We start from the raw sequence: 144,179 nt of genomic DNA, 5'->3' as shown, positions 1-144,179 counted from the left end.
TCATGAAGATCTTGTGAAAAGTATGGCCTCTAGAGAGGTCACAAGGTTTTTCTATTTTTAGATCTACTGACCTAGTTTTTGACCGCACATGACCCAGTTTCAAACTTGACCTAGATATCATCAAGATGAACATTCTGACCAACTTTCATAAAGATCCCATGAAAAATGTGACCTCTAGAGAGGTCACAAGCAAAAGTTTACGCATGGACGGACGACGGACGCTGCGCTATCACAAAAGCTCACACTGTCACTTTGTGACATGTGAGCTAAAAAGCATGAAAAAACAAGAGGACCATGATGGTCCTGAATCGCTCACCTATCCCCACATGACCCAGTGTTGAACTGAGTATGACGTCGTTATTTCTATTATTTGACATAGTGACCTAGTTTTTGAGCACATGTGACCTAGATATCATCAAGATAAAAAATTCTGACGAATTTTCATGAAGATCCGTTGAAAAATTTGGCCTCTAGAGAGGTCACAAGGTTTTTCTATTTTTTGACCTAATGACCTAGTTTTTGAAGGTACCTGACCCACTTTTAAACTTGACCTAGATATCATCAAGGTGAACATTCTCAACAATTTTCATGAAGATCTCGTGAAAAATATGGCCTCTAGAGAGGTCACAAGGTTTTTCTATTTTTCGACCTACTGACCTAGTTTTTGACCGCACATGACCCAGTTAAGAACCTGACCTAGATATCATCAAGCTGAACATTCTCACCAATTTTTATGAAGATCCATTGAGAAATATGGCCTCTAGAGAGGTCACAAGGTTTTCTATTTTTAGACCTACTGACCTAGTTTTTGACCCCACGTGACCCAGTTTCAAACCTGACCTAGATATCATCAAGGTGAACATTCTGACCAATATTCATTAAGATCTCATGAAAAATATGGCCTCTAGAGAGGTCACAAGGTTTTTCTATTTTTAGATCTACTGACCTAGTTTTTAACCCCACGTGACCCAGTTTCGAACTTGACCTAGATATCATCAAGGTAAACATTCTGACCAATTTTCATGAAGATCCATTGAAAAATATGGCCTCTAGAGAGGTCACAAGGTTTTTCTATTTTTAGACCTACTGACCTAGTTTTTGACCGCCTGTGACCCAGTTTCGAACTTGACCTAGATATCATCAAGGTGAACATTCTGACCAATTTTCATGAAGATCCATTGAGAAATATGGCCTCTAGAGAGGTCACAAGGTTTTTCTATTTTTAGACCTACTGACCTAGTTTTTGATCCCACATGACTAAGTATCGAACTTGACCTAGATATCATCAAGGTGAACATTCTGACCAATTTTCATGAAGATCTTGTGAAATATATGGCCTCTAGAGAGGTCACAAGGTTTTTCTATATTTAGACCTACTGACCTAGTTTTTGATGGCACGTGACCCAGTTTCGAACTTGACCTAGAAATCATCAAGGTGAACATTCTGACCAACTTTCATAAAGATCCCATGAAAAATGTGACCTCTAGAGTGGTCACAAGCAAAAGTTTACGGACGCACGCACGGACGACGGACGCCGGACGCCGCGCAATCACAAAAGCTCACCTTGTCACTTTGTGACAGGTGAGCTAAAAATCCACTTAAAAACTTAGTTAAAAGAATGTAACAGGTAATCATGGTATGAAGTTTAACAACTGTAGGCCAGTGTTATTGAATTGTTTGTAATTTAGAGGTTACTGTACCTCTACCTTTACCTATTTACCCCAAAAACCATAATGGTCTCCTACTGACCACATAGAATCTTCTTATGCAGTCTGATGACTGTAGAACAAAGTGTTCTTTACTTACTGAGTGGAAACCATTTTCAATCTCTTAAGTCACTGTGACCTTGACCTTTGATCTGCTGTCCCCAAATTAAAATGGGTCATTTACTGACCACAGGCAATCAACCTAAGAAGACAGGCCACAGAGTTCTTTCTTTATTCAGAAGAAACCATTTTCAGCCTCAAGGTCACTGTGAACTTGACCTTTGACCCACAAAATTATAGAGGTCATCTACTGACCACAGAGAAATAGTCAATATCAAAAAACCAATTTGTCTACTGACTGACCAGCAGAATATGAGCAAAACAATATACCATCCATAGGGGTCATAAAAGTGAAGCCACTGCAGTTGCTGTAAAATGTAATTATTCTCATGACTATCCTAAGTAACTTAATCTGTTCATAACTTATACACAGAAGTTATTTAAATCAACTGATTTTGGACGATGACATTAGCTTCATTACTTGTAATGATTTTTCATTTGTAAACAGACAGTCTACGCATTTACCTCTAGTGCCCTCAGGTTTGGAATGTCTAATTCTTCCAGCAACACACGATATGGAATACACTGAAGAAAAAACAGAGTAAACATTTTAAAAACTTGCTTAATACAGAGAACAAGAATTGTCACTATAAGCGACATACGCCTCCAAAGCAGGCTTTGACACAAATGCCTGATAAAATGAGAGCAGTAAAACTGAGTAGGAAACAACAATGGTCAGTATTTGTCTGAACACCATGGAGTGACATCTTAGATTACATTGGTTCTATGCCATCACAACAACTTTCAAAGTTAAACAAGAGCTATTTGTAAAACATATATGCCCCCTATGACGAGTTGTGCGATTTTCAGTCCCGTGAGCGCTATGCTTTGACCTTGAACCTACTAACCCCCAAAACACTACGTAGGGGTCATCAACTTCAGAAGCTGAATAATGCTATTAAGTTTGAAGATACTGGGTCAAATGGTTCTCTAGTTATTGAATGTTGATGGTTTTCAAGGTTCAGGCCCCTGTGACCTTGACATTTGACTTATTGACCCTAAAAACAATAGGAGTCATCTACATCATAGGTCCAAACATGCTATTAAGTTTGAAGGTTCTGGGTCCTGTAGTTCTCAATTTATTCAGGGGAAAGTGTTAAAAGTCCATGACCCTATCTCTGACCCAAAAAATAATAGGGCTCATATACCTCATAAGCCCAATCAACCTTTCAAGTTTGAAGACTTTAGGTTGAGTGGTTATCAAGTTATTGGGCAGAAACCATTTCGAAGGTTCAGGTCCCAGTGACCTTGACCTTACATACTGACTCCAAGAAGTATAGGGGTCATCTACTTTATAAGCCCAAAAATGCTACCAAGTTTAAAGGTTCTGGGTCAACTGTTTTCAAGGTTCAGATCCCTGTGACCATGACCTTTGATCTACTGACCCCAAAATTTATAGGGGTCATCTACTTCATAACCCAATCATGCTATTAAAATTAAAGGTTCTGGGCCCAGTGGTTCTGAAGTTATTGAGCGCAAACTGTTTTCAAAGTTCAGGCCTCTGTGACCTTAACCTTTAACCTATTGAACCCAAAAACTACAGGGGTCATCTACTTCAAAAGCCCGATCATTCTTCTAAGACTAAAGGTTCTTGGTCAAGTGGTTTTCAAATTATTGGGCAGAAACCATTCTCTCTACCAAAATATGGACAGATGTACAGCATTATACCCCTGCTTCTTTGAAGGGGGACATAACAAGAGCTGTCACAGGAGACAGCGCACTCAATGCTGGATAATGAAACTTGGCACATCTGAGGAAGCTGGAGCTGTCACTGGAGTGTTAAATTACTCCAATGTGGATGAAGATAATTGGACAACAGCTGAAGTTTGTGTCAAATGTATTTAGTAATAACAGAGATATGGAAGAATATAAAAACATTAGACAAGTATAAAAGGGACTTGGTTCATGGAAATTTCTGAAAAAGTAATTCACCTTGACATTGTGTCATATGATGTGGCTAATAATAAGGAGCAACTATTTGAAGTTTGAATCAACCTTGGTAGAGGGCCCCAAAAGATGATGCTATATGTAAAATATCAAAGCCCTAGGCCCTGTGGTTTTGTCTATATAAACCATGTGACGCCCAGGGTGAGGCCAGATTTGACTCTAGGGGGATGATTTGAACAATCTTGGAAGAGGCCCACTAGATGATGCTACATAACAAATATCAAAGCCCTAGGCCCTATGGTTTTGGACAAGAAGATTTTCAAAATTTTTCCCTACTTAAGTCTATATAAACTATGTGACCCCCAGGGCGGGGCCATACTTGACCCTTGGGGTTAATTTGGACACTTGGTAGAGGACCACAAGATGAGGCTAATACCAAATACCCTATCACCCGAGGTTTAGGACAAGAAGATATTCAAAGTTCTTCCTTATAGTTGCCATGGCAACCAGAGTTCTGTATGGAATTCAATTCTCTGAACACCATGAAGACCATCCAAGGAACATCCATGTGAAGTTTCATCAAACTGGGCCTTGTGGTTTAGGAGGAGATGTTGTTTAAAGCAAAATTTTGTCAGACGACGCAGGACGGATGACTTACGGACAATCACTGACCACAATAGCTCACCCTTGAGCACTTTGTGTTCAGGTGAGCTAAAAAGGGGGAATAATTCATGAAATATTGGTGCCAAAGTTATGGCCCTTGTGCCATATGATGTGGGTGATGATGTGCTACAACTGTTTTAAGTTTGAATCAAATCAATTTGGTATAAATAACATATACAGAGTGAAAGTGCATCAAAACTTTAACCTGAAATTTTATGTAAGAATGGGGCATAATTCATGAAATACTGGTGCTAGAGTTATGACCCTTGTGTCATATGATGTTGGTAATGATGTCGAACAACTGTCATAAGTCTGAAACATATCCCTTCTGTAATAACAGAGATATTGCGAAAATAAATCAAAATTGAATTAAAATTCTAAGTAATAAGAGGACCATTGCCCCTCAAGTGCTCACCTGTGTACAAGGCTTCAAGTGTTTTTGTATAAGTACAGAGTTGGATTTCTTCTATGTTAGCCTATATTGTAACATGTCACACACAGTTTTGAACCTAGGGCAGTAACTTGAACAATTACAGTAGAAACTAGAAGATGCTTTTGTAAAAAAGTGCATGTCTCCCCAAATGCAAAGTCGTATAGGCAAGAAGTCAATAGGGGTCAGGAGCGAAAGTCAAAGAGACACTGATGGTTGGCTGCAATAGAGATCATCTACTTGGCATGTCCAGTCATCCCGCTAAGTTTCAACACTCTTGGCCTAGTGGTTCTCAAGTCACTATTCAGGCTCCTGTGACCTTGACTTTTGATCAAGTGACCCCAAAATAAATAGCATGATTCATACAGAATATCAGAGACAAAATTCAAGTACTTTTCAAGGACTTTTTACAATTTTTCAAGCACTATTTTTTTTAAAAACCACGACCTAATCTGAAAAACTTTTATTATGTAATGCAAAAATAAAACAACCATAACTTGTCACACCTTTGAAAATGATGTAATTCGATTATTAGATTGATGTAATTCACTATTTTGCTGAGGTTTATCACTATTCTTGTGATTTTTTAGCGCACTCCTACTAATGATACCTCAAAATTTTGTTACACGACGTACAAATACAGTTTGTTCTGTCTGCTCTAAAGGGCTTCAGCCACTGTTTATATTCGTCTTTTGTCTCCCGCTTACTTGAGTAAACATGTTTATTTTTCTTACTCATTTTAATTCACTGGAAACACTCGCAAATAGCTAAAAATTGCGAGTTATTATTCCCCGTACTTTTTTAAACGGAAACGGAAACATGCAAACGGTGATATAGTAGAAATAGCACTCTGTAAATATCGATAAAGTGTGGCCGTAGACCACTATAATAGCATATGAGTGACCCGATCCTGCAATTTCACGAATTTATTTTCATTTTCTCTGATTTATTTTAAGCCTTAAATTCTTTTTGCAAAGCAAAGTTACGGAAAGAATATTTTCAAGGAGTGAAAGGTCAAATTCAAGGAGTTTTTTTCAAAATTCAAGTACTTTTCCAGGTTTTTTAGGGGTTTTGTCATTTTCAAGGAGTTTTCAAGGACTACCATCGAATTCAAGGACTTTTCAAGGCCTGTGCGAACCCTGAATAGGGTCATCTACTCTGCATTTCCAATCATCCTATCAAGTTTCAACATTCTAGGTCAAGTGGTTCTCAAGTTAGGCCCCTGTGACCTTGACCTTTAATAGACTCACCCAAAAATAAATAGGGGTCATCTACTCTGCATGTTCAATCATCCTATGAAGTTTCAATAGTCTGGGTCAAGTGGTTCTCAAGTTATTGACTGGAAATTGTTTTCCATGTTCAGGCTCCTGTGACCTTGACCTTTAACGGAGTGACCCCAAAATCGATAGGGGTTATCTATTCTGCATGTTCAATCATCCTATGAAGTTTCAACATTCTGGATCAAGAGGTTCTCAAGGTATTGATCGGAAATGGTTATCAATGTTCAGGCCCCTGTGACCAGTGACGCCAAAAACAATAGGGGTCATGTACTCTGCATGACCAATCATCCTATGAAGTTTCAACATTCTGGGTCAAGTGGTTCTCAAGTTACTGACCGGAAACGGTTTTCCATGTTCAGGCCCCTGTGACCTTGACCTTTAATAGAGTGACCCCAAAATTAATTGGGGTCATTTATTCTGCATGTCCAATTATCCTATGAAGTTTTAACATTCTGGGTCAAGAGGTTCTCAAGTTATTGATTGGAAACATTTTTCCATGTTCAGGCCCCTGTGACCTTGACCTTTAAAAGAGTGACCCCAAAATCGATAGGGGTCATCTACTCAGCATGACCAATCATCCTATTAAGTTTCAACATTCTTGGTCAAGTGGTTCTCAAGTTACTGACCGGAAACGGTTTTCCATGTTCAGGCCCTATGTGACCTTGACCTTTAACAGAGTAACCCCAAAATCGATAGGGGTCATCTATTCTGCATGACCAATCATCCTATTAAGTTTCAACATTCTGGGTCAAGTGGTTCTCAAGTTACTGACCGGAAACAGTTTTCAATGTTCAGGCCCCTGTGACCCTGACCTTTGATTGAGTGACCCCAAAAACAATAGGGGTCGTCTACTCCAGCAGCCCTACAATCCTATGAAGTTTGAAGGTTCTAGATCAAATGGTTCTCCAGTTATTGTCTGGAAATGAAGTGTGACGTACTTACGGACGGACAGGGCAAAAACAATATGTCTCCCCCAGAGGGGGAAGACATAATTACAAATCTGATATCACACGCAAGATATCAAGGCTCTAGATAGAGAAGAAGATTTTCAAAGTTTCTTATATAAAAGCCTGTAGTAAGTACATGTCAGACACAGGGGTGAGGCCATTTTTTTTTACCTTAGGGCAATAATTTGGACAAGTATTGCAGAGAGAAAAACCCTTATATCACATGCCAAATATCAAAGCTCTAGAGAAAAGGATTTTTAAAGTCTGACAGCTGAAAACCTATCTTCAACCAAAAAGGCCTGTATGTTCAATGAACTGAAACCCTTTAAACAATTTTGAAAGAGGGCTGCCTAGAGATTTTTTGTGTAAAATTTCATCAAAATCCATCTAGTGGTTTTGGAAAAGATGTGACCACGCCCTTAGGTGGCCATGTTTTTTGACAAATCAGAAAAACTTGAACAGCATTTGTAGGTCACACAAGAACCATTTGAGTAAAATTATTTTAAAATTGGGCTACCAGTTTCACACAAGAAGATTTTTAAAGTTTCCGCTATATACATATAGGGCAAAGTGACCACGCCCCCTGGCGACCACGTCTTTTGACAAATCGGTATAATCTTGGTAAAGGGTCACACAAGGACCATTTGTGTAAAATCATACTAAAATTGGGCCAGCAGTTTCAAACACAAGAAGATTTTTAAAGTTTCCACTATATACATATAGGGAAAAGTGACCAAACACTCTGGCAGCCATGTTTTTTTTACGAATCAGAAAAATATGAACACTATTTGTAGAAGGTCACACAAGAACCATTTGCGTAAAATTATTTTAAAATCTGGCCAGCAGTTTCACACAAAAAGATTTTCACAATTTCCACTATATACATATAGTGAAAAGTGGCCACACCCTCTGGTGGCCATATTTTTCACATTTGTGTGAAATTATTTTAAAATTGGGCCAACAGTTTCACACAAGAAGTTTTTTTTAATTTCCATTATATACATATAGGGAAAAGTGACCATGCTCCCTGTCGGCCATGTTTTTTGACAAATCAGTATAATTTTGGTAGAGGGTGACAGAAGGACCACTTGTGTAAAATAATTTCAAAATCAGACCCTTGGTTTAAGAGGAGATATCGTTAGGAGATTTTTCTATTTTTATCTCTGGTGGCCCCTTTGTGCAACCAAGTGGAACCATTTGAACAACTTTGGAAGAGGACCACTCAAGGAACATCCAGGCCAAGTTTCATCAAAATCCATTTAGTGGTTTGGAGATGTTGTTTAAACATAATTGTTGACGACGGACGACCTGACGGACGAACGGACACAGCATGATCACAATACAGCATATGACCCTATCCTTTTTATTTGCTGAATTTTCTAGGTATATTCCAAATTTTAAAAAAAAATCAGAGTTTAATCAAATTCTACAATGTAGAAAAAAAATCTATCCGAATGTGCAGAACTTCCTTAATATTAAAGATTTAGTACAAGAAACGGAGACAATTTTGTACAAAAAAGGCAGTCAGAGTTATGGGACATGTTATGTCAACTTCATGTAGGAGTCTAAGATGGTTATATTTGTTCAAAATGAAATACATTCATTTGAAGAATAAAGTTAAAAAACTTAAGGAGATAGAGTTGTGGTTCTTGCAGAGGACACATCATGTCATGCTGTTCTTTGATGCAAACTTTTTTTTAAAATCCATCCACAAATAATGGAATCGCTGAGTGGACCTGAAATCCAAACAACCATTCAACTCAAAAAGTTAGAGTAAATCTATGGTTCTTACATGTACACCTAAAATAATCAGAATTTCTCTTATGCTTGTAACAATAACATATTAACCCACCTTTGTCTTTGTTGCCAAGGAAACCATAGTCAGATGTCGTAATTTATTCAACATGGCTGGACTTAGCTCTGGTAGTTCCGATTTCTTTTCTGCAAGGGAAGTTCATTTTTTATTTATGCATTAAAGGGAACAACAAACAAAAGGACCATTGTGGCCCCATGCCACTCATCTGACCTTGACAATTTTATGTCAACACTTGATATGTATGACACACTGAATCATGAGTGGTGGCATCTAATATTATAAACAGGAGGCTCAGTATAGGTGTGTGTGTGTGGGGTCGGGGAGGGGGGGGAGAATCCATGTAAGATATAAGTAAGTGTGACAGATGTAGACATTCACGAAAACCTAGTTTACATTTTTTGTAAATTTCTAAATAGTTGGCAGTGTGGTGGTGGGGGATGCGGGGATGAAGGGGTATGAGGGATACTAAGAATCCATTATGCGATATAATTAGGTGTGAGAGACGTGGTCATGTGGAAATTTATGATGAAGAATACTAAAACAACATAACATATAAGATAAACTTAAGTGTAACAAAAATGTAAAAAAGTTTTTTGTTGTTTTTTTTTGGGTGAAGCATGTGGAGACAAGGGGATGACATGTGGAATCTAAAAAGAAACAATATGAGACATAAGTTAATTGTGAGTAGGGGCAATAAAAAGGTACGGGTGGAGGAAGTGGAGCCAGAAGGTAAGTGAGGAGAGATAACAGGACTAGGTACTGGTGGAGGAAGTGGAGCCAGAAGGTAGGTGAGGAGAGATATCAGGACTCGGTACGGGTGGAGGAAGTGGAGCCAGAAGGTAGGTGAGGAGAGATATCAGGACTAGGTACGGGTGGAGGAAGTGGAGCCAGAAGGTAGGTGAGGAGAGGTATCAGGACTTACGGGTGGAGGAAGTGGAGCCAGAAGGTAGGTGAGGAGAGATATCAGGTCTAGGTACGGGTGGAGGAAGTGGAGCCAGAAGGTAGGTGAGGAGAGATATCAGGACTAGGTACGGGTGGAGGAAGTGGAGCCAGCAGGTAGGTGAGGAGAGATATCAGGTCTAGGTACGGGTGGAGGAAGTGGAGCCAGAAGGTAGGTGAGGAGAGGAGAGATATCATGTCTAGGTATGGGTGGAGGAAGTGGAGCCAGAAGGTAGGTGAGGAGAGATAGCGGGACTAGGTACGGGTGGAGGAAGTGGAGCAAGAAGGTAGGTTAGGAGAGATATCGGGACTAGGTACGGGTGGAGGAAGTGGAGCAATAAGATAGGTGAGGAGAGATATCAGAACTAGGTACGGGTGGAGGAAGTGGAGCCAGAAGGTAGGTTAGGAGAGATATCAGGTCTAGGTATGGGTGGAGGAAGTTGAGCAATAAGGTAGGTGAGGAGAGATATCAGGACCAGGTAAGGGTGGAGGAAGTGAAGCCAGAAGGTAGGTTAGGAAGTGGAGCCTGAAGGTAGGTGAGGAGAGATATCAGGACTAGGAAACATTATGAGTTTTAAGTCAAATTGATAAGCTAAACTAAAAGATGTCTGCCCTGTACTAAGATTCAACCTTACATGAGGTTTGATCATTATAAGGGCAGTAATTAAGAAGACATAGTGAAATTGAGAAGACTGTTATAAAATAATAACCAGCACTATTACAACATTTTACCCCAGTGACCTTGACCTTTAGGATACCTGACCATAACTAACTCACTGCTTTCAACACAATCCAATTCCTGCTGGGAATATGCTTAAAATGGGTTGCATGACGTCTGGTGCTGGTGTTGCGCGTAAAAATGCGAAATTTAGGTAGGTGAACTTATATTTTTGCTCAGTATGACACAGTAATAAACATTCTAGAAAAAAAACAAGAGGGTCATTATGACCCTGGATCGCTCACCTGAGTAATATGAGCTACATGTTTCAAATGTCAAACTGATGATTTTTAGAAATTTTTTGGAAGATTTTCCGATATACAATCAAGTAACCTCTGGGGCGGGACCAATTTTACCCCGGGGGTCAGGATTTGAACAAAGTTTGTAGAAGTCTACTAGGCAATGTTACAGATCAAATATCTAAGATCTAGGCCTTCTGGTTTATTTTTAGAAATTTTTTGAAGATTTTCCTATGTAAAATCAATTGACCCCTGGGGTGGGGTCAATTTTGACCCTGGGGGTCATGATTTGAACAAATCTGTAGAGGTCCACTAAGCAATGCTACATGTGAAATATCTCAGCTCTAGGCCTTCTGGTTTATTTTTAGAATTTTTTTTTGAAGATTTTCCTATATAAAACCAAGTGACCCCTGGGGTGGGGGTCATGATTTGAATATATTTTGTAGAGGTCCAATAGGCAATGCTACATGTGAAATATCTAAGATCTAGGCCTTCTGGTTTATTTTAAGAAATTTTTTGAAGATTTTCCTATGTAAAATCAACTGACCCCTAGGGCGGGGTCAATTTTGACCCCAGGGGTCATGATTTGAACAAATTTTGTAGAGGTCCACTAGGCAATGCTACATGTCAAATATCTAAGCTCTAGGCCTTCTGGTTTATTTTTAGAAATTTTTTGAAGATTTTCCTCTGTAAAATCAAGTGACCCCTGGGGCGGGGGTCAATTTTGACCCCGGGGGTCATGATTTGAACAAATTTTGTAGAGGTCCACTAGGCAATGCTACATGTCAAATATCTAAGCTCTGGGCCTTCTGGTTTATTTTTAGAAAAATTTTGAAGATTTTCCTATGTAAAATCAAGTGACCCCTGGGGCTTCTGGTTTTTGAGAAGAAGATTTTTTAAGATTTTCCTATGTAAAAACAAGTGACCCCTTGGGTGGGGTCAATTTTGACCCCTGGGTCATGATTTGAACAAACTTGGTAGAGGTCCACTAAGCAATGCTTCACACCAAATATCTAAGCTCTAGGGCTTCTGGTTTTTGAGAAGAAGATTTTTAAAGTTTTTCCTTTTGGTTGCCATGGCAACCAGAGTTCTGCATGGAAATCAATTCTTTGAACAATATTGAAAGGGGGCCACCCAAGGATTATTCCTGTGAAGTTTGGTGTAATTCTGCCCAGTGGTTTTCAAGAAGAAGATTTTTTTAGAAATTGTTGACGGACGATGCACTACGCACGACGCACAATGGACATCAAGCGGTCACAATAGCTCACTTTGTCACTTCGTGACAGGTCAGCTAAAAATGCTATTCGACACAAATAAGATAAAACAACAAACATGTGAAATATCTGGTTCATAATTTACGATTCCGCCCCATTATCACAACAAGAGGACCATGATGGTCCTGAATCGCTCACCTCTTCCCACATGACCCAGTTTTGAGTATGACGTCATTTTTTTTCTATTATCTGACATAGTGACCTAGTTTTTGAGCTCATGTGACCCAATTTTGAACTTGACCTAGATATTATCAAGATAAAAATTCTGACCAATTTTCATGAAGATCCATTGAAAAATATGGTCTCTAGAGAGGTCATAAGGTTTTTCTATTATTTGACCTATTGACCTAGTTTTCGAAGGTACGTGATCCTGTTTTGAACTTGACCTAGATATCATCAAGGTGAACATTCTCACTAATTTTCATGAAGATCTCTTGAAAAATATGGCCTCTAGAGAGGTCACAAGGTTTTTCTATTTTTATACCTACTGGCCTAGTTTTTGATCGCACGTGACCCAGTTTCGAAACTGACCTAGATATCATCAAGGTGAACTTTCATATCAATTTTCATGAAGATCCATTGAAAAATATGGCCTCTAGAGAGGTCAAAAGATTTTAATAATTATTTGACCTACTGACCTAGTTTTTTATGGCACCTGACCCAGTTTCAAACTTGACCTAGATATCATCAAGGTGAACATTCTGACCAATTTTCATGAAGATCCATTCAAGGGTATGGCCTCTAGAGAGTTCACAAGGTTTTTCTATTTCAAGACCTACTGACCTAGTTTTTGATCGTAGTTGACCCAGTTTCAAACTTGACCTATATATCATCAAGATAAACATTCAGACCAACTTTCATACAGATCTCATGAAAAATATGCCCTCTAGAGAGGTCATATCGTTTTTTCATTATTTGACCTACTGACCTACTTTCTGAAGGCACGTGACCCAGTTTCGAACTTGACCTAGATATCATCAAGATGAACAATCTGACCAATTTTTATGGAGATCCATTCACAAGTATGGCCTCTAGAGAGGTCACAAGGTTTTTCTATTTTTAGACCTACTGACCTAGTTTTTGACCGCACATGACCCTGTTTCGAACTTGACCTAGATATCATCAAGATGATTATTCAGACCAACTTTCATATAGATCCCTATGAAAAATATGGCCTTTAGAGAGGTCACAAGGTTTTTCTATTATTTGACCTACTGACCTAGTTTTTGATGGCACGTGACCCATTTTCGAACTTGACCTAGATATCATCAAGATGAACATTCAGACCAACTTTAAAATAGATCCCATGAAATATATGGCCTCTAGAGAGGTCACAAGGTTTTTCTATTATCTGACCTACTGACCTAGTTTTTGGCAGCACGTGACCCACTTTCGAACCTGACCTAGATATCATCAAGGTGAACATTCTGACCAATTTTCATGAAGATCTCATGAAATATATGGCCTCTAGAGAGGTCACAAGGTTTTTCTATTTTTAGACCTACTGACCTAGTTTTTGACAGCACGTGACCCAGTTTCGAAACTGATCTAGATATCATCAAGGTGAACGTTCTGACCTATTTTCATGTAGATCTTGTGAAATATATGGCCTCTAGAGAGGTCACAAGGTTTTTCTATTTTTAGACCTGCTGACCTAGTTTTTGATGGCACTTGACCCAGTTTCAAATTTGACCTAGACATCATCAAGGTGAACATTCTGACCAATTTTCATGAAGATCTTGTGAAATATATGGCCTCTAGAGAGGTCATAAGGTTTTTCTATTTTTAGACCTACTGACCTAGTTTTTGATGGCACGTGACCCAGTTTCAAACTTGACCTAGATATCATCAAGATGAACATTCTGACCAACTTTCATAAAGATCCCACAAAAAATGTGACCTCTAGAGTGGTCACAAGCAAAAGTTTACGGACGGACGACGGACGCTGCGTGATCACAAAAGCTCACCTTGTCACTATGTGACAGGTGAGCTAAAAACTTGAAGCACGAAAAAAGTATGAAATCAACAAGAGGGTCATTGACCCTAAAGCTCTCACCTGTGTACAAGGCTTCAGGTGTGTTTGTATGAGTACAGAGTTAGGTTTCTTCTATGTTAGCCTACATTATATACATGTCACACACACTTTTGAACCTAGGGCAATAATTTGAACAATTATGGTAGACATTACAAATCTGATATCACATGCCAAATATCAAGGCTCTAGCTATTATTGATTCAGAGAAGAAAAGTGACCACGCCCCCTGGCAGCCATGTTTTTTGACGAATCGGAATAATTTGAACAATCCTGGTAGAGGATCACACAAGAACCATTTGTGTAAAATTATTTTAAAATCGGGCTAGCAGTTTCAAACAAGAAGATTTTTTAAAGTTTCCTCTATATACATATAGGGAAAAGTGACCACGCCCTCTGGCAGCCATGTAATTTGACAATTCAAAATGATTTGAACAATCTTGGTAGAGGGTCACACAAGGACCATTTGTGTAAAATTATTCTAAAATCGGGCTAGCAGTTTCACAGAAGAAGATTTTTAAAGTTTCCACTATATACATATAGGGAAAAGTGACCACGCCCTCTGGCAGCCATGTTTTTTGACGAATCAAAATAATCTGAACAATCTTGGTAGAGGGTCACACAAGGACCATCTGTGTAAAATTATTTTAAAATCGGGCTAGCAATTTAACACAAGAAGATTTTTAAAGTTTCCACTAAATACATATTGGGAAAAGTGACCACGCCCTCTGGCGGCCAAGTTTTTTGACAAATCAAAATAAATTGAACAATCGTGGTAGAAGGTCACACAAACCATTTGTGTAAAATTATTCTTAAATCGGGCCAGCAGTTCACACAAGAAGATTTTTAAAGTTTCCCCTTAGTATATACATATAGGGAAAAGTGACCACGCCCTCTGGTGGCCATGTTTTTGATGAATCAAAATAATTTGAACACTCTGGGTAGAAGGTCACACAAGGACCATTTGTGTAAAATTATTCTAAAATCGGGCCAGCAGTTTCACACAAGAAGATTTTTAAAGTTTCCACTATATACATATAGGAAAAAGTGACCATGCCCTCTGGCAGCCATGTTTTTTGATGATTCAAATTAATCTGAACAATCTTGGTAGAGGGTGACATAAGGACCATTTGAGTGAAATTATTTCAAAATCGAACCATCGGTTTAGGAGGAGATGTTGTTTGAAGTTTTTTTCTATTTTTAGCTCTGACAGCCCCTATGTGCAACCAAGCGGAACCGTTTGAACAACTTTGGTAGAGGACCACCTACGAAACATCATGGCAATGTTTCATAAAAAGCCATTCATTGGTTTTGGAGGAGATGTCGTTTAAACACAAATGCTGACGATGGACAATAGCTCATCATGAGCACTTTGTGCTCAAGTGAGCTAAAAATTCCAGTTTCTGACCTCATGTGCCTTATTTGAGGACATCTTATACTTTTAATGACAAACCAACTTCAATTCCTGCATATTGGGACATCATTGACAGAAAATCATTGGGAATGGGGTTGCGCCCCGGGAATAGAGTAGCTCATATTTGACTGCAAAACCAGTTTGCGCCTACATAGATATAAATGCATAAACTGTTTTGAGAAGAATAGGACTATGATTTGAACTCTATCGGAGATAATGACATACCGTATTTTCCCGTATTAACGCCCCCGGGGGCGTTACATTTTCCAAAGAGGGGGCGTTTATTTGAGGTAAAAAAATAAAAAATGAAAATTTTTACAAAACTTAAAAACATCGTTCAAACTAGCTGTAAAGTGTTTCTGTGTTGTTTAATCCCCCTAAAACGAAATTATTTGGCATCCAATTTAATGCAGTGTGTCTTTTATGCATTTAAATACGGTACCTCGTGTATTCCATGTCTCGCTTTTTGACACGCTCGCGACACTACACATTACGTCATGACCCAAACAGCTGTGTACTCCGATAACATTTTCCTTAGTACATGCGGGTAGCTAATAGCGCAATACACAATGTCAATGGTTTGACACGCTGCTGTGCCTGCTTTTAAATTAAAAGTTCTTAAAACTGCCGAAGAAAAGGGTATATCGTAAACACATTGCTGCAAGTTTGTTTAAAGTCGGCAGGAAGCGTGTGCGCGAGTGGTGTAAAAACAAATCAAAAATGTATTTACCGTTTAATTTTCTGTTACGTACCGTACTTAGTACAAATGTTTTGGACTTACGGTACATGGACTGTTTAAAAGTGTGTTTAATTTTTAATACATTGGACTTTAGTACTGTAAATCACTTATTATGTGGACTTATAAAAATGAGGTAGGTGATTTTTTCCCGTTCTTGTTGACTTTTTTTCTCCCTCCAAAATGGGTGGGGGGCGTTAATTAGAGGGGGGGCCTTAATTCGGGAGAATACGGTACCCGTGTTGTATCATTGTCCATACCCATGATACAGTAGACCTCAGAAATGTTATAGTAATTAAAATTAGGAAAAGATGCAATTCTACATTTTAAAATGGGCTGTTACCATTTCGTATATCATTTGCGTAATTATAAGACAATTTGCAGACAAACACAGGGGAACATAATGCAACTCTGGACTTAACATTGACCACGTTGTTAATTGCATTTACACAAATCTAATACTTCGTGGTTATGGAATGCTGCTGATGAAGTTTATCTACATTTCTGGACACTTTCTGTCAAATTATTGTTGATGCGAAAAACAAAGATGTCTTTCTGGTGAACTGTTTCTACACAGCTCACCCTTATATGTAACAGCAGTAATAGGGACAGCGCAGATCTACGAATCGCAGAGTCATATGTTCGATCCTTAGGCAAAGTGTATGGTCTCCGCTGTAATAAAAGACATTGTGTCTGAAATTATTTGTTCTCTAAGTCAAATTCCTTGAGGCAAATGTTACATTTGTATTTTATCCTCAATATAAACAAGAGGACCATGATGGTCCTGAATCGCTCACCTCTTCCCACATGATCCAGTTTTGAGTATGACGTCGTTTTTTCTATTATTTGACCTAGTTTTTGAGCTCATGTGACCCAGTTTTGAACCTGACCTAGATATTATCAAGATAAAAATTCTGACCAATTTTCATGAAGATCCATTGAAAAATATGGTCTCTAGAGAGGTCACAAGGTTTTTCTATTATTTGACCTATTGACCTAGTTTTTTAAGGCACGTGACCCAGTTTCAAACTTGACCTAGATATCATCAAAGTGAACATTCTGACCAATTTTCATGAAGATCCATTCAAGGGTATGGCCTCTAGAGAGGTCACAAGGTTTTTCTATTTCAAGACCTACTGACCTAGTTTTTGATCGCAGTTGACCCAGTTTCAAACTTGACCTAGATATCATCAAGATAAACATTCAGACCAACTTTCATACAGATCCCATAAAAAATATGGCCTCTAGAGAGGTCATAAGGTTTTTTCATTATTTGACCTACTGACCTACTTTTTGATGGCACGTGACCCACTTTCGAACTTGACCTAGATATCATCAAGATGAACATTCTGACCAATTTTTATGGAGATCCATTCACAAGTATGGCCTCTAGAGAGGTCAAAAGGTTTTTCTATTTTTAGACCTACTGACCTAGTTTTTGACGCACATGACCCTGATTCGAACCTGACCTAGATATTATCAAGATGAACATTCAGACTAACTTTCATGAAGATCCATTGAAAAATATGGCCTTTAGAGAGGTTTTTGATGGCACGTGACCCAGTTTCGAACTTGACCTAGATATCATCAAGATGAACATTCAGACCAACTTTCATACAGATCCCATGGAAAATATGGCTTCTAGAGAGGTCACAAGGTTTTTCTATTATTTGACCTACTGACCTAGTTTTTGAAGGCACGTGACCCGCTTTCGAACTTGACTTAGATATCATCAAGGTGAACATTCTGACCAATTTTCAAGAAGATTTCATGAAATATATGGCCTCTAGAGAGGTCACAAGGTTTTTCTATTTTTAGACCTACTGACCTTGTTTTTGACCGCACGTGACCCAGTTTCGAATTTGACCTAGATATCATCAAGATGAACATTCAGACCAACTTTCATACAGATCCCATGAAAAATATGGCCTTTAGAGAGGTCACAAGGTTTTTCTATTATTTGACCTACTGACCTAGTTTTTGATGGCATATGACCCAGTTTCGAACCTCACCTAGATATCATCAAGGTGAACGTTCTGACCAACTTTCATGAAGATCTTGTGAAATATATGGCCTCTAGAGAGGTCACAAGGTTTTTCTATTTTTAGACCTACTGACCTAGTTTTTGAAGGCACATGACCCAGTTTCGAACTTGACCTAGATATCATCAAGGTGAACATTCTGACCAATTTTCATGAAGATCCATTGAAAATTATGGCCTCTAGAGAGGTCACAAAGTTTTTCTATTTTTAGACCGTCTGACCTAGTTTTTGATGGCAATAGACCCAGTTTCGAACTTGACCTAGAATTTACCAAGATGAACATTCTGACCCATTTTCATAAAGATCCCATGAAAAATGTGACCTCTAGAGATGTCACAAGGAAAAGTTTACGCACGGACGGACGACGGACACTGCGCGATCACAAAAGCTCACCTTGTCATATCCTGATGTGCAAAACCAGCACTAGAAGCCGCGTAACCCATTTTAAATGTATTCCCAGCGGGAATTGGATTGCGCGTTAACCACCTGTGTTCAGAACTATTTAAGAACTAGAAATGTGTCCATGGGACACAGATGCCCCCACTACATGACATTAGTCAGGGGCCAGAACTCCTACAATACTGAAAGAATCCGGATGCGAAACCCCAGGTGCACAACTACACATGCTGACCAACATTCCTGTAAACTTTGGTGATTCTAGGTCAAATACTTTTGGGGCTATGCGCGACACAACATTAAAATGACCAATTTTTTACTAAGTCAGGGGCCATAACTCCTACATGACTGGATGAATCCGGACGCGAAACCCCAGGTGTACAACTACACATGCTGACCAACATGCCTGTAAAGTTTTGTGACTCTAGGTCATATACTTTTGGAGCTAGGCACGACACAACATAACAAGAGGACCATGATGGTCCTGAATCGCTCACCTATCCCCACATGACCCAGTGTTGAACTGAGTATGACGTCGTTATTTCTATTATTTGACATAGTGACCTAGTTTTTGAGCACATGTGACCTATATATCATCAAGATAAAAAATTCTGACCTATTTTCATGAAGATCCATTGAAAAATATGGCCTCTAGAGAGGTCACAAGGTTTTTCTATTATTTGACCTAATGACCTAGTTTTTGAAGGCACGTGACCCACTTTTAAACTTGACCTAGATATCATCAAGGTCAACATTCTCACCAATTTTTATGAAGATCTCGTGAAAAATATGGCCTCTAGAGAGGTCACAAGGTTTTCTATTTTTCGACATACTGACCTATTTTTTGACCGCACGTGACCCAGTTACGAACCTGACCTAGATATCATCAAGCTGAACATTCTCACCAATTTTCATGAAGATCCATTGAGAAATATGGCCTCTAGAGAGGTCACAAGGTTTTTCTATTTTTAGACCTACTGACCTAGTTTTTGACCCCACCTGACCCAGTTTCGAACTTGACCTAGATATCATCAAGGTGAACATTCTGACCAATATTCATGAAGATCTCATGAAAAATATGGCCTCTAGAGAGGTCACAAGGTTTTTCTATTTTTAGATCTACTGACCTAGTTTTTAACCCCACGTGATCCAGTTTCGAACTTGACTTAGATATCATCAAGGTAAACATTCTGACTAATTTTCATGAAGATCCATTGAAAAATATGGCCTCTAGAGAGGTCACAAGGTTTTTCTATTTTTAGACCTACTGACCTAGTTTTTGACCGCATGTGACCCAGTTTCAAACTTTACCTAGATATCATCAAGGTGAACATTCTGACCAATTTTCATGAAGATCCATTGAGAAATATGGCCTCTAGAGAGGTCACAAGGTTTTTCTATTTTTAGACCTACTGACCTAGTTTTTGACCCCACATGACCCAGTTTCGAACTTGACCTAGATATCATCAAGGTGAACATTCTGACCAGTATTCATGAAGATCTCATGAAAAATATGGCCTCTAGAGAGGTCACAAGGTTTTTCTATTTTTAGATCTACTGACCTAGTTTTTAACCCCACGTGACCCAGTTTCGAACTTGACCTAGATATCATCAAGGTGAACATTCTGACCAATTTTCATGAAGATCCATTGAGAAATATGGCCTCTAGAGAGGTCACAAGGTTTTTCTATTTTTAGACCTACTGACCTAGTTTTTGACCCCACGTGACCCAGTTTCAAACTTGACCTAGATATCATCAAGGTGAACATTCTGACCAATTTTCATGAAGATCCATTGAAAATTATGGCCTCTAGAGAGGTCACAAGGTTTTTCTATTTTTAGACCTAATGACCTAGTTTTTGACCGCACGTGACCCAGTTTCGAACTTGACCTAGATATCATCAAGGTGAACATTCTGACCAATTTTCATGAAGATCCATTGAATATTATGGCCTCTAGAGAGGTCACAAGGTTTTTCTATTTTTAGACCTACTGACCTAGTTTTTGATGGCACGTGACCCAGTTTCGAACTTGACCTAGAATTTACCAAGATGAACATTCTGACCCATTTTCATAAAGATCCCATGAAAAATGTGACCTCTAGAGATGTCACATGGAAAAGTTTACGGACGCACGGACGACGGACACCGCGCGATTACAAAAGCTCACCTTGTCACTTTGTGACAGGTGAGCTAAAAATGACCAATTTTTACAAAGTCAGGGGCCATAACTGCTACATGACTGAATGAATCCGGACGCGAAACCCCAGGTGCACAACTACACATGCTGACCAACATTCCTGTAATCTTTGGTGATTCTAGGTCAAATACTTTTGGAGCTATGCGCGACACAACATTAAAATGACCAATTTTTTACTAAGTCAGGGGCCATAACTCCTATACGTCTGGATTAATCCGGACGCGAAACCCCAGGTGCACAACTACACATGCTGACCAACATGCCTGTAAAGTTTTGTGACTCTAGGTCATATATTTTTGGAGCTAGGCACGACACAACATTAAAATGACCAATTTTTACAAAGTCAGGGGCCATAACTTCTACATGACTGAATGAATCCGGACGCGAAACCCCAGGTGCACAACTACACATGCTGACCAACATTCCTGTAAAGTTTTGTGACTCTACGTCAAATACTTTCAGAGCTACGCGCGACACAACATTTTCGGAAGGACGGACGGACGGACAGACAGACGGACGGAAGGACGGAAGGATGGACGGACAAGAGCAAATCTATATGCCCCCCCCCTCAAAGTGGGGGCATAAAAATTACAACTTTGTCACAATTTCTATGTCATAGCCACATTTCAAGTCCAAAAGCAATAATGATTTTGTCAAAATCAAACATTTAACACGTCTTGATATGTATAACTGCATTATGATCCCAGCACTATATAAAGTTTCAATCCAATGCATACACAGGTTTCAGGAGTATTGAAAAAAATTGCATTTTTGGGACATTTTCGATCCGCAAACGGGGAAATGATTTTGTCAAAAGAAAAGTAAAACATTATTAGACCTGCTAAATGAACTTGACCTATGACCCTTAAAACCTGTTTTGAAATTCTACAGTAGTATCTTCATTGCTTTCACCGATGTTCAAGAAAACGACAACTTTGCGCAATGTTTTAGTCAACAAGAGGACCATGATGGTCCTGAATCGCTCACCTCTTCCCACATGACCCAGTTTTGAGTATGATGTCGTTTTTTTCTATTATTTGTGACCTAGTTTTTGAGCTCATGTGACCCAGTTTTGAACTTGACCTAGATATTATCAAGATAATAATTCTGACCAATTTTCATGAAAATCCATTGAAAAATATGGTCTCTAGAGAGGTCACAAGGTTTTTCTATTATTTGACCTATTGACCTAGTTTTCGAAGGTACGTGATCCTGTTTTGAACTTTACCTAGATATCATCAAGGTGAACATTCTCACTAATTTTCATGAAGATCTCATGAAAAATATGGCCTCTAGAGAGGTCACAAGGTTTTTCTATTTTTATACCTACTGGCCTAGTTTTTGACCGCACGTAACCCAGTTTCGAACTTCGCCTAGATACCATCAAGATGAACATTCAGACCAATTTTCATACAGATCCCATGAAAAATATGGCCTCTAGAGAGGTCAAAAGATTTTAATAATTTTAGACCTATTGACCTAGTTTTTGATCGCAGTTGACCCAGTTTCAAACTTGACCTAGATATCATCAAGATGAACATTCAGACCAACTTTCATACAGATCCCATGAAAAGTATGGCCTCTAGAGAGGTCAAAAGGTTTTTTTATTATTTGACCTACTGACCTAGTTTTTTAAGGCACATGACCCAGTTTCAAACTTGACCTAGATATCATCAAGGTGAACATTCTGACTAATTTTTATAGAGATCCATTCACAAGTATGGCCTCTAGAGAGGTCACAAGGTTTTTCTATTTTTAGACCTACTGACCTAGTTTTTGACCGCACATGACCCTGTTTCGAACTTGACCTAGATATCATCAAGATAAACATTCAGACCAATTGTCATACAGATCCCATGAAAAATATGGCCTTTAGAGAGGTCACAAGGTTTTTCTATTATTTGACCTACTGACCTAGTTTTTGATGGCACGTGACCCACTTTCGAACTTGACCTAGATATCATCAAGATGAACATTCAGACCAACTTTCATACAGATCCCATGAAAAATATGGCCTCTAGAGAGGTCACAAGGTTTTTCTATTATTTGACCTACTGACCTAGTTTTTGATGGCACGTGACCCACTTTCGAACTTGACCTAGATATCATCAAGGTGAACATTCTGAACAATTTTCATGAAGATCTCATGAAATATATGGCCTCTAGAGAGGTCACAAGGTTTTTCTATTTTTAGACCTACTGACCTAGTTTTTGACCGCACGTGACCCAGTTTCGAACTTGACCTAGATATCATCAAGATGATCATTGAGACTAACTTTCATACAGATCCCATGAAAAATATGGCCTTTAGAGAGGTCACAAGGTTTTTCTATTATTTGACCTACTGACCTAGTTTTTGAAGGCACATGACCTAGTTTCGAACTTGACCTAGATATCATCAAGGTGAACATTCTGACCAATTTTCATGAAGATCTTGTGAAATATATGGCCTCTAGAGAGGTCACAAGGTTTTTCTATTTTTAGACCTACTGACCTAGTTTTGGATCGCACATGACCCAGTTTCGAACTTGACCTAGATATCATCAAGCTGAACATTCTGACCGATTTTCATGAAGATCTTATGAAATATATGGCCTCTAGAGAGGTCACAAGGTTTTTCTATTTTTAGACCTACTGACCTAGTTTTTGATGGCACGTGACCCAGTTTCGAACTTGACCTAGATATCATCAAGATGAACATTCTGACCAACTTTCATAAAGATCCCATGAAAAATGTGACCTCTAGAGTGGTCACAAGCAAAAGTTTACAGACGGACGGACGCACGGACGCACGAACGGACACCGCGCGATCACAAAAGCTTGACCTAGATATCATCAAGATGAACATTCTGACCAACTTTCATAAAGATCCCATGAAAAATGTGACCTCTAGAGTGGTCACAAGCAAAAGTTTACGGACGGACGGATGCACGCACGCACGGACGCACGAACGGACACCGCGCGATCACAAAAGCTCACCTTGTCACTTTGTGACAGGTGAGCTAAAAAGGGGTATTATTTAGTCAATAAAAAAGCCGGAGTACCTAGTATCAGTGTCCTAAACTGTGCTCCAAGTTTCAAAATGATATTTGTATGGGTTTTAGATATATTGTAGGAAATCAGTTCAGGATAGGTGGTGACAGGGACATGATGGGACAAAGTTTACTGGTGGTATAATAAGCTTACCTTTATAATCTTTGAATGTACCATAAGCAAACAAATTGAGTAACTTGAAGAACTTTGCATGATCTCCACTGGAAAGCTGGAATAAACAACATTAAAATCACCATGCATGAAAATATAGGGCCTACAGTTTGCTGTGCCTGAGAATGTTAGGATGTAATGAGTGTAAGAAGAGATCTAATTTTCTCTCCATTATATACTCCTACAATATCATTATACTTGGCATACAGTTGAAAGAAATCTTCGTTTATAACTTTTCTATTTTACAACAAGAGTGTCATGATGACCCTGGATCACTCACCTGAGTAATATGAGCATCAAACTGATGCTTAAATATTAAGAAAGTAGGTCAGTAGGTCACATTCATAGTCACTGAAAGTCAGTTTTAAGATCGGTGTGCAAAACTGTATTATGTCATCCAAATTTCAAGGCTGTATCTTAAAAAACAAGGAAGTAGGTCAGTAAGTCAAGGTCACAGTCAAGAGACCTCTAATTACTTGGGGTCATGCGGTAATTATAATTAAACAGTCTAGGAAATATGATCAGATAATATTTTAGGTATTTTTTTTCCCTATATCATTCATATTAAAACTAGGTGATCCCGGGGCAGGGCTTTAAATAAACTGATTTGAACAATCTTAGTAAAGGACCATTAGAAAATGCCACATGTAAAATATCTAAGCTCTGTGCCTCTAGGTTTCAGAGAAGAACATTTTTTATGTTTTTCCTACAGAACTCTATGTAAATTCAAGGGACTACGGGGCAGGGTGGGACCAATACTGACCCTGGGATCATAACTTGAACAATCTTGGTAAAAGTCCACTAGACAATGCCACATACCAAATATCTAAGATCTAGGTCTTCAGGTTTCAGAGAAGAAGATTTTTTTAACTTCACAATATAGTTATATAGGGAAAATAAGCCACGCCCCCGGGCAGTCATGTTTCTCAACGAAATAAAATGGCTTAAGACCTAACTATAGTAAAGGAACCAGCATGGGAGCCATCTGGTCTATAATGTTCGCATAATGGCGGACAGGTTTTTGAACACTAATTTTTCACTGGGCATGGCCAAAGAGGTCTAAATTAAAGCTGGCTTCTGTTTAAATTTCATTGTGAGTGTATTTTTGACATTTTGGTAGAAAAATTGGGAGAGGAGGTTGTATTTGGTGAAGTGAAACTCAATTTTAGTATGAGTAGTACTTCCAGGTCACAGCAGTGTGATTTTGATGGGATTTTACAGTAAGCAAATCGAGGGCTCAGAGCGAAACTAGTCTAAGTGTATATAGAAATAGAAGCAGATAAGACTAGTTCCGCTCTGAGCCCTCGAAATATGACAAGGGAAATCTCTCTTAGAAGATACATAACCCATACTTTTCTCATCATTTTATGCAAAGAAGTATAAAATACACAGAATGGCAACTGGCTGTAATCTCACGTGATCTCACGTCCGAGCGTGATTCGGCGTTATCTTAGTGAAGCGAGCATGGAGTTGCAATTTGTACCTTAAAACTACATGTAAAATACAAGTTAGCTTCTAAAACAACATTTGTTTAATATGAAATAGTCTTAAGCACAAAATAATTTTTTAATATAAAAAAAGCGTGGTCATACGGTGATAATTAATAAATTGAGAGTGTCATTCTTTCGCATACAAAATGGCGTGTGGAGAACTTCCGGTAACAATAACTCGTTTGCAGCCGCGGGATGCTGGCGAGATTTGCTCTATATGCCTTTCAAGTTGCCGATCTATTTATTTTTATAACTCTTTGTTTTATGTCAGTTTTATCAAAACTCTTTAAAATGAAGTAAGGCTTTGTTCAGCTATGTTTGGTAGCTCATTAAAAATGTCAGTTTTATATATAATGAATACTATTTATGCTTGTTTGACCTAAAATTTTAGTAGAAAGTCACCTAGAGATCATTTCTACAAAATATTTTTGAAATCCGGCCAACAGTTTCTGAGAAGAAGATTTTAAAGATTTTCCATTAGGTTGACATGGCAACCACAGTTCTGAATGTTTTTTAATTCTTTATGTAATTTTGAAAGAGGGCCACACAAGAATCATTTCTGTGAAGCTTGGTGTAAATTTGTCCAGTGGTTTTGAAGAAGAAGAATTTTGAAATTTACAATATACTAGTAGCCATTTAGCGAAAATAAGCCCCGTCTCCTGGCAGCCATGATTTTTAAGGAAAAGAATGACTTAAGCAATTTTGGTAGAGGGTCATCTAGAGATCATTTCTACAAAATATTTTTGAAATCCGGCTAACAGTTTCTGATGATTTTTAAAGATTTTCCTTTTGGTTGCCAAGGCAACCACAGTTTTAAATGAATTTTAATTCTTTAGGCAATTTTGAAAGGGGGCCACCCAAGGATTATTCCTGTGAAATTTGGTGTAAGTCTGTCCAGTAGTTTTGAAGAAGATTTATTTAGAAAATGCTGATGAACGGACAAAGCACAAAGGACGATGGACATCACGCGGTCACAAAAGCTCACCTTGAGCCTTTTGCTCAGGTGAGCTAAAAATAGATAACCATCAGATACCAGAATCATGACATATCTAGTATAGTATCATGTTAGCAACACATGTTAGACCTACTTGTTGTATATTTGGCATCAACAGATGTTCACCAATGCAATGACAGCATGTTTAACAAGAGCTGTCCATAAGACAGCGCGCTCTACTATTTGGCGATTTGACAGTAAAATATATTTATGTCTCAATAAGAGACCTCTACTTGAAAAGGAAGATACACCAAGATATAAAAAGACCCTACTACTCAGAGGGTTAAAGGTCAAGTATGGAAGAGGTAATGATGATGATGGTAAAGATATATTTTGAATTTCAATTCATAATATAGTACCAAAGTCATGTCCAGAAAACAAAGTTTGTCAAAACGTTTAAGTATGAAAGGGGCATAATTTGGTCATGCAGATGATGATTATAAAGATGCATTTTAAGTTTCAAGTCATTATCTTATATTGTACTATAGTTATATCCAGAAAGCAAAGATTGCCAAAAACTTTTAAGTATAAAAGGGACATAATTCTATCAAAAAATACAATCAGAGTTATAGGGATTGTAACCACACATGCAGATGATGATAACAAAGAAATAGTTTTAACTTCAAGTCATTATCTTTTAAAGTACCAAAGATATGTCTATAAACGAAGCTTTCGAAAAATTAACATGAAAATAATTCCAAGTATAACACCTTGGTGATCTTGACCTTAAGTACATTGGCCCCAGCCCCTGCACATACTTTGTTTGTATGCTGGTAAATGTTTATGTGAAGCTACAGTAAGATATAAGCAATAGTTACAAAAAAAATCAAAGGTTGCCGAAAAACTTTAACCTTAAAAATAACCTAAGTAATACACCTTGGTGACCTTGACCTTGGGTATATTGGACCCAGCCCCTGCACATACTTTGTTTGTATGCTGGACAATGTTTATGTGAAGTGACAGTAAGATATAAGCAATAGTAACAAAAAAATCAAAGGTTGCCGAAAAACTTTAACCAAGAAAGCTCATGCCGACACCAATGCCAACACTGACGCCGGGGCGAGTAGAATAGCGCCCCCATATTCTCCGAATAGTGGAGCTAAAAAAGTGATCAGTAACACCAATGGATGCTCCCCGAAATAACTGTAGCATAAGGATCTTTTTAGTCACTGAGGTTGTGTGAAGGAGAAATGTAAAATGTAACAAGAGGGCCATGATGGCCCTATATTGCTCACCTGAGTTTAGTTGGGCTCACTACATAATGCTACGAAGGCTGTTCAAAAAACCTAGACTTTTGTTGTCAAATGTTGCATATTGTTTAAATAGCAATGTGAAATAAATTGTTGTAATTCGCATTCTTTCTGTAATTTGGTCTTACATTTTTGCTGAAAGGCAAAGCACGTCAAATGTTTTTATTACCATAGCTACGCTTAACCGGCGCAGTTGCTTTTTGATCTGTCGTGATTTGAATTTGATCGCTAATGTTCGCATTAATGTATACTTGTTTGCCAAAAAATACCTTTCAGAGTGCAGAAACACGTCTGGGTGACATGCACCTGGAATTGGTATAATTTGAACAATCTTTGTAGAGGGTGACATAAGGACCATTTTTGTGATATTATTTCAAAATCGGACCATCGGTTTAGCAGGAGATGTCATTTGAAGATTTTTCTATTTTTAGCTCTGGCGGCCCCTATGTGCAACTAAATTGAACCATTTGAACAATTTCAGTAGCCCGTCCCTAGATTTGCCACCTAATGCCACTCTTTGCCACTTATTTCCATGGAAAAAGGGTGGCAATTGGTGGAAATAGCTGGCATTAGCTGGCGTTTGGTGTAATTCAACTCTTTTTTCCACATAAGTGGTAAATTTGCCACCAAAAGCCACTTTATTTTGGTGGCATTTAGGTGGCATTAGGTGTAAATTTGAACCTAGTTTTTCTTTATTGTGGCAGAAAGGTGGAAATTGGTGGAAAGTAGAACATAGTTTTTTTTTCATGGTGTAAATTGAGCGGTGTTTAGTGGAAAATAGGGACTTAGAAAATTTTCTTGGTGGCGAATAGGTGGAAAAAAAACTTAGACATTTTTGTGATGTTTGATTTAGAAGCGAACTGTAAGACATTATGGATTACCCTTGACAAAAATCTTCACATGGACTCGAATTGGAATCAAGGTGTAATGGACACTAAATGTAAAACTTCAGGCCTAACTGACAAGGACCCTGACTTTGCTAAAACTCCACATTGACAACAGCTCGTAGAACACAAAATGTCCCCCTTGATGCAGTCAGTAACTGTTCAAGAAACAGAAATCATTTGGTCACTGTGCACTGGATGTTTGATGTACTGACCTCAAATCAATAATTATGGGTCATTTACCAGTCATAAGTGACTTCTGTATCAAATGTGATCTTAGACCAAAGCATTCTCTAGTTATTGGGCAAAAAAAGTTCTAGTGTTCTGGGTCAATGTGACCTAGACCCTTGACCAACTGACCTCAAAATCAATAGGGGTCGTCTGCTGGTCATGATCAACGACCCTAATTAGTTTCATGATCATAGGTCTAAGAGTTCTCAAATTAACATCCGAAAACAGCTTAACTGTTTCAGCTCAATGTGACCTTGAGCTTTGACCAACTGAACTCATAATTTATAGGGGTTATCTGCTAGTTATGATCAACCTTCCCATTCACTTTCATGATCCTAGGCCCAAGAGCACTAGAGTTATCATCTGGAAACTGTTTAACTGTTTCAGGTCACTGTGATCTTGACCTTTGACCTACTGGCCTCCAAGTCAATAGGGGTCACTGCTGGTCATGACCAACCTCCATATGATCTTAGGCCCAAGCGTTCTTGAGTTACCATCCGAAAACCGATTGTTCTACACACTGAACGGCCAACAGACTGACAGACGGACTGACCGACATCAGCAAAACAGTATCACGTACCCAGGCTCCTTCAAAGGGTTTTGTTAAAATGAGAATAAGTCTACACTGATTCCAGCTGGACAAAAGTAATATTCAGAGTGGTGTATTATACAGAAAATTTGAATTTTGGTTATTTTGTGAGACAGAATATTTATTAATTATTATATCTTTGTATTATATTCAATGTAAATATTGATAAGTCACTTTTTCAATGAACAATTCTGAAAGACAGAAAATGGTGGAAAATAGGTGGCAACTAGAAAATGCTTTTGTAAAAAAGCGCATGTCTCCCCCAATGCAAAGTCCTATAGGCAAGAAGTCAATACATGGTTCATACAGACCTTCCCAAAAAAAAATTCAAGTAGTTTTCAAGGAGTTTTCAAGTAGTTTTCCTCCATTTTCAAGGACTAAAATGGGCGCAATGTCACTGTTGCTGAGACATGAAATAACCAAAAATGACCTTCAATGCATCGCGGATAAATTACACAGTGTGAAAATTACTTGAAAGAGCATAAAACCCGTAAAGTACAATACTGTACTGTACTATCGCCAACTCCGTGGCAGGCCCTAATGGCAGTAACAGCTGGTTTTTTTTCCGTCGTGTTTTAGTTTATTTTGGTCCGTTTATAATGTCTGTCTGTTTTCACTTCGCACCCGACGAATTTAAGGACTATTTGCCATCTTTTGTATGTTTTTTCCTAAATTCAAGTAGTTTTCAAGTAGTTTCTGACTGTTCCAAAATTCAAGTAGTTTTCAAGGAGTAGACATCAAATTCAAGGACTTTTCGTGGCCTGTGCGAACCATGCAATAGGGGTCAGGAGCAAAAGTCAAAGAGACACTGATGGTTGGCTGCAATAGGGATCATCTACTTGGCATGTCCAGTCATCCCGCTAAATTTCAACACTCTTGGCCTAGTGGTTCTCAAGTCACTGTTCAGGCTCTTGTGACCTTGACCTTTGATCAAGTGACCTCAAAATACATAGAGGTCATCTACTCTGCATGTCCAATCATCCTGTTAAGTTTCAACATTGTAGGTCAAGTGGTTCTCAAGTTATTTCCAAAAAATGATTTTACATGAACAGGCCACTGTGACCTTGACCTTTAATAGACTGACCCCAAAATCAAGAGGGGTCATCTACTCTGCATGTTCAATCATCCTATGAAGTTTCAACATTCTGGGTCAAGTGGTTCTCAAGTTATTGATCGGAACTGGTTATCAATGTTCAGGCCTCTGTGACCTTGACCTTTAACGGAGTGACCCCAAAAACAATAGGGGTCATTTACTCTGCATGAACAATCATCCTATGAAGTTTCAACATTCTGGGTCGAGAGGTTCTCAAGTTATTGATTGGAAATGGTTTTCCATGTTCAGGCCCCTGTGGCCTTGACCTTTAACAGAGTGACCCTAAAATCGTTAGGGGTCATCTACTCTGCATGACCAATCATCCTATGAAGTTTCATCATTCTGGGTCAAGTGGTTCTCAAGTTACTGACCGGAAATGGTTTTCAATGTTCAGGCCCCTGTGACCTTGACCTTTCACAGAGTGACCCCAAAATCGTTAGAGGTTATCTACTCTGCATGACCAATCATCCTATAAAGTTTCAACATTCTGGGTCAAGTGGTTCTCAAGTTACTGACCGGAAATGGTTTTCAATGTTCAGGCCCCTGTGACCTTGACCTTTAATGGAGTGACCCCAAAATCGATAGGGGTCATCTACTTTGCATGTACAATCATCCTATGAAGTTTCAACATTCTGGGTCAAGTGGTTCTCTAGTTACTGATCGGAAATGGTTTTCAATGTTCAGGCCCCTGTGACCTTGACCTTTGATGGAGTGACCCCAAAATCAATAGGGGTCATCTACTCTTCATGACCAATCATCCTATGAAGTCTCAACATTCTGGGTTCAAATGGTTCTCTAGTTATTGATCGGAAATGGTTTTCAATGTTCAGGCCCCTGTGACCTTGACCTTTGACGGAGTGACCCCAAAATCAATAGGGGTCATCTACTCTTCATGACCAATCATCCTATGAAGTTTCAACATTCTGAGTCAAGTGGTTCTCTAGTTATTGATCGGAAATGGTTTTCAATGTTCAGGCCCCTGTGACCTTGACCTTTGACGGAGTGACCCCAAAATCAATAGGGGTCATCTACTCTTCATGGCCAATCATCCTATGAAGTTTCAACATTCTGGGTCAAGTGGTTCTCTAGTTATTGATCGGAAATGGTTTTCAATGTTCAGGCCCCTGTGACCTTGACCTTTGACGGAGTGACCCCAAAAACATTAGGGGTCGTCTACTCCAGCACCCTTACAACCCTATGAAGTTTGAAGGTTCTAGGTCAAATGGTTCTCCAGTTATTGCTCGGAAATTAAGTGTGACGTACGGACGGACGGAAGGACGGACGGACAGGGCAAAAACAATATGTCTCCTGGGGGAGACATAACTAGTGGAAATTGACTGTACTGGCTGAATCTGAAAAGATCATTTTTGAATGTGTCTGCAGTGTATTATTTCTGCATGAGTGATAGTTGGTTAAAGATTAATGATAGATCAAGTTACAAGCTCCCACAATAATGTATAGAAACAGCTCCAGGTGGAATTTGGGTCAGTTAAGATTTATATATATGCAGGCAAACATCAGGTCAGATGCAAAGAAATAGTTCTTGCCTTTTCTTTTGAAAAAAAAAAGAAGTGTATATAAAAAGGATGTTTTTACAATAGTTTTTTAACTTAAGTATTTGACACCTTCTTTAGCTGACCAAAAAGTGTATGTATGGAATCAATTTATCTGTGTAGTAATACCAAAATTTGAAATCTGGCATTTGATGAGTCAGTCAAGGAGAAAATGGAAACACATTGTGAGAGGTAACAATATTATACTGTTTATTTTTTTTTAATTATTACTGTCTTTAACATTGTCTTAGTCTTACTTACTTACTCTTAACAAATACTTGAATTTGAAACAACATTTACAAAACTGCTTGAAATTAAAATCAACCAATCTCCTTTTAGGAAGTTTGGCAGATGGATAAATCCAAGATATATTTTCTGGAATATAGCTCAATCATGTTTATAACACTGCTGGTAAAACTGTATCATTTTGTAATTATTTACATTGTTGATTAGCACTTAGGATACAATATGCACTTTTAACTTTTCATACCAGGAACCTTCTGTGAAAAAATGCAACTTTGTGACATGATCTGCCTGCCTGGCTGTATATACCTGAGCAGCATACAGCTTATTACTGCATAAAAGAAACATATCAAGATAATTCTGAATCAGGTAAATATTTTATGTTTTTACAAAAGCTAATGTTTAAATAACCCTTAATTTTTAAAGAAATACACCAATTAATAGAATTTCCTGGCATATTATAATTATGATAATATTAATTATAAATGTGATGAAAAACCTAAGTGCCATTATTATCTTTCGCCAAAGGCAGAGGGATATTATTTTTGGCGTTGTCCTTTCTGTTTCATCTGTCTGTCAGATTAATTGAAAATGCTTGTAATTGGAAAAATATTATAGCAGCTTTGTCTATAGAATCACTAAACCTCGTGTAATTATTATAAGCTTATTAACACTGCTCAATTATTTACCTTGATTTGGTAAAAAATAGGGATTTTTCCTGTATTAATTGAATAGAAATATTTCTACAATGTAGATTTTGATGAAACTTCTCACAGTTTTAAAAAAGATGTGGCTTATCATTTGACAAAGATTAAGTTTGTAGAGTTTGTTGTTATGTCAGTAAGTTAGTTCAGTTTTTTGATTTCATATTTCCTAGAGGAAATTTACAATTTTCTGCAAAATTATTCAGAATGTTAGAAGAATATATTTATTAATAGATATATGGTTTGCTGTTTCAGATTGTGTGCTGGAATAATGGCCTTACATACAAAGGAGTGAAATTTGGAGAGTCATTCGCCATCTACTTAAGCCATCCTGGAATATGAAAAAATAAGATTTCATTGACAGCATCCTGATCCTCGTGTTCAGATCTTTTGTGATTTCTTGTGAAGGGTCTTTGATTTTTGCATAAAAGTTAGGGATGGCAACGAATATTCGAATATTCGTTCATGACACGAATATTCGAATACTGTTTCACTATTCGAATATTCGGAAAAAATATAAAATCATAAGAAATAAATAATCAAAGGCCTGAAGGGCCTGAGTCGGCTAATGATTGATGTACTGACAGTATAGTCTACCAGTTTCAGTTTGTTTTTAGTTTTTTTCTTAAAATTTCATAACACAGCTCGATATTTACCCAAAATATTATATCCGGATACGATTACACTTTTCTCCAGTTTCAACAATATATTTTACAAATTGTGATGATACGAAGACATTTAGCAGCAATTGGCAGTATCTGACATTGAAGTTTACGGTTAAATTACCTCTTATTTAAATCTTTTCATAAAAAAGATGTTTCGTTTCGTGAAAGCAGCCAAACATAGACGATCTACTTTCGATTTCAAAAACTACAAGAAAATACAATTTAATGTTTCGCCGATTTGTTTATTTCTCGAAAAATAAGAATTAAAATCATTTTTAATATCATTAGTAACTAAACAAACCAGTAAGAGCTTCTTCTTCCGATAATTTATCCGTTTACTGACTGCAAAATTCAACCCACGCAAAGTTTATAGAAATCATACGATGCGTGTTTACGTTCAATGTGGGAGAATTAAGGCTGATCGGCTATGTTACCTAACGCATCCAGACGATTCAGATTTTGTTTTTAAAAAAGCATTGTGTGCGTTTCTGTAATTTTATATACGTTTTTATACGCTTAGAAATTATTAGACATGCGTATTTGCATTATTTCTATACGTAATTTACGCTAATACACATCTTATCTGGAGCCCTGTGGAACTATTTTTCGTCTTTCGCTGGATGTTACCCAAGCTTTGTAAGCCTGCGCAATTCTTAAAATGCACATTTATGCTTAATGAGTTACATTCGAGTATTGCACAATTACAAGTCATAAATATGACAGATTACATCATATATTGGTCATAGCAATGGGAATTGACACAACTTTACTTCATTCATGCAGTAAACTGTTTGAAGTTTGAGAAATCTAATGGAACTACATCCCTTCACGTGTTATTCGGTCCATTTAGAGAATCGCTGAACAGCAAGGACTCGTCAAAAGGCTTTCAGCCTTTAGCCGACTCAAAAACCAAATGCAAGAACCAGTATGTTCGTTTATCTAATTTACCAAAATTCGCTTTCATAGTAAATACGCGCGAAAATGGCTTCCGTCGCTGTCAGACGTGTCACTTTGTATATCGTACATCGCTATGGTGATGACATCGTATCCTGTAGTAAGTATCGCTAATTACTTTCCTTTAGAAATTTTATTAGTCCCCAATTGATGTAAATCCGTTACAAATCGCCTTGTTTTCGGTAGGTGCGAACCGCATATAATTGAAAAAAAATCACCAGAAAGCACTTGAACTAATGACTCAGATTTCAATCAAAGTCGATTCAAGATGTATTTCAGTAAAGAAAAATGCCGAAAAGTGTTGTAAACAAGTCAAATGTGATGAATATTATTTTTATGTAAAACGGATTCCTCTTGATAATAAATGCATTTCGTATGGAAAAAATAGTAGAATCTACTCAATATTCAGACAAAGGGTAAAGTTAAGCAAAAGATATCTTTTATAAGACTCCCCCACCCCCACAGTCTTAATTTTACACACCGTTTAATCGAAAATATTGTTCATGCTATTACATGAATCTACTGTCAAAATGCAAGCAATGCCGCCTGTCTTTTTAAAGTATTTCACGCGATCATCCGATAAGAAGTCGGCTACATATAATATGTGTGGAGAGAACCTTACTTACGGGAGGGCTACATCCCTGTAAAAACATGTAAATATAAGCAAAACCTATATAGATTATATGTAAATGGAGGCAAATAACAAATATTTTATATTCAAAAAGATGAACAAGCGATGAGAACGATAAGTCAGTCTTAATTTGTCAATGTCTAAATTACTTCCGGTGTAAACGAAAGTAGAATTAATGCAGATCGCTGCTAAGGGTACGATAAATTCATAAGATTTTGAGTTGATTTGTTGATCATTTGATGACCGAATATTCGAATATTCGTTCGGAAGGCTGACCGAATATTCGAATACCAAAATTGCTATTCGTTGCCATCCCTAATAAAAATAAAAAAATATATTAATATAATTTGATTTTTGCTTACTACTTATTTTTTTCAAATTCAGCAGGTGCAGCCAATTTCCACTAGTTGCCACGTATTTTCCACCTATTGCCAGCTATTTGGTGGCATTTAGTGGAGAATAGGACTGCCACCACAGTGGCGTTTTGGTGAAATTTTGTCCACTTACTGCCACCTGTTAGGTGGCGATTGGTGGAAATAAGTGGCATTTAGAGGAAAATAGATTTTACACCATAATGGTGGCATTTTAGTGGTATTTTGTCTAAATACTCCACTTACTGCCACCATGAAGGTGGAATTAAGTGGCAAACAAATTTTCCACCATAATGGTGGCACAATGGTGTAAAACTGTCTAAATACTCCACTTTTTGCCACCTAAAGGTGTACACAAGTGGAAAAAGGTGGAATTTAGTGGAAAACAGGTTTGCCACTGTCCTGTTCACTTCTTCACCATTTTGGTGGAAAATTGTCTAAATACTCCACCATTGAAAAGGGTTGCATTATAGTGGGATATCTAGGGACGGGCGAGGACCATCCAAGGAACATCCATGCCAAGTTTCATCAAAATTCATTCAGTGGTTTTGGAGGAGATGTCGTTTAAACACAACTGTTGACGAAAGACGATCGACAAAAAGGGGCATAATTTTGTAAAAAAATGCAAAGTAGAGTTATGGAACCTGTGCACTGCATATCAGATCATGAACGTAAACTAGTGTGTGAAGTTTCAATCCATTCCAATTAGTGGATACTGAGATACCAGCTTACATACAAAAACTTAACCAAAAACTGCTAAGTGGAAAAAGGGGCATGATTTTGAAAAATGCAAAGTAGAGTTATGGGTCCTGCACAGCACATGTCAGATTATGACAGTGAACAAGTGTGTGAAGTTTCAATCCACTCCCATTAGTGGGTACTGAGATACCAGCTTACATATAACAAGAGGGTCATTGACCCTAAAGCGCTCACCTGTGTTCAAGGCTTCAAGTGTGTTTGTATAAGTACAGAGTTAGGTTTCTTCTATGTTAGCCTATATTATATATTGTGACACACGTTTTTGAACCAAGGGCAATAATTTGAACAAATATGGTACACATCACAAATCTGATATCACACGCCAAATATCAAGGCTCTAGCTATTATTGATTCAGAGAAGAAAAGTGACCACACCCCCCTGGCAGCCATGTTTTTTGACGAATCAGAAAAATTTGAACAATCTTGGTAGAGGGTCACACAAGAACCATTTGTGCAAAATTATTTTAAAATCGGGCCAGCAGTTTCACACAAGAAAGATTTTTAAAGTTTCCACTATATACATACAGGGAAAAGTGACCACGCTCTCTGGCGGCCATGTTTTTTGACGTATCAAAATAATTTGAACAATCTTGGTAGAGGGTCACACAAGGACCATTTGTGTAAAATTATTCTAAAATCGGACAAGCAGTTTCATACAAGAAGATTTTTAAAGTTTCCACTATATACATATAGGGAAAAGTGACCACGCCGTCTAGCGGCCATGTTTTTTGACAAATCGGTAGAATTTGCACACTATTGGTAGAGGGTAGCATAAGGATTATTTGTGTGAAATTATTTCAAAATTGGACCATCGGTTTAGGAGATGTCGTTTGAAGTTTTTTCTACTTTTAGCTCTGGCAGCCCCTATGTGCAACCAAGCAGAACCGTTTGAACAACTTTGGTTAAGGACCACCCAAGGAACATCATGGCCAAGTTTCATCAAAATCCATTCAGTGGTTTTGGAGGAGATGTCGTTTAAACACAAATGTTGACGACGGATGACTTGACACACGGACGGACGGACGGACGCACGCACACACGAAAGACACAGTGTGATCACAATATCTCACCATGAGCACTTTGTGCTCAGGTGAGCTAAAAACTTAACCAAAAATTTCTAAGTGGAAAAAAGTGCATAATTTTGTAAAAAAGCAAAATAAAGTTATTGAACCTGTGCAATTTACGTCAATTTATCACAGTGAATAAGTGTGTGAAGTTTCAATATATTCTCACAAGTGGTTACTGAGAAATCAGCTTACATACAAAAACTTAACCAAATCAAGACACGACGCCGAAACATGGGCGAGTCAAATAGCTCCCTATTCTTTGAATAGTAGAGCTGAAAATGGATTTGCAGCTCCTGTGGCTGGCATATGGTGAAACTTCGTTTATTAATAAATTGGCGTGAACTTTTTTCTTGCCGCCACTTGACCAACATGTCTCGGGGTGAGCTTGTGTTACAATACAGGATACCTGTGACCCACCTCTTGTATGTTTGGAACCTCTAAAAGTTCTCCAAACACATAAACTTCTGCTACTTCTAGAGCTTGTGTTACAATACACGATACCTGTGACCTAGATCTCTTATATATTTTTCATCTCTATAAGTTCTCCAAACAGGCAAACACATAAACTCCTGCTGCCTCTAGAGCTTGTGTTACAATACAGGATACCTGTGACCTACCTCTTGTACATTTAGCACCTCTAAAAGTTCTCCAAACACATAAACTTCTGCTGCATCTAGAGCTTGTGTTGCAATACAGGATACCTGTGACCTACCTCTTGTATATTTGGCACCTCTAAAAGTTCTCCAAACACATAAACTCCTGCTGCCTCTAGAGCTTGTGTTACAATACATGATACCTGTGACCTACCTCTTGTACATTTGGCACCTCTAAAAGTTCTCCAAACACATAAACTTCTGCTGCCTCTAGAGCTTGTGTTACAATACACGATACCTGTGACCCACCTCTTGTATATTTGGAACCTCTAAAAGTTCTCCAAATACATAAACTTCTGCTACTTCTAGAGCTTGTGTTACAATACACGATACCTGTGACCTACATATTGTACATTTGGCACCTCTAAAAGTTCTCCAAATACATAAACTTCTGCTACTTCTAGAGCTTGTTTTACAATACACGATACCTGTGACCTATCTCTTATATATTTTTTTCATCTCTAAAAGTTCTCCAAACACATAAACTTCTGCTGCCTCTTGAGCTTGTGTTACAATACAAGATACCTGTGGCCTACCTCTTGTATATTTGGCACCTCTAAAAGTTCTCAAAGCACATTAACTCCTGCTGCCTCTAGAGCATGTGTTACAATACATGATACCTGTTGTACATTTGGCACCTCTAAAAGTTCTCCAAACACATAAACTCCTGCTGCGTCTAGAGCTTGTGTTACAATACATGATACCTGTTGTACATTTGGCACCTCTAAAAGTTCTCCAAACACATAAACTCCTGCTACCTCTAGAGCTTGTGTTACAATACAGGATACCTGTGACCTACCTCTTGTACATTTGGCACCTCTAAAAGTTCTCCAAGCACATAAACTTCTGCTACTTCTAGAGCTTGTGTTACAATACAGGATACCTGTGACCTACCTCTTGTACATTTGGAACCTCTAAAAGTTCTCCAAACACATAAACTCCTGCTGCCTCTAGAGCTTGTGTTACAATACAGGATACCTGTGACCTACCTCTTGTACATTTGCAACCTCTAAAAGTTCTCCAAACACATAAACTCCTGCTGCCTCTAGAGCTTGTGTTACAACACAGGATACCTGTGACCTATCTCTTGTACATTTGGCACCTCTAAAAGTTCTCCAAACACAAACTCCTGCCGCCTTTAGAGCTTGTGTTACAATACATGACACCTGTGACCTATCTCTTATATATTTTTCATCTCTAAAAGTTCTCCAAACAATACATGATACCTGTGTCTGTGACCTACCTCTTGAATATTTGGCATCTCTAAAAGTTCTCCAAACACATAAACTCCTGGTGCCTCTAGAGCTTGTGTTACAAGACTTGCAGCAGCTGCACCTTTGGCTGATTTGGCAAGCAATACAAACTGTTCTAGTGGATTCACTGAAGACTTCTCCGATGTCATTTTCACTTTAATGTTCACCTGTAATTTATAGAAAATCTCCAAAAAAACATGCAAGGCAGAGAGTGTGTGTTACACAAAACATATTGTGAGAAACTTAAATCAACAACACAACAGTTTTATTCACATGCAAGTCCAACTCTTTGGTTTATTGCCTCATACTTTCTATTGTCATAAGTGCTTTAAAAGCATACCATTTCAGGGTTTCCGCTGCAATTCGCCAAGTACACCAATGGCGAAAAAAATAAACAAGAGGGCCATGATGGCCCTATATCGCTCACCTGTTATCATTGCACTTTAGGACAAGACGGTCCTCAGAAAAAATATCTAAGTCCAAAGGACAGGAACAACAAAGGGAAGAAATTTAACCAAAAAGAAAAAAAAAATTCTTAAAAGGTACAGATATGTCAAAAAACACCTAAAAATTGGAGGAGGTACCATCCATGTTGTATTACAGAAAAGTGGTCTCGGTTTTTCCCTACGGCCAATAATAAAAAAGTTACTAAAAATAAGCTATTTATAGTAACGTAAAAGGGAAGCAATTAAAAAGAAAATTATTGTAAGTGAACAAAAGAAGGATCTGCCAAATAAATCTGTTGACATAAATGAAAATTCAGATCAGTATCTTCATTCGTTACGGAGATATACCCATTTTAATTTGAAATAAAGGGAGATAATCTGACATAAAATCAGTCCACAGTTATCTACCCTGATTGGCTCAGTCCAACTAATGACAATAATGAAATTTCAAATAAGTCCTATAAGTACTTACTGATATAAATCCATTTTGATTACAATCAGGGGAGGTAATCAGATATAAAATAACTCTGGAACCTACGATTGGATCTGATTTGTCATGGAATCCAAGATTTATTGTTGTTGAAGATATTTTGGAAGTTTGTATCAAATAAAACCATAAATGAAGTCTCTATATGTCTGCAAAAGCCAAAATAGCCAATTTTGGACCTTTCAGGGGCCATAACTCTGGAACCCATTAAGGGATCTGGCCGATCCAACAAAGGAACTGAGATCTTATGGCGACACAAGTTTTGTGCAAGTTTAATTAAATTCAAATCATAAATGAAGCTGCTATTGTGCAGACAAGGTCAAAATAGCTAATTCTGGCCCTTTCAGGGGCCATAACTCTGGAACCCATAATGGAATCTCGCCAGTTCAAGAAAGGAACCAAGATCTTATAGTGTTACAAGTTGTGTGCAAGTTTGGTTAAAATCAAATCATAAATGAAGCTGCTATTGTGCAGACAAGGTCAAAATAGCTAATTCTGGCCCTTTCAGGAGCCATAACTCTGGAACCCATATTGGAATCTGGCCAGTTCAAGAAAGGAACCAAGATCTTATGGTGATACAAGTTGTGTGCCAGTTTGGTAAAAATCAAATCATAAATAAAGCTGCTATTGTGCAGACAAGTTAAAAATAGCTAATTTTGGCCCTTTCAGGGGCCATAACTCTGGAACCCATAACGGGATCTGGCCAGTTCAAGAAAGGAACCGAGATCTTATGGTGATACAAGTTTTGTGCAAGTTTGATTAAATTCAAATCATAAATGAAGCTGCTATTGTGCAGACAAGGTCAAAATAGCTAATTCTGGCCCTTTCAGGGGCCATAACTCTGGAACCCATAATGGAATCTCGCCAGTTCAAGAAAGGAACCAAGATCTTATAGTGTTACAAGTTGTGTGCAAGTTTGGTTAAAATCAAATCATAAATGAAGCTGCTATTGTGCAGACAAGGTCAAAATAGCTAATTCTGGCCCTTTCAGGAGCCATAACTCTGGAACCCATATTGGAATCTGGCCAGTTCAAGAAAGGAACCAAGATCTTATGGTGATACAAGTTGTGTGCCAGTTTGGTAAAAATCAAATCATAAATAAAGCTGCTATTGTGCAGACAAGTTAAAAATAGCTAATTTTGGCCCTTTCAGGGGCCATAACTCTGGAACCCATAATGGGATCTGGCCAGTTCAAGAAAGGAACCGAGATCTTATGGTGATACAAGTTGTGTGCAAGTTTGGTTAAAATAAAATCATAAATGAAACCACTATCGTGCAGACAAGAAATTGTTGACAGACAGACGGACGCACATATGGACTGACGACGGACGAAGGGTGATCACAAAAGCTCACCTTGTCACTATGTGACAGGTGAGCTAAAAAGTGGCGGAAAAATATTTTGCCGTAAATGTATTTTTAATGTGTATTTCTTTGTCTAAAGTACTCTCTATCTAGCCTAAAAATCAATATTACCCGCGGCCGTTTCAGTTCATAATACACAATACACAACGTGTCACCAACCGAGGGATTAGCGATTCGACATCCATTACATAACACTGCCACGTGTCTCTCGATCTTTGACTTTAATTTAAACATGCGATAAACCAACGACAGCTTTGGATGTAGAACTCGTGACGTATTTTATCGGCAAAATCATTTAGCTCCGCCTTTACATGTCATCGTTGATTGAAGTATTTACATGAAAATCATGTTTCACAGACTGACGTAAAAGGCAATGACAGGTGTTAAATGAAAAATGCACATCATTTATAAATTTCGCGGCAATGTTTTTACAAGCGGAATCACGAAAGTAGTATCAAAGTAGCCATTTCAAAGTTATATTTTGTAGCAAAACTTCGGAATGAACAACTGTTGGGACATCCACGATAATTTCCAATAATTTTTAAATCATGATCGTAGATTGATTTTGGCAAATTCCAATGAAAAACTGCGATAAACAAGCAGAAATCAATGGTAAAAATTAACTCTGGTCATAGAAAACACGCTATAAATTTTCATTTTATAAATAATGCTAGTCTTGATTGCCTTTTTTCGTATGTCACACATTTTTCGCGACCCCAATTTCCGATTATTTTTGGTCATTCAGAGATTAAATTTTCTCAAAATTTAGACCAAGAAACACACCAGAGGCCACCATTCCATACCTGTATTTTATAATTTTCCAGGGGGAATACCCCCTGACCCCCCACTCATAGAGGGTACTAACCCCTCCTTTACCTCAAAATTTTGGACCTAAAAATTCACCAGAGGCCACCATTACATGCCTGTATTTCAATATTTCCCAGGGTGAGAGCACCCTGACTCCCCCCCCTCCCCCCACCCCCTCATCAAAAGGGTACTTACCTCTCCATTACCTCAAAGTTTTGGACGTAAAAATGCACCAAAGGCCACCATTTCATGCCTGTATTTCAAAAATTTCCAAGGGGGGAGCCCCTTAACTACCCAATAAAAGTTTTACTAGTCTTAGTCGAAAATAGGTGGTGGTCGGAAATAGGTTGTTTGGGATACCATAAGTAAATCAATTAATTTCAAGCTGTGATTTTGAATCTAAATACAATTTTAGCAGTTTTTAAACTCTTGATTTGTAAATTTATAGCCTGAAAAATCTGTAACTTTACAGATCATCTGTACCACTTTCCTACTAAACCTAGACCATTATGATTTAGGGCAGAGGTTATGGAGGCAGTAAACAGTTTTCAGCTGTTAGTGTCGAATTGGCTGGGGTCAGATTTACAAATAAAAGGCAATTTACGGAATGAAGTGCATATTTGAACTTCTTAATAATAATAATTGCTAGAATTGAAGTTTCAGCGGCTAGAATTGAGTTTCACTTATTTAAAGAAAATCAGTTGAGTAGCCTTGATCTTGATAGTATGACGTAATGACTTGCAGGAGCGTATACATGCTTCCTCTGAGCTAGCTTAAAGTGGGGTTGTCATTTTAGCAGGGACCTCAGGTAAAGCGGAATAGTGAAAAAATGGTACGGATGGCACGTATATTTCAGCTTATTTTCAGATTTTCCAGGGTTACTGGAGTATGGAACAGTGTAGCAATTGGGGCTATCGTTGGCAGGGAATTTTCTGCAGCGATTGAAAAATTGGCAAATTTAGCTTTTTTCATCATCAGTTTCCGCGACCGGGAGAGCACAAAATTCAGGTCTTGTAAACAGAAAACTAGATATTAGAGATGTATTGCAGATGGTTTGTAACGATAGACATACAGTGATGTTAATGCTGCAATATCTTTATTTCAGGTGTGTGGTTACAGACTTTTGTGTGAGGTTTTGAAAGTTAGGTAGGCGACTCTAGGCCGAGAAGCTCAGAAAACTGTTTACTGCCTCCTATCTGAAACGTTATATACTTCCTATCATAATTTCGGAGAGCAAGTCTTAAGAATTTGATGTAGAATCTACAATGAGATATAGTAACTGTCAAACAAAGTAACATATATACATAAAGCATAAAATTTTAACAGAATTACTGTAAAAAATATCTTCTGTAAAACTTTTGTGTTGTGATAATTCTAAACAGTGACAGGTTTAAGATCACTATTGGAATCGACAGCACACAGCTTGTTCGGTAGTAGTTTTGCAGGGTTACTGGAAGATCTACACATATCTTAGTTAAATTTAAACATATCTTTTCGTTGTAATACACGTAAAGACTTAAATAGATATACCATATTTTATGGCCTACTGCTAAACCCAGGAAGAGCAGTAAAAAAAAAAACGGGAGAGTGAACCATACACTAAGGGAACAGCACCAGGGCCAGACTCTGATTCAGACTGTAGCACTGAAAGTGAAACCCAGATTCCACGATACGTTCCACCACACCGAAAACCAGTACTGCCCAAGCCTCGTGTACATATCAAGAGACCGGAGCAGCCAAACAATAATCCACATATTGTTTGAGGGTCAGTCTTTAAACAGTGGAAATGGAATGTCATCTGTAATTAGTAATCTTTCCTGGGAGCCAGCCTAATTCTCAGAATTTTCACTGGATAATTCTTATCCTTATTTTTTAACATTTTCCAGGCTAATACTTCAAGAAACAATGTTTCTTCTAACAGTTCTAATGGTACTAACAATTCTTTTGTTAGATATGCTAATAGGGTCCCACTGAACCTGAGAAGGCCTCAGAGACAAAGAAGAGAGCCAGAATGGTATGGTGAATGGGTTAGACATATTTCTTCATCTCTAAACTATTTCTCCTATCAATAATTCAACTGTTTTACAGATTTTAGTAGCCAGGGGAGGATGTTACAAGTGAAATATTGATATACATTTGTGAAATTGAAACATATCTGAAGTATTTTGAAGTATTTTCTGATCATAATTTCTGTATTACAGGATATTATACATGTATCAGATCAAACATTAATTTATTTCAGAAAGTAATCATATTATTTCTGAGTGTAAAATTGCATTTTCAGATATTTTGGTAACTATTAAATTTGAGAAGAGCATTGAGTGTCATTTTAATATTTTATGTTGCATTATTGTTGACTCATTGCTTTCATGATTTCAGTCATAAAAGACAATCTATTGATATTTTTGCTTATTTTCGTTCCTGTATATTTATTTTTGTTATTTCAGATATTTGATGAAGTACCTTTAAATTTTGCATATTTGGTGATGCACCTTTAATGTACTGAATTTGGTTATATACCTTTAATACTTAAATTTGGTGATATATCTTTAATGTGCAAAGTTTGGTCATATGCCTTTAATATGCAAAATTAGGTCATGAACCTTTACTTTGAGCTAAATTATACTTTGTCATCATTTTTGTGGGCAGCGAAGCGTGCCCACAGATTTACCATACCACAAATTTACGATATGTCTTATCCGAAACCTGGAACAACTGATACGTATTAGACCTTCCTGTCCGAAACCGAACAACATGTAGTTCCATGTTCTCCATAAATTTTACGTAATTCAAGTCTGTTTAACTTTCAGAAAGCTTCTGAGATTCAACTTTATCAAAAATACATTGCTTGAATACATGTTTGTCGTAATCTATATTTTATAACAAAAACAAAGCGTATGAAAATGAGCTTCTCTTGCTTTGATCACATGACCAAAACAATTCTTTATCACGTGACCAAAATAAACTATAAATCAACAGAAGAGGTGTTATCTTATTTATTTCTATAGAGAAAGATACGATCCTTTCATAAAATTTACGTAAATAATTTTTATTTGCACGACTTAGGAAAATAATTGCAGCCGTAACGTGGGGGACGAAAAAATCCAATGAGCTATACTTCTTTGAAAAATCGTACCTGTTTCCCGAAAATACGAACATATGCACTTCAATTTGATTAATTAAATATTTTAATTTTTAACAATATTTTACACATAGAGGAGCAACTTGGGCAGCAAAAGTGTGCCCACATCTGATGTTCCCAAATATAATCAGATTTGTATTTATTTAGTTGTTTCATGCCTTTGGAGTACACCAGTTAAAAAATTTAGTTAACTATCGACGATTTTTAGTTATTTCATTGATTTTGCAAAGATAGCGGTAAATCAGCAACAGATACGTTACACTGCGAATTTTCATTAAAAAAAAAACAACACTTTAATATTACACATAACAATATTTGTGACCATTATTTACCTGTTCAGACTAAATACTCTATAGTTTAATAAGAAATGAAGTTATTTATATATAATGTTTGATCAAATAAATTAAATTATGGAAAAATAACATAATTTACACAAATATCAGTTGTCATAAAACGCACTTCATTGGATTATGAAATAAGATCTATATCATTATGTAGCTTGATGAGGGAAACATACTATATGAACAATATCTCTGTTGGTTTGTAGATATATCCGAAAATACAGTCTTTTTGGTGAAAATTGTCTACCCATTTCGTATAAACGTATCTGTCGCATTTTTAAATTGATTAATTGGCGTTACATTTGCTTTATATTTCATACATTTTGATATGATTCTATTTGAAAATTAAGAAATACAATGTATAACATAAAATGTTCATGTTTTGTAAAGAAAAACTTTAATTTGAACATATAACATAAAAAGTAGAAATTGTAACGTATCTGTTTTATTCAGTATTTATGAAGTCTTATTAACTTCAGATATCAATAATAAAACCGTCATCAATTTTTTTTCTAAAACTTTATGTTAAGGTGATGATTATTCAAACAATTCGAACATTTTTACACATTTATAGCACAGTCGTATAACGTATATGTTGTTTGTATCGTACCTGCTTTTAATGTTTTCTCAAGTAAAAATATGAAATCTGGACTAAAAATATTGAAAATCCTCATCAAATGTATTTAATTTTACTAGGTTTTTAAATCAATTGTTTATATATAGCTACATTCACAAAGTTTAACACGTGTTCTACTACACTGTCCAGTAACATTTCAAGATAAATGCAATATAAGTGTATGCTGAATGAAACGAATCGTAACGTATCTGTTAAGAAAAATTTGAAATACGGTGGCAGTTGAACATCATCTTATTTTATTTTCTACAATATGTTTATTTCGTTAATAGATAAATATTTTTTTTTTGATAATCATATCATTAAACATTTAAACTGTCAATAGTCGTTCTGGAAAATGCATTATGCACCCGAGTATTTGAAGTGAATCATAAACGTTCATTGCTAAATACTAGTTTTGCTGTTATGGCAACCGAAGTACCATGCGTCAAAATAAATTGAAAGGCTATATATAATTAAGTCAAACACGATGCCACACGGGCGGTGAGCCGGGAAGTGCATCGTTTTACCTGGTGAACCGGGAAGGCGAAATTTTATATTACTGATTTCTTTGAAACTATAGATTCCAATAATTAATTACGGTATCACTGACCTCTGAAGGCATTTAGTCATTAGAAATGCATGAAAACTCTTTTTATGCGATATAATATGGTGTGGTTAATGGAGAAGTGTTTCCATGAAGTGCATTGTGCTCGAATGTTCTCTTAAACGTAAGACTTTCTTGAAAAATGCAAACGTCAGTGATAAACTAGAGACACATGCGGGTACTTAAAATTTAGACTATATGTCATTTCCAAGTCTATTCGTTACCAGTGAAATAATCGCAAGTTTACTCACCGAATCGAGGTGTTTTGACATAAAAAAGCCGCATCGGGAAGTGTTGCGCGCACCTGTTGATGACGTACTATACCACCCCTGTATATAATACTGACATGACCTTGTATTCATATTAACCTGTAAGACCTGAAATCTGTAAGACCTGAAATTTGCACATGTGGTTCTGGGACGATCTGTGTATGAAAAGAATTGGAACCACTGCCTTACCCTTGCATGATCGTAAGAGGCGACTAATAGGGTCTTAACACTTGGTTTTGCAGTAACTCTGTGATTCCAGCAGGTATGCAAATTTTGATTCCATATCTCATGTTTTTATTTCGATGTAAATGAGATGTGGAACCAAAATTTGTAGTCCTGTTTGGCGCCATATAACCTATACTGTGTTGGTGCGCCGTAAAACCCAAATAAACAACTAAATAAATAAGACCTGAAATCCCTATAACATTAAATGGGATATTATATGTTTTATAAAGTACCACCATTTTTACAAAATTTCAGAAATGCTTAAACAGTGGGTGAAGAAAATGCCCTATAAAATTAAAATGAGTTCGGTGACCTGTGTTTCTTTCTTCTCTTATTTGTCTTGGAAACTAATGTTCTCTAAAGCATACAATGTGGAAAGAATTTGTCAAATATGCGATCTTAATGAAACTTAAGGTGAATTTCATTTTTTTAAATGTTGAGTTATAAAGAATTACGTCCAAAGTTAATGAAACGTTATCATTATACTCATATTTATAAGTGTGTATAAAATTTAGAATTGCTACAATCAAGTAACAAATCTACTTTTGTTGATTTGTGTAAATATATAACATTAGCTGATAAAAAGGAAGATGTTGCTATGTCTTGAAAGTGTATGTGCGTATGTTTATGTCACAACGGCTTCCACTGTGTAAGGGTTTAAATAAAAAATCAGTAAAATTTCCTATTTTAATTAATCTTTTATACAACAACATTTTCAACAACTAAGCAGTTTAAGAAAAGCAAAATAATTTACATTGCAAGTAAAATTGTTCTACCACTGTTCAAGCTCACTTCGGAGCAAAATCTGAACATTAGTCAAATGTTAAATCCTGAAACGCTTTCTGGTGTAGATTCAATCGATGTCCCATTCTACTACGTGGTAATTATAATTCGGTTGCAGTCACTCTTGTTCTTTCCCTGCGCACATCTAAAACTCCTTAATAAGAACATTTCGTTGGCGCGATACAGTAATTTCTCATTTTTCTCGAGCAATTGTGATGATCACGTGGCCCTGAAACGTTAAACAAAATAAAATAGTAGCATATCATTAAAAACTAAACTGCATTGGTGCGACTTTATACCTTTAAAAATATATTAAAAGGTTGCTCCTTTAAAAAACAGCACATGATAATAATTTAACTATATAATTTTGCTTTACTTAGCATATTATCAATGCATATTCTTATTTGTCTCATCGAGTCTTGCCTTGAACTCATGTTCGAAATCAAAGCATACTCGACTATTTTCGGTGACACGCCATATATAGTTATCATGAAAAAATAATTAGAGTAACAAGTTAACTAATGGTTTCCAAAATACTTTCTAATTATATTATCATGTGTCGAAGTGCCTATCTAACTATACCCCTTATTAAGGTTTATCTACTGTAACATTACTGAAATTAAATCAGTTATTTATATCCATACCTTCAAACAGCAACCGACATAGTCGTGACAAAGTTTGGTACGGAGACCTAGTTGGGCGTTGAAATCCTTGTCTGGGGTAATTCCGTTAGAGGATGTTCTCCAATTCTCAAATATTATGTCGTACAGCTTTTGGAAAATATAAAACGTCAATTATGTCTTGCATGCCGATCACTCAGCAATCCTTTTTAACATATATTGACAATTCCATTGATGCAGACTAGAAGTTTTGTTTCCTTTTTCATCTTTCATGTACATAAAATAACAAATATAAGGACATGATAGAACATAATTATATCATACATATGCACGTTTATAGTATACAACATATGTTCAAGATATGCCACGTTCTTTCAATATTATCTTCAAATGCTTAAATGAAGTTTACGGACCATCTAGTGCAATCACTCTAACAATTAGTTATTCGAATTAATAGAACTTCCAGGCAAGCGTGATCACATTTACATGAGCACCAGCCCGATGTTAGTCATGCTGGAAATTGGTGAGCCGGGAAGGACATCAGTTCAGTTGGTGAACCGGGAAGGCGAAATTTTAGTTTACTAATTTTTCGGAAAGTTTAGATTCCAATGACTAATCAAGGTATCACTGACATCTGTTTACCATAAAAGAACAGCCGTCAATGCTTGGATTTATCAGAAATACATGTAAACTTTTGTTATGCGACAATATGGTGTGGTGAATAGGGAAATGTTTCCATGAAGTGCATTGTGCACGAAAGTTCTCTTACATGGAAGGCTTTCTTGAAAAATGCAAACGTAAATGATAAACTAGACGCATGTGCGGGTACTTTCGACTATATGTCATTTCCGAATCTATTAGTTATCAATGAAATAATCGCAAGTTTACTCACCGAATCGAGGTCACAATTAGCTAAATAGTTTTCCCTATATATTCGATATAAAACTGACCTTTTATAAAGAGCTACCAAACATAGCTAGACCCATTTCAGAGAACAAATTCTTACCTTATTTTAAAGAGGCACGATAAACTGATATAAAATGAAGAGATAAGTAGGGGTCATGTATCTTCTAAGACAGATTTCTCTGGTCACATTTGCTTACTGTAAACTGACATCAAAATCACACTGCTGTGACCTGGAAGTACTACTCATACTAAAATTGAGCTTCACTTCACCAAATACAACCTGCTCTCCCATTTTTCCTACCAAAAATGTCAAAAATACATCCACAATGAAATTTAAACAGAAACTAGCTTCAATTTAGACCTCTGTTGCCATGCCAAGTGAAAAATTAGTGTTCAAATACCTGGCAGCCATTACGCGAGATCTGCAGCAAGATATGTCTATTATGACTACAATTAGACCAGATGGCTCCCACGCTGGTTCCTTTAGTTTAATTAGGCCTCGAGATGTGTTGACACAAAAAAGCCGCATCGGGAAGTGTTGCGCGCACCTGTTGATGACGTACTATACCACCCCTGATATATGCGTAATGGCACTAACAAATCCAAACACTAACAAAGGCCAAACTGTCCCTCAAAGGTATTAAAGATATATACATCTCTTCCTATTACAAACCTAAGGAAGATGATGAAACATCCTTAAGTGAACAGGTCAGAAAAATGAAATGCTACAAGAAAGCAAACTGGAATGGCCTCAAACAAGACTTTGAAATGTTTTCAAAGCAGTTTCTTGCAGCAAATCACACTGATCCAAACACTGCTTGGTCATCATTTAAGGATGAGCTAAACCGCCTTAGCTCTATCCACATCTCAACTAGATGTACTAAAGTCCGTCGTGATCTCGCATGGGTTACTCCTGCCATCATTAGGCAAATAAGGAAACGGGACCGTCTGTTTTCCAAAATACAAAGGTCAAATAAAGGGAAAAATACAAAAAGATATTAGGAATAGCTACTGGCAGTACTTAGACACCATAATCTTCACTGCCGACTCCAAACCAGGTCAAAACAAAAAGTTTTACTCATTTGTCAAATCGAATAGGACAGAAAATAGTGGTGTTGCTCCTCTTAAAAGTGAAGGTCAAACATTTGTCGATCCGACAGCAAAAGCAAAAATACTCAATCGGCAATTTGAGTCAGTTTTCTCACGGCCTCAGCCCCTAAGCCTCGCCCAGTCATGCAAACAACTGCTAACCCCTGTAAATCAACCAGTCATGCCCAAGGTCAACATATCCCAGGAAGGTGTAGAAAAGCTCCTTAAAAGCCTGGATCCAAGTAAAGTCTCTGGCCCAGATGAACTGCCACCTAGGTTATTGAAGGAACTATACTTAGAAACAGCCCCTGTCCTTACCTACATATTCCAAATCTCCCTCAATACTGGTATTGTCCCCAATGACTGGAAGCATGCAGTCATTGCCCCTGCATATAAAAAAGGCCCTAAGTGTAAACCCTCTAATTATCGCCCCATATCCCTCACATGTATTGCCTCAAAGTTAATGGAACACATTCTTGTTTCCAACATCATGTCCTTCTATGATCAGTTTAACATTCTCAGTCCCTACCAACATGGTTTCAGGTCAAAACACAGCTGTGAAACCCAGCTAATAAGTTTTTCCCAAGAAGTCAGTGACAGCTTAGAACAAGGTCAACAAACAGATATCATAGTCATGGACTTCAGCAAAGCTTTCGATAAGGTAGATCATCACAAACTAGTCCACAAGTTACAAAGACTAGGTGTCAATCCACAGGTCACTTTTTGGGTCAAGTCCTTCCTTCAGGGTCGCACTCAGCAGGTTGTCGTCGAAGGTCACAATTCAGACAATCTCCCCGTCCTCTCTGGTGTCCCACAAGGCTCGGTCCTCGGACCTTGCCTCTTCCTCTCGTACATAAATGATCTGCCTGAAAGTGTTAAAGGCAAGTTCGCTGTTCGCATATGATACAATAGTCTATGTTACGGTCAAATCAAACAGTGATGCCCAAGCCCTACAGCAAGACCTTTTCAGTCTCGAAACCTGGGAGTCTGATTGGTCCATGGAATTCAATCCAGATAAGTGCGAAGTCCTAAGAATCAGTCGCAAAAGAAACCCTGTAATATTCCCTTATAAGCTGCATGACATCGAGTTAAAATCGGCTGATTCTGCCAAATATTTAGGCGTAACCATTAGTAAAGACCTATCATGGACCAATCATATCAATAATGTAACATCAAAAGCAAAACATTCCCTAAGATTCCTCAAACATAATGTCAAAACCCCAAATAAAAGAGTCAAAGAGGTTGCATATAAAACCTATGTTAGACCCCAGTTAGTGTAATGTTCCACCATATGGCATCCATGGCAAAAATACCTAACCCATAAAATTGAGCAAGTTGAAAGATCTGCAGCAAGATATGTCTATAATGACTACAATTACACCAGTAGTGTCTCCAAAATGATAAATGAACTAAACTGGCAAACCCTAGAACAACGCCGTAAGATCAGCTCAGTTACTATGTTATACAAGATCCAACAACACCTTGTTTTTGTGGACCACAGTCACCTTAGACCTACTAGAAACTTGAACTACTTGATACCGTATTCAAAGACACATTATCATGCAAACTCCTTTTTTGCCAGAAGCATACGTCTGTGGAACAGTCTCCCTGTGTCTTTGCAAGCTAATCCCAACTTAGAAGTACTTGTTGGGCAGCTACCACCCTTCTATCAGTTCTAATTCAACTTCCTGCTTTTACTTTTTAACCTGACCTGTAAAATAGTTCTTTTACTTTATCTTTGAGATGCACATAATCTCTGTATTCTTATATTTTTAACAGCTATCCCTGACAAAGCGCCTGCTAGTTATAATCGATAACGATTGTTAAGCAGTATAACATAGACAAATCTCTTTCATTGTTACATGTTGATGTAATTACCCCACCCACTTTATTTTCAATGGAAACGTATTTAGATCTACAAAAAAAATTCTGACGTTAAAATTTTCAAAATATTTTGCAGCCTTAATGACACACAAAAATGTTTCAAAATGGAAAGAAAAAAAGTTGGGTCATCGTGCATCTAAGAGATTTATTAAGAAAAAACTGTTAAATACTGGTGAATTTTGATATTTTTGTTCTTTTTATTTTACTTCATATTTTCTAGATAATATAAAGTGCTATCTTGAAAACTTTTAATATAATAATATATGTATCAGTCAGGAAAATATCAAAACCAAACCTGATCTACTTTAATTCGACGCCCACAGGAGGCGGCGTCGAGTATATAGGATACACTTTTATTTTGGACCATGTAAAGATGGTCATGAATAGTTTCGAAACGATAAATAGAACACAGTGAATAGCGTGTACGTTTAAGGACCCACGATATTTCACAATAGAATTTAGTGAATAAACAAAAAATGGCAAAAAGAAAACATCAAAAATGTATGTAATGCAAATTATAATGCGATATAAAACAATGTTATTTGTCATTCCTCTCCTTATATGTAGAGCTGAAAATATTTTTTTTTTAAAAAATCGTCAAAATGTTGATCTGATTTATTGCTAAGGGGGGTCACTTTTAGTAAAGTTTTCCGAAAGAGTGACGCTTTCCAAATATCCAATGAAATTGTTGGAAATGACATTACCAGATCACGTAATAGAAAAAAGTGCGTGCGCCATACTGAAGAACAAAAAATCCCAACAGATTCAGAATGGTTAGGAGTGTTTTAGGACATTTTCACCAAGGATGCCCTCGTTTTTCTCCCTACTAAATAATCATTCAAAAGTATATTTTTGATACACAATAAAATAAAGACAGAAGAAGTCTTGACTAGAGATCACTCCCAAATTGTGGCGAATTTGCTTGCGCTTCACTCGTTTCTTTCAGAATGCCTATCATTCTTCTTCTGTTTGTTTTACATGTCTATATTTTACTTAACGAAATATTTTATCTATCTTATTGTATTAAACATATCTGTTCTTATACAGGCTCCACAATTTTTTTCTACAATACCAGAGTAATTGTCTATCAAAAATAATATTCCTTATAGTTGTGGATAGTTGTGGAGTATGCGTTTTCTTCTTTTTGTTTCATCAGTCGTCCAAAACTTTGTTCTGACCTAATTTCTAAATTTTATTGTTACTATGTTCTGATTGGTTGAAAAAATATCTGCCTAATTTTGATAGGTTCATGTAAATGCTAAATTCTGTGTGTCTTCTTTTTACACACCTTTATTTTTTAAAAAAAATAGATATATACAATAAAGGTTTGGCGAGAATAGTTCATATCATGTTAAATTAAATGCAATGAAATGGTTGCAGTTCAAATAACAAGTGAAATCTTAAGTTTTTTGCTGTCATAAATTTGATATTGTTTACAAGTTATAATTACACTGGCTCAGAAAACTTAGACATTACAATTAAAACACATATTTATCATATTTGGAAGTAAAATTAAAATTTTGAATACAGATTTCATCTTTTTTTATTCATCTATAATTATATTAAAACTACAAAAGTACTATGATCTTGTTTATGATTTTTCTGCAAACCTCAAGTTACATTTTGATGGCGTTGTCATTATCGTCGTTTGATGTTGACGTCATTTTCTTTACGTTGTTTTACTTTGTACCCTTAGGAAGGCTAATGTAGCCGAAACGTTGGTGATAAAAAAGAATGACTTGTAATATTTTCTAGTTTTAACTACTTTTAATACCTATATAATATATTAAAAAATGGAAATTTAACTAATTGTCATAAATTTGTTTGACCGTAGGAATGTTATATATATTATTTAAAATTAAAAACTCAAGATTTATTACTTCCAAAACAAGTAGGGGATTTTCTAGACAATCATGATGAAGTTCAGTATATGTGAATTAGATATACAGCAGTTTTAGTTTTCTGTTATTAAAGTTAACTTGTCGAAGTAAAGATCGACAGGCTGCTAAAGCAATTAAAAAAAATGTGAATCTTAGACTTTTTATTAGCTCATCTGATTTTTTGAAGGAAAAAATGATGAGTTATTGTTATCACTTGATCGGCGTCGGCGTTGGCGTTGCCTGGTTAAGTTTTATGTTTAGGTCAGATTTTCTTTCAAAGTTATTGCTTTAAAACTTGCAACACTTGTTCAACATCAAAAGCTTACTCTGTACAGCAAGAAATATAACTCCATCCTGCTTTTTGCAAGAATTCTGGCCCCTTTTGGACTTAGAAAATATTAGATTTCTTGGTTAAGTTTTGCGTTAAGGAGGTAGGTTACCTTTATATTTGTATGTGCGCATGTCCAACCGGAAGCTAACGTGACGATTTACGACGACGTTTACGACAAACTGAATGTGTTTGTATATTCATTCTTCTGAAAACAAATCATAGACCTGTCTTCGATCTGACGCTTTATGGTTTAATAATGCAGAAATAATGAATAAATTGCCGCAGAAACGCTTCAAAACAATGTTGCCTTAAAATGACGTCATTGACGTCATGACGTTACGTGTCAGTTACCGCGCAAAATTAATAGCTTTTATCTTGAAAGAAGGTAATTCTGTGCATTTTCTTTATTCAAACTATTTTCAAATAACCATTATTTGCTGAAATATTTTTTATGAATCTTTTGCTCTGAATAATAATCAATATTTTGCTTCTTTTATGTAGTTATATTGAAATGTTATGCGGAATGTAAGAAAATGGATGATGGTAACCGATGTTATTTGGAATATAGTTGGGTGAGAGGTTACTTGTTACGGCCATTTTCAAATAAAAAATCTAGCAGTTTGATTTGTAATACCTATTTTACAGGTTCCGTTGATAATTTGTTACTTATATACTAAAACTAAGGTCTAAAATTGTTCAAATTTCAGTAGAAAATTGTGGTTTCTTGAATTGAATTGATGTTACCATGGAAACGAAGCCCGTAACCTATGTATCTAAATGTAAAATTCAAAAGCGTTGACACTAGTCTATTTAAGAAACACAGCTTCGGCTTTTTATTTTCATTTCAACAATATCCATGAGAATAAAAGTAGCATGCTGAACGATTTTTCCATGAAAAATGCCAGACGAAGGGTACTGCTGTAAGTATTCTAAGCTTAGAAATTTGTTTGAATAAATGCAGATAACACGAAAATATAACTTACGTTAGAAAAATATGTTTTAAAGCTACATCAGCTAGAAAGATAATCTTATTCAATATTATTTTATAAGAAATTACGACAAAAAGCAAGATATAAGCCATTTTAAACATCTCTTTTGCCATGGTTACTTTAAACTTTAAGAAAAATAGGGTACCATGTATAGTGCTTGGTATTTTGCTAATAATATTACCCAATTATTCCATGTTGGTCATTAACAGAATGGCACTGAAGCCGTCGAAAACCCCTATTTTTATACATTGTTGTTTAAAAATGAGAGAAAATGCGTTACCATGGAAACACGAGCCCCGCGACATATACATTTTAAGCTTATATTAGAAAGCTAACGTGCATACTAGTAAAATTATAGATTGTGCTGACTTCTACGGATATCCGTGAAACTAAAATACACTGAAAAGTGTTAAATATCCGTATTTTTCTTCTTCTTTCAATATGAAACACCTTTGGAGGGTCATGTTCTTCAAACCTAGATAAAAAATGAACTTGAAGGGACAGAGACAAACGAAACTGAGATTTTAGCAGTTAAAACTTCATATTACACGAAATACAAAAAGATGCTGCGGTTCAACTAATTTGAATTTACCCTTGTAACAAGGTAACCTACCTCCGTACCGTAACCGTTGCTTTTTGCAAGAATTATGGCCCATCTTGGACTTATAAAATCAGATTTCTTAGTTAAGTTTTGTGTTTAGATCAGCTTTTCTCTTAAACTATCAAAGCTCATGCTTTAAAACTTGCAACACTTGTTCACCATCAAAAGCTGACTCTGTACAACAAGAAACATAACTCCATCCTGCTTTTTGCAAGAATTATGTCCCCTTTTGAACTTAGAAAATATTATAAAAACACACGGGTATGACATTTCTATTATACAGAGACAAAAATATCAGGTGAGCGTCGGCACCCACAAGGCGGTGCTCTTGTTGTTTTTGATATTGAATGCACAATTTAGGCTGAAAATAAGAATACAAGAAAAACACTTTAATATATAATTATTGTTAACCAGGATTGTTTTTATCATTTCAGCTAAATGCAATATACTACTGAACTTTTCTAAATTATTACAAACCAGACTTCTTTAGCAGGATGAAATAATTAACAAAATGTTTCAAATGGTTGGTTTTAGATTAACTATATACAAACATACAATTTACACTAACGGTGTTATCTTCCGCGTTGAGCATATATCTGTTGAGACTCAGAGATTGGACATGCAGAGTGGATGACCCCTATTGATGTTGGGGGTCACTCTGTTAAAGGACAAGGTCACAGGGGCCTGAACAAGGAAAGCCATTTCCGATCAATAACTTTAGAACCATTTGACCTAGAGCCTTCAAACTTCAAAGTATGGCAGGGCTTATGGAGTAGACGACCCCTATTGTTTTTGTGGTCACTCCATCAAAGGTCAAGGTCACAGGGGGCTGAACATGAAAAACCATTTCCGATCAACAACCTGAGAACCACTTGACCAAGAATGTAGAAACTTCGTAGTTTGATTGCACATGCAGAGTTGATGACCCCTATTGATTTTGGGGTCACTCTGTTAAAGGTCAAGGTAACAGGGGCCTGAACATGGAAAACCATTTCCAATCGATAATTTGAGAACCAGTTGACCCAGACTGTTGAAATTTCATAGGATGATTGAACATGCAGAGTAGATGACTCCTATTGATTGTGGGACCACTCTATTAAAGGTCAAGGTCACAGGGGCCAGAACATGGAAATCCATTTCCGAACAGTAACTTGAGAACCATTTGACCTAGAACCTTCAAACTTTATAGTAAAATTGGAGCTGCAGAGTGAATGAACCCTATTTAATTTTGGGTCACTCTGGTAAAGGTCAACGTCACATGGGCCTGAACATGAAAAACAATTTCCAATCAATAACTTGAGAACCACTTGACCCAGAATGTTGAAACTTCATAGGATAACTGGACATGTAGAGCAGATGACCGCTATTGATTTCTGGGTTACTTGATCAAAGGTCAAGGTCACAGGGACCAGAACATGGAAAATGGTTTCCGATCAATAAATTGAGAACCGTTTGACCCAGAACCTTCAAACTTTATAGAATGATAGGACTTACAGGGTAGATGACCCTTATTGTTATTCTGGTCACATGAGCAAAGGTCAGGGGCCTGAACATCAATAGCTTGAGAGCCACTTGACCCAGAATGTTAAAACTTCATAGGATGATTTGAGATGATTTGAGATGCAGAGTAGGTGACCCCTAATTATTTTTGGGTCACTCGATCAAAGGTCAATGTCACAGGGGCCAGAACAGGGAAAACCGTTTCCAGTCCATAACTTGAGAACCTCTAGGCCCAGAATGTTGAAACTTCGTGGGATAATTGGACATGTCGAGTAGATCATCCCTATTGCAGCCAACCATCTGTGTCTCTTTGACTTTCGCTCCTGTTCCCTATTGACTTCTTGCCTATTACTACTATGCAATGGGGGAACATGCGCTTTTCTACAAAAGCATCTTCTAGTTTGTATTATTTTTTACAGTTCAAAGATGCCACGTTACGAGAAGAAACCCAAACTAAAGCTACATTTGAAAGACCAGCTGAAACGAAAATACTTTCAATTGTCACAAATAAATCTCCATTGAAAGCAATCAAACGCCTGTGCCAAAACAAATCTATTCTACACACAGTACATCTTTTATTTAATATATCATATATTTCATATATTGATCGAACGAGTTGAATAGAACGACTCTAGCATTTTAACACTTTTATTCAACAAGTTTAAAAAAATTGATATAGAAATGCATAATATAACATTCTCTTTATCACGTATTAAGGTTTTGCAGAAACATTAAAATTTCTCCTTTTGTTGTCGACAGATATGTTTTTTTCTATCCAATTCCGCTAAAATATAATAAAACAACGTAAACGTCGAAATGTTAATACTAGTGTAATAACAAAAATACAGTGACTATTTCACTTCCAGTTTTCACCAATGTGGTTCCGCGCCTTGAACACAGCACACGTGTCTTAATTTTTTTCCATGCCTGTCCAAGTCATCACCATTGACATCCTGCACGAACTTTATAACTTAAATTTCTAACTTTCAGCTTCCCTATTTCCAGTTTCCTTAACCATTAGCTTTATTTTTACTTATTATTGGTAGACTTCTATCTTTTGTTCTGACAATTTAAATCGGGGTATAGCATTTTTAAACAGTTTAAACGAGAGCAGACAGTAATTCCGATCAAGTTTATAAACGTCAATTGCTAATTTGGGAGCGATCATACATATTTACGTGTAAAGCCTTACGTCCGCGAACATGGTTATACTATGAACGTTTGTTATTCAGGTATGCAATATTGGACACATATGAAACAGATATAGCCATGAGCCAATATAAGAAAATCAGGGACAATGTGAAAATACTAGGGCCAATAAGAGACAGAGCCAGAACGGGATTCAAGCATTTAGGGAATACGAACATAACCAGGTAAATCATTATCTTTAACCGTATAGTTGCGGAGTGGTATAAATGTACGGTACAGTTTTAATTGAATGGATATCATTCAAAAAAAATAAAGCCACACTTCATTCGTACTAGTACGGGGGCAAATGAGGTCTACCATGCATCCCCTTAGACTTTTTTCATAGGTACCAAATTGTTCGGCAGGACCAACTCTATCAAAATAAAAAATGTTCCCATGAAAAAAGTCTTTTGAACTATATATGATTTCACTGTTTCCATGGCAACCGTTCATTTTTGAAAAGGACGACCATATAGATGATAATCAATTGTATCTTGGTCAGTTTTGGTGATAAAACAATAAAAATATCCCAAACAAAAAAAAGATTGGAATGAATCGGTGTAATAAATGGTAAACAAATCGGGTGATTTGTTCACGATTTGATCACGATTCAAATGGTATGCAAATGAGCTAATGAATCGGTAATAAATCGTAAACAAATCGTTTAATAAATCGGTAACAAATCAGGACTTTAAATTGTTTTGCTAAATAATGATTCGGTAACAAATCGGGTATGCTGGAGTTGAAATGAAAGGAATTTGGAAATCAGTGGCACTAATAAATCGGTAATAAATCGTGCTAATGCATCGGTAATGAATCGTACTAACAACTCAGCATTATTTTTAAGGGACGAAACTTTAAGCATGGGTACAAAAAGTTTGAGGACGAATTGTAATTCTCTAGAAAGGGTTGTTCTAGTACGGAAAGAACAACATGAAATATATAGATTCTATTTACAGTATAGCAATTGCAAAATTCAAAAATATGATACATATTAGAACATATATGCATCAGATCTAATTTATAAAGTTTCTTTAAAGTTGTCATGAAAACATATGACAATCTTGTAATTATTTCCTAAAAACTTAACAGCTTCAAATATAGTGTAAAGAGTTAATGTATGCACTTAAACATGTCCTTTTACAATTATATTAGACAATCAAACATTTGCACTTACTCCATAACAGTTAAAATTCCAGTATTTTAGAGGTTGTGGTGTCTCTTTGTATTTCAGTTATCCCGCCAAAATGCATTAAAGATGGCTGACAATATACTCATGTTTCCCGCCCAAAAAGTCACAACTTTACTTTTTAATGAATCGGTAATAAATGGTACTACATAAAATATCTGTTTCTAATGAATGGTAAACAAATCAGTTATTTGCAATGAATTGGGGAGGGACTTTCTCTGCAAAACCCGATTTGCTTCCGATTCATTAAATGAATCGTAAACAAATGGTGTTAATAAATCGGCAAATCCCGATTTGTTCACCATTTATTCACGATTTTGATACCATTTGTTACTTGATTTTTTTGTTTATATATATATAGTGTCAAAATGGAGCTAAGACATTGACCTTTAAATAGCAGCATTTTTATGTTAATTAACTAATTTACATATTCATGAATATTAATGAGAATGTTATAAAATGACAAAATTTTGTTTAAAAATAACATTTTCTAAGTTTCAAATCAATTTAAATGTACCAATCAGCATTGATCTGGTCTTAAAGTCTCTCAGTGTTTTTTAATATGTTATTTTGTTACTCTTATGGTATTTTTTTTTACTCAAAACTGGATGTGCTCAGTTAATTTGCATAAAATGAACCAGTGTCACAAACAAGGAATAAAATTCTGAAACCCCTAAAACTAAATAAAATGATATAATTAATTGTTATCAACGAAATAACAATTTTATGGGGTCTATACTGTTTGCAGACATAGAGTTAACACTTTATTAAAGGAAGAATAAAAATGTAACATACATTACACATGTTACGTTACCATTTCAACAACCTTGTTGTATTGCATCAATTATTTAGAAAATATTCCAGAAACATAATTAATATTACTTATTTTGTACTATAATAATACAATTGCTTGTTTACTCGTCGGACAGTGTGATTTTTTTCCGTAACACACTTTAAAATACGTTACCACTACCATCGCTTTTTAAAAAGATATTTAAGAACTTTGAGACTATAATAATGCACACGTTTGTGTCACTTTTTGTTTTTTCATTTCGCAATATCGCTTGTTTGCAACATTTTTTTTACTAAATCATAATTCATAATTTTAACATGTCCAAAACATTATGGAATGATACTTAGTTCACTTAGGTATTGATTACATTTTACTCGGACTTTATCATAGACTCCCCTGTAAAATCTCAAACTTTTAACTAAATTAAAGGTATTAAATCGATATAATATTTCAATGAAACTTCAAACATTTGTTGTTTGTAGCATCATCTGGGGCATGTGCAGTGAAAAATCTTAATTTGATTTCTAAAAATGTGTGATACTTATTTCTAAAGTCACTATATGTTCATTGTAAATATACTTTGTTATACCCAAGTGGAAACTGGCAGGTACTTGAAAATGCAGCTCTCTGATTGGTCAGTTAAAACCCCTAATGTACTGTGATGTCATGATAAAGTTATGAATACTTATGTGTCAAAAAATAGTAATAGTTCATGATTTCAGACGGCGTGTCAATGTGTTGTTTACAAGCAGACCAACTTATTTATTCAATAACTCTTCACAGGTTGCATCCTGCGTCGTAATTTTTTATAATATACAGATGTTGTCTTCAGATAATGCTTCATACTTAAATTAAATTAGGATTTTTAGATAAATTAGGTGAAATATGAACGTCATTTTACGTTTCGCAAACCTTTTGCTCTCGCTTAAAACTTTATCGAGCCAGAATACGTTCGATCCCCGAATTACAGGTACGTATCAAATTGGGCATTCTGAAATGTTAATAGCACCCGACAATTTTCATCACATGGTGTTGTTCCTTCTTTTATTCATTTGTTTTTAATAATTACACATAACGTTTACAAACCCGAAACCAACCTGGACTGTTTAAAACAGATGAGCATGTAGGTAACTCAGTTAACATTCTCGGAATAGGTTTCCACAGCATTGATAGACTGGTGAGATTTGACAACATCAAACAAATTCCTCGAACAATAACTACTAGTATTACATACTGTGCGTTTAACTTTTATATGGATTCATTTGTATACTGGATGCTCTTATTTGTATATACGATGATTTTAACTTTATATATAGTGCTTTTACTATACATGCAATGCTGCTTTTAACCTTATATTTCTTTTTAATTTTGTGTGTATATTAAGCTAAATGCGGTGTTAACCTAGGTAACTTGGCAAGTAAGAAACAATCATATCCACTACGAACTTAGCTGTGGTTCTCGGCTGATCTTTCAGAAAATAAACCCCGAATAATTCTATGGAAATATGCATGCTTTGTCTCAAGATGTATATCATTTAATACTAAGTGTTTCAATAACTACTCGATCCCAATTAACAAGACATTATCGAGACAAACATTCTGACCAGTTCTTATGAGTTTTAAACTTAAAAGTGGCCTCTCGAGTGTTAGTAAGATTTTCCTTTGATCTAGCCAAGTGACCTAGTTTTTGACCCCACACATTCAAACTTGGGCAAAAGCATTCTGACCAAGTTTCATGAAGATTGGGTCATAAATGTGGCCTCTTCAGTGTTAACAGATGACCCATATTCAAACTTTATCAAGATTTCATCAAGACAAACATTCTGAAGAATTTTCACGAGTTTGACGGGGTGACCTAGTTTTGAACTTGACCTAGAGAACATCAAAACAAACATTCTGACCAAGTTTCATTAAGATTGGGTCACAACTGTGGCCTTAGAGTGTTCACAAGGCAAATGTTGACGGACGACGACTGGTCACAATAGCTCACCCTTGAGCACTTTGTGCTCAGGTGAGCTATAAAGGGTATGCCAAGGGAAGTTTAATGCAGAGCCACTCCCCCAATTTTAGCACGTGCAGTCCAAGGAAACCATTTGAATAAGTAAGAGAACTCTATCAAGACCACTTTTGGTGAAGATCCATTCAGTGGTCTGTGAGAACAGTTTAGAGGTTTTAGTTTTTAATTTTGGTAGCCCCCCAAGATAAAATGTATCAAAAAATTTAAGTAAGTTCAAGAGACATAATTCATTGAAAATTTCTGCAAAAGTAATACACCGTGTCATATAATTTGGCTAATAATGTGGAACAACTGGAATCTATTTAGTAATAACTGAGATGGAGCAAAAGTTCATCAAACTTGAACCCGATATTCTAATTAAGAATGGGGTATAACTCGTAACATATTGGTGCAAGCATTATGAAAGGTTTTTGGGATGCAAGCTAATTTTAAAATCCCTTGAAAGACGACAACTGTGAACTGTAGAATCAAAGAATGGACCCTCAAAAACTGTGACCGACATTTTAGCTAGAGATCTGGGTCTTCATCAATACATCAGGTTTCAAAATCCCTTGATGGATGACAGTTACGGACCAAACACAAGAGCTCTGAAAGCCAGACCAAGGAAAAGGCACTATGATATCTGTATGTCACCCTTTCGGAAGCATAAAAAAAGAAAACAGAACAGACTCTATTAGACATGTAGCTTTATTGACAAATGAAAGTAACAGATACATATACACGTATATAAGCGTTCACTCTAGTTAAAACAGACTGATCACTGATGCCAAGTCAAAATTGTTAATTATCTCCTTTGAAGAGATTGAGCATCAATACATTCAAGACAACTGTTATTTTCTTATATATTCTTCTACTTCAAAATGAGGTAATTCCTTAACTGCAGTATTTAGTTCTAGATCACAGTTAATACTGCTAAATGGTGTTGTACATTTTTCTTGGTTTGGTAAGCTATTTGATTCGTCTTCTATAGAAGTAATGCAGTTGTAGAAAAACTCAAACTCGTTCCTACTTTCTACAAAATTTTCTAAGATTTGAACTTTGAAAGCAAAAAGGTAAACACTGTAAAATTTGTACAGTTATATATATTATTCTCTTTCACACCTTAGTAACTTCATAACTTAAGTTGATACTGTGACCAAAGTTGTATACTTAGTTTCATTGATCAAAGACAAATTTCAAGGTTAAAGTGGTTTTTTAAGAAAAACATAACTGACATGTATTTTTGAAATGAAAAATTCAACTGAATCTGGAAGTGAAAGATAGTCACAACTACAATAACTACAGAGACACTGTTGGTTAGTTAGAGTTATGAGAAGGAATTACTACACACATCACTGGACATTACACCATTGTATGATTGCACTATTATATAAAAGTTCACAAGTGAATATCTATGTACAATAAACTCACAATGCCCACTTCATTTATTTTTAACAGCGTATACTGATGAGTTATCTTCATTTTGACTGTTTTTAGCAAATCCTAATAATAACCTATAATAACCTTATTTACGCTCATATAAATTCAATACAGTATAAATCATCAAACTGTTTCAGGGCTAATACGTTTTATATTGTACAAGGTTTCAGTTTTACAACTATTTCAAGCTCACTATTGTGCAGAGTGGTTTAATAATGAAGTGGGCATTTTACAATTGACCAGCAGCAACTGCTGACCCTTCAGTACATTCTTGCAAGAAATGAAAATAAAGACATAGCAAGGACAATAACACATGTAATACATATCGTATCTGTTACCATTCACTCATCCAAGAAATAAATAGCCAGACTCTAGTTCTATTTTTAAACACATGTAATATGCTAAGATATCTGTGAACAGCTAGTACCACTGGCTTTCTATGTTAGATCTATCTACTTGTTAACAGCATTGCTTCACACAACAAACATTTAAAAAATAAACTTTACCAAAATTAGACATCACAGCTATTAACTGAACTGGCACTTCAGAAATTCTGTAACAATTAGTTTTAAGATTCATACAGAGATATAGAGGATATTACACCAGTGTCTTTTCATATTGAATTAATTCAACAAGTTTAATAAATTCATGTGGAAAGACACAAATGTAATATTCTTTTTATCACATTAAGCTTTTCCTGATGAAACATCATAATTTATTCTTTCTTTACCCATTATAGACCAAGTAAATTCGCGTCAACCATCGTCTCCTATAAATAAACGACGTCAACGTTTCATTACACTAGTGTATTATCAAATTTATTTAATGGCTTTAATTATACTCCTACGACGTAAAACATGATAAAGTGTGTTCACAAATGTCTTACCATTTTACCAAAACATAAACTTCTATTTTATAGATATAATCAACTGATTCTGGCAATATGTGTACAAATTTGTTCACTATTTAGTATCTACTGACTGTCTAAAAAATTAAACTGACATAAAAACTTAAGCTTATTATTTATGAAAATAATGAATTAACTTACCAGTATTTAAAACATGAACCAGGTACTCTGTTTTATTTAGTAATCATTTTTCACTCTGCCTGGAAAATTTCATTAATCAAGTACAGAGAAAATTATGAGAAAAGGTTTAATAAAAAGTAAAGAGTAAAATAAATAACATTCAATCAATTTCTTCGTACTGCAAACTCATCATTTCGTCCAGTGTTACCGAGAAAAACAATGACAATTTGCCAGAAAAGAAATCAACAAAGGTAACTAAAAATACTACGAAAAAAGCTTTGATGCTCTAAATGCATATAGCGGAACCCCAATGTTTTCATAGTTGCGCATGGTAGACAATGTTTAAATGGCAAAGCTATGTATGAGGTTATGGAGAAGGGCGAGCAAACAGTTACAACACTAATGACACTACTAAAAAGCTGTCTCACATCTTTCATCTTTCTCTCAGTACAGACAACATTCTCAATGCAAGGCCTTATCTTGGTCCACTGTCTCCACACTGTACTGCTCACTTCTGATCATTTCATTTTGACAATCATTTACAGAATCTTTGTTTTACCAAAAAGAATAAGATGTATAATAATTAACTTTAAAACATTTTTTATGGAACTTCTTTCCCCCTCAACATAAAACTATCAATTTAACAGACTAGAATAAATTACAAGCCTATCTTATTATGCCCTACATCAAACAACTTCATCTGTCCATGCAAAATGCAAAGCTTTCAATACGAAACACAGACACACCCATACACACACACATAAAGAGAGTATAACCACAAAGTAAAAAACATGCTTCAAAAAGTAGCCATTTAAATGCCAGAATTGCACACTTGAAATCTATTGTTCTTATCACTATACAAATATTTCAATTACTACTTATCAAACCTGCCTACAGATAAAATCTTTTACCTCTGCAAGGCCCTGTCAAATTCAATCTCTTTCATTAGTCCAAGCACTTCTACGCAAATAAAATATTTCTGGCATTTACAGCTATGTTTAACACATTGATTAATAAATAATTCTTAAGAGGAGGCCTTCTGTAACATATAAAGATAGCTACAAAAGACATGTAAAAATGTTATAATATGAAACGTATACAAGATGAACTTTGTAGTACCCATATTAAGTACATGTGAACCCATTTAGTACTTTACCTCAAAATAAATGTTCATATATATGTATTTTAAAAAGCACAGGACCTTCTATAAAAGATGATATAGGTATATGTATATATCAAACTGACAAAACTTTTACACTATGACCAGTTACTACAGTTAAACATTGCACACACATTTACAACTATGAGATTTAAGACATGCAAACTTGTTTTAAAGAGATTTCGGCTAGATTACTGGTCATCCCTACAGCTGTAATGGTATTGTCCATGTCAACACATCCGCCAGCTATAAAACCTGCAGGCTGGTAACAGAAAAAGTGTAAATGTTGATATAAATAATTGTGAGAGGGTCCATACATAATCCAATGTTTTATCTCATAGTTCACAGTCAGTGGCAGGATTCACCAATACTACTGCACTAGTGACTATGCCAGTATAATGGTGTAGTTACATACATCATACTTTACAAACATAATTGAGGCTTGTGTTTATAAATTTAGTCTATATTTAGCAACACCGTAGCCTCAATTCCAGATCTTCAGGAAACTATCCCAGGATCCTGTGGCAACAGCCATGCCGTCTTCTGTCACTCCCAGACAGCTAACTCTGTTATCGTGGCCAGCAAGCACACCTAAAATGTAAGGAATGCAATCAGTATTATACTATCCCTATATGAAGATTAAAGGTAAAACAAATGCATGCTGATACAGGCAAGCCTGTCAGCGCATCCTTACATAATCTTGATATACTTGCGCCGAACAATTCATTGCAACAAAAGAAGCGATTTGATGACAATGGTACTGACCTGAAACTTGCCAAAAAAAGAAATAAAAAAAAATAAGCCTTAAAACATGAATTGTCTCCATTCTCAAAGTTCTTAATTAAACTTAACTTCCTTAAAGCTAATAATTAATTTATTTCTGTCCTTGGCAGCGAGAGGTCTACAATGTTATTCTGTGTACACACCTGCACGTTCTTGTTTCAAGACATCCCATACATTACAGTTGAAATCATCATATCCTCCAAGCAGAAGTCTTCCAGACTTAGAGAAGGCCACTGACGTGATTCCGCAGATTATATTGTCATGCGAGTACATTCCAATCTCCTGGTCTGCACGTATATCAAACAATCTGCATGTGGCATCATCTGAACCAGTTGCAAATGCAAAACCATTAGGAAAATACTGAAAAAAGAAAAAATCAAACATACATCAATTCTCAAAGAATGAATTTTTTCTGAGATGTAACCATCCCCCCTGCATGGTTCATACAGAATATCAGAGACAAAATTCAAGTACTTTTCAAGGACTTTTTACAATTTTTCAAGCACTATTTTTTTTTCAAAACCACGACCTAATCTGAAAAACTTTTATTATGTAATGAAAAAATAAAACGACCATCACTTGTCACACCTTTGAAAATGACGTAATTTGATTATTAGACTGATGTAATTCACTATTTTGCTGAGGTTTATCACTATTCTTGTGATTTTTTAGCGCACTCCTACTAATGATACCTCAAAATTTTGTCACACGACGTACAAATACACTTCGTTCTGTCTGCTCTAAAGGGCTTCAGCCACTGTTTATATTCGTCTTTTGTCTCCCGCTTACTTGAGTAAACATGTTTATTTTTCTTACTCATTTTAATTCACTGGAAACACTCGCAAATAGCTAAATATTGCGAGTTATTATTCCCCGTACTTTTTTAAACGGAAACGGAAACATGCAAACGGTGATATAGTAGAAATATCACTCTGTAAATATCGATAAAGTGTGGCCGTAGACCACTATAATAGCATACGAGTGACCCGATCCTGCAATTTCACGAATTTATTTTCATTTTCTCCGATTTATTTTAAGCCTTAAATTCTTTTTGCAAAGCAAAGTTACGGAAAGAATATTTTCAAGGAGTGAAAGGTCAAATTCAAGGAGTTTTTTTTTTTAAAATTCAAGTACTTTTCCAGGTTTTTTAGGGGTTTTGTCATTTTCAAGGAGTTTTCAAGGACTACCATCGAATTCAAGGACTTTTCAAGGCCTGTGCGAACCCTGCCCTGGCAACCATGCACTTTGATGAATTGGAAAAAAGTGAACCATATTCTTTTACAAGTTACAATCATTTAAGCAATTTTGGCAGTTAAGCCAAAATCTTTTACCAAATTCTAAGCACGCCCCATGGTGGTGCACTTTTTTTGACAAATCAAGATGGTTGAAACAGTTCATGTAGCCATCGCTCAAGAACCTTCCTCAGAATCTACAGTCCAACTCTGTTAGTACGCTTGAACTCAAATATCGATTATCTCCATTCATTCTAACTAAACACCCAGTCCAGGCCAAATCTCTTTACAATACATTGTTGCAACTCGGATCCCACAAACACTGATAGCTGCAGATCTCAAACAAAGCTCTAGCTGTGACGATTATATTGTAGTGTAGATAACGCAGTTTTGCATTTGACATTAAGTTCACACATTTCAGCAGTGCTAACTTTTTATATCTGGTGCTTATATTTTATACGTCACACACAATATTTGAACCTAGGGCAATAATTTGAACAATTACCAAGTTTTAAAATTCTGGGTCAAGTGGTTCTCAAGTTATTGATGGGAAAGAGTTTTCCAGGTTTAGGCCTCTGTGACCTTGACATTTGCTCATGTGACCCCCAAAATGATAAGGTTCATCTACTTTGTAAGTCCTATCATCCTATGAAGGTTGAAAGTTCTGTGTCAAATGGTTTTCAAGTTACTGATCAGAAACTGTTTTCCATGTTCTGGTCCCTGTGACCTTGACCTTTAATCAAATGACCCAAAAAAATCAATAGGGATCATCTACTCTACATGTCCAATCAACCTATGAAGTTTCGGACCATCGGTTTAGGAGATGTTGTTTGAAGATATTTCTGTTTTATTTCAAAATCGGACCAACGGTTTAGGAGATGTTGTTTGAAAATTTTTCTATTTCTAGCTCTAGTGGCCCCTATGTGCAACCAAGCATAACCGTTTGAATAACTTTGGTCGAGGACCATCCAAAGAACATCCATGCCAAGTTCCTTCAAAATCCATTCAGTGGTTTTAGAGGAGATGTTTAAACACAATTGTTGACGACGGATGGACACACAACAGACACAACACAGCACGATCACAGTAGCTCACCATGAGAACTTTGTGCTCAGAGTGGGCCAGCAGTTTGTCAGGAAGATTTTTTACCTATCCTTGGAAGAAGACCATACATGCCAAGTTCCATCAGCTTGCACCTAATGCCTTCTCTGAAGAATGTTGTTTATAGAAATTGTGCACTGAAAATCCAGGTATTGAATTGTAAGAGGTCACAATAGCCCACCTTGTGCTCTGCTGAACTAAACTCATGTTAGAACTTGGATATTTTACATATCAGCACAGCATGGCTCTTAAACATGTCTGTATATAGAGAACACTGCAGCAGAGGGAGTCATTCTTATTGATCCTGCAGCAAACTATACAATCAGATGTACCAATAATCAATATATACAATAAATTCAGACATTCTCTCAGACCTTTTCATTTTGGAGAGTTTTATAAATGTCAAGTGCATTGATGGAATGAGAAGCATTCAAGAGAGCAGGGAACTTTGATCATATCATAAAAGGCATCAATACGAGATCCAGTCACAGGACAATATAGTAAACAAGTGATCTATATCTCAGTCCTGATCAATACCTATCACACATATAAACTGTCACAAACGATGAATTTAGGCAATAAAATATTCTGGCAATTTTGATGCCTTCTCTCGTTTGGCATAAAACTATGGAGATAATACAGCAGAGAGTGAAACACATTTTCTAACAGCAGGTTAAAAAGATCTAATTTGTCTTAACTTTCATGAAGATCCATCAATGGGTTACTTTGTTACGTGGGATTTATGGATTGTAAAACATTTATTGGCAAAAACTTTGAAGTCACTGAAGTGACCCTGACAAAATTGTCTCATGCCCTACCACCCTATAGTGATCTTTATTTGTGTAGTTTCATAAAGATCCATCTTATGGTTACTTAGATACAGTAAAGAGTCCCTATTTTTACCAAATCAAAGGGAAAAACTCTGCTTTTACTGGGTCAAGGAAATTAATATTAAATCTGAGCAAAGATCATGTGCTAATTAATAATCAAGTGAGGTTTGGTGATTCTAGCTAAAAGACTTTTTGAATTACAGCATCTTCAATTTCGGATTGTTAAGTCACACAGATGGACGGATGAACGTTGCCAAATCTATATATTGCCACCTTTGGCAGAGATTTTGTGAAAGTGCATCGAAACACTAGTATAATTCAGAAAATACCTGTGCCAGAGTTATGGAAATATATCATACAACCAGTAGAGGACTAAAATTATCTCATACAGAATCAAAACTTTTATACCTGCTGGAGATGCAAAGATACAGCAAAATCAGGTGTTCAAACACTATAACCTGGAAACATGGCTTATGATCATGCAAAGGTATGGCAGTGGTTCTAATTCTTTCAATAAATATGATGTCTCAGAACCACATGAGGAGGTCATATGATATGGGTGATGAGGTGGAACCACTTTTAAAGTTTGAATCAAATCCATTTAGTAACAAGAGCTCGTAGAACTCAAAATGCACCCCCTTGATGCATTCAGTAACTGCACAAAAAAAACAGAAAATATTTGGTCACTTGCACTGGACGTTTCACGTACTGACCTCAAATCAATAATTATGGGTCATTTACCATACATAAGTAACCTCTGTATCAAATGTGTGTGTGTGCGTGTATTCGGGTTTAACGTCTTTTTCAACAATTTTTTAGTCATATAAACGACAGTGTCTGCTTGTAGCAGTGAGCACAATGCCCATCTTAGACAAAAGAATTCACCAGTTATTTGGCAAAACAAGTTCTGTTCTGAGTCAATGTGACCTTGACCTTTGACCTCAAAATCAATAGGGGTCATCTGCTGGCGATGATCAACCCCCATATTAAGTTTCGTGATCCTAGGCTCAAGCGTTCTCAATTTATCGTCCGGAAACTGTTCTGGGTCACTGTGACCTTGACCTTTGACCTACTGATCTCAAAATCAATAAGAGTCATTTGCTGGTCATGATCAATCTCCCTATTAAGTTTCGTGATCCTAGGCCCAAGCGTTCTCAAATTATCATCCGGAAACGGTTTAACTGTTCAGGGACACTGTGACCTACTGACCTCAAACTCAATTGGGGTCATTTGCTGGTCATGATCAACCTCCCTAATAAGTTTTGTGATCCTAGGCCAAAGTGTTTTCAAGTTATCGTCCGGAAACAGTTTAACTGTTTCGGGTCACTGTGACCTTGACTAAACTCCCTATCAACTTTTATGATCCTAGTCCCAAGCCTTCTTGAGTTATCATCCGGAAACCGTTACTGTTCTGGGGTCACTGTGACATTGACATTTGACCTACTGAACTCAAAATCAATAGGGGTCATCTGCTGGTCATGACCAACCTCCCAATAACTTCCATGATCCTAGACCCAAGCCTTCTTTAGTTATCATCCAGAAACCGTTACTGTTCTGCAGGCCTTTTTTTATGCTGATTTTAGGGCCGAAATTCGGCCCCATTCCCCAATCTAAAAAGTATACTTTTTTCCCCATCTTGGCCAAAAATTCCCCATGCAAAAAAAAAAAATGAAATTAGTTTTGATTTTCAGTCCTGATTTTAACAACTTTTCAGCAAATATATTCCTCCAAACAACGATTTCGCAACGTAAATTTCCCCTCCAAAAGGGACCTGGTACCCTTCCCCAAATTTACAAAAAAAAAAGGGCTGTTCTGGGTCACTGACCATTGACCTACTGACCTCAAAATCAAATGGGGGTCATCTGCTGGTCATGACTAATTTCCCTATCAACTTTCATGATCCTAGGCCCAAGCACACATGAGTTATCATCCAGAAACCGTTTACCTGTTCCGGGTCACTGCGACCTTGACCTACTGACCTCAAGTCGAACTTGACCAGTTTTTATATGTTCAGGGTCATTGTGACCTTGACCATTGACCTAACTTAACCTGTATTTCATGATGTTACACCTGTGTACCAAAAATTTATTTAAATCTGTCAAGCCTTTTATGAGTTATTGTCCAGAAACCATGAAAACCAACGGTCCGACAGACCAACAAGCTCACTCCTATATACCCCCTAAAACATCGTTTGTGGGGAGTAAAATAACTCTACTACAAAGAATAGCAAACAGTTATACTTACTGTAATAGCATTAATATCAGATTCATGTCCAGAGAATGTCTGTTTACACATGCCATCTCTGATATCCCATAACTGAAATATAGTTGCACACATTATGTTAACTCACCGTCTTTTTCCGAGATAGTTGTTGCTCATTTATGCCACTTCTGAATTTCAATAACTAAAACTGTCATTAAACCAGCCATTCCTGTCACTGGTTTTAGTAATTTCTAATCATTGTGTCTCAATAATCACTAGATCACACTGTGAAATATTTAATTAACAAGAGTGTGGCACTATGGACTAGCAGAACAGTATCACTCCAAACCAAACTGTTCCTGGCTCTAATTCCATGAGAGCACAATAATCACCACAATCACTTACTGAGTGGGAATTAGCTGTAAGAACATTCTCAACAATCATCATGAAATATATGAAGTTTATATCAAATTAAAAACATTTTTATATGTAAGTATATATGCAAGACAGCATGAGGATCACAATGGTGCAAACTTTAATCAAGTTTCAGTGAGAAGCTTGTATTACTTGAATAGCCACACCAAGAGAAATCACTGCCATTCAGTAAATTCACAGAAAACCCTTAAAATGGTTATTCAGTGTATTGCAAAGGAAGTCTAAAACTTCAATGTGTACAGAAATGATTATATCAATGCTGGTCTAGAGTTTTCTAGAAAATACAAGTTTGTTGAAAACTGAGCGTATTAGTTTATGCTACCTTAGCTGAAGCATCACATGCCCCTGATACAAAGGTCCTCATGTCTGGAGCTAATGATAGACTCATAACATCCCCTGTATGACCTAAATAAGCTGTTGTTTGTTGGCCTGTCTCTATATCCCATAGTGCACTGAAATATAGAACATACAATATACTGTAATAGTCTACATATCAGGTCAAACAAAACTTTGCAGTATGAACCAGACTTGAAAATTAAGCTCACACAGGAAATCATGACATCTGCAATAGACTGAGAGAATGTCCCTCAATAATTTTATTTTTGGAAAAGTTTTACTGTCGAATAAATTGTCCAGTATCTTGGTCCATCTTGTTTTAAAACTGTACATCTAAATTTAAATCATCATCACAAAACACCATTATTAACCTTGTAAATTGTTCCTGAAAGCAATGTTAAATTGACAAGGTATCACTGAAAATAATTTTTTTTGAGAGTCAGTACTGTTACTACTATCCATGAACATGCAGTGATTTTTTTTTTACAAATTTCTATGTAAGAGTCCCAGACCTCTCTCGGCTACAAATCAATGAGTCCGGACTCATCTATGACGACAAGACAGCAAGTGATCCAAAATAGCTCAGCCTGGGCTTCACTCAACTGAACTAGCCTAAAACAGATTTCAATATTAATGCACTGTGTAATCCTTTTTGATATCTTTAATAAACATATCAAAATAAAACAAAAAATGACTGGAACCAAGTTCAATTTAGAAACATAATTATGTAACACAGTTTACTTCAGTAAACTTGGTCGCCAAGTCTGATGTGCTAAGTTATGCATCCTTATTGGTATTGAAAAAACCTGACAGTGTTTTGCCTTGATTTTTGGCTTTTTCTTTGGAGGTTTTTTGTTACAGTGGTGTTTGTTTATCTGTACACCGTAAATCACTATTACCACAGTAAGAAATTAGAGCTGCAAAGATTGGTTAGAAATGATATCAAGAACCAATCAGAAGTGACGTTATATAAATACAATCCGGTGCGAGGGTAAAAAGTTCTCGGTAGAAAATAGAGAAAACAAACATCATCAATTCTGTTATAAATCTATTGCGTCCTGTGGATGCACATTATTTGAAAACGTGCGTCCATGGAAGTAATTATGCGTCTAGGATGCACAGGTAATAAAATCACTGAACATGTGCTGAAACCCTGCTTTTTTCAATACAGCACTACTTTTATATTATCATTAAAGGAACCCATCATCATCGTTCATTCATCATAATGACAATCATCATTTAATTTTTTTTTTTAATTTAATCAGTTTGTGTGTGTATATATATATATATATATATATATCACACACATGTAAACATCACATTTAAAAGAAGTATTAAATCAAATACATACAAACGGGTTGGGCCAAAAGTTATTCCAACATTATCTAGGGCCCTCCCCATCACTCATTCACCATAATCACAATCATCATAATTATTTCAATTTATTTGCCTTTTTTTATGAAACTGATAATAAATCAGCTGTAATGCATTGGATATGAAGTCAATAAATGGTGACAAGTGGAATTATCTGAACAAGAGAGGTCCAAGCCAGGATGCTACAGACCAGGTTTTGTGCTTCTTCTCATTGTCATAGTATATTCTCTTCAGTAGCTGTAAAGTTATTGTCCAAACAAACAACACCTGTTGGAGGAGCGCAACGCTTGACTATTCAACAGCCTTGTCAATTAAATGAATATAAAAGTCGTAAAAGGAACATAATTTTGTAAAAATACAAATCAGAGTTATGAATCCTGTGCAATGCATGTCAGATCATCACAGTGAATACATGTATGAAGTTTAAATCCATTCTCGTAAGTGGTTACTGAAATACCAGCTTACATACAAAAACCAAAAATTTTTAAGTTGAAAAAGGGGCATAATTTTGTAAAAATGTGAAGTAGATCTCTGGAACCTGTGCACTGCAGGTGAGATGACCACAGTGAAAAAATGTGTTATGTTCTGCCTTTGCGACCAGTGTACATCATGATCAGCCTGCACATCTGTGCAGTCTGATCATGATCTGCACTGTTTGCTATTCAGTCAGTATCTTTTTGGTAAGCACTCCTTTTAACAGTAAATGGTACTGTCCAAATTCAAAGATGGACAAGTTCATAATAGAAATTTAGTCGGGTAAGGGTTAATATATTCCTCTCTCATTTTCATGGCAGAAACCAAATGGGATGCCAGCAAAAGGGTCTGTACAAGAGCTTTACCTGTTCTTACAACAGTCAAGCTAAAAACAAAATAACACTAGTATTTTCCAGAATCAGTAATTCTATCTCCACTTTTCTATTTATTGATTACTAAATTAAATAAACACCTGTATTTCATTCCTACTCAGGGTTGCCACTAAGATGAGACAAGAGCACTGTCTTGCGGGTGCAGAAGCTCATCTGATTTTTTTTTGTCTCTGTACAATAGAAATATTGTTCTACCCATGATTTTCTAAGTCCAAAACTTAAAGGGGCCATAATTCTTGCAAAAAGCAATGTAGAGTTATGGTACTTACTGTGCAGAGTCAGCTTTTAATGGCGAATAACTGCTCCAAGTTTTAAAGCAACAGCTTTGACCGTTAAGGAGAAAAGTTGACCTAAACGCATAACTTAACCAAGAAATCTGATATTTTCTAAGTCCAAAAGGGCCCATAATTCTTGCAAAAAGCAAGATGGAGTTATGTTTCTTGCTGAACAGAGTCGGCTTTTGATGGTGAACAAGTGTTGCAAGTTTAAAGCAATAGCTTTGATAGTTTAGGAGAAAAGCAGAACGCCGACACAGATCAAGTGATGACAATAACTCACCATTTTCCCCCCCAAAAAATCAGATGAGCTAAAAATGAAATTCCCTGACTTTTCCCTGACTAAACCAAACTTTTCACTGACCAATACCACCTTATTTTTTCGGCCTCCTCCCCTACAGCCGTCCAATCCACCCTTTTATATTAATTTTGTTTCAGATATATCAAACTTGCATTCTAACATGGTTTGATTTGTTTTCCAGTTAAACAAAGAAGAAAATCAAGCTCTATATATTCTGCGATAAACAACGGTTGACGCGCGGACCGGTAAGAGAGCATTATGACGTCATAATTGACGCATGACGTTCGATACATTACTCCGCAGGTAAACGAAGTCCAGTATAATATCTATTAAAATATATTAATGAGCATGTCAGAATGAAAACAATCAAGACCTTCTTGTTATTTATCGTCTAATTTACTACGGTTCATCGTTCAGATGCTTCAGTATTTAACCACTCGGGCTAACGCCCTCGTGGTTCAATTCTTACGCACCTGAACTCTGAACCGTGGTAAATCAGACGATAAACAACTCAAAGGCCTTGATTATTTGTTAATTAACAAATACCAAAATTGATTCAAACTCATTTAAATTATGTTTATACACAATTACACCAAAATGTGTTTGGAAATACTTCTAAGTACTGCTGCTTGAAGACTGCCATAGCCACTGAACATTTTAAACATCGACCCAGAATTTCATTTCCCCCCCGACTTTCCTAAAATTTCATTTTTCACTGACCATTATCAAGATTTCCCTGACAATTCATTAACCTTGAAAAAAAAATTTCCCCCCTGACTTTTCGAGGTAAGTGGCAACCCTGCAATTTATTGAATTGTTTCTTTCTAGTAAAGGTGACTTTGACCTTCAACCCCAAGTGCATAGCTTTGCATGCTAATTAATATTTCTATCAAGTTTCAGAAGCTTGTGATACAAGTTTGAAAATACTAATTCAAGGGTCATAACTCTTATGTTACCTCTGAGTGAAATCACTATCAAAACTTCAAATGCTAATTAACATTTCTCCATATTTTTATTTCTCTATGTGTAATAATTTTTCAGAAGTGTGCAACAGAAGCTGAAAGCAGGGATGGTACCATTTTCTTAAAAAGTAATTAATTTATTAATTACAATTAAATTGAAAACTTTCCAATTAAATTACAATTACATGAATTTTCAGATTGTAATTAATTACAATTTGTTTTGAGCAAAAAAAATAATTATAATTATTTTCAATTCTAACATGGCTCGATTTGATTTCCAGTTAAACAAAGAAGAAAATCAAGCTCGATATATTCTGCGATAAACAACGGTTGACGCGCGGACCGGTAAGAGAGCATTATGACGACATAATTGACGTCATATTGCCGCATGACGTTCGATACATTACTCCTCGCGTCAAGGAAATCCAGTATAATATCTATTAAAATATATCAATGAGCATGTCAGAATGAAAACAATCAAGGCTTTCTTGTTATTTATCGTCTAATTTACCACGGTTCATCGTTCAGATGCTTCAGTATTTAACCACTCGGGCTAACGCCCTCGTGGTTCAATTCCTACGCATCTGAACTCTGAACCGTGGTAAATCAGACGATAAACAACTCGAAAGCCTTGATTATTTGCTAAATAAATTCGCTTCAATAACAAAGTTAACAAACAATGGCAACATTTCACATTAAAATTTCCTGTTGTATCTTTTGGTAAAACAAAATGTTTCAGTGCAGGAGAATTCATCTCATTTGTTTCAATGTATACAACTGTATGGTCAGCACTGAGAAATGTTGAAACTTCTTCATACCAAGGTTACAAGTTGAGTGAATACAGTGTGAACCCTTAACTATACAAAATTGTCAGAAAAGTTTTTCTATAGGCAAGTTTCATTTTTACAAAACTCTGATTAAACATTAATCAATCAACAAAACACTTCTGTGTCATTAATGTACATTTAGGCTATTATCAATAAGATACTAGATGTTAGAAATCGGTGAAAGGTGTATTGTCAATTATCGCCTCTTAGATATCAATAAATGTGAAAAAGGAAGCATTTTTGTCTATTTGGGATCAACCCACTGCTTTTGAGAAAAGCGCATGTCTCCCACAACTGCCAAATCATCTGAATAGTAGTATATGAGTCAACCATGCACCAAGACCTCAACTGCCTTATCAGACTTTCAGTGCTTTGGTTATAAAAACAAGTTTCAAGGGCCATAATTCCGATGTGCCTGGGCCGATTTGGCTATTTATCAAACCTGGCCGAGGACTTACTGGCAAACACATTTTGTTCAAGTTTGGTAAAGATCGGATGAGAAATGTTCGACTTAGAGTGCGGACAAGATCAGTGACAGACAGACAGACACACACACAGACAGGAGTAAATCAATGTCTCCCACACCACTATGTGGTGGGAGACATAATAATTGTGATTACCGACAATTAAATTTAATTGACAATTACATTTCAAATTTTACTATGTAATTAAATAATTACAATTAAATTAATCGAGTTCTGGCTTAATAATTATTTTCAATTATTTTAAGAAGTGTAGTAACTTTTAGCATCACACAGTATATCATGAAGTGATTTTTCATCCTTTCTCCATAATGTCTTTGTACAAAGCATGACGTCACTTATTGATCTGAAACCACACCATAATGGTCGGAGATTGCAGTAAAATGAAAATCAATAATCCTTTACTTGTATAAGCAATGACTTGCACTGGTGAGAGGCTCACAACCTTGTTTGTTGTCATAGCCTTAACAATAAAAATAACACTTCATTTGTCTTTAAACTGAAACATTTACATATTACAGGATTGCTGATCCCAAGATACCAATGTCCCCTGCATTTGCACACAACATAACTGATAATGTTTTCCCCAACATATGTTTAACATTCAGTTATTTCTTGTCCACACAAAACTTTGAAGTATAATTGCATTTTGACGAGTTTAGCCATCTCTCATACAGAGGTACTGTTCTACCACATCTGCTGATGGAAAATTGCTTATTTTCCAAAGTCAGTGATTTCTTCCATTATTTTGAGAATGGGGTCAGAGCATTTACAATTGGGAACAAGAGGGTCATTGTACAAGGCTTCAAGTGTGTTTGTGTAACATAATGGTACAAGTCAGAATAAGGTTTCTTCTATGTTAGCCTATTATTAGTATATTATATTCATGTCACACAAATTTTTGAACCTACAGCAATAATTTGAATAATTATGGTTGACAGTACAACTCTGATATCACACGCCAAATATCAAGGCTCTAACTATAACTGATTCAGAGAAGTTTTTTCAAAGTTTCTTATATAATATTATAAGCCTATAGTAAGTACATGTCACACACAGGGCCATGGCCATTTTTGACTTTAGAGCAATAGTTTGAACAATTATGGTGGGGAGTCAAACCCTTATATTACATGCAAATATCAAAGCTCTAAAGAAAAAGATTTTTAAAGTCTGATAGCTGAAAACCTATTTTTAACTAAAAAGACCCATATGTTCAATGAACTGGAACCTTTGAACAACTTTAAAAGAGGGCTACCCAGAGACCATTTGTGTAAAGTTTCGTCAAAATCCATTCCGCGGTTTTGTAGATGTTTAAAGAAATTGTTGCTGAAAAGTGACCACGCCCTCTGGTGGCATGTTTTTTGACAAATCAGAAAAGTTTGAACAATATTTGTAGATGGTCACACAAGGACCATTTGTGTGAAATTATTTTAAAATCGGGCTAGCAGTTAAAAAAAAGAAAAGATTTTTAAAGTTTCCACTAAATACAAATAGGGAAAAGTGACCATACCCTCTGGCAGCCATGTTTTTTTATGAATCAAAATAATTTGAACAATCTATAAGGCTGATCACAACCAAAACACAAGTAGTCCAAAATATAAATAGTGCTAATCTTTTTTCCTTTCCTAGTGCCTTTTCTCAACAGCAACGTGTTTACTGTTACTCTGCTGCATCTCAGTATTTATCACTTTGCATTCTATCGAAATCGTCATGTTCCTATCGCATGCTAGGTAAAAATGGCGGCGTAAGAATTTAATGTCTCGAAAAGAGAAACTGAACGAAGCAAAAAGGAGTAAATTCAGTGGGTTGTATTTAACAAACTGTAGTTTTCTTATAACACCCCCTTTTCTTTTGGTTTTCCTAAAGTAGCGATATAGTTCTTTATGGGAATGTAAGTCTCTGAAAATCTGATATGCTAGAAAATGCTGAAAAACCGTTATGAAGTAAGTGGATTTTATATGAAATAAAGAACAGCCAGATTTTGGAGGAGATGTCGTTCAAACATTTGTGACTGTTGACAAGTCACCATGGACGACTTGATGGACGAAGGGACAGACATACCAAGCCGGACACAGCCTGATCACAATAGCTCACCCTGAGCAGTTGGTACTCAGGTGAGCTAAAAATGTGTCGTAAAACACCCTAACTGGGATTTTTTTTTTAAATTTCAGCATTAATGAACTAACAATACTTTTTAAGCAAGTTTTAAGACAAAAGATAAATGTATCAGGATTTATTCATTGAAAAAAAAAAAAAATTCTATAAGCAAACTTGTATCTCTATCTGAGCTTACAATACAATAGACATGACTGTGTCTTATGTGTTTGACTAAAAATCCTGTAATCACTGGATTTCTTTACTGATCAAGATGATACATGTTATTTTAAATGCATATAAAAAGTGTAACTCGAACAAACTTCTAAATGTAAACAAGAGCTATCACTATTAGTGACAAATGGCCCCCGAAGCATGCCCAAGAATGTTACAGTGGTCTGCACAAAATCTGCCAGAATAGTATAGGTATGAATCATTTTGTGACCTTGACCTTGTCCTGACAGACCCAGGTCATTAGCGTGACACACCTTCTCAATTAGGGCTGTAACAAATACACTAAGGGTCGAATATGATACGTATCACGAATACAAGGTGACGAATACGAATATTTATTCATGAATATGAATTTTGTACTAATACCAACAATATACTAGTATTACAGTCTGCTTACTAGATTATAGTACTTACTGGATACTCAAAACACTGTGAACTAATTCAACTGTGAACTGTTCAAAAGTAATAACAAAACAAAAACACCTAGTCAACATGTAAGCTTAAAGAGCTTTGGATTCAAATGACTAAAATTGTCAGCTGTTTGGCAAAAACAAATGACTAGACGCAACCAAAAACTGGATCCCCTATTTCAACAATCTGGTTGTTGCTTGACATTTGTTTATGTAGACAGTTTTCGGATGTCGTAAAATGGGAATTCCCACATGTTGATATACACACAGATATAACAAGAGCTCCGCCAAGCGGGGCAATAAACGCCCGAAGGGTTACATCATAGGATGGGAGCCAAATTTAAAGAACTTGACTGTTGTAGCCCAAAGGACTGGAACAACAAAAGGAAAACTTCAAAAAACAAATTTAAGTCCATAAAAAAAGTATTCAAAGTCCACTCCCTACGGCCAATAATAAAAAAGTTTCAAAATAAGCTATTTATAGTAACATAAAAGGGAACTAATTAATTTTTTTTTATTGTAAGTGAAAAAAACAAGAGCTGTCACTAATGGTGACAAATGCCCCCGCAGCGCCTTGACCTTTGACCTGGTGACCCCAAAGTCAATAGGGGTCGTGTACTCGATAAGTACTATTAGCATGTGAAGTTTGAAGGTCCTGGGTGCAGTGGTTCGCGAGTGAAGTGCCTTCATGCTAAAAGTTAACATTGGACCCTGTGACCTTGACCTTTGACCTGGTGACCCCAAAGTCAATAGGGGTAGTGTACTCAATAAGTACTATTAGCATGTGAAGTTTGAAGGTCCTGGGTGCAGTGGTTCGCGAGTGTAGTGCCTTCATGCTAAAAGTTAACATTGGACCCTGTGACCTTGACCTTTGACCTGGTGACCCCAAAGTCAGTAGGGGTCGTGTACTCAGTAAGTACTATCAGCAAGTGAAGTTTGAAGGTCCTGGGTGCAGTGGTTTGCGAGTAAAGTGCCTTCATGCAAGAAGTTAACTTTGGCCCCTGTGACCTTGACCTTTGACCTGGTGACCCCAAAGTCAGTAGGGGTCGTGTACTCAATAAGTACTATCAGCATGTGAAGTTTGAAGGTCCTGGGTGCAGTGGTTCGCGAGTAAAGTGCCTTCATGCAAAAAGTTAACGTTGTGACAAACGAACAAACAAACTAACGAACGAACGGACGGACAGTTGAAAACTAATATGCCTCCATTCGGGGGTATAAAAAGAGATCTGCCAAACAAGAGGACCTTGATGGTCCTGAATCGCTCACCTATCCCCACATGACCCAGTGTTGAACTGAGTATGACGTCGTTATTTCTATTATTTGACATAGTGACCTAGTTTTTGAGCACATGTGACCTAGGTATCATCAAGATAAAAAATTCTGACCAATTTTCATGAAGATCCATTGAAAAATATGACCTCTAGAGAGGTCACAAGGTTTTTCTATTATTTGACCTAATGACCTAGTTTTTGAAGGCACGTGACCTTCTTTTGAATCTGACCTAGATATCATCAACATGAACATTCTCACCAATTTTCATGAAGATCTCATGAAAAATATGGCCTCTGGAGAGGTCACAAACTACTGACCTAGTTTTTGACCGCATGTGACCCAGTTTCGAACTTGACCTAGATATCATCAAGGTGAACATTCTAAACAATTTTCATGAAGATCCATTGAGAAATATGGCCTCTAGAGACGTCACAAGGTTTTTCTATTTTTAGATATACTGACCTAGTTTTTGACCGCACATGACCCAGTTTCGAACTTGACCTAGATATCATCAAGGTGAATGTTCTGACCAATTTTCATGAAGATCCATTCAGAAATATGGCCTCTAGAGAGGTCACAAGGTTTTTCTATTTTTAGATCTACTGACCTAGTTTTTGAAGGCACGTGACCCAGTTTCGAACTTGACCTAGATATCATCAAGGTGAACATTCTGACTAATTTTCATAAAGATCCCATGAAAAAAATGGCCTCTAGAGAGGTCACAAAGTTTTTCTATTTTCAGACCTACTGACCTAGTTTTTGACCGCACGTGACCCAGTTTCGAACTTGACCTAGATATCATCAAGATGAACATTCTGACCAATTTTCATGACGATCCATTGAGAAATATGGCCTATAGAGAGGTCACAAGGTTTTTCTATTTTTAGACCTACTGACCTAGTTTTTGACCGCACGTGACCCAGTTTCGAACTTGACCTAGATATCATCCAGGTGAACGTTCTGACCAATTTTCATGAAGATCCATTGAGAAATATGGCCTCTAGAGAGGTCACAAGGTTTTTCTATTTTTAGATCTACTGACCTAGTTTTTGATGGCACGTGACCCAGTTTCGAACTTGATCTAGATATCATCAAGTTGAACACTCTGACCAATCTTCATGAAGATCTTGTGAAATATATGGCCTCTAGAGAGGTCACAAGGTTTTTCTATTTTTAGATCTACTGACCTAGTTTTTGATTGCACGTGACCCAGTTTCGAACTTGACCTAGATATCATCAAGATGAACATTCTGACCAACTTTCATTAAGATCCCATGAAAAATGTGACCTCTAGAGTGGTCACAAGCAAAAGTTTACGGACGGACGGACGCATGCACGCACGGACGGACACCGCGCGATCACAAAAGCTCACCTTGTCACTTTGTGACAGGTGAGCTAATAAAAACAAGAGGACCATGATGGTCCTGAATCGCTCACCTGTCCCAACATGACCCAGTTTTGAACTGAGTATGACATCATTTTTTTCTATTATTTGACATAGTGACCCAGTTTTTGACCTCATGTGACCCAGTTTTGAACCTGACCTAGATATCATCAAGATGAACATTCTGACCAACTTTCATACAGATCCCATGAAAAATATGGCCTCTAGAGAGGTCACAATGTTTTTTCATTATTTGACCTACCGACCTAGTTTTTGACCGCAGCTAACCCAGTTTTAAACTTGACCAAGCCATCATCAAGATGAACATTCAGACCAACTTTCATACAGATCCCATGAAAAATATGGCCTCTAGAGAGGTCACAAGGTTTTTCTATTATTTGACCTACTGACCTAGTTTTTGATGGCACGTGACCAAGTTTCAAACTTGACCTAGATATCATCAAGGTGAACATTCTGACCGATTTTCATGAAGATCTTGTGAAAAATATGGCCTCTAGAGAGGTCACAAGGTTTTTCTATTTTTAGACCTACTGACCTAGTTTTTAACACAGTTGACCCAGTTTCGAACTTGACCTAGATATCATCAAGATGAACATTCAGACTAATCTTCATACAGATCCCATGAAAAATATGGCCTCTAGAGAGGTCACACGTTTTTTTTTTATTTGACCTACTGACCTAGTTATTGAAGGCACGTGACCCAGTTTCAAACTTGACCTAGATATCATCAAGGTGAACATTCTGACCAATTTTCATGAAGATCCATTCAAAAGTATGGCCTCTAGAGAGGTCACAAGGTTTTTCTATTTTTAGACCTAATGACCTAGTTTTTGACCGCAACTGACCCAGTTTCGAACTTGACCTAGATATCATCAAGATGAACATTCAGACCAACTTTCATACAGATCCCATGAAAAATATGGCCTCTAGAGAGGTCACAAGGTTTTTCTATTATTTGACCTACTGACCTAGTTTTTGAAGGCACGTGACCCAGTTTCGAACTTGACCTAGATATCATCAAGGTGAACATTCTGACCAATTTTCATGAAGATCTTGTGAAAAATATGGCCTCTAGAGAGGTCACAAGGTTTTTCTATTTTTAGACCTACTGACCTAGTTTTTGACCGCAGTTGACCCAGTTTCGAACTTGACCTAGATATCATCAAGATGAACATTCTGACCAACTTTCATAAAGATCCCATGAAAAATGTGACCTCTAGAGTGGTCACAAGCAAAAGTTTACGCACGGACGCACGGACGGACGCACGGACGACGGACGACGGACGCTGCGCGATCACAAAAGCTCACACTGTCACTTTGTGACATGTGAGCTAACAAGAGTACTGCAGAGCAATATACACAAAGCAAAGTCATATATGACCTTTGACCCTTAAGTGTGACCTTGACCTTGAAGCGAGATATCCGGAACATGCGCTCTGCACATCGTCTCAGTGTGGTGAACATTTCTGCCAAGTTTCTTTGAAATCCTTCCAGCAGTTCAGGAGTTACAGAGCGGACACCAAACAAAGTGATATGACTTTTGACCCCTAAGTGTGACCTTGATCTTGAAGTGAGTCATCTGGAACATGCGCTCTGCACGTCGTCTTGGTGTGGTGAACATTTGTGTCAAGTTTCTTTGAAATCCTTCAAGGGGTTCAAGAGTTACAGAGCAGACACGAAACAAACTGATATGACCTTTGACTTCTAAGTGTGACCTTGACCTTGAAGTGAGACATCCAAAACATGCGCTCTGCACGTTGTCTCTGTGTGGTGAACATTTGTGTCAAGTTTCCTTGAAATCCTTCAAGGGGTTCAAGAGTTATAGAGCGGACAAGAAATTGCTAACGGACAAACGGACACCAGAGTCGTAACATAATACTTCCCTTCGGGCGTATAAAAATGTATTTTATACTTCTTTGATATAAATTTTATTATGAATTCAATCACATTTCAAACCCAGCATTATATTAATGGTAAACCAACATCAAATATCGCCGGGCCCTATGACTTACTAAATCAATGTCGTGAAAATATCCGTCAACTGTTGTGGGGTGGGTAATACGAAGAAAACGAAGAAACAGCGCAAAATGCGCTATGAAATGGGAGCGTTTTCGGTAGATTTCTTGTGTTTTAGGTAAATTCAAGTGATTTTAGTTTGGATCATTCAGTTTTTATTTATATTCATAAATATTCGGTTCGGGAAATGGCGAATAACGAATACAATTCGGACAAAACTGTATTCGACTAAATCGAATATTCGATTATATCGTTACAGCCCTATTCACAATATATATAGTTAACCTTTGTGTCAAATTAATTTTCAAATCCCTTGATAAATGGCAGTTATGGACCAGACAAGAAAAAGAACATGTTAACCTTTGACTTCTAAGTGTGACCTTGACCTTGGAGCTAGGGGTCTGGGTCTTGCGCAAGACATGCCATCTCATTATAGGGAACATTTATGCAAAGTAACTTTAAAATCCCTTCATCGATGGCAGTTGTTATGGACCGGACAATAACCAGACCATGTAAACATTTAATCTCTAAGTGTGACCTTGACCTTTGAGCTAGGGATCTGAATCTTGTGAATGCACATCCTCTCATTATGGGGAAAATTTATGCCAAGTAATTTCAAAATCCCTTGATGAATGGCAGAGTTATGAACTGGACACCTGTTAACATTTGACTTCTAAGTGTGACCTTGACCTTGGAGCTAAGGATCTCGGTCTTGCGCATGACTCATCGCCTCAATATGGTAAATATTTATGCCAATTTACTTTAAAATCCCTTCCTGGATGGCAGAGTTATGGAATGGACACAAAAAAGACATTGTTAACCTTTGACCTCTAAGTGTGACCTTGGGTCTTTCGCATGACAAGTCGTCTCATTATGGTGAACATTTATGCAAAGTTATTTCAAAATCCCTTTATGGATGGCAGAGTTACTGTCCAGACAAGAATTAACATGGATATGGACATGCATGGACAGACTGTGCGATTTTATTATGCCCACCTTCGGGGGCATAAAAATATCATATGAGATATTCAATATAGATCATTTTGTATTGATGCGAATATTGTATCAATCATTCTAACCGATACACAGCCCTTCTAGTACAGTTACGTACCCGGTTTGTAATTTGTATAAGGGACTCTAAATACAGGGTTTATATGAAATTCTTTTGTATTTATTCACTATTCAGTTAATTAATTCTCTCTAAATATTTAAAAACAACTATATTTTATTGCAAATTTACTATTTTATGCGTGAGAAAAGGTATCGCCGTTATTTCACAGTTTGGTCCCAGAAAGAAGATTTTATATGCTTCCGGAGTTGACCTTCAAACAATTCAAATTGTGGACAGCGAAATAATACAAGTATCCAAGTTATAAAGTTAAATACTTTTAAAAACGTCACTGAAAAACTTGATCTTGATGCTCTAATAAGACTCAACCTAGTGATAGAATGCACGTACGATGAATATTAAGGAACTGCGGGACATTTAAATGTTAAACTTATGCAGAAGCCAGAAGACTGGGAAATGCCACTATAAAACTAGGTTGACAAGATATAGCTACCAAAACTTTTTCATGAATGTTGCATTACCCTTCCAAATTTTCCCAATTTTTGGAAATAGTGTGCTATTTCTTCAAATTTTCCAAAAAAATAATAAAAAAATCACACTTGATTTTCTCAAACTGGACAGGCACATTCCCAATTTTTGTAAAAAAAGCCCTGAAAGAAACAAGTTAACAGCTCTGACAATACCTACCAGGTCATATCTCCGGAACTTGTAACTATCTGGTTATCATCAAGAAATCTGCAACATGAAAGGTATCCAGTGTGTCCAGGTAATTCTCTACTGACGCGCACATTGCCTTCACGTGTTTTTAGACTGTAGATTGAACAGATATTATCTAGACCACCACAGGCTACATAAGCCCCTGATGGGGCATAGGCACAAGTCATCACCCAGCTAGAACGCAGTGGAATTGCATGAACCTGAAAGCAAAAATTGATTATAAAAAGCAGTTTGCATAACTGATGAATGAAGTGCATCAAATCTAAGGAACAATCAACGTTATTACAGCAGATCATGGTAAACTAGGTCAAATGGACAGTTATTCAAAATCCCACCATGAATGATAAAGCACCAAACACAAACAACTTATCATAATACAAAATAATTTAATATTTCACTCATCCCCTCGAACTGCCGAGTAGAAATGGCATATGTGAAATTTTCTGCTAGTTCATCCTACAAGATGAGTGAGTGCACCTTTTTTTTTCAGGTAGAAATTGGTAATGAGAAGTATGTACATCCTGACTGAAACAAGTGAATGAAGTACTGCCATGCAAAACAAACTCCCCTACTGGAAGGCATCTAATTTTCTCTACTCCCTGATGAATGACAGTTATGGACCAGACACGAAACAGACCCTGTTCATGCCATGTTAACATTTGACTCTCCTGAGTTTCAAACTTAAATTGTGGTCTCTATAGAGTGTTAACAAGATTTACCTTTTATCTGGCCTACTGACCTAGTTTTTTACCCTACATGACCCAGTTTCAACTTGACCTAGAGATCATCAAAACGAACATTCTGACCAAGTTTCATTAAGATTGACTCAACTGTGGCCTCTAGAGTGTTCACAAGCTTTTCCTTTGATATGACCAGAAGTCCTAGTTTTTGACCCCACATGACCCAGATTCGAACTTGACCTAGAGATTATCAAGACAGCTTCATAAAGACTGAGTCAAAACTCTGGCCTCTAAGAGTGTTCACAAGCTTTTCCTATGAGCTGGCCTACTGACCTAGTTTTTGACCCCACATGTCCCAGTTTCGAACTTGATCATCAAGACAAACATTCTGACCAAGTTTCATAAAGACTGGGTCACAAATGTGGGCTCTAGTGTTCACAAGGCAAATACTGACGCCGGATGACGCACACCGGACAATGAACGGTCACAATACCTCACTTTGTGCTCAGGTGAGCTGAAAGCCCTGTTGACCTCCAATTGAGACCTTGACCTTTGAGCTAGGGGTCCGGGTATTACGCATGACATGTTATCTCGTCATGGGGAAAATTTGTGCCAAGGAATATTAAAATCCCTTAATGAATGACAGAGTTATGGACCGGACAGGAAATTGGGGACAGATAGACGGTGAGCAATCACAATAGCTCACCTGAAGTGCTCAGGCGAGCTAAAAATGGGTGAGACAAAAATCACGAATGAAGTGCTAAAATTAGTCTAGAAGCGTCATTTGTCCTGTTACGAAAATGCTGGCGACCAATGTGTGTAAGGGATGACTGGAACTGAGTACGAATCGTTCATTTTTCTTTTGCAACAGAAGCGTTTCCTGCAAAAACGTCATTTTTGATCCACCAGGCCACCCTTAAAAATATGTTTATTTGCCGTTTCCGACCCAATACTTCAAGGACTGGGTCGGTCGGACGGTAATTATTATTATTATTATTTTTTAAAACTTGAATAAGTGAAAGAATCGTCATTATCAGCCTGTTGCTGTTTAAGCATTAACATCCTTTCTTTCTGGAGGCTGAACACATCAATGAAATACTAAGAACTTGAATGAAAAATATAAACTCAACTATTTCAGAGATGGTCACTGGCCTACAGAAACAAAATAAATTCAAGTTCTGAAGCATGCATTTTCATTTGGTTGTTGAACATTTTGTTTACAATTCCATGAAAATTTAAAATAGCTTCGGACATGAAAATATAACTCAAATACTATATTTTCTGTTAACACGCTGTCAATACCAAAGAAGCATCATGGAAGGCACGTGCAGTTTTCCCACCAAAATAATTGAAGAAACGTCTGCTTCCCGTTCCTTTTTGAAATCCATTATGGCAAAGAAGATTTTCCAATATTACGAAAATATAATGCAATTTCTAAATTTGCTGTAAACACCCCGTCAATACTGAAGGAGCATCATGGAAGACACATGCAGTTTCCCCACCAAAATGATTGAAGAAACGTCTACTTCCTGTTCCACATGGAAATCCATAAGATTGCCCGATATTTACGCATTATATAAGTCGTGTTTTCATTCGTTAAGGCTGGCTCGTTACAACTTACGCCGACGTTTAACCAAACATTCTGAAAATCTGCTGGTCAGTGTATGAAAATGTATTACACTACAGAAGATATATATCGATCTTAGACTAGCACAATTTAACAAAATATGCTGTTGAGTCAAGGGCATCTTTATTTTAAAACATACATGTACCTCGTCCTGACGCCAACATTGTCATTTCTTTGGACATGATTTATGATATATTTTTTTCAACCGGTGCAATTCTGGTGGGTTGGCCGGAAGCAGCAAACAAATAATTTTTAATTCAGGCCCAAGCGAAGAAACAGTGAACAATTTTAAGTTACGGTTCTGCATATGCAGACAAAAAAATTCAAACTAATGATTAACGGCCTATTACTTCATGTGGCTTCCTTAAAAGCTCCATTGTCCAGACAAAACAAAATGTTGTTAACCGTTCTCCACCCACTGTCTCCTCAGGTGAAATTGTATGCAAGTCGTTTGACTTGACTTAAAATACCACATGTGATACTCACTTGAAAGATAATTCAATCTTATTTTAAACGAACAAATATCTCTATGTATTTAAGCAGAAATGTGGAGTTAGTAGTTTCTGTTCAAATTAAGATATTCAACAATAATAAAGTGAAAATCTACTAATTTAGGACTGGCTGTTAAATACCAACCTTATTTGTTGTGTATCCATCCCAGACTATAAGTTTACCATCTTGTGAAGCTGATACTAAATTTCTGGAAAACAAAAAAGGTATTTTGTAGTTTCACAGAATGATGATCAGCTGAGTGACAATGATGATTAAAGGCAATTTTAGAACATTAAACAGTTCAAAGAGTTAGATATTGACCAAGCACTAAATCCAGGACTTAAACACTTGCCTTCTACACTTGCATCTTCAACCTTATGCTGACTTAACTTGGAAACAGGTTCCCCATGCCATCTCCAGGACAGTTTTAATATCATTCATGCGGTTAATGAGACATGTACATGACCTAGTTACGACCTTGACTCTGGGTTGGCATTAAAGCAGGAAATACTCATATTTTCAAGGAAGGTGGGGAATACTGGTTATATGATTTAGACCAATATATAAACCCTTTATACCAATCTATCTGTGTTAATAACATTAAGGTGAGAAGGTTCAGTGACTAAAATATACAATGCCTCAGGAACTGGTTGAACATATCATATGTTACAAACAACTTAATAACACCCGTTTATATTATTACAACATTCAATTTATTTTTCTGAAGAATTTTCAACTAGCTATAATAAATGTCTTATTATGCCTATTGTTTGTTTTTTAACACATATATATTTTCTTTCCAACCCAGGCTTGACATCTATACATATTTTATCTAATAAATAAACAAGGTATTCGAGTGGCTTATTGTCTAATTTACCACGGTTCAGAGTTCAGATGCTTAGAAATTGAACCCCAAGGGTGTTAGCCCAAATGGTTAAATACCAAAGCATCTGAATGATGATCCATGGTAAATTAGATAAATCACAAGAAGGTCTTTATTGTTTTCATTCTTTTATGCTCATTGAAATATTTTAAAAACAAGAGCTCGCAGAACACGAAATGCCCTGCCCCCCTTTATGTATTCAGTAATTGCACAAGGAACAGAAATTATTTGGTCACTGTGCACAGGATGTTTGACGTACTGACCTCAAATCAATAATAACTAGAAATTGCTTTTGTAAAAAAGCACATGTCTCCCCCAATGCAAAGTCCTATAGGCAAGAAGTCAATAGGGGTCAGGAGCGAAAGTCAAAAAGACACTGATGGTTGGCTGCAATAGGGATCATCTACTTGGCATGTCCAGTCATCCCGCTAAGTTTCAACACTCTTGGCCTAGTGGTTCTCAAGTCACTGTTCAGGCTCCTGTGACCTTGACATTTGATCAAGTGACCCCAAAATAAATAGGGGTCATCTACTCTGCATGTCCAATCATCCTATTAAGTTTCAACATTCTAGGTCAAGTGGTTCTCAAGTTATTTTCCGGAAATGATTTTATATGACCAGGCCCCTGTGACCTTGACCTTTAATAGACAGACCCAAAAATCAATAGGGGTCATCTACTCTGCATGTGCAATCATCCTATGAAGTTTCAACATTCTGGGTCAAGTGGTTCTCAAGTTATTGATCGGAAATTGTTTTCTATGTTCAGGCTTCTGTGACCTTTAACAGAGTGACCCCAAAATCGATAGGGGTCATCTACTCTGCATGTTCAATCATCCTATGAAGTTTCAACATTCTGGGTCAAGAGGTTCTCAAGTTATTGATCGGAAATGGTTATCAATGTTCAGGCCCCTGTGACCTTGACCTTTAACGGAGTGACCCCAAAAACAAATAGGGGTCATTTACTCTGCAGGAACAATCATCCTATGAAGTTTCAACATTCTGGGTCGAGACGTTCTCAAGTGATTGACTGGAAACGGTTTTTGATGTTCAGGCCCCTGTGACCTTGACCTTTAACAGAGTGACCCCAAAATCGATAGGGGTCATCTACTCTGCATGACCAACCATCCTATTAAGTTTCAACATTCTGGGTCAAGTGGTTCTCAAGTTACTGACCGGAAATGGTTTTCAATGTTCAGGCCCCTGTGACCTTGACCTTCAACAGAGTGACCCCAAAATCATAAGGGGTCATCTACTCTGCATGACCAATCATCCTATGAAGTTTCAACATTCTGGGTCAAGTCGTTCTCAAGTTATTGATTGGAAATTGTTTTCCATGTTCAGGCCCCTGTGACCTTGACCTTCGACGGAGTGACCCCAAAATCAATAGGGGTCATCTACTCTGCATGACCAATCATCCTATGAAGTTTCAACATTCTGGGTTAAGTTGTTCTCGAGTTATTGATCGGAAATGGTTTTCCATGTTCAGGCCCCTGTGACCTTGACCTTTGACGGAGTGACCCCAAAAACAATAGGGGTTGTCTCCTCCATAAGCCCTACCAACCTATGAAGTTTGAAGGTTCTAGGTCAAATGGTTCTCCAGTTATTGCTCGGAAATGAAGTGTGACGGACGGACAGGGCAAAAACAATAATATTATGTCTCCCCCCTCTGGGCGAGACATAATTATTATGGGTCATTTACCAGCCATAAGTAAACTCTGTGTCAAATGTGATCTTTGACCAAAGCATTCTCTACATATTTGACAAAAAAAAGTTCTACTGTTCTGGGGCAATGTGTCCTTGACCTTTGACCTACTGATCTCAGAATCAATAGGGGTCATCTGCTGTCAACTTTCATGATCCTAGGCCCAAGCGTCCTTGAGCTATCATCCAGAAACCGTTAAACTGTTCTAGGTCACGGTGACCTTGACCTTTGACCTAAAAATCAATTGGGGTCATCTGCTGGTCTTGATCAACAATGTTTCATAATCCTAGTCCCAAGTGTTCTCAAGTTAAAAGTTCAGAAACTGTTTAATTGTTCCAGGTCACTGTGACCTTGACCTTTGACCAACTGACCTCAAAATCAATAGGGGTCATCTGCTGGTCATGACCAACCTCCCTATCAACTTCCATGATCCTCCGCTCGAGCGTTCTTGAGTAACATCCGGAAACCGATTGGTCTACGGACAGACATCTGCAAAACAATATACCCCACCTTCTTTGAAGGGGGGTATAAATATTATGCTTCACTTCATTTATCCGAGGAGTAATGAACCCGACATAATGTGTCGATTTGACATCATAATGATCTCTTACCGGTCCACGCCTCAACGGTTATCGCAGAATATACAGAACTTGATCTCCTTTGTTTAACTGGAAATCAAATCTAGCCATGTTAGAATATCATTTGAATAGATGTATAGAATAAGGTGAGTGAAGATTTGTGTCAGCTGACTGCTATTTATCTAAGATCGTTCTTACACTTATTCCCTTTCACATCTTATTACTTATATACTTTTTATTTTGTTACTGTTACTATTGTTTATCATAGTCGGATGAAAGAATGTAAGAGCTGATGTTCATTTGTTTTAGTCTTTCTGTCTCAAAATAACTATTACATTATTATGGCCATATTAAACCAGAGCTATCACTAAAGGTGATGAATGTACCCCCTGCATGCACTGACACAGTACATTGCAATTTGACGCACACAAGATTGCATAATTATGTGGACTGTATGTATATAGACTGTATGTATACAATTTAGTAACAAAAAACAAAGTCCCATAACTATGCAGAATATTTATCTAAAAGAACATAACATGCACCATGCACAACTAGGGTTGATACTGATCACTTGTGTGAAGTTTCATTAAATTGTGTGCAAGGGTTCGGAAGATTAGGCGCGCACAAGATTGCATATGCAGACTGTATGTACATAGTATGTTAACAAGAAACAAAGTCCCATAACTCCGCAATTTTTGTTGTTGAAAGAACCTAACATGCCCCATGCACAACTACTGTTGTTACTGATCACTTGTGTGAAGTTTCATTAAATTGTGTCAAGGGGATGAGGAAAGATGGTGCGCACAAGATTGTGTCTATGTATATAGTATAGTAACAAAGAACAAAGTCCCGTAACTCTGCTAATTTTTTTTTCTGAAAGAACCTAACATGCCCCATGCACAACTACTGTTGTTACTGATCACTTGTGTGAAGTTTCATTAAATTGTGTCAAGGGGATGAGGAGAGATGGTGTGCACAAGATCGTATCTATATATATAGTATAGTAACAAAAAACAAAGTCCCATAACTCTGCAATTTTTTTTCTGAAAGAACCTAACATGCCCCATGCACAACTACTGTTGTTACTGATCACTTGTGTGAAGTTTCATTAAATTGTGTCAAGAGGATGAGGAGAGATGGTGCGCACAAGATTGTGTCTACAGACAGATGGGACAGACAGACAACCTGAAACCAGTATACCCCCCTCTTACAACTGTGTTGTCGGGGGGCACAATGAAAGGTAAGATGAAATCAATTCAAGAAAACATGGAATTCAACCTTAAATTTTATTCAATTATGCTTTATACAAGTAGTGAAATTTCATACATAATTTGATCATTTGACAGTAAACATCCAACTTAAAGGTTCTGCAGGAATGCTTTTAGGTAACACTGGGTGAGATGATGGTTTAACTAAGTAAAATTGAAATTCCATTCTATGTTATATATATGTCAAATATATCATGTGCTAAGTACTTGTACAGTATGTTTCTCATGAGGGTGTTCATTTAAGTATTAATTATCACTCAGACAATAGATGTTTTTGCCACTTTTTGCAATTTTAGAGAGTATTTTCCAGGATGGAAATTTCCAGTAAATACTGGCAGAATTCCTGCCCCTGGGAAATACTGGCAAAGCCTGCCTTGACTCTGGGTTTGTACAATTGGAACATGGTCCAGTATATTATCTTAAGGAAAGAACTAGATGTGTGTCCTTAGGACACAGGTGTTCCCCACTCTGGTCACTTTACATGATTTCATGGCTAGGTGAAATATTTTTAAGAACCTTTAAGAACTTTGTGTATTTTTCACTAAATCAAGGACCATAACTCCAGTCTGGTCGAGTGAAATCCCAAACAGATGCTCAACTTCATATAACAATCCCCTCATGTTTTACGAGTCTAAATCAAATACTTTCTGAAATACAAGCTACACAAACTTTTATCCCATTTATGCACATTTTTGGGTCATAACTGGTGTGACCGACAGAAATGGAGATAGATAGTGGCTCAAACCATTTGACCTTGAGTTGTGACCTTGACCTTAAGCCAACATGGCTGACTCATGGGTTCTGCACATCGTCTTGATGAGGTGATCATTTGACCAAAGTTTCATGATTATCCCTCAAGGGGTTTAGGAGATACAGAGCTGACATGAAATGGAAGGCCAAACCTTTGACCTTGAGTTGTGACCTTGACCTTGAGCCGACATGGCTGACTCACTGGTTCTGCACATCATCTTGATGGGTTCTGCACATCATCTTGATGAGGTGATCATTTGACCCAAATTTCATGATTATCCTTCAAGGGGTTTAGAAGATAAGGAGCATACACGAAATGGAAGGCTCAAACCTTTGACCTTGAGCCGACATGGCTGATTCATGGGTTCTGCACATCGTCTTGATGAGGTGATCATTTGACCAAAGTTTCATGACTATCCTTCAAAGGGTACAGAGCAGACACAAAATGTTACGGAAGGGCGGACAGAGACCATTCATGTAACCCCCCACCACTCATGGTGGGGGGATTAATAAAATCTATAACTTACCTAGAATCTGATGCCCAGTGCATGGCATATATTTTAGCAAGATGTCCCCGTAGTGTGCGACGGGTGCGCATCTGTATTCGACTAAGTGGTTCAACATTTGCTGTGGCTTGTACTAAAGTAGTGTCTGCTGCCGCTTTTCTTGCTTCCTGAAATTACAAGTAAACGTAAGTCTGACAAGAGCAGTCAAAGAGTTAGCCATATCCAGTGATTTGGGAAGGCCAGGTTTGATGTCAGTGATTTTTTTTTGAAAAAATAAAGGTGCCTATGCCCACTGAATTGGGAAAAATAAGCGCGATAATTCCCAAAATTGGGAAAAACAGAAATATGTTTTATTTCCGTACTAAGTGAGATAAATCTGTACATTTCCTATCTGAATGTTGATTGAAGAGTTTACATTTTTTTCAAAACCACTTTTGGATTTAAAATCGTGAAATGTTTGGGTGACAAAATTAATGAAGACACTAATGCAACTTGTAAGAATTGTATTTTTCAATTTTCACTTCAAGCCCTTGAAATTTTGACTATCCCAAAATCGGTACAATTGTGCTGATTTTGATCTCTTAATTTTTCAAAAACTAGGGAGTGATATTGTCATTTTTCATTACCATAAACGATTAACTGGCATAGTGGAACATATTTATACTGACGGAAGTCCATACGCCAATGTTTTGTTTGTCACGTGTTTTCGCGACAGTAACCTTGATGCGATTTTGATCATAAAAAGGACGTTTTTGATGTCATTTCTGCCAATTTCTTTTTAGATATCGTGGATCTCACGGTCGAATATAAACTGTTACATTTTGGAAATAAAATCTTATAATTTAAGGGGAAAAAACATCTCTTTTAGGGGAAAAAATTGAAGATTTTTTGGGAAAAAATGGCCTATTTTGGTGAGGGGAAAGTGCCAAAATTAGGCAGTAAAAATACGCAATATGCAATACCACCATTATCATCAAACAAAGAGCCATGATGGACATGCATCGCTAACCTGACCTAGTTCTTATCCCTAAATAACCTAGACTCTCATTTGGCCTACATTTCATAGAGGAAAATAGTTCCTTCTGGATTCTATTAATGATTTGACCTAGTGATCTAGTTTTATACTCCCAAGTGTTCCAGTTACAATTGTATCCTAGATTTCAAACAGACATACATTCAAAGTCTTCTGAAGATCAGACAGAAAACGTGGCTCTTTGTATGAAATTGTGACCTCGTTTTTGTTCTATGAAAACCCAATTGAACTTTATTTATACTTCATAGAGAAAATGAACTACTTTTGAAAGTGATTGCCCCATGCTACTTCATTAGGGTATTAGATCCGTAATAGTGTACCTCCTTTTGAAGAGTATTCAATTCCTACAATAAACATCCTTTGACTTAAAATTCACGTCGGAAGAAACGGATAACAAAAAGCGGAACGGTTTGAAACGGTTTTCAAAATACCTGAAACAGGATAAGGTGGCATTTATATGCGGTCAGGCGCGCATGCTCATGCATTATTTCCGGTGTAAACAAAACATGACACGGCTCAGAAAATTGCTCGCAAGCTGGGCTCCCAGCTTATGATTTTTACTCGCACGGTAAGATTTTTGGTCTCACTGGGCGAATGGGCTTCCTCTAATCTGAAACACTGAAATAATATTAAAATCCCTTCATGGATGGTTGAGTTACAGACAAAACAGGAAACAAAAGCTGTCCGTAAGACAGCGCGCTCCACTATTTGGTGATTTGACAGTAAAATGAATTGATAGTCTCAATAAGAGACCTCTACTTTAAAAGGAAGATACACCAAGATATAACAAGAGCACCGCCTTGCGGATGCAGACGCTCATCTGATTTGTTTGTCTCTGTATAATAGAAATATCGACCTACCCATGATTTTCTAAATCCAAAAGGGGCCATAATTCTTGCAAAATGCAATGCAGAGTTACTGTACTTGCTGTGTAGTGTCAGCTTTTAATGGAAAATAACTGCTCCAAGTTTTAAAGCAACAGCTTTGACCTTAAAGGAGAAAAGTTGACATAAACGCAAACCTTAACAAAGAAATTTGATATTTTCTATGTCCAAAAGGGCCGTAATTCTTGCAAAAAGCAAGATGGAGTTATGTTTCTTGCTGTACAGATTCAGCTTTCGATGATGAACAAGTGTTGCAAGTTATACAGCAATAGCTTTAGGAGAAAAGTTGACCTAAACATAAAACTTAACCAAGAAATCTGATTTTCTAAGTCCAAAAGGGGCCATAATTCTTGCAAAATGCAGGATGGAGTTCTGTTTCTTGCTGTACAGAGTCAGCTTTTGATGGCGAACAAGTGTTGCAAGTTTCAAAGCAATAGCTGTAATAGTTTAGGAGAAAAGTTGACCTAAACATAAAACTTAACCAAGAAATCTGATATTTTCTAAGTCCAAAAGGGGACATAATTCTTGCAAAAAGCAGGACGGAGTTACGTTTCTTGCTGTACAGAGTCAGCTAATGATGGTGAACAAGTGTTGCAAGTTTTAAAGCAATAGCTTTGATAATTTAGAAGAAAAGCTGACCTAAACATAAAACTTAACCAGGCAACGCCAACCAAGTGAATATCCAGAAAGCAAAGATTGCCAAAATCTTTAAGTATGAAAGGGGCACAATTCTGTCAAAAATACAATTAAGAGTTATGGGGATTGTAACCACACATGCAGATGATGATTAAAAAGAAATATTTTTAATTTCAAGACATTATTTTTTGCAACAAAAAATTTAAAATATGGCATAACAGAGTACTAACAAGGTTTTTCTGTGATTTGACCTAGTTTTTGACCACAGGTAATGTTTATAAGCTAGACCTAGATTTCATAAAGTCAAAGACAATCTGAAAAAGTTTTATGCAGATCAAGCATAAAATGTGACATAAAAGTTTTTCTATGACTTGACCCGGAGACAGTTTTTTTTGACACAAACATTCTTACAAATTATTATAAGACAGAAAATTTGACCTCATATAAACAAAGTTTTAAGTATTTGTCCTAGTGACTTAGTTTCTGATTCCTGACGACCATGTTTTGAACTCATCACAGATTTATTTAGGAAAATATTCTGACAAAGTTTTATCAAGATTGGACCAAAAATACTACCTCTAGTGTTAACAATGAAACTGTGGACGAGAGAAGGCGACAGACCCAATAGCTCCCCTTGAGCATTTGTGTTCAGTTGAGCTTAACCCATTAAAATAAACAATTACTTATATAGTTCATTGATAGAAGAGACGGTAGTGTGAAGCTGCACCAGTCCATACTTAACAATACAATCTTACTGAATTTTGCAGAAAAGCCAATATATTATCTACACAAAATCCTCTAATCAATCCTGATTTCATTTTGAAAGAATCTGTAGTTCTTATGTTCTGTCTCAAAGGCTTCTACTAGACTCTATCATACTAGTTTTGTATTGGAACATAGCAGTCACTGTGTAACCATGGTAATATTGGAAATATTGATTGGGACTCTTGCAATGACTTCACAAAACACATAATGGTCTTGTGATGCTTGAAATTTTTGCTTGAACTATACATACACTATTTATACATCATTTTTTTGCAGAATCATGGTTTAATTAACTACTGGGTGTGTTATCTTCAGTCTCCAGTAAACTGCGACACTGACCTTTGGCTTAATGAACCCAAGAACAATAGGGGTTACCTACTGACCTAAGAAAATCATAGCATGAAGTTTGATGGCCAAGCATTCTCGTTGACATTGGTCAATCAAATGTAGTTTCTAAAAGAAGATTCTAGAAGTTTCCAGCATATAAATATAAGGAAAACCTACCCCACCCTCAAAGAGCCATGTTTTTTTGAAATAGTAAAATCATCTTTAGGAATTTTGTAGTCAACCAAAGAACATTTATATGAAATTATGTTAAAACCAAAGGTGGCAGTAAGGTACCTAGGATACAGAATGGGTCCATGAGCCATATACACTTAAATATATTACAATTGTAATTTTTTCTTAAAAATATGCCAAAAAGTCGTTTTGAATTTTTTTTTTTCCCCCTGTGACAATGAGCCATTAGAAAGGTCTTTATGAGCATTTTGACATGTGCATTGCTTAATCTCTGAAACCAGCAATTTCCTAAGTCTCAAAAAGGCAATAGTTTTGGACAGTTTTTCCAGAAGGGGGCTAGCTCCAGAAATCTAGCTACAACTACCAGCTATTAATACTCCTAAGATGCCCCTTTGATACAGGGAGAGTAAAATGTTCTGCATGTTCAATCATCCTATGAAGTTTCAACATTCTGGGTCAAGTGGTTCTCAAGTTGTTGATCGGAAATTGATTTCCATGTTCAGGCTCCTGTGACCTTGACCTTTAACAGAGTGACCCCAAAACAAATAGGGGTCATTTACTCTGCATGTTCAATCATCCTATGAAGTTTCAACATTCTGGGTCAAGAGGTTCTCAAGTTATTGATCGGAAATGGTTATCAATGTTCAGGCCCCTGTGACCTTGACCTTTAAAGGAGTGACCCCAAAAACAAATAGGGGTCATTTACTCTGCAGGAACAATCATCCTATGAAGTTTCAACATTCTGGGTCGAGAGGTTCTCAAGTTATTGATTGGAAACTGTTTTCGATGTTCAGGCCCCTGTGAATTTGACCTTTAACAGAGTGACCCCAAAATCGATAGGGGTCATCTACTCTGCATGACCAATCATCCTATAAGTTTCAACATTCTGGGTCAAATGGTTCTCAAGTTACTGACTGGAAATGGTTTTCAATGTTCAGGCCCCTGTGACCTTGACCTTCAACAGAGTGACCCCAGAATCAATAGGGGTCATCTACTCTGCATGACCAATCATCCTATAAAGTTTCAACATTCTGGGTCAAGTCGTTCTCAAGTTATTGATCGGAAATGGTTTTCCATGTTCAGGCCCCTGTGACCTTGACCTTCGACGGAGTGACCCCAAAAACAATAGGGGTCGTCTCCTCCATAAGCCCTACCAACCTATGAAGTTTGAAGGTTCTAGGTCAAATGGTTCTCCAGTTATTGCTCGGAAATGAAGTGTGACGTACGGAAGGATGGACAGGGCAAAAACGGGGGGGAGGGGGAGACATAATTCTACTGTTCTGGGTCAATGTGACATTGACCTTTGACCTATTGACCTCAAAATCAACAGGGGTCATCTACTTTGCATGACCAATCATCCTATGAAGTTTCAACATTCTGGGTCAAGTCGTTCTCGAGTTATTGATCGGAAATGGTTTTCCATGTTCAGGCCCCTGTGACCTTGACCTTTGACGGAGTGACCCCAAAAACAATAGAGGTCGTCTCCTCCATAAGCCCTACCAACCTATGAAGTTTGAAGGTTCTAGGTCAAATGGTTCTCCAGTTATTGCTCGGAAATGAAGTGTGACTTTGGCCAATCTGACTTTGAACTTTGACCAAATGACCTCAAAATCAATAGGGGTCATCTGCTGCTCATGATCAATCTCCCTATCAATTTTCCTGATCCTAGGCCCAAGCGTTCTTGAGTTATCGCCCGGGAAACCATTTAACTGTTCCCGGTCACTGTGACCTTGACCTTTGACCTACTGACCTCAAAATCAATAGGGATCATCTGCTGGTCATGACCAACCTCCATATCAACTTTCACGATCCTAGACCCAAGCAATCTTGAGTTATCATCCGGAAACCGTTCAACTGTTCCGGGTCACTGTGACCTTGAACTTTGACATACTGACCTCAAAATCAATGGGGGTCATCTGCTGGTCATGATCAACCTCCCTATCAACTTTTATGAGCCTAGGCCCAAGCGTTCTTGAGTTATCATCCGGAAACCGTTTAACTGTTCAGGGTCACTGTGACCTTGACCTTTGACATAAAGATCTCAAAATCAATAGGGGTCATCTGCAGGTAATGACAAATCTTCCTATCAACTTTCATGATCCTAGGCCCAAGCGTTCTTGAGTTATCATCCGGAAACGGATTGGTCTACATACAGACCGACCGACCGACATCTGCAAAACAACCCTCCTTCTTAGAAGGGGCATAAATATGTTTGTTTGCTGTCTCCCTACCTACCAGCTTAAAATACTGCGCCTCAAAAGTTTTTATTGGTCAAAAATGCTGGTCAATATTTTTTTTAGTTGCGATACGACAAGTGCTGCATATATTTTAAGTAAGCAAAATAAGAAAGTTTAATCCCCTCAACCCGCAAAAAAAAAAAAAGAATTGCCTACCTACCTACCCAACTTTAAAAAGTAGGGTCGGGAGACAGCAAACAGACTTTTTTAAATGTGGCCTCATACTGCGATTTTTAAAGCTTTTGCTGGTGGAGGAAGACCTCTGGTACCCCTTCAGGCATAAGTTCATCTAGAACAGATGGATAGATGACTCCAACATGCCCATATGTTATTTTTTTGTTGGGTTTAATACCACACAGACACAATTATAGGTCACTTTCCAGCTTTGATGGTGGAGGAAGACCCTTGGTGCCCCTCTGTGCATTATTTCATCATGTGTGGGCACCTTGGTAGATCCACCAGCTTTCCGTAAGCCAGCTGGTTGACTTCCTCACATGAAGAATACAACATTGCGAGTGAGGCTCAAACTCACATCGGTGAGGGGCAAATGATTTGAAGTCAAGAGACCTAACCCAAACAGCCACGGAGGCTCCTCTATATACTCTGTATAATCAGACATGAAGCCCCCAACAATATGCACATGACAAGTCTCTTGATGATAACCACTAGCTTAAAACTGGCTTACCCTTATTTGGTTCTTCAGTTGTTCTGTTTCCTGCCGAAGAGCATCTAACTCCTGAACAGAAGTCATCTTGACAGGCTTAAACAAGGGGGAAAACTCCTCTGAAAAAAAAACCGAAAGACAATCAAGTAACATCCTTTACACTACAAAAGTTGCCACACTTTCAACAACAACAAAAACGAGGGCCCTGAAGGCCCTGGTATTGCTCACCTGACCTAGTATTTACCCCAGAAAACCTAGTATCTAATTTGGCCTAGATTTCATAGAGACTCACCAAGTTTTTCAATGATCTGACCTAGTGTCATAGTTTTTCATCTCGGGTACCCCACTTTTGAACTTGATCTTAATTTCATATAGACAAACATTTATGATAATCAATTTGAAAAAGAGACCTCTAGAGTGATAACAAAGTTTTTTATGATTTGGCCTACTGACCTAGTTATTTTCCCAAACAAATTTATCATAGATTTTAAACAGACAAACATTCTAACCAAGTCTCATAAAAACAAGAGCTGTCCGTAAGACAGCCAAGCTCGACTATTCGAAATATTGTCCAAGAAGCAGGAAAATATTACCCAAAAAGGTTAAATATCAAAAGAGTTTTAAGTTCAAAAGGGGGAATAATTTGACCAAAATGCATATCAGTTATGGGACTTGCTGCTCTTAACTAATTTTATAACCTCGAAGGCACATGTGAAGTTTCAATTCAATATCTGCATTAGTTTTGGAGATAGAAACTTGCATGTAAAACTTTAACCAGAATTTTCAAAGTCCAAAAGGGGGCATAATTTGCTCAAAATACATGCCAGAGTTATGGGACTTGATCCAGTGAGGTTAGTAATTGATCTAGAAAAAGAAAAAATAAGTTTCAAATCTATATGCCTTTTAGAAATAGCTGTATGTACTTGCACGCAAAACTTTAACCAGAATTTGCTAAGTCCAAAAGGGGGCATAATCTGGCCAAAATGAAGGTCAGAGTTATGGGACTTGCTGCTATCAACTAGTTTTATAACCCCGAAGACACATGTGAAGTTTCAAGTCAATATCTGCATTAGTTTTGGAGATAATAACTTGCATGTAAAACTTTAACCAAAATTTTCTAAGTCTAAAAGGGGGCATAATTTGCTCAAAATACATGTCAGAGTTATGGGTCTTGACCCAGTGAGGTTGGTAATTGATCTAGAAAAAGAAAAAGTAAGTTTCAAATCTATATGCCTTTTAAAAATAGCTGTATGTACTTGCACGCAAAACTTTAACCAGAATTTTCTAAGTCTAAAAGGGGGCATAATTTGCTCAAAAACATGTCAGAGTTATGGGACTTGACCCAGTGAGGTTGGTAATTGATCTAGAAAAAGAAAAAATAAGTATCAAATCTATATGCCTTTTAGAAATAGCTGTATGTACTTGCACGCAAAACTTTAACCAGAATTTTCTAAGCCTAAAAGGGGGCATAATTTGGCCAAAATGAAGGTCAGAGTTATGGGACTTGCTGCTATCAACTAGTTTTATAACCCCAAAGACACATGTGAAGTTTCAAATCAATATCTGCATTAGTTTTAGAGATAGTCACTTGCATGTAAAACTTTAACCAAAATTTTCTAAGTCTAAAAGGGGGCATAATTTGCTCAAAATACATGTCAGAGTTATGGGTCTTGACCCAGTGAGGTTGGTAATTGATCTAGAAAAAGAAAAAGTAAGTTTCAAATCTATATGCCTTTTAAAAATAGCTGTATGTACTTGCACGCAAAACTTTAACCAGAATTTTCTAAGTCCAAAAGGGGGCATAATTTGGCCAAAATGAAAGTCAGAGTTATGGGACTTTCTGCTATCAACTAGTTTTATAACCCCGAAAACACATGTGAAGTTTCAAATCAATATCTGCATTAGTTTTGGAGATAGTAACTTGCATGTAAAACTTTAACCAAAATTTTCTAAGTCCAAAAGGGGGCATAATTTGCTCAAAATACATGTCAGAGTTATGGGACTTGACCCAGAGAGGTTGGTAATTGACCTAGAAAAAGAAAAAATAAGTTTCAAAGCTATATGCCTTTAATTGATGGCTGTATGTACTTGCATGCAAAAACTTAACCAAGGTGTGACGCCGACGCCGACGCCAGGGTGAGTAGAATAGCTAGACTATTCTTCGAATAGTCGAGCTAATTATGTAAAACATGGCCTTTCAAGTGTTAACAATGCCTTTCTATGATTTGACCTATATATCACTGAATTCGCAGAAACAAAAATTCTGACACTTTTAAGAAGACGAAGTAGAATGTGGCCTCTAGAGAGTTTACAAGGTTTTTCTATAATTTGACCTAATTAAGACTCCTAACTAAGATTCCAACCAGACAGAGTTTTCAGAAGATCAAGTAGTAAATGTGGCCTCTAGAGTTTGAAAAATGTTTTCTGAGATTTACCTAGCAAGATTTACTGCCGAAGATATATATAGAGGCGCACATGAATGGGTAAAGCAAACATGAAAAGAACACTAGGTTCAAGAACATATAATTACGCAGACCGTCTCAGCAGCTTATATGCTATACACCAAACTATACATGCATATTTCCGACATTCACAGGTCAACACACATAAGCAACACATTAACGCCTTCGGATTTAGGACAGATGCGTTGACTCCTAAGTGTAAATGTTCTACAACATTTAATATAAGCTTAAAGCTGTGCTCGTTTAAGTTATCCCTTTCATACAAATGTATATAATTTTTGGACTGATTTGACATAAACTTGGCACGTATTTCCTGTTCGTTTCTTTTTCCAGGCACCATTTAAGCTCAAAATATGTGGAGTTCTAAAAAATCTAATGCACCACATAATTTATGTAGACCATGCACAACATATATATCCCATTCGGTTTTTCGCCCAAAAATATTTTTCTAGCAAAGTGATCGCCAAATATTTTTTCTTCTGGATGGGGTTTAGCACACGGAAGTTGCGAGGGCAAAATTAAGCAGGTGCTGGGCAACTAAACAACATATTTCCACCAGTTGATAAAAATGTTACTATTTTTCAGTTACACCGCTTCACGGAGGATACGTTTTTCTCCGTCATTTCTACAAATACAGGTAAGGTAAATGCACTTACATGCTAGGTAATGTATACTCGGTTGCACAGATTTTTTGGCAAAACAATGTCACTTTCACAATATTCAATCACAAATAAAAATCTCACGTATTTTTCTGCGAAATGTTTACCACATATGTACTACTGGAAGCACAACATATGATTTTAAGCGGTGCCCATTTGGGAATACATATGTTAGATCCCCTCCCTTGAAGTAGAAAATATGGCCTCTAGAGTGTTAACATTTGACCTAATGACCTAGTTACTGATCTCAACTAGAAATATTAGGATATGGATGTTGCGGATGCAGATTTTTTTGTTTTGTTAAATATGCTTTAAAACTGACAAAGATTGAACTATATAGCAATTTACAGCAGATTTGCCCACAAAACTCTGGTATCTAATCAGGGGTGTAAAATTCCACTCGCCCGCTCGCATTGGTGAGTTAAAGTCTGAGTAGGACGAGTGGACCTCGCTGTATACTCGACCGATCGGGCGAGTGGTTTTTTATGTCCTTATTTTACCAAAGTTCAGAAATAACATCTCCAAAACGTCAACAAACTTTGAGATGGTTCAGTCGCTACCTGGATTGACTGGAATTTACCCGCGAATCGTAAAGATATCAAAACGTCATGCCGGTATTTTTCCACTCCACAAGCACGTGCAACCTATCGTAATATCTAATTTACATCGACATGTACACAAAAACTATGCGTAGTGCATTCATCTTTTAACATTTTCGCTTCAATTTTTCAACACCCCTTGAAAAATAATACAATTTGAATTCTATAATGATTTTAATAAGATATCAACAGAAATGTAGGCAAAATTCTATAAAAATGGTCGAATTTTCATATAATCATTTGTAAAATTTCAAACAGCGCGATCTTAGTTACTTATTTCTTTCTAAAAGTAAATAAATAATGAATACTCTGGGCATAAAATTCAGACTTTTGACAGAAAGTACAAAAAACGGAATAAAAAAATCTTGAATAATAAAAAAGCGGCAGCAATTACAATCAGTGATTTTTTTTACTTTTTTTGGCAACAGCCCATGCCTTTTCAATTGGGAATTTTTAGCGCGATAAACTTCAAAATTGGGAAAAATTAACAAACCTTAATAAAGAAATCATTTTGAAAAGTTTTATTTTAAGGTAAATTTATTTCATTCAAATATGCACTGAGGTTGAACAGACAGGACAGACAGGCTATTTTCTGATGTCACAGGATCTGATGGCTCAGATAGCTTAGGGTCACCATGAGCTTCTGTTGATTTCTGGGGATCATTTTGTGGGGACTCGGATTTCTTGGACAGATCACTTTGCTTTTCTGATGTTTGATTTGAATTTTTAACTCTTTAACTTTACCAAAAGATGTTCGAATGTCCGGAGTACCGTTGGCGTGTTTAAGTTTTATTTTCTTATTATAATATTTGGAATTATGCGACATTTTTCGATAATTTAGGTAAGTTTCTAACAATTTTCTTTCCGACTCATTTTGACGCATGAAAAAGCGTTTAGCGACCGTGATGAAAGTCATACTAAATGCCGTACTATGCCGTGACCCGTTTTATGTAAACAACGCGCTTCGAGTTGGCAACAAAATTCTGCGAATAAACCATAATTAGAGTCGGAATTTTTATGATTATTTGCATCGTTTTAGTTCAATTTTCACAAGAAATCAATCTATTTTGGAAAATTCATCTCGTTTTGGGGAATTTTCAAGTATTTTTTTGGGAATTTTGACCATTTTTGTCAGTTGGGAAGACGCCGAATTTCAGAGTCAAATCGGCGCAAAAAAAAATCACTGACAATACATGGAGTAAAACGATTTTTGGCAAACAGATTTCTGTTAGTGCGGCAGAATAGGTTACGTGACCTCGTGAACATAAATAGAAGTGCGATTTTAAAACAAGAGCTGTCCGTAAGACAGCCAGGCTCGACTATTCGAAATATTGTCACAGAAGCAGGAAATTTTTACCCAAAATGTTAAATATCAAAAGAGTTTTAAGTTCGAAAGGGGACATAATTTGACCAAAATGCATATCAGAGTTATGGGACTTGATGCTATCAACTAGTTTTATAACCCCGAAGAAACATGTTAAGTTTCAATTCAATATCTGCATTAGTTTTGGGATAGTAACTTGCATGTAAAACTTTAACCAGAATTTTCTAAGTCCAAAAGGGGGCATAATTTGCTCAAAATACATGTTAAGAGTTATGGAACTTGAAACAGAGGTTGTTAATTGACCTAGAAAAAGAATAAATAAGTTTCAAAGCTATATGCCTTTTGGTAATAGCTGTATGTACTTGCACGCAAAACTTTAACCAGGATTTCTAAGTCCAAAAGGGGGCATAATTTGCCCAAAATACATGTCAGAGTTATGGGACTTGATTCTATCAACTAGTTTTATAACCCCGAAGACACATGTGAAGTTTCAATTTAATATCTGTAGTAGTTTTGGAGATAGTAACTTGCATGTAAAACTTTAACCAGGATTTTCTAAGTCCAAAAGGGGGCATAATTTGCCCAAAATACATGTCAGAGTTATGGGACTTGACCCAGTGAGGTAGGAAATTGATCTAGAAAAAGAAAAAATAAGTTTCAAATCTATATGCCTTTTAGTAACAGCTGTATGTACTTGCACGCAAAACTTTAATCAGAATTTTCTAAGTCCAAAAGGGGGCATAATTTGCTCAAAATACATGTCAAAGTTATGGGACTTGACACAGTGAGGCAGGTAACTGATCTAGAAAAAGAAAAAATAAGTTTCAAATCTATATGCCTTTTAGAAACAGCTGTATGTACTTGCACGCAAAACTTTAACCAGAATTTTCTAAGTCCAAAAGGGGGCATAATTTGGCCAAAATACATGTCAGAGTTATGGGACTTGACCCAGTGAGGTAGGTAACTGATCTAGAAAAAGAAAAAATAAGTTTCAAATCTATATGCCTTTTAGAAACAGCTGTATGTACTTGCACGCAAAACTTTAACCAGAATTTTCTAAGTCCAAAAGGGGGCATAATTTGGCCAAAATAAAGGTCAGAGTTATGGGACTTGGTGCTATCAACTAGTTTTATAACCCCGAAGACACATGTGAAGTTTCAATTCAATATCTGCATTAGTTTTGGAGATAGTAACTTGCATGTAAAACTTTAACCAGAATTTTCTAAGTCCAAAAGGGGGCATAATTTGCTCAAAATACATGTTAGAGTTATGGAACTTGACCCAGTGAGGTTGGTAATTGACCTAGAAAAAGAATAAATAAGTTTCAAAGCTATATGCCTTTACATGATAGCTGTATGTACTTGCATGCAAAAACTTAACCCTTTACCTCATGTAAGCGCCTCTCGACGCCTTTCACTATTCCCCCATGCAAGCGCCTCTCGACGCCTTATCCTATTACCGCATACAAGCGCTTCTCGACGCCTTTGCAATATTTCCATGGAAGCGCTTCTCGACGCCTCCATTTTTCAATAGCAAAAAACACATATTTTTAAACTTTCTGGAATTCCCTAAGTTGTTGTTTCATAAACAAGTGCATCTTGGGAAACGAACCCGGATGAAAAAACGTATGGTTTCTATTTAAAGTTACGCTATAAATAACCTCCAATCGAAGGTGGTATATCCCATATATCACGCGGTATGGAAGTGACGTATATCGGAAATCCGCGTGCCTTATGGGTAATTAGCGTGCCTTATGGGTAGTATATTCAAATATATTGGTGACGTATGACTGAAACATCCAATCGTGAATGATAATTTGTAAAATTTCCCATAAATCACCCGCTAAGTTCATAGTTCAAAAGTCAAATCAAAATGGATGCGCTCTTTGAAAGCAGTGACGAAGATTCAATTTATGGCGACGAATTTCATGGGTTTGACCCAACTGATATCGTGCAACCACGCAGACCGATCGATGAGATCGAATCAGACATTGAAGTGAGCGATGTGAGTAGTGTTGAGTCGCCATCGTCGAGCGATGTGTCAGATGACAAGCCTGACAATGATCAAGAATGGACCAACAATTTCACAAATTTTCGGGTAAGCACGGGTCGGCAAAATAATTATGTCGTAGTTTAGAGTGATTTTTTTTCAGACTTCAATCGCGCTCTGCAGCAATTAATCCTTATTTGTTTGCACAGATATATCTGAACAAAAATACAATAGATGCATGTAACCTCCCAATGTCAAGGTCACAGCTACAAAAAAAAAAAAAAACCCTGAAAAATGTGTAGCTAAAGTTACGCAGGTCATTTTCTGTGACCGAGTGCCGGAGTGTGGACCGTGAAATTGTTCTCTCACACAGGTGTCTGTTATAAATTATTGAAAAAAAAGCAAGATATATCTATTTTCTGTTTAGAACCGAAATAAATATACATGTTTTTCAAAATAAACATACATGTTTATCATTTTTTCTTTACAGACTGCTGATTTCCGGGGACAGACAGGTCCAAGACTGCCCGATAACTTTGATGTTCAGACCGCCTCTGCTTTGGACTTCTTCTATCTGCTGTTCCACCCAGCAATGTTCGCAGACATGGCAAGGCACACAAACAATTACGCACGTTGGAAGGCAACGCAGGACCAACCAGATGACAAGTGGGTGGAAACGAATGAAAACGAAATGAAGGCTTTCATCGGAATAAATGTTCTAATGGGTATAACGCTTTGCCAGAACTGGACATGTATTGGTCGTCAAATCCATTGGTTGGAAACTCAGCAATACAAAACATTATGACTTGTAACCGCTTTCAGAAACTGTCCCAATATTTTCACGTATCTGACCGAGCTACAGAACCTCCTCGTGGAAGCCAGAATTATGACCGCCTGTATAAAGTGAAACCTGTGGTTCAACACGTGTCAGAAACATTCCTAATGTCATACGATCTTTCACAGCAAGCAGCAGTAGATGAAGCGATGATCAAGTTTACGGGGAAACTATCATTCAGACAATATATGCCGGCTAAGCCAATAAAACGTGGAATAAAAATATGGATGTTGTGTGACTCAAATAGTACATATTTGTCAAAATTTGAGGTGTACTTAGGGCGAAACACATACAATGGAGAAAATGGACTAGGCTACAATGTTGTAACGAAACTTACGGACCATCTTAGGCTTACACACAGACATATTTTTTTCGATAACTTTTTTACAAGTGTGCCGTTGATGAAACAGTAACTTGATAATGGACTTTATGCTTGTGGAACAGTTAGAACGAATCGTGTAGGCTTCCCGGCAGAACTGAAAAAGCCGAACAACGTCAAGAACAGGGGTGAATTCAAAGTGCTTCAAAAAGGGGACACTCCATTGACAGCTTCTGTCTGGAAGGACAAAAAACATGTACACCACCTTTCGACACTGAGTCAGCCCGACGAAACACCGCTTGCTACCCGCCGTGCAGGAGCTGATGTGCTTCAGCTGAGACAACCCCACAGTGTTTCGGCATACAACAAGTTTATGGGTGGGGTTGATCTTCACGACCAACTACGCATGAAATATGATGTCGGCAGGAACTCCAAAAAATGGTGGAAGAATTTATTTTGGTTTCTTTTGAACTGTTCCATTGTGAACAGCTTCATAATGTTCAAAATGGTATCCAGACGCATAAACAAGAGGAAACGTTTCAACCATCTGGATTTTCGCTTGGAACTTGTGCGAGATCTAATCGGAGGTTACTCCAAGAGGAAACGAAGTGGAATTGTACTCGATTATCCAGGCCTAGTTGATGCCCAGAACATTCATGGACATGTAAATGGACGATTGCCTGGTCCAAAGAGACGTTGCCAGTATCACATGAAGCAGCTGAACGCAAGGCGCGAGACAGTTTATGGATGTACAGTTTGTAATGTCCATTTATGCAAGGAAGGGTGCCATCACCGGTACCATAACCAGTAAAACTGTGTGAATATCTGTGATAATGAGTGTGTTAATTTTTTGGGTAGAAAATAACATGACTGTTGGAATTTCTAAGTGCAGAATCATGCTCATCTTGGATTATGACAGTGGATAATAATTTATACTGGATATATAAGTGTGTAAATAGTGTAAAATATTTATTTAGCAGAAGAACATGTTAGGTATTGAAAGCTTGTGTCTTTGAGGATTATCATGGAAAACTATGTACTTTTTGCAGATATAGAATGTTCAAAGTGTTCGTCTTGGATTATGACAGTGGATAATAATTTATACTGGATATATATTAGTGTGTAAATATGTGTAAATAGTGTATAATATTTATTTGGCAGAAGAACATGTTAGGTATTGAATGCCATTTTATTTTTTTGTGGATTTAGAATAATGCGATTTTAGGTAAAAAAGGTAACGATGTCCAATTTTCTGACCAATTCAAGTTAGTACACTAAAACTTTTTCGGTTTTCGGTGCTTGATATCCATTTGACAAAATTTTTTTACAAATATTTCATTTTCAATAATTGCAAGCAAACAATTATCATTCTTTACCCTTAGTAAATGGATAGTTCAACAGGATCAGAGTAACTTGAGGAAGAATGTATATACTTGTTTTATATCAACCATATATGTGTTATTTTGCTCAATTTTGACAGATTTCTGCATTGTTTCTTGAATATAATTCTTAGATAAATAAATGTTAATAAATGTGAAAAATATTTCATTTATTTGCCATGAAATTATATAAATAATAACACAGAAAATAAAATTATTAGAACATTTTTATGTTTGTTTCACTTCAAACTGCCATTTTGGGCATTTGTGTTTATTGTACAGTAAAAAAAAAAATACCTTCAGAAAGGAAATTTTTTACCCTAAAAATCTTCTGTTGACACCCAGACCCTAGGATAATTAGAAAATACTGTATTTAAGCTCCAAAGAACATCACTGTAAAATCTGGCCATTTTTACCAATACCTTATATGGAGATAGTGTCATGTATTGACTGTCTTATCTATTGGTTACTGATAAGCCTTTACCTGTATGCTGTATTGATAAGGAGTGTCCACTAGGTAAATTCCATATGAGGTAAAGGGTTAACCAAGGTGTGACGCCGACGCCAGGGTGAGTAGAATAGCTAGACTATTCTTTGAATAGTCGAGCTAATAAAGCAATGTGATATCATTGCGGTTTTTAATAAGTTTTAAATGAATCTTTGTACATGTATTTTTTGACACGACAATTAAAAAGTTTTTCTTGGCAAACAATAATGTAAATTCCTTGAGGGCAAATAGGTCACAGAGGTAGGATATCCACTACTATCGTTTGAGACATTTACCTTTTATATGGGATATAGCACATTCGCTTTTGATAACAAATTAAAGAAGAAACTTTTTATTGATTTCTATTTCTCAGAAATTTTAAGAACCGAGGCGGTACGATCAGACAGTGATGTGTCACATGGCGGGAGAACATGACGTAATGCCATGACAATCTTGAGCAAAAATACCGCTTTGATCTCCACTTCAGATGTCAAGATACCGACACACTTCTTTTAGCTCTTTGAGGGGGTGTAAATTGATAATGAAATCAAGGTCAATTACTTAGTTTATCAACTGAATAATTACCGATAATCGTTAACGGTTTTTTTCTCTCTTTCAACATGGGTGGATGGACGATGATTATTGTGTCCAATTTTTTTCGGGAAATAATACTATTGTACATAATACTCCTTTCATAAAAGTGACAGTATTAAAAGTGTCAATTATTAGGGCGAGTGGCTGTTCACTGAGGGCGAGTAGATATTACTGGCTACTAGTCCTGCAGGGCAAGTGGTGTGAATTTTTTTTTTACACCCTGCTAATGCTGTCTGCTTCAGTCAGTATTCATGTTGGGATTTTAATTTCTAGTCTTACACTTCAAGTATTTGCTCTATCAGCACCAAATCTACAAAATGTCACCACAAACAAGAGGGCCAAGATGGCCCTAGGTTGCTCACCTGAGAAACACACCATAACAGTGTAAACATGTTTGACCTAGTGATTTAATGGAAACAAATATTCTGACCAATTTTTATTAAGATTGGACTAAAAATGTGGTCTCTCAAATGTAAACAAGTATTTTCTTCAATTTGACCTAGTGACCTAGTTTTGAGCCAAGATGACCTACATTCGAACTTTACCTAGATTTGATCAAGGCAATCATTCTGACCAATTGAAAAATATAGCCTCTATCGCATACAAAATGTTTTTCTTTGATTTGTTTTTTACCCCAGATGACCCATATTCGAACTCGACCTAGATTTTACCAAGGCAATCATTCATACTAAATTTCATGAAGATCGATTGAATGAAAAATACAGCCTCTATCACATACACAAGGTTTTTCTTTGATCTGACCTAGTGACCTAGTTTTTGACCCCAGATGACCCATATTCAAACTTGACCTAGATTTCATCAAGGCAATCATTCTGACCAAACTTCAAAAAGATCAATTGAAAAATACAATCTCTACCGCATACACAAGGTTTTTCTTTGATTTGACATAGTGACCTAGTTTTTTACTCCCGATGACCCATATTTGAACTTTGCTTGGATTTCATCAAGGCAATCATTCAGACCAAATTTCATCAAGATCAACTGAAAAATACAGCCTCTATTGCATACACAAAAGATAGTTAAAATCAACAACTTGTGCATAACAAAGTAAGATTATAATCAGAAAAACAGCCACAGCTTGTATTATTGACCATAACAGATGTATTTACACAGTAACTGTTGTGAAACAGTCATTGACCAAACTCAGTCAAAACTCAATATATTGATCTTATCAACAATAAGTTACAATGTCCTGATAATACATCAAACACAAACAGACAAGTAAACAAAATTTCCAAACAATCATTCTCCATATATATAAAATATAATAAATATAAAAAACAAAATGATCATTTATCAACAAGAATCTTTCATTTCAGCTAGAATGATACAGATTTATCAGAGTTGCACAATGATGTAAAATAGACTAGAACTTTATACACAGAACCAGACGGATCTGGAATACACATTAAAAGTATGTAAACAGATTACTTACCATGACTGTATTTTACAGCTATATGGGACATGTAAGTTTTAATAATTATTTACTCTAGTCATATACTATGATATTTATTATAGCCAATTACAGATTACAATATGTGCAAGATGAGACCAATATATATATTTATTTCTAACTACTGTTAAATTTTCTCAAAATAAAGATAGGATTGCCTCTATTGCAGTATCTTAACTTGACAATTAGCCAACAAGAGGCGAAAAAACAGCAAGCCTAACAACAAAAACCAAAACTAGTAACACAAACAAGAGTCTAGACAATCACTGTTGTAATAATGCTATTGGTATAGTATTTCTCAACAACATAATTAATTTCCTTGTTTTATATATAAAGACGGCCACGGTGGCCTTAGCTCACTAACCCAGTCTTCGTCTAAATCCCTTAATTTTCACAATAATTACAAAAAGAATTTCACTAATCCGAAATGAGTGTCCTAAATACTGGCTTTCGTATATTTACGCATGAATTGGTGACGTCACAGCATTTTGCGTTCTCCACATCTTTATTGATGATTATTAAATACTACTGCTTGCAAGCGTTTTCGTGTCTTCAGCTTCTTTGCAAAATACAGTCGAAACTCGGTATCTCGAATTTCAAGGGACCGTGCTTTTTATTTCGAGATAACCGAAATTCGAGTTATGAGGAGGGACGTTTATGGACAAATGATGAAAAGATTTAATACTTTTTATCTGATACCGTGTATACACTGTCCGCTTTTTACCTGCACACGATTCCGTACAGTTTGTGTTTATCAAAGTTTTCAGTTTTTCGACGAATAAATATTATACTTCCCTCAAATTTTTTTTGTCAAGCTTCCTTTTGGTACCACGTTTCTCTCTCGGATTATTGACAGCATTTCGATCTGACGTTTTAAAAGAATGATGCTTTCCCGCAAGAACTTATTTTTTTATACAGTCTCATCGGGATGACCTCCAATTAATCCTTATTAAAGATCCCAACTGTTCAAACTAAGTAATTCATTTGTTTAAATTAAATGCAATTTTCATAAAGTCTCAAAAACAATTGACTGCTGATGAAAGAAATCTAATGTTTACATCGAAAATTATAATCATGGCACATGCATGCAACTATGACATCATCTCACTTTGATAATCGCCGCACCTTTGATATGTCGGCATCTAGGCTTTATGGTTAGGCGATGAACATGGATATGTGTTAAAAACCAACCACATTCACAATAACATGTGTGAAATTTTATTGCATATTTTTCTCTCTTTGATTTACCGAGTTCATAATGCACTTGAATTTTATTGATGGGACTGAAAATCCCTTTCGACACATCCGGAATCTCGGTAAGTCGAATTTTGACGTAACCGAAGTTGAATTACATATATAAAGAAGGAAAATTGACGGGACTTGAAAATTTCTTCGACTTAAGCGGAATTTCGAGGTAAGCGAGTTTGAGATATCGAGTTTTGACTGTACTTCGAGGGTGCTAATTAAACACCAAAGGATTTGAAAGTAAATTGTGTGAGGGAAAGCAATAAATATTTAAGCAATAAATCACCTTACTGTACCAAAAGGTCAGTTCTAATTTCTTGATTAATGCAAAATGCAACAGGTCTTCAAGTCCTGTATGGGGTAGTGTAGTAGTGTACCAAAATTTTAAAGAATGTTTGTACACATAAGGTTGATATACACTGCATATAAAGTTTTTATGATGACAATCAGACATGGAAATGACTGAAGACCTTGTTTTCAGGTTGCTGTTATCCTTTTGGGAAAAATGAACACTACAAACTGATTTTTGTTGTTTTTTCTTTAAAAATACATAATATAAACAAACTGATTTCGGGCAAGTAAAAATATTTTCGGGCATGTGGTTTCCAAAAGGGCATGTGCTGGGTCAATGTGACCTTGACCTTTGACCTATTGACCTCAAAATCTATAGGGGTCATCTACTGATCATGATCAACCGCCCTATCAACTTTCATGACCCAACTAGGCCCAAGCGTGCTTAAGTTATCGTCTGGAAGAGGTTTCTGTTCCAGGTCACTGTGACCTTGACCTTTGACCTACTGACCTCAAAATCAATAGAGGTCATCTGCTGGTTATAATTAATATCCTTATCTACTCTCATGATCCTAGGCCCAAGCGTTCTTGAGTTATCATCCAGAAACCATTCAACTGTTCCTGGTCACTCTGACCTTGACCTTTGACCTACTGATTTCAAAATCAATAAGGGTCATCTGCTGGTCATGACCAACCTCCCTATCAACTTTCATGATCCTAGGCCCAACTGTTCTTTAGGTCAGAGACCACCAATTCAAAAAAGTACAGGGAACTTACTGGGAATGAGGTAAGTGTATACCTGGGAATAAGGTAACGTCTGTGCGTTCTGATTGGTCAGTCATGTAAACAAACCCAGAAAGTGATTATTTTTTCAAAACTGATATTTTTTCACTGCATTTACAGTATTTTATTATACATTTTGACAAAATTTGCTACATTTTATGTGTACTGAAAAAAAGTTGTATCAAATGAATTTCTCCCGCCACGTCAATGATGTAAACAGGGGGTCATCTCATTCACAAGAAAATTACTTAAATAAAGTATCACTATTCATATGTTTTTCGTCCGATATTTTGGTAGAACTAAGATAGTTCTTGAAAAACTTGTAATTAGATACACATGTTTCGATGTATGGAAGGCCGTACACGCCATAATGTTACAATGTAAGTCTATGGGAAAACAATTGGTGGTCTCTAACCTTTAGTTATCATCCGGAAACAGTTGAACTGTTCCGGGTCACTGTGACCTTGACCTTTGACCTACCAATCTCAAAATCAGTAAGGGTCATTCTGCTGATTATGACCAACCTCTGTATCAACTTTCATGATCCTAGGCCCAAGGGTTCTTGAGTTATCATCCGGGAACGGATTGGTCTACATACAGACCGACCAACAGACATCTGCAAAACCATATACCCCTCCTTCTTTGGAGAGGGGCATAATAAGGAACAAGTAGCATTTTAAATGAAGAGCTGCACTAAGGTAAGGAATCCGAACTGTCGGAGAGAAAGAGTGCATCCAAATATCAAAGATCCTTTGGCCAGTTACGTAAGAATTAACAAAAACCTGCTTGTTTAAATAGTGCTGTGTTGGAGTTAGTAGTATTTAATTATTTTCATATGTTTTCTCCAGATTACTAGCTGTGACAACCGGGACAATATTTACTTCTTTCTAACATTTCTAATGAACTTTTAGGTACTTTCTGTACATATAACAACATGTTTAATGAATCAGATAAAATCTATTCTCTGAACATAATCAGCCACTTTCAACAGGAACAAATAAACCACTGATACTAAGCAGGAAACAAGTACTCTTCTATCTATACAATGTCTTACAAATATGTACTTCATTTTACTGATCTTTCTCTTCCTTCTTACACAAACATCTTTTAGACAATGATGAAGCAGGGGTCACGCTCAATAGGTGAGGGTTAAGAATTTTAAGACGACTATGGAAATCAGTATCAAAAGTTTTAAACCTGGACAAAATTTCTTTGCTGTACCTTCAAAAACAAGAACGTAGGGCAGTAGGTCATGATTAAAACTATTCAAGATGAGTATTTAAATATTGAAATCTGTATCAAAAATTATACAATCATGTGGTCCAAATTTCTATGTTGTAACTTAAAAAACAAAAAAATAGGTCAGTAGGTATGAGTATTGAAATCTGTATCAAACATTATACATGTGAACCAAATTTATTTGCTATTGCTTCAAAAACAAGCAAGTCAAGTTTAAAAACAAGGGACCCTCCGGGTGTGGCCTATATAGATCCCAGGGTCATGATTTGCATAATCTTGGTAGAGAACCCCTAGAGAATGTCTAAGCTCTGGGCCTTATGGTTTCAGAAAAGTATTTCTTTTAAAGGTTTTCCCTATAGATATAAGCCAACGTAAAATCTGTTGACCATAGGGCATAGTCAATTTTGACCCCCAGGTTCATGATTTGAAGAAACTTGATAACTGACCACTAGACAATACTCATACAGTTTTCCTACGTAAGTTAATGTTAAACAAGCAAATGCGATGAACTGGTATCCCCTGCTGAATGGGTTTGTGTTAAGGAATGGCGTAGAAACATATCCAGCAAAAAATTAAGGATGTTTCTAAGAAGCAAATAATTTCATTACATTTGAACTTAAAGAATGGAAGTCCTGAAATCTGGAACGTGGGTGGTGACATGGGGGGTAGGGGTTTACAACTGTAGTTAAATATTCATGAAGGTTTGAAATATTAAACAAAAAGCTGCGTTCAATAAACACTTGATGCACCCGGTGGCATCCTTGTCGATGGTAAGCAACCAAAGTCCAAAACGAGGTCAATTTCAAGGTCAAACTGGTCAGGTGATGTCTGAAGATGAGGAATGGTCACAGGTTACATCTGCACAAGTATCAAGTCATTCTAGTAAGGGGTATTGATGCTAGACGAAACGGTCCCATTTGGTTAACCAAGTGATGGCTCATATAAAGCAACCCAAGTCCAAAACGAGGTCAATTTCAAGGTCAAACTGGTCAGGTGATGTCTGAAGATGAGGAATGGTCACAGGTTACATCTGCACAAGTATCAAGTCATTCTACTAAGGGGTATTGATGCTAGACGAAACGGTCCCATTGGTTAACCAAGTGATGGCTCATATAAAGCAACCCAAGTCCAAAATGAGGTCAAGGTCAAACTGAGGTCTGGTGAGTGGTGATGTCTGAAGATGAGGAATGGTCACGGGTTACATCTGCATTAGTATCAAGTCATTCTAGTAAGGGGTATTGATGACGAAATGGTTCCATTTGGTTAACCTCGTACAGAAGGATGAACAAATGGACAGGACAGTCACTATAATCAGTAGATGCCAGGGGCATAAAAGGGAATGATTTTTGTTGTTGTTGTTGGGGGGGGGGGGGGGGGGGGGGGGGTGGGGGCGTGTATGATGCTACATACTAAATATCAAAGCCCTTGGACCTGTGATTTTGGACAAGAAGATTTTTAAAAAATTTCCTTTCAGTTGCCATGGCAACCAGAATTCTGTATGGAATAAAGAACTGAATAATTTTTAAAGAAGACCATCCAAGGATCATCCCTATGAACAGGGCCGGAAAAATCTCAGAAAATTCTACTACGGACAAGTAACATAAAATTTACTTGTCCGTACATGAACTTTTACTGTTGGTATAAATTTGTTTAATGAAAAACAATATACTGATTTTCTACTTATTTGCAATAAGACAGCTTATGCCATAAAAAATTAAACAGTTATGGAATCAGCTTAAAAGGCACTGACCGCCAGATTTGGCTAAAAATAATCTTTCTTTCAAATTGAAGTTTGGTCATATTATGAACATTCGAATATGAGTTTTTTATTTCTAAAATATTATAAAAATTCCAAATCAAGAAAAAAAGATGACTGTGTCAGGAATCGAACCCCAAACCACTGCAGCAATAAAGACGCTTGCCTGGCGCCGTAACCTATAGCGCTATGGTGAAATTAGTTAATTATGACTTCAAAATACAGATATTTATAATCGAGGCAGTTTACCTGGAGAAACGCTTTTTGATTTTTATCGTAAAAAGTAGTAAAAACAGTAAATTCTCATGTGTTTCCGTAACATAAAGTTAGTCAGTAATTAAGTTTTAAAGCCTTCTTAGGAAATATAGCATTCATTTCCAGATATCTAAAAAAAAATATTTGTTGTTGTTGTCGAACAATCTGGAGGCCAGTCCCTTTATGATTAACTAGATAATCACTGCTGTGTGCAAAGTTTCAATCACTATATATATACAGTCAATAACATTCTATTAAATAGAGTTATGGTAGTGTCTCACTCAGTAATGGCTGATTATGCCTCCTCACCCCCTTCGAAGAAGGATGGTATGTTGTTTTGCAGATGTCGGTCTGTATGTTAGCCGGTATGTAGACCAATCAGTTTCCGGATGATAAATCGAGAACGCTTGGGCCTAGGATCATGAAAATTGATACTAAGGGAGGCTGGTCACAACCAGCCGACGACCCCTATTGATTTTGAGGTCAAAGGTCAAAGTCACAATGACATGGAACAGTTTCCAGATGGTAACTCGAGAACTCTTGGGCCTACGATCAGGAGTTGGTAGAGAGGTAGGTCATTACCAGCAGATGACCCCTCTTGATTCTGAGGTCAAAGGTCAGTCACAATGACCCGGAACAGTTAAACGGTTTCCGGACGGTAACTCAGGAATACTTGGGCCTAGCTCACAAAACTTTTAGAGTTTGATCATGACCAGCAGATGACCCCTATTGATTTAGAGGTCAGTAGGTCAAAGGTCACAGTGACCCAGAGCAGTTAAACCGTTTCTGGACAATAACTTGAGGAGGCTTGAGCCTAGGATCACAAAACTTAGTAAGGAAGTTGATCATGACCAGTAGACAACCCCTATTGATTTAGAGGTCAGTAGGTCAAAGGTCACAGTTACCCAGAGCAGTTACACCACAGTGATTTTTTTACTTTTTTTGGCAACAGCCCATGCCTTTTCAATTGGGAATTTTTAACGTGATAAACTTCAAAATTGGGAAAAATTAACAAACCTCAATAAAGAAATCATTTTGAAAAGTTTTATTTTAAGGTAAATTTATTTCATTCAAATATGCACTGAGGTTGAACAGACAGGACAGACAGGTTATTTTCTGATGTCACAGGATATGATGGCTCAGATAGCTTAGGGTCACCATGAGCTTCTGTTGATTTCTGAGGGTCATTTTGTGGGGACTCGGATTTCTTGGACAGATCACTTTGCTTTTCTGACGTTTGATTTGAATTTAGTTTCTCTTTAACTTTACCAAAAGATGTTCGAATGTCCGGAGTACCGTTGGCGTGTTTAAGTTTTATTTTCTTATTATAATATTTGGAATTATGCGACATTTTTCGATAATTTAGGTAAGTTTCTAACAATATTTTTTCCGACTCATTTTGACGCATGAAAAAGCGTTTAGCGACCGTGATGAAAGTCATACTAAATGCCGTACTATGCCGTGACCCGTTTTATGTAAACAACGCGCTTCGAGTTGGCAACAAAATTCTGCGAATAAACCATAATTAGAGTCAGAATTTTAATGATATTTTGCATCGTTTTAGTTCAAATTTCACAAGAAATCAATCTAACTGGGAAAAATCATCTTGTTTTTGGGAATTTTAAAGCATTTTTTGGGAATTTTGACCATTTTTGTCAATTGGGAAGACGCCGAATTTCGGAGTCAAATCGGCGCAAAAAAAATCACTGCACCATTTCTGGACAATAACTTGAGGAGGCTTGAGCCTAGGATCACAAAACTTAGTAAGGAAGTTGATCATGACCAGCAGACAACCCCTATTGATTTTCAGGTCAGTAGGTCAAAGGTCAGGTTACAGTGGCCTGGAACAGTTATACCATTTCCGGATGGTAACTTGAGAACGCTTGGACTTTGGATCACGAAACATAATAGGGAGGTTGCTCATGACCAGCAGATGACCCCTATTGATTTTGAGGTCAGTAGTCGAAGGTCAAGGTCACAATGACCTGAAAATTTCTGTTCCTTGTGCAGTTACTGAATGTATCGAAGGGGCATTTCATGTTCTACAAGCTCTTGTTTTATTTTGTTTCTGGGGCCTAAAATAAAATATTGTTTGTTTCCCCATCCACGACCGACTCGAAAAAATTGGCGCGACCCAAAAAATTTTAACGCTGAAACCGAAATTAAATTTTTTTTTAATTTGTACGAAAAAACCTGTGACAAAAAATGCATATTTCGAATTAGTTTGAGTACGAAACCGATCTTTTGATCTGTATCGCATTGGCGCAAGTAAGTATTAGAACAGTTGGTGGTAAAAAGACGCTTTGAGATGACAAATTAGAAAATGGCGGAGCATTCAGTTTGCATCTCCGTAACTATAAAAAATGGAAACACAAATCGTTCGCTGGTTAACAATAAAATTTGCAAGTTGTCGACGAAGTTGACAATGTGTGACATTGTTGACGAAGCTGTTGGTGATAGAGAAATTGAAACCACAGTAAATGCAGCAATTGATAATAGCCAGTTTAGCGTAAAACTGTCCACCACCGAAAATAGTGAACCCTTTACTATTGACAATGAAGAAACATTGCAACCAAATACCTTAATTATAGCTAACAGGCAAGGAGTGAAAGAAAAATATAGTATGTGCTTCACAAGAATCACTTGGTCATTTTGCAGAAAGGCATTCAGACTGAATACATGTAAACTTGGTACCTATTTAAATTTTAGAGTGTTGGTATTCTCCTTGCAGTTATTCCTACAAATTTCAAAAAAAAATATTTTACCTACCTACCTACCCATACTTCACCTGCTTGGGTCGGGATGGGGAAACAAAGAATATTTTAAGTTTGGCCTGGATAAGATCCATTGATGTGACTGTTCATTTTCTTTAATAGTAGTAACATCATTTCTTACGTAAGGATTATTTTTAAATCCAAAATTCGGTAAATAGTTGTTTTAAAAATTCCCAACGTGTGCTGTATGAAGGTAAGGTGAAAGGATTTATCTACTATTAACACCGAGTCACCAGTTTGGCATGAACAGTATCTCACTTGAATAAAAATGAGTAGAAAATTGTCGAAAATAAAAGAAAAATGCAAAAGACCAGTTAATCAATGAAAGTCTGCAACTGGTCATTTCTTGTAGTAAAATATTTCTAAACAAGTCGTTCATTTACCATGTATACCAGATAAATTATCGGATTATGTAGCAATGCCAATAAAACCCTTGTATAAGCAACAATTTGTTTACAAAATGTGTTCTTTTGCTAACGCACATGTTGACAATTAACACAGTGTCAAAGACGTAACAGCGTCAGTTATTGGCCAAGTACAATCACCTCTGGTGATTCGCTTTCCCTCTTCTCGCGAGAATCTCGCAAGTACCTGAAGCAAGCGGAGCTTGAACTATGCCATTGGCATGTAAATGGTATGAATACTGCTTAGAAGTTAGATCTGAGCGAAGTTTAAAATGGAATTTCTGTCGAACATTGTGAAGCAGATGCTCAATTCTCACTTGTCAACAGACAAAATGCAAAAAGTTTGGTTGCCCGGACCCTCAAATATACGACTCAAGCAACTCATTTGGTTTTGCTGGCCCTGATGACGTTTCATTAAAATTGGCCTGGTGGTATAGGAGGAGATGTTGTTTAAATGAAAGTGTGTCACAATAGCTCACCCCAAACACTTTGTGATCAGGTGAGCTATAAAGCTTGTCAGGTATAATTTAGGTATTTGGCAATACCAAACCTGTAGCTTAGAGAAAATGAAAGCCAGTCTGACCCCTGTGAAGGCAGCTAAAATTCTGACTGGAGATACTGATGTGCCTTGTTCTGAAGGGCAGTTAGCCTAGTATTAAAACTAATAACTAAATAAGCTGTACACCTATCATAATTATATTAACAATCAAGGCATTGAAATATTGCAGAAAATACAAGCACTGGAAAATTACAACAGGACTTTTTCTGCATTCTCCTAGTCTGAAGTCCCATATATAAATAGGCCCAAGAAATGTCCAACTACTATCAGACAGCCACAGCTTAACTTCAAGATAGCATGAATGCCAAATATGACACAACCCACAAGCAAACAATTTTGCATACTTGCAGGACATGAAATATATACAATATCTTAACACTTTGTGGAACAGTTGTCCCATTATGTGCAATCTAAAAAAAAGTGGATCATCATTAATATTTAATCTACCATTACATAAATATACTAACCTATAACAGAAATAATCTCACCTTTTAAACTTCAAAACTGGAATATATTATAATCTTCTTCCAATATATTTAATACAAATGTAACAGATAAAACATCTGGCCCAAAGCCAAAATATATCTAATTCTACATCCAGTCAATTCATAACCTGTAGTCACATTTTCTACTTTTTCCTTCTTACGTTTATTCCAAGCCTTTGCAAAAGTGAAGAAAACAAGAACAACTATTCCCAAAATTACTTTAATACTTATGTAAAATTATGTCACATAACACACCCATTAAAGCTGAAATCCTGGGCAGACTACCCACAAAAATGGCTGGCCGACAAAATCCTCCTTACCAAATGTATTGCAAAGCTTAAAACTTCTAAAAAAAATCCCCAATTACATTAAAGTATTCACAAAGAGATCTTTAATAAAATGTTTTAGAACCAGATCCAAGTTTCATGCTGTTATTCCAAGGAAGAACTAGAGAAATGACTAGAGGAGGAAAATGTCTGCCGATATTGATTGCCAGCTAGTGCTTTTCTTCTTCCAGTGTGTAATGATTAACATACTGCTATTTATAGACACAATCAGCCTCAGTGTATAGATTTTTCACTTGTTACAAGTCAAAGAGAAAAACTAATTTTGGAATCAATCTTTTGATTAATTTCTTTTTATAAGACTAAGTAAGAGGCGACTTGCATGTTGAATTTATGTTTCAATGAAATATACTTTAACACTGTCTTGCTGGAACTGCAAAACTATTTTATGTTGCTGATACAGGATAATGAGAAAAGGCTTCTTTATACAATGTACCAGTCTGCCATAGATTCTCTAACAGGCATTTTTAGGTGCCCACTATTGATGAAACAGAATACAGCTCCTGTGTCAATTTCAAACCCTCATCTTTTTAATGAACTTTGAGATCCCTGTACTTAACTGGAGATTAATGTAGTGTACCTCCTTAATTCCTATACCATAACCCTACTTTGACTAATTTTATTGGGAGGGCGTAGGTTTAAGCCCCACAATGTCAGGGTTCTCACCAAACTTTTTTTTATTTTCTCTTTTTCTAGTAAGTTAAACTGTTTTTCAAGACTGATTATTGATCCATTGTACAAAAGCAGATTTTTATGCCCCCCGAAGGGAGGCATATAGTTTTTGAACTGTCTGTCTGTCTGTCGGTCTGTCCGCATTTTTCGTGTCCAGTCCATATCTTTGTCATCCATCGATGGATGGATTTTCAAATAACTTGGCATGAATGTGTAACACAGTAAGACGACGTTCATGCCAAGTCATTTGAAAATCCATCCATCAATGACAAAGATATGGACCGGACACGCCCATCAATGCACTATCCTTTAACGTCTAACTTGACCATTGAGCTACGGACCTGGGTCTTGCGCATGACACGTCGTCTTACTGTGGTACACATTCATGCCAAGTTATTTGAAAATCCATCCATCGATGACAAAGATATGGACTGGACACGAAAATTGCGGACAGACTGACAGACCGACAGACGGTTCAAAAACTATATGCCTCCCTTCGGGGGCATAAAAAGAGATCTGCCAAATAAAAACAAGACCACTGCAATGCAGAGCAATATACACAAAGCAAAGTCATATATGACCTTTGACCCTTAAGTGTGACCTTGACCTTGAAGCGAGTCATCCGGAACATGCGCTCTGCACATCGTTACAATGTGGTGAACATTTCTGCCAAGTTTCTTTGAAATCCTTCCAGCAGTTCAAGAGTTACAGAGCGGACACGAAACAAACTGATATGACTTTTGACCCCGAAGTGTGACCTTGACCTTGAAGCAAGTCATCCAAAACATGCGGTCTGCACATCGTCTCGGTGTGGTGAACATTTGTGTAAAGTTTCCTTGAAATCCTTCAAGGGGTTCAAGAGTTACAGAGCGGACACGAAATTGCTAACGGACAGACGGACACCAGTGTCATAACATAATATGTCCCTTCGGGCGTATAAAAACTGCAATACAGTGCAAAACAATGTCAGGGTTCTCAGAAACGCCGAAATCAGCGTCCCTGTACGCATAATTGGTCCCGGTATATGCGTGTTTATTGCAGCTTGGGAGTCCCCGGACGCATGTTTCTCCAGTGAGACGCAATGAAAATTAATTGATTACGTAAACCTGCGAATACACAAGGTTTGACTCAAAGCAAAATATGTGGGCGGAGTTACTTGCTTGTCACCGATAGCCGCGTATAGCCAATCAGCATTGCCCGTTTCCACTACACTGCGAGACAGGCGGCATATGTATGATCAACTCTTATACATGTGATTGTCGGCGTGATTGCATAGGTGACAATTTCTAATTGTAAACGACGGATTACGTAGTGTTTGAAGTAACTTCGATTGTTTTCTCACATAATAATTACCACCAGGCAGTTTTCAAGATGATTTTAGAAAACGTGATGATTAGGCTTAATTATGAATGTCCGAGTAAATTTAAGATGCTGTCAATGTCGGTCTTAGTAATGTGATTATTATTCTGCAAAATCGCTTATGTTACTGAAGAAGCATTTATTAATATGTTGATCATAGACATACTGTGCATTCTTAATGTATTTTAGACCGAATGTTTTCACGTTATGCTCTTAATAAGTATTAAAATAAAAGTATAATTGTTCATATATTTTCTTTTTACTGTACGTTTATATACGTTTCCATTCTGAAATAAAAAGGCAAAGAAAAAATTATCACAAGGGTGATTTTGTCCAACTTGATATTTTCACAAGGGTGATTTTGTCCACCTTGATAATTTCACAAGAATTTCGTCCAGGAAGACCAGAAACGGGGGTTGTCCAGGGGTGATTTTGCCCTACATTAATTTTTGACTACATTTTTACCTATTTTACCTTTACCTTTTTATCTCACCTTAACAATATTTGGGTGAAGACTTGTGATTACAAAATGTCTGTCGGTCTACACTTAATTTGACAGTAAATAGAGGCCTGTGTTTTGACGAAAGTTTGTCTGTCCGTCAGTCAAGTCAGTAGTTGGGACTGCAACTTTTTCAGCTTTGGGAGTCCCAGGACTGAAACTTGAAATTGCTAGTGAGAACCCTGACTGTTAACTTTAAGACTGTATCAAGTTATTGCAATATTTTTAACATTACTACCTTAATCAAGCAATGCATCAGCCTTATGTTAACAAGAGCTTGTCGAACAAAAAATGCCCCCCTTGATGCATTCAGTAATTGCACAAGAACAGAAATTATTTGCTCACTGTAAACAAACGTTTTACTGTTCTGGTACAGACAGACGGACGGACAGACAGGGCAAAAACAATATGTCTCCCCCAGCAGACGGGGGGGGGGGGGGGGGGGGGAAGACACATAATTCTACTGTTCTGGGTGGGTCAATGTGACATTGACCTTTGACCTATTGACCTCAAAATCAACAGGGGTCATCTCCTGGTCATGATCAAACTCCCTATCAGGTTTAGTGATCCTAGGCCCAAGTGTTCTCAAGGTATCATCTGGAAAGGGTTTAACTGTTCCGGGTCAATGTGACCTTGACCTTTAGCCTACAGATCTTAAAATCTATTGGGGTCATCTACAGGTCATGACCAACCTCCCTATCAAGTTTCATGATCCTAGGCCCAAGCATTCTCAAGTTATTGTCTGGAAACGGTTTAAATGTTCTGGGTCACTGTGATCTTGACCTTTGATCTACTGACCTTAAAATCAAAGTTTAGTGATCCTAGGCCCAAGCGTTCTCAAGGTATTACCTGGAAAGGGTTTAACTATTCCGGGTCAATGTGACCTTGACCTTTAGCCTACAGACCGCAAAATCAATAGGGGTTATCTGCTGGTCAGACCAACCTCCCTATCAACTTTCATGATCCTAAGCCCAAGTGTTCTTGAGTTATCATCCGGAAACCGTTTAAATGTTCTGGGTCACTGTGACCTTGACCTTTGACATACAGATCTCAAAATCATTAGGGGTCATCTGCAGGTGATGACCAACCTTCCTGTCAACTTTCATGATCCTAGGCCCAAGCTTTCTTGAGTTATCATCTGAAAACAGATTGGTCTACATACAGACCGACCGACATCTGCAAAACAATATACCCCTCCTTCTTCAAAGGGGGGCATAATGAGGAGCATTCCATAATTGTATTAACAAGAGCTGTCCGTAAGACAGCATGCTTGACTTTTCTCAGTGCTTGACTCTGAATTGGAGCTTTGCACTGATTTGAATATTATTCAAAAATTTAATACTGTAATTCACCGAACAATGTCGGCGTTTGAAATATATTTTGTAGCGCATCCATTGTGGAAACAAAGCAAGTCAATTATTGTCACACTAATTCGGGAACAGCTGCGAATAACATCACAATTAAGTTCAGTTACACTGTCCTGCAAACTACGCTACTTTCATCATTTAATTTTAATTCAATTATCTAAATTTGCAGCGAATACAAAAAACAAGTGAGCCACATGTTATGAAAATAAATTGTCCAACACACTTATCACATAAATCAAAGGCATGTTTGTCGCGTGTTGATTAAATCTATTACATAAACAGTACTCCCTTAATCAACCATATGGCAGACTTCAGGAAAGTTGGAAAAAATGGCAGGACATTTGGTCCAGCAATGCCTAAAAATCTGCCAGACCGAAAAATAATATGCTGCACCGAAGAAATTGTCAGTGTACCGCATATGTTGCTTTTCTCCATCATATTCAAGCCAGATGTGATTTTTAGTTCATTTCTCGTTAAATGTTCGGTCAACCCTCTTATTTTCATACATTTGTTTCCTTTCACTATGATTGTTGGGCGTTAATTTACGTTTCTTTCCTGGTTATGCCCCGGCAAAATATGTAAGTGACGCCATTTTGATATGTTGTCCGAGATGTTCTCAGGGTACGATAAATGCCGGTCAGTCGGACTGAATCGGACTGAATCAGGATTAAGAAACCGCGGACCGGATCAAAATTTTGCGGTCATGTCCTTCGGACCGACGACTTTCCGGTAGTCTGATAAGGTTATTGAAAAACAATGATCTCTGATTGGGCGAGAGCGCAAAGCAGCCATAGCAAACTCCGCCTTTGATTGACAGACAAAATAACTTCTGACAAGTAGTTTTTTTGTGTACTTGGTAAGCTATGCGTCCGACAATTTTTTATGCTTCCCGTGGACTATTCTGACGTCCTTTTCTAAAAAGTATGTGTACAAATACGCAGAATTAAGCGTTCCTGAGAACCCTGAACATGCCGTCTGCAATACTTACAAAGTCATCTGAATTCATTAATATTCGAAAAATACATGTTATTTTTTAAAAGCTTATGAAAAAGTGTAACTACTACTGTTTGCAGATCAAATTGCCTTTTCAACGTTTTTCAAATTGATAAAGTTGCATGTTTACGTCACAAAAACTGTGAAGCTGAAGCTATTTTTGGAGTAATCCTGACAGGTTAACTCCGCCTCATCTGCAATAAATTATTCATTTACCTTGTCGTGAAACCTTTTTCTTTATACTGACGTCACACAAAGCGCGCGCTCTGACTCTATCTTTTTAAATGATGCTACATAACAAAATATCAAAGCCATAGTCTTTGTGGTTTGGACAAGAAGATTTTCAAAGTTTTTCCCCTATATAAGTCTATGTAAACCATGTGACCCCCAGGGCGGAGCCACATTTGACCCTAGGGGAATAATTTGAACAATCTTAGTAGAGGACCACTCAATGATGTCATATACAAAATATCAAAGCCCTAGGCCCTGTGGTTTTGGACAAGAGGTTTTTCTAAGTTATTTCCTATATAAGTCTATATAAACCATGTGACCCCCAGGGTGGGGCCATATTTGACCCCAGGGAAATAATCTGAACAATCTTGGTAGAGGACCACTAGATTATGCTACATACCAAATATCAAAGCCATAGGCCCTTGATTTTGGACAAGAAGATTAGAAACCGTTTAACTGTTCCTGGCCAATGTGTTCTTGACCTTTGACCTAATGACATCAAAATCAATAGGGGTCATCTGCTGGTCATGGCCAACCTAACTTTTTAAAATTGTGCTAACAGTTTCAAACAAGGTTTTTCAAGTTTCCACAATATACATATAGGGACAAATAGGGAAAAGTGACCACGGCCTCTAGCAGCCTTGTTTCTGACGAATCAAAATAATCTGAACAATCTTGGTAGAGGGTCACGCAAGGACCATTTGTGTAAAATTATTTTAAAAATCAGGCCAGAAGTTTCACGAAGCAATATTTTTGAAGTTTCCACTACATACATATTGGTAAGTGACCACACCCTCTGGTGGCTATGTTTTTTGACAAATCAAAATAATTTGAACAATCTTGGTAGAGTGTCACACAAGGACCATTTGTGTATAATTATTCTAAAATCGAGCCAGCAGTTTCACACAAGATTTTTAAAGTTTCCACTATACACACATTTGGAAAAGTGACCACGTTTTTTGACAAATCAAAATAATTTTAACAATCTTGATAGAGGGTCACACAAGGACCATTTGTGTAAAATTAATTTATTCTAAAATCGGGCTTGCAGTTTCGCACAAGAAGATTTTTAAAGTTTCCACTATATACATATAGAGAAAAGTGACCATTCCCCCTAGTGGCCATGTTTTTTGACAAATCAGTATAATTTGAAAATCTTGGTAGAGGGTGACATTTTGTGTGAAATTATTTCAAAATCGTACTATCAGTTTAGGAGATGTCGTTTGAAGTTTTTTCTATTTTTAGCTCTGGCGACCCTATGTGCAACCAAGCGGAACTGTTTGAACAACTTTGGTAGAGGACCACCCAAAGAACATCATGGCAAAGTTTCATCAAAATCCATTCATTGGTTTTGGAGATGTTGTTTAAACACATATGTCGACGATGGACGTATGAATAGACGCACGCACGACGGACACAGCATGATCACAATAGCTCACCATGAGCACTTTGTGCTCAGGTGAGCTAAAAAATACACAAGTCAGCTTTTTGAAGGAATTTATGGAAAAATTCCCGACAACATCGGGTGTAATAAGACTCGTGAACGGACATTCTAAACTTACTTTTGCTTTCGATATTCATTAAAATTTGTGCATTTTCTAGCTGAAATTACAGAAAAATCAAACTGCACTGATATATACTTATTATTATGCTAAACAACGGTCTAATTTAAATTTTGCACAAAGAAATCTTACAGGACATTTTCACGTGCTGGGTAATCAGCTAGACACTTACAAACACCTTTTTTACATTACCAAGGATCCGTACTCTTTATCAATTAGTTTTAACTCTTCATTGATTCCCATTACCTGTGTGCACTCGCCGTGACGTTCTTTGCTGATCAAAACATCAGCGAGTAGAGGTGCGCGGTATTACCGGTATACCGGTAACCGTGGTACCATCTTCCCGTGGTACGATACCGCGGTGCCATCGGGGAATACCGGTATTTTATCAACATTATCCCTACTTCTGTTTATTTTTAATTTACATTGTCGATGTAGCCTTCCGTAACAGCAATTGACACCATGCATGATTTTCCGATTTATATCTCTGGAATTTCGATGCTACTATTATTAGTTTCCAAAAATAACCACCCAATGGTGCAATGAACATGTATGATCGACCGCGTGATCCCCAGTCAAAACCTTCGAAAACCTCCAGATTATTCCGTATAGACGGATGACGTCATGGGCGCACTTGTTTTTACTTTGAGTCTGGTAAATTCGGCGAGTCCCAACTTCTTGTTTAAATGAGGATAGTTTAAAATATCCTGGTATGTATTTGCATGTTTTAAAAAAAGAAATAAATAGTATGGAAAATGTTGAGTCGAAATCTATTATTTTCTGTTTGAAAACGATTTGATGAAGCCTTCATACTATTTGTAAACGTTACTGGTTTATCAAACGGGTGCACGAATCGAACTTCAAACAAGCGCGGCCTATATACATGTGACCCAGTGCTTCCCTAGAGTATGGCGTATTCCGTATTACTAAGGGTCATTAATCTAACTAGTCATTAGTCAAGTTAATATTCCAGTGTATTTTTTTTTTTAATTCTTTAATTCTAGTTTGTTGCTCATAATAAATTAAGTATTTCTGAGAGTTTTTCAATATCTTTATGCTGTAAGTCTTATGATAAATATGGTGGTATACCGTGGTAATTAGGAAAAAAACGTGGTATACCGCGGTATTTTTTTCAAGGCGGTACCCAGCCCTATCGGCGAGGCATGTCAACAGGGAAAATGGCAGGATTTAGCAGACGATCAAAGGCAGTATTTTAAGGGCAGCATGGTGGAAAAAGGCAGGGTGGGCGCCCCGCTGCGTCGCTCTAAAAATAACTGTACAAATATTTTCAAGACATTGATTTGGTAAGTCATAGAGCCGATATTTGATGCTGGTTTACCATTAATAAAATGCTTTTCATAATTTTCTGGGTGTGTGTGTGTGTGTGTTCGGTTTAACGTCTTTCCCAACAATTTTTCAGTTATATATATGACGGTGTCTACTTGTAGCAGTGAGCACAATGCCCAACTTTCTGGGTTTGAAAAGTGACTGAATTCATAATAAAATTTATATAATTAATATTTGATTTCAACTGAACATGTGGGAATTCCCATTTTCTGACATCCGAAAACTGTCTACATAAACAACATGTTGAGCAACGAGTAAACCGTTGAAATAGGGGATCCTCCTGCCAAATACACGTCAGTTTTTAATCGCCTCTAGTCATTTTTTTGCCAAACAGTTCAGGGTTTTTTTCTTTCTGGTATGGGAACATAGACTATACCACCAATATTGGGAATTTTAACGCGTAAATGTTCCAAATTGGGAAATATTTAGTCTCATAGGATACAGTAAGGGAGTGTTTAAGTACTTTCTCATACACTTGTTTCACATTGTACAACCTCTTTAACATACTGCCATTACAAAATTGTCCATAATTTGGTCAATGTTTGTGCAATTTTGATGAAATTTTTTTCAAAATGTAGATTGGGAATTATTGCACTAATTTTGGGAAAAATATATACTTTTTGGCATTGGGAATATAGCCCAATAACGGCTATAAAAAAGGCCGAAAAAAAACCCAGCAGTTGACAGTTTAAGTCATTTGAATCCAAAGCTCTTTAAGCTTACATTGTGTGTATTTTTTTTACTTTTGAACTGTATTAGTTCACAATCACAGTGTTTTGAGTACCCAGTAAGTACTATAATCTAGTCAGCAGACTGTAATATCTTGTTGGCAAAAGCAACATAATGTTCAGTGACCTTTTAGTATATAATTCATATTCATGAATAAATATTCGCATTCGTCACCCTGTATTCGTGATACATACCATATTCGCCCCTTCGTGTATTCGTTACAGCCCTACTTTGCATTACGTTTTTCATTCCCCTTCACGTAAATACTGGGTATTTTTTCCCCCAAATCACAGGCCCGAGCCCCTTCCCCTCCTAGTAAAACAAGAGCACCGCCTTGCGGGTGCTGACGCTCATCTGATTTTTTCTGTATAATAGAAATATTGTCTTACCCATGATTTTCTAAGTCTAAAAAGGGCCATCATTCTTGCAAAAAGCAGGATAGAGTTATGTTTCTTGATGTACAGTGTCCACTTATGATGGTGAAAAACTGTTGCAAGTTTTAAAGCAATAGCTTTGATAGTTTATGAGAAAAGTTGACTTAAACATAATAGTCAACCAAGAAAATGATTTTCTAAGTCCAAAAGGGGCAATAATTATTGCAAAAAGCAGGATGGAGTCATGTACAGGGTCAGCTTATGATGGTGAACAAGTGTTGCAAGTTTCAAAGCAATAGCTTTGATAGTTTAAGAGAAAAAGTTGACCTAAACATAAAACTTAACCAAGAAATCTGATATTTTCTAAGTCCAAAAGGGGCCATAAATCTTGCAAAAAGCAGGATGGAGTTATGTTTCTTGCTGTACAGGGTCAGCTTATGATGGTGAACAAGTGTTGCAAGTTTTAAAGCAATAGCTTTGATAGTTTAGGATAAAAACTGACCTAAACATAAAACTTAACCAAGAAAACTGATTTTCTAAGTCCAAAAGGGGCAATAATTCTTGCAAAAAGCAAGATGGAGTTATGTTTCTTGATGTACAGGGTCTGCTTATGATGGTGAACAAGTATTCCAAGTTTCAAAGCAATAGCTTTGATAGTTTAGGAGAAAAGTTGACCTAAACATAAAACTTAACCAAGAAATCTGATATTTTCTAAGTACAAAAGGGGCCATAAGTCTTGCAAAAAGCAAGATGGAGTTAAGTTTCTTGCTATACAGGGTCAGCTTATGATGGTGAACAAGTATTCCAAGTTTCAAAGCAATAGCTTTGATAGTTTAGGAGAAAAGCTGACCTAAACATAAAACTTAACCAGGCAACGCCGACGCAGACGCCGACGCCGACAACCGCTCAAGTGATGACAATAACTCATCATTTTTTTTCAAAAAATCAGATGAGCTAAAAAACCAACCCTGACTGAATGAACAAAAATGGATATACTTTCCAGGTATCTTAAAATTTCAGTAATATCTTGTTTTTTCAATAGTTAAACTTAAAATGCAATTTAAAAATCCCTGCATAGAATCATCGTAGAAGGTTCACCACAGAAAAAGTCCATCCTATTTTGTATGTAGTCCAAATAATAGGACGTTTCGGGACAGCGTGATAATCTTTGACCGTCACCGTCTCCGTCACGTCCAAACTAATTCTGAATATTTCTGTTAATTCAACCCATCTGAAGTTTCTACATGAATATTAATGTTTATCGTTTATCAAAGCAAGTCTGACCAGTATATTATGATAAGTTAAATGAGTAAGGCTATCTTATATGTAGAGGAGAGATCTTGACCTGTGCAAAAATTATCACGACTCCCTACAATTAGTTGGACTACAGTTTGCACTGCAACTTTTTCAACATTGAGCGTCCCAGGATGCTAGTGAGACATAACCAGGTCTAGTATATTCCCCCGATTGGTGCATCATGCACCGATCGGTGTATCATACACCAATTGGTGTATTCAGCGATACACCAATCGGTGTATCAACACGTAGGATGCTATTTTAAAACAAAATATTTCGAGAACCGGAAAAAACCGCATTCCGATACCTTCACATGTTGTTGATAAGATCGGCCATTTTCTGACGCCACAACACTTTTTCTGACAGACTGCTGCGTTTCTTGCGTTTTTTACATTGAATGCACTGTCACATAATTATAATTCATTGACAGGTAAACAAACACCATTTAAATACCCCAACAAATGTGATTTTTACCCACATTTCCTTCAATAACATTTGCCTTAAACAATCGCAGCCATGTTAGATTCGGATCTACGCTTATAAAGCTACACAATTTTCCCAGCATCCCAAAATTTGAATGACATGCGTATTACCTTGAATATAAAAATTATATGGCGTACCTGTAGCGACATAATGAAATATGAAATAAATTTTCACAGTATCAGTTTTGAAACCTCGTAATGTTCAAACTTAATTTAACAGTTGTATTATCAATAAGAAGTGATATCAAAGTTAGTAACATGTTGGTTTATTAATGATATAAGCCATTATGTTATATAAATCAAGAGTGGATCAAGGAGTTTGGTTAATAATTATCTAAAGCTTTAATTTCTTTAATTTCAATATTATCTCTCCTCTGTGATGATTAGCATGGATTTAGTGACATCAGATATGTGTCATTTTCTGACTTGCTTTCCCTAGTTTACAATCTGCACAATGGCATGAGTGCATTTATTATTTCATCTTGTAGCTTATACAACACTTGCTTAGATATTTAAATAAAAAATCATTATTTGCGGTAATTCTGTATTTTGGTTTATGTCATTTTTTGGACACCATACTTTAGTGTAATTTTCTGACAGATGCTGATTTTTCAAGCGTTCAGGCGCCGAATCAAGGGGAAATCACTCAAAATTACCCGGATATCAACATGGCGGAACACATGCTGCAGTGGCATTGAGAAATCTTAAACAAAAATGCTTTTTAACACTATAAATTGTTGTGTACGACAATAAATAATATGTAAGTGGTACATGTGAATGTTTTTATCATTACTTTACCTAATACAATTCAAAAATAATGAAATAATTTGAAAACTTCACCTCGGAGGGTTGTTTTTTAGTTTTTCCCATGATGCGGAAATATCAAATACATGTGAAATAACAGTCAGTTGATAAATTTTGTTAGCCAATACACTGATCGGTGTATTGTTGAATACACCAATTGATGCATGATACACCGATCGGTGCATGATGCACCAATCGGGCAATATACTAGACCTGATAACCAAACTGTGGCAAACTGACATGTGAAAAATGGTCCGTCATGTAGGACTATCTGTAAGTCAGGTCAGTTTCCTTATAACGTTACACAGAAATATGCCAATGTTTCTTTCATGATACATTATAATGCAAAAGGGTTGTGGGATATGCATAAAAAATAAATCTGTTTCTAAACTAAAGTCGATTATTTCTGGCAAGAATAATTTTTGCACAGTCAGTTCAGCGAGTGCTGACCATTTTAAAACAACTGTTGTGAACCCTCTAGACAAGACCATCATTTACCACAGACCGTGTGCAATTCATCTCGTTACAAACTTCATATAATAACTGACAACGTCTGAATCAGAGATGGAATAAGTGGGTGGGGAATGGAGTAAACAAAACAAGATGGCTACCGGACTCCAGTGTATTATCGGAAATTTGCTAATATTTCCTTTTGAAAACTTCTAAAGGTTTCCATTCGCGACATAAAGCCCTTGACTTACCCTATATGTGCACCAACTAGTCACAAAGCCTTTCACAAATTCATATATACGGAAATTGATTATTCACCCGGCATCAAGAACGTAATTTTCTATGCACAATGGGTGCGGTTGCGCTGATTTACAAATGTTAAACCTGCAAACTAGCCATATAACGTTTGACTGCGCAGACTCTTACGGGAACATGACGTCACAACTCATTAGCATACCCATGTAAATACTAATATATGCAAAAAAGAAAAAAAAACATTTTTAAAGATATAAGATTATGTGATCTCAATTTTAAAGAAATTAGAGAAATGACCAAATTTAGTACGCTGCTTCAGGGTATAGGTGATAGCTAACTATATAGGCTAACATTCGATGCATATAATTTGTATATTTAGTATACTGGGTATACCAATTACCGTGAGTCTTATATTCAGTGTACTCTATTTATAACAAAACGGATGTATGAAAGGATAAATTTTGTTCTGTTTAATTAATTTATATTTTAGCTTTAGACTTTTGGCAAAAAAATCATCAAAACACCAGATAAAAGTTCCACTATTGTCATTTAAAGAACAGAGGTGGGCAATTTTAGCATTTTCTGGCATATACCTATTACCGTGAATTTCAACTTTCAATCTAAAGAAGTTGTTAAATTGATCTAAGACAAAGAAAGCAGTTCTATTTTACAATAGGCCAAACTAAATATGAAACAGATATGGCAGAAAAAAGCAACTTCATTGAAAAAATTGCGGAGAAAAATTGCAAAGTTTAACTATAATGACCAGTCAATTAGCTAAATTCCTTATTTTCTGGGATCATTGTGAAATAAAGAGAAAGACACTCCAATTTTCAAAAATAGTTTTGCTAAAAATCTAAGCACATTGAGCATGAATAATGAGAGAAAAAATATAAAGCACTTTTCATGTTAAGTGTCAAAATGGGACATTCGCGGTAATATGTATATCCCGGTAATTGGTATACCCAGTATATATTCTTTTTCAAAACATTAATACAGCTTTTCATTGATTCTCCACTAAACATGCAAATTAGTGAAAATCCTGTCCCACGTGTGCATTTGCTAATACAACTGTAACAATGTATGTTTAAACTTTTATACATGTCAAACTATTGTACAGTAAGTAGAATCATATCAAATTATAATGTGTTTGACACATTTGAGCGAACTACAACTTCATAATGAGCTTCATATGGACGATTTTGCCTTGTCCCTCGCTCGGATGCATACATTTGTGCTGAAATAATGTCACTTTACAATTGTGTATGACAAGCAATAAGCTCAATTTTCCTACCTATTTGTTTCAAAAATTGAGTGGAAAGACATTTTACCTGTATAAAAAGGCTTTTGCATAGTGTGGCTGCTAAACGTTTGTCCCTTGAAAATCGGATAGATACGTTACCAAACTTTGGAGAAGCCAGAGAACCACATGCATGCACCGGATATGCTTTAATATTATGTTTTAAAAACCATAAGTTGTTATGTTTCTCCATGTAATAATCAAACTTTTTACCATGCAATTGCAAAAGCAATGATATTGTCTAACAGGCAACATTATGTGAATAATCATTTAAATCGGAATAGATACGTTACTACTCTTTCCAACCAAGTATCATTTACCATTACAAGTCCATTAGAAATATTGATACACATTAAACATTTTCTACGTGACTGAAGGTCTTTTTTTGTAAATGTGACAACAAAAATGGATCTATAAATTAATTTTTCTTTTTTGCACAATAGATACGTTACCAATAGATACGTTACCGATTTTTATTGATCGAGCCTTTGATTGACTTTTTCACGTGTTTTAATAATGGTGTGTGATTATTTTTCTGTCACAGTACGAGAGGGAAGCTACATATTGTTTTGAAATCCATTTTTATGATTATTTTAACTTTAATATTGAACTGATACGAACCTGGATAACATGGTAAGTATAATTTTTCTAAAGCTTTGTATACAATAATGAAAAAAAAATGTATTTACCTGGTAATATTATGATATAAATATATGTATATATTCGAACTTGGTTACCATGATTTACAGTCAAATAAAAAAACTGTGCCAATGTCACTATTGGTAACGTATCTATCATTTATTGTAAAGTATCTGTTTCATATTAAGTAGTGTGTTTTACTACAGGATACGACTAGATATTCTTTTATATTTTTGTATAGATTATAAAACTTTTACAGTAGATAAATTTCTAATATCAGTTATATCTTTGATTCAGAAACAGGGCCGTGTTAGGGGCAATAATTAGAAAATACATAACCATTCTATGCGTCGTAATGTTATAATTTGCAAATAAAAAAATAAGCCAAATCTAATTTCAAAAATTTTCATAAAAATGGCGAACTCGGAGTCGAAATGCATTGGCCTTGCCATGAGAAAAAGAAACAATTAAACGTCACAAATCTACATCAACTAATGGTTTATAGGAGAAGTCATGAAATGTGAAATTTGCCTCATTTCTTTAGCTGATATGGTCATCAAGCATGATGTGAAGTATAAGTAGCAAAAACTTGCTGACGACTTGTGGGTTACATTAACTAACGTCATTTGTAATATAGCATCTCTACATTTATTGGCAGATCACAAAGGACCATGCACTTGAATTAATTGGAGCTAAGTTAAAATCTATGCAAAAATAGACAATAGATACGTTACCACCACTTGAAACATTAAAATTGAAAGTATGTGTCCGTTTTTTAATCTAAAACTACTTTTAAACACTTACATTGAATATTCTTATAGTGTTAGCAAGTAAATTTGTTTTCATTGTTCATGGTTTTAATATTTCACATCTTTCTAAAAGAATATTATTATTTGAATAGATACGTTACCATTTTAATGACCTTTGATTACAAATAGTGATTTGAAGATATGTTAACAATTTTGTTCAGGCTAAATTATGTCAGCATCAAGACATTAAATGTTGGTTGTATTATTGTATATTACAGCTTTCATTTGTATATATTAAAACAGCAAAGAAGGCACTGATTAATTTGAAAACTAAATCTTAAACATTGTTTGGTATACAAATATAAACTGAAAATATTTCTTCGAAAATGTACATAAGTTCGTCGATTTAGCAATTCCTTAAGCAGTTGTGTGAATGTAAATCACAAGCGTAATAAGACATGCATATGCTTATGTTATAAAACAGGTGCTTTTAGTTAAACAATAGATTAGTAACGTATCTATTTAAAATGAAATAAGTATTTAGGATGACCTGATTTTAACCTAAATTTCGACTTTGTCTACGAAAGCTAAGAAAATCTAGTATTCATTCACTGTTATTCAAACATTAAACCTCAAAATAATGTACTTAAAAGTTATTTTGGCCAAAGTTCATTTTTGAGTTTTCTGACATTTTAATTTACATGTTTAGTGGAGAATCAATGTTTTAATAAAACTTCATGTGTTTTTCTTTCCTTTGGAGAACCATTGTTTACTAGTGAACATACTGATTTAGTGTGTACGGGATAGCTTTGGTAATTTTTCGATCATTCGTTATAAAAACCACATCTAAACAAACTTCCCAGGATTCTTTTTCACTATAAATAAGAATGAAGATCTATATACTCTTTCCAAAAACATTCAGCTTTTGAAATTTCTATCAAATGCTTTTCATTCACTGATGTTTTTTTTTACATACACATTGATTTAGTCAGTAGGCTACAGGATATGTAACAGAAAAATGTTTGCCTGCAAGCCGGTACCTGAACGTAATACTCGGAAAGAGGGCGTGGCAGTATGGATAGATAGAATGAGATGAAAATTTATACAATAATTCAAGTTAAGTCTTGGCCCTAAATGCAGAAAGTATCAACCTATCCTCTATACCATAATACCATTATAAATCTAGCTCTACCTGAAAAAAATTGAAGAAGGCAAAAAATATAGTAAGCGTTGAACAGAAAAGAGTCCAATACAACTTTTCTAACGCTACCAGTAGCCTTTATGGGCGACGGTGACCGCCAAAATTAGTAAATATACAATCCATTCATAAACAAGTCAGTCATTTCAACGTCGTCTAGTCTAAAACTCCATCCCGTCCAATAAATTTGCATTCAACGCATTGTATTTTGAAACCATTTAATGCAAAACTTCATTCCATCCATCTAAACATGGAACGATGCATTGAAAAACTTGTTGCGATGCACCGTAATATGAAATCATCCAACAAAACATGATACCATGCAGCTCAATGTGAAGCCATTTTACACAATATGAGTACGTACGTGCAGTGTAAAACGAAATGATTTATTACAACTTGACGCCGTCTAATGCATATTGAAACCGCTTTGTGTAATTAAGAGCGGTGTATTAAAACCTGATGCCATGCAGTGCAATGTAAAGATGAGTTCGTGCAGTGTAAAATGAAACGATTCATTAAAGCTTGGCACCGTCTAATGCATACTGTTGTGTGATTTGGAGCGGCGTATCAAAATTTGATGCCATGCAGCCAAATGTGAAGCCGTTTAACGAAAGACGAGTACATTGCATTGTAAAAGGTAAATAAGACTATCAGTTCATAAGTTTGACCTGTTATAAATATAGAATCTGGATCAATTTTACATATGAATATCTTAAAATTTGTCCTAAAACTGACCTTGTGGTAAAATTCTAACATTTAATTTAACACTGTTCCTGCGATTTATCTGAATATTAAAAGTGACCTTATTTTCGTGAAACATCTTTCTTCTTAGTTTAAGCTTTGTCAGAAGTATACTTCGTGAAACAGACTCAGTAATAGAAATAATAATGACAAAATTAACAAACACTAAAAATTTCACGACTTAATTACCAATTATAAAATTATAAAATAAATGTTAACATGTTTATGTTTATCAGTATGTCTAAATTACATGTACTTCACTGTGCAATGTTTTGTCAATTTTTGTTTGTTTATTTGTTATTGTTTTTTTCGGGGATGGGTGGGGTGGAAGATCTCATGCCGTTTCTAAACAGTATTTCATTTAAGTTGGACAGTCATGCAGTTTCCTGGATTTCATACAAGTATTAACTTTTTCTCCACAAGTATCTGCTAAATGGGAGGAAATAAAAAGGACAATAAGAGGAAAAATAGTGACGAATCTATGAACGATGAGCGAAAATCAGGTCGGTATACGCAAACAATCGAGGGAACAACTGTTGTTAGTAGCATTTTGAAAGAGACAAATTCAGTGTTATTTAGAAGAAAGATGTTTCACAAAAATCAGGTCCCTTTTAATATTTAGATAAATCGCAGGTACTGTTTAAGATTAAATGTTAGAATTTTACCACAAGGTCAGTTTTAGGACAAATTTTAAGATATTCTTATGTAAAACTGATCCAGAATCTATATTTATAACAGGTCAAACTTATGAACTGATAGTCTTATTAACTCTTTAGAATGCACGTACTCGTCTTTCGTTAAACGGCTTCACATTTGGCTGCATGGCATCAAATTTTGATACGCCGCTCCATTTTACACTGCACGAACTCATGTTGCGTTAAACGTCTTCACATTGCTCTGCATGGCACCAAGTTTTAATACACCGCTCTCAATTACACAAAGCGGTTTCAATATGCATTCTAACATGGCTCGATTTGATTTCCAGTTAAACAAAGAAGAAAATCAAGCTCGATATATTCTGCGATAAACAACGGTTGACGCGCGGACCGGTAAGAGAGCATTATGACGTCATAATTGACGTCATATTGCCGCATGACGTTCGATACATTACTCCTCGCGTAAAGGAAGTCCAGTATAATATCTATTAAAATATATCAATGAGCATGTCAGAATGAAAACAATCAAGGCTTTGTTGTTATTTATCGTCTAATTTACCACGGTTCATCGTTCAGATGCTTCAGTATTTAACCACTCGGGCTAACGCCCTCGTGGTTCAATTCCTACGCATCTGAACTCTGAACCGTGGTAAATCAGACGATAAACAACT

The 144,179-nt window shown here is 36.6% G+C and overlaps 2 protein-coding genes and 1 pseudogene across 4 annotated transcripts in view; 1 reads left to right on the top strand and 2 right to left on the bottom strand.

The window, feature by feature from the left end:
* Positions 1-43,867, bottom strand: part of LOC123527396 (COP9 signalosome complex subunit 7b-like) — a 61,330-nt gene extending 17,463 nt beyond the window's left edge. Inside the window, exons 1-5 of one of the 2 annotated variants that reach the window (XM_053523325.1) lie at positions 43,834-43,867; positions 39,418-39,594; positions 24,026-24,101; positions 8,887-8,975; positions 2,293-2,352 (exon numbers count right to left, since the gene is read on the bottom strand). In XM_053523325.1, the coding sequence (XP_053379300.1) occupies positions 2,293-2,352; positions 8,887-8,975; positions 24,026-24,101; positions 39,418-39,594; positions 43,834-43,842 (411 nt within the window). In that variant the 5' untranslated portion in view covers positions 43,843-43,867. Of the gene's footprint in view, positions 1-2,292; positions 2,353-8,886; positions 8,976-24,025; positions 24,102-39,417; positions 39,595-43,601; positions 43,737-43,833 lie in introns of those variants that run through there. The other variant, XM_053523326.1, reaches the window with a different exon arrangement.
* A 20,299-nt stretch (positions 43,868-64,166) lies between these two features.
* LOC123527399 (guanine nucleotide-binding protein subunit beta) lies at positions 64,167-138,379 on the bottom strand. Of its 2 annotated transcripts, none has more exons than XM_045306815.2 (9): positions 138,222-138,379; positions 103,571-103,668; positions 96,833-96,978; positions 91,267-91,330; positions 88,294-88,523; positions 74,006-74,135; positions 73,291-73,362; positions 68,027-68,243; positions 64,167-67,691 (listed from the first exon to the last, which is right to left on the bottom strand). In XM_045306815.2, exons 2-9 carry the CDS (start codon positions 103,634-103,636, stop codon positions 67,585-67,587), a joined length of 1,032 nt encoding a protein of 343 aa, XP_045162750.1. In that variant the 5' UTR covers positions 103,637-103,668; positions 138,222-138,379; the 3' UTR covers positions 64,167-67,584. The 2 variants fall into 2 exon arrangements, with proteins under 2 accessions (XP_045162750.1, XP_045162752.1); XM_045306817.2 differs by lacking the exon at positions 138,222-138,379 and adding an exon at positions 125,465-125,892.
* LOC123533416 (piggyBac transposable element-derived protein 4-like) lies at positions 110,428-113,436 on the top strand (annotated as a pseudogene).
* Positions 138,380-144,179: the final 5,800 nt, after the last annotated feature.

This window comes from Mercenaria mercenaria, chromosome 14 (assembly GCF_021730395.1).
Source record: "Mercenaria mercenaria strain notata chromosome 14, MADL_Memer_1, whole genome shotgun sequence".
Classification (NCBI taxonomy): Eukaryota; Metazoa; Mollusca; class Bivalvia; order Venerida; family Veneridae; genus Mercenaria; species Mercenaria mercenaria.
Note: the sequence above shows the minus strand (reverse complement) of the source record. Positions and strands in the feature narration are given on the sequence as shown.

Excerpts from the sequence above, each read along its gene's own strand:
- LOC123527399 (XM_045306815.2), bottom strand. The coding sequence starts at position 103,636 with ATGACTTCTGTTCAGGAGTTAGATGCTCTTCGGCAGGAAACAGAACAA. Across the intron at positions 96,979-103,570 it reads AACTGAAGAACCAAATAAGG|GAAGCAAGAAAAGCGGCAGC; the intron begins GTAAGCCAGTTT and ends TTGTAATTTCAG. Across the intron at positions 91,331-96,832 it reads CACTGGGCATCAGATTCTAG|AAATTTAGTATCAGCTTCAC; the intron begins GTAAGTTATAGA and ends TTTGTTTTCCAG.